Here is a 142617-nt window from a genome sequence, read left to right as displayed (position 1 = left end):
GCGCCGCGATCGTGGTCGAAAGACGAGAAGAAGGGCATGCATTGCCCGTCCAGAAGTCGGTCTACTTCATCAGTGAGGTACTGTCCGAGACCAAGATCCGCTACCCACAAATTCAGAAGCTGCTGTACGCGGTGATTCTGACGCGGCGGAAGTTGCGACACTACTTCGAGTCTCATCCGGTGACTGTGGTGTCATCCTTCCCCCTGGGGGAGATCATCCAGTGCCGAGAGGCCTCGGGTAGGATTGCAAAGTGGGCGGTGGAAATCATGGGCGAGACAATCTCGTTCGCCCCTCGGAAGGCCATCAATTCCCAAGTCTTGGCGGACTTTGTGGCTGAATGGGTCGACACCCAGCTCCCGGCAGCTCCGATCCAACCAGAACTCTAGATCATGTTTTTCGACGGGTCGCTGATGAAAACAGGGGCAGGCGTGGGCCTGCTCTTCATCTCGCCCCTCAGGAAGCACCTCCGCTACGTGCTGCGCCTCCATTTCCCGGCGTCCAACAACGTGGCTGAGTACGAGGCTCTGGTCAACGGGTTGCGCATCGCCATCGAGCTAGGGGTCCGACGCCTCGACGCTCGCGGTGACTCGCAGCTTGTCATCGACCAAGTCATGAAGAACTCCCACTACCACGACCCAAAGATGGAAGCCTACTGCGACGAGGTTCGGCGCCTGGAGGACAAGTTCTATGGGCTCGAGGTCAACCACGTCGCCCGGCGGTACAACGAGACTGCGGACGAGCTGGCGAAGATAGCTTCGGCGCGAACAACGGTTCCCCCGAACGTCTTCTCCCGGGACCTACATCAACCCTCAGTCAAGACAAACGACACATCCGAGCCCGAGAAGGCCTCAACCCGGCCCGAGGCACCCTCGGCTACCGAGGGTGAGGCTTTGCGCATCGAGTAAGAGCGGATTGGGGTCACGCCTAATCGAAACTGGCAGACCCCGTACCTGCAATATCTCCATCGAGGAGAGCTACCCCTCGACAGAGTCGAAGCTCGGCGACTGGCGCGGCGTGCCAAGTCATTCGTCTTGCTGGGTGACGGGAAGGAGCTCTACCACCGCAGCCCCTCCGGCATCCTCCAGCGATGCATATCCACGCCGAAGGCCAGGAGCTCTTACAAGAAATACACTCGGGGGCTTGCGGTCATCACGCAGCTTCTCGAGTCGTTGTTGGAAACGCTTTCCGACAAGGTTTCTACTGGCCGACCGCGGTGGCCGACGCCACTAGAATTGTCCGCACCTGCCAAGGGTGTCAATTCTACGCAAGGCAGACGCACCTGGTCGTTTGTTGTGTGGGTCTGGACCTCGTCGATCCCTTGCAGAAGGCACCCGAGGGCTACACGCACCTGCTGGTCGCCATCGACAAATTCTCCAAGTGGATCGAGGTCCGACCCCTAAACAGCATCAGGTCCGAACAGGCGGTGGCGTTCTTCACCAACATCATCCATCGCTTTGGGATCCCAAACTCCATCATCACCGACAACGACACCCAGTTCACCGGCAGAAAGTTCCTGGACTTCTGCGAGGATCACCACATCCGGGTGGACTGGGCCGCCGTGGCTCACCCCATGACGAATGGCCAATGGGCAGGTAGAACGTGCCAACGGCATGATTCTGCAAGGACTCAAGCCGAGGATCTACAACGACCTCCACAAGTTCGGCAGGCGATGGATGAAGGAACTCCCCTCGGTGGTCTGGAGTCTGAGGACAACGCCGAGCCGAGCCACGGGCTTCACACCGTTCTTTCTAGTCTATGGGGCCGAGACCATCTTGCCCACAGACTTAGAATACGGTTCCCCGAGGACGAGGGCGTACGACGACCAAAGCAATCGAACCAACCGAGAAGACTCACTGGACCAGTTGGAAGAGGCTCGAGACATGGCCTTACTACACTCGGCGCGGTATCAGCAGTCCCTACGACGCTACCACGCCCGAGGGGTTCGGTCCCGAGACCTCCAGGTGGGCGACTTGGTGCTTCGACTACGACAAGACGCCCGAGGGTGGCACAAGCTCACGCCTCCCTGGGAAGGGCCGTTCGTCATCGCCAAGGTTTTGAAGCCCGGGACGTACAAGCTGGCCAACAGTCAAGGCGAGGTCTACAACAACGCTTGGAACATCCGACAACTATGTCGCTTCTACCCTTAAGATGTTTTCAAGCCGTTCATATACCTCATTTACATATGAAGTCTAATCATCAAGGAAGGGTCAGCCTTGCCTCGGCAAAGCCCGACCCTCCCTCGGGGGCTAGAAGGGGGGAACCCCCTCCGCGTCAAAATTTTCCTCGGAAAAAGTCTTTCTGCCAGAATATCTTTCATGCTTTTCGACTACTTCGGTAGTGGGATCATGAAAACGACGGAGTACATGTAAGCAGGCAAGGCCGACCGAGCCGAGGGACTCCTACGCCTCCGGGATACGGATACCTCACTCATCGCTTTCTGCGAGAAGTAACTCGCGTTCGGATGAGCGATCCTGCTGACCGAACAAGCCTTAACGCTCAAAAGACTTTCTGCCAAAACAGTTTTTCGGGTTTTTGAAAGTCGCCTAGAGGGGGGGTGAATAGGGCGAAACTGAAATTTACAAAGTTAATCACAACTACAAGCCGAGTTAGCGTTAGAAATATAATCGAGTCCAAGAGAGAGGGTGCAAAACAAATCGTAAGCGAATAAAGAGTGTGACACGCGGATTTGTTTTACCGAGGTTCGGTTCTTGCAAACCTACTCCCCGTTGAGGTGGTCACAAAGACCGGGTCTCTTTCAACCCTTTCTCTCTCTCAAACGGTCCCTCGGACCGAGTGAGTTTCTCTTCTCTAATCAACCGGGAACAAAACTTCCCCGCAAGGACCACCACACAATTGGTGTCTCTTGCCTTGGTTACAAGTGAGTTTGATCTCAAGAAAGAGTGAGAAAGAAGAAAGCAATCCAAGCGCAAGAGCTCAAAAGAACACAACAAATCACTCTCACTTAACACTAAAGCTTTTGTGGAATTAGGAGAGGATTTGATCACTTGAGTGTGTTTTGTATTGAATGCCTAGCTCTTGTAAGTGGTTGGGAGTTGGAAAACTTGGATTTCTTGAATGTGGGGTGATTGGGGGTATTTATAACCCCAGCCACCAAACTAGCCGTTTGGTGGAGGCTGCTGTCGCATGGCGCACCGGACAGTCCGGTGCGCCACCGGACAGTGTCCGGTGCGCCAGCCACGTCACCAGGCCGTTGGGTTCCGACCGTTGGAGCTCTGACGTGTGGGCCCGTCTGGCTGTCCGGTGGTGCACCGGACAAGTCCTGTAGACTGTCCGGTGTGCCACCCGCGCGTGCTCTGCTCCGCTGCGCGCGCTGGCGCGCATTTAATGCGCTGCAGTCGACCGTTGGCGCGAAGTAGCCGTTGCTCCGCTGGCTCACCGGACAGTCCGGTGTGCACCGGACATGTCCGGTGAATTATAGCGGAGCGGGAATCCGAAGCTGGCGAGTTCAGAGTCGCTCTCCTCTAGAGCACCGGACACTGTCCGGTGTGCACCGGACATGTCCGGTGAATTATAGCGTAGCGCCTCTGAGAATTCCCGAAGGTGCGAAGTTTGGCTTGGAGTCCCCTGGTGCACCGGACACTGTCCGGTGGCACACCGGACAGTCCGGTGCGCCAGACCAGGGCTGCCTTCGATTATCCCTTGCTCTTTTTGTTGAACCCATTTCTTGGTCTTTTTATTGGCTAAATGTGAACCTTTGGCACCTGTATAACTTATACACTAGAGCAAACTAGTTAGTCCAATTATTTGTGTTGGGCAATTCAACCACCAAAATCATTTAGGAAATAGGTGTAAGCCTAATTCCCTTACAATCTCCCCCTTTTTGGTGATTGATGCCAACACAAACCAAAGCAAATATAGAAGTGCATAATTGAACTAGTTTGCATAATGTAAGTGCAAAGGTTACTTGGAATTGAGCCAATATAAATGCTTATAAGATATGCATGGATTTTTTCTTTTATTTTTAACATTTTGGACCACTCTTGCACCACATGTTTTGTTTTTGCAAATTCTTTTGTAAATCATTTTCAAAGTTCTTTTGCAGATAGTCAAAGGTAAATGAATAAGATTTTGCGAAGCATTTCAAAGATTTGAAATTTCCTCCCCCTGTTTCAAATGCTTTTCCTTTGACTCAAACAAAACTCCCCCTCAATGAAATCTCCTCTTAGTGTTCAAGAGGGTTTTAAGATATTGATTTTGAAAATACTACTCTCACCCCCTTTTGAACACAATGAGATACCAATTTGAAAATCATACCATTTGAAAAAAAACTCTTTCTAAAATTAGTACCAATTGAAAACCAAAATTTTTAAATGGGTGGTGGTGCGGTCCATTTGCTTTGGGCTCATGCTCTCTCCCCCTTTGGCATAAATCGCCAAAAAAACGGAATCATTAGAGCCCTTGCAACTACTTTCTCCCCTTTGGCAAATAAAATATGAGTGAAGATTATACCATCGTTGGAGAAATGGCTCGGAGCGACGGCGAAGGATGAGTTACGGAGTGGAAGCCTTTGTCTTCGCCGAAGACTCCAATTCCCTTTCAATATACCTATGACTTGGTTTGAAATTTACTTGAAAACATATTAGTCATAGTACATGAAAGAGACATGATCAAAGGTATATGAATGAGCAATGTGTGCAAATCAACAAAAGAAGTTTCTAGAATCAAGAATATTTAGCTCATGCCTAAGTTTGTTAAAAGTTTGTTCATCAAGTGGCTTGGTAAAGATATCGGCTAATTGATCTTTAGTGTTAATATATGCAATCTCGATATCTCCCTTTTGTTGGTGATCCCTTAGAAAATGATACCGAATGGCTATGTGTTTAGTGCGGCTATGCTCTACGGGATTGTCCGCCATGCGGATTGCACTCTCATTATCACATAGAAGAGGAACTTTGGTTAATTTGTAACCATAGTCCCTAAGGGTTTGCTTCATCCAAAGTAGTTGTGCGCAACAATGACCTGCGGCAATGTACTCGGCTTCGGCGGTAGAAAGAGCTACCGAATTTTGCTTCTTTGAAGCCCAAGACACCAAGGATCTTCCCAAGAACTGGCAAGTCCCCGATGTGCTCTTTCTATTAATTTTACACCCCACCCAATTGGCATCCGAATAACCAATTAAATCAAATGTGGATCCCCTAGGATACCAAAGCCCAAACTTAGGAGTATAAACTAAATATCTCAAGATTCGTTTTACGGCCGTAAGGTGAGCTTCCTTAGGGTCGGCTTGGAATCTTGCACACATGCATACGGAAAGCATAATGTCTGGTCGAGATGCACATAAATAGAGTAAAGAACCTATCATCGACCGGTATACCTTTTGATCCACGGACTTACCTTCCGTGTCGAGGTCGAGATGCTCATTGGTTCCCATGGGTGTCTTGATGGGTTTGGCATCCTTCATCCCAATCTTACTTAGGATATCTTGAGTATACTTCGTTTGGCTTAGGAAGGTGCCCTCTTGGAGTTGCTTCACTTGAAATCCTAAGAAGTACTTCAACTCCCCCATCATAGACATCTCGAATTTCTGTGTCCTGATCCTACTAAACTCTTCACATGTAGATTCGTTAGTAGACCCAAATATAATATTGAGAGTACCTAGAGGGGGGTGAATAGGTGATCCTGTAAAACTTGAACTTAATGCCACAAAAACTTGGTTAAGCGTTAGCGCAGTATTGCCAAGTGGCTAGAGAAGAGTCTTAGCGAAACACAGTAACCACAAGAGAATCAACACAGGTAGACACAGTGGTTTATCCCGTGGTTCGGCCAAGTACAACACTTGCCTACTTCCACGTTGTGGCGTCCCAACGGACGAGGGTTGCAATCAACCCCTCTCAAGCGGTCCAAAGACCCACTTGAATACCACGGTGTTTGCTTTTTCTTTTCTATATTCTGTTCGCGAGGAATCTCCACAACTTGGAGTCTCTCGCCCTTACAAAGATGTTCACAAAGAAGCACGGAGTAAGGGAGGGATTAGCAACTCACACAAGACACAAAGATCACAGCAAATACGCACACACAAGACCCAGACTTAAGCTCAAAAGACTAGCACACTAGAACGGAGCTCAAATCACTAGAATGTTGAACAAGTGCGCAAGAATGGAGTGTAAGTGATCAAGAGTGCTCAAGGAATGCTTGGTTTTTTCCTCCACGCGCCTAGGGGTCCCTTTTATAGCCCCAAGGCAGCTAGGAGCCGTTGAGAGCAATCCGGGAAGGCAATTCTTGCCTTCTGTCGCCTGGCGCACCGGACAGTCCGGTGCACCACCAGACACTGTCCGGTGCGGATTTCCTTCCTTATTTGGCGAAGCCGACCGTTGGCAGCCTTGGAGCCGTTGGCGCACCAGACACTATCCGGTGCCCCCTCTCGACCGTTGCCTCGGCCACGTGTCTCACGCAGATCGCGCAGCCGACCGTTGGCCCGGCCGACCGTTGGCTCACCGGACAGTCCGATGAATTATAGCCGTACGCCGTTAATTCCTTCCCGAGAGCAGCTAGTTCGCCTGAGCCAGCCTGGCGCACCGGACACTGTCCGGTGCACCACCGGACAGTCCGGTGCACCCAGACAGAGCTGGCTTTGGCTGAAACAAAGCTATCTCTCTCCAATTTGTTTTCTCCTGTTTCCAGCACTTAGACACAATACATTAGTCTCTAAAACAATGTACTAAGTCTGAGAAACATACCTTTATACTTGATTTGTACTTTGTCCACCATTTGACACTTAGGCACTTGTGTTGGACACTAAATCACCAAAACACTTAGAAATGGCCCAAGGGCACATTTCCCTTTCAATCTCCCCCTTTTTGGTGATTTATGCCAACACAACATAAAGCAAGTAGAACAAGTACAAAATCAATTCAAATAAGAACTCAAATTTGTTTTGAATCAAATTTGGCATATATGGATCATTCTTTACCACCACTTGGTTTGTTTTTGCAAATCAAACTCAATTTCCTATCTCTAAGTCAAACACACATGTTTAAACATAAAGAGAGATATTTCACGAGAAATTGATCAAGGATTCAAAAACTCCCCCTTTTTCCCATAATTAAACCTTCTCCCCACAAGAGACCAACTTTTGACAGTAAGAGGCAAATAAGAGTATTTTGACAAACAAAAACTCTAACTCTACTATTTTCAAAATTCACAAGTGGTAGCTGATCCATTTATTGCTTTGGCCTTATTTTCTCCCCCTTTGGCATCAAGCACCAAAACGAGATCAATTTTGGCCCTTTAACCCCATTGCCTTACCAAAAATCTTCAACTAAGAGTAAAAGGCAATAAGAGTACTAAGATGAACTTGGAAGAAGTTACTCGTTCATCGGAGTGCAGTGGAAGTCTTGCATGGTCCAAGTTCACCTTTTCCCTTTCAATCCTCCTTTGAGACTAAATTAAGCAAACTCAAGCACACAGTTAGTCTCAAAAGGTCAAGTTGTAGCACATCTCCCCCTAAATTTGTGCATCACTTGCAAATGGACTTGTAAGGTCCAGGGAGTGCTTGTACAACTTGAGCACCATAAATAAACAACACAATGCATAAGGAACATGATCAAAGGCATAAACACATGTATGCTATAAATCAGTCCAAGTTCCGCTAATCTAAGACATTTAACTCACTACGCAACTTGCAAAAGGTCTGCTCATCTTAAGGCTTGGTAAAGATATCAGCTAGCTGGTTCTCGGAGCTAACATGAAACACTTTGATATCTCCCTTTTGGTGGTGGTCTCTCAAAAAGTGATGCCGGATGTCTATGTGCTTTGTGCGGCTGTGTTCAACAGGATTATTCGCTATGCGGATAGCACTCTCATTATCACATAGGAGTGGGACTTTGCTCAGATTATAGCCAAAGTCCCTGAGGGTTTGCCTCATCCAAAGTAGTTGCGCGCAACACTGTCCTGCGGCAACGTACTCGGCCTCAGCGGTGGATAGGGCAACAGAAGTTTGTTTCTTAGAACTCCATGACACCAGGGACCTTCCTAAGAATTGGCACGTCCCCGATGTACTCTTCCTATCGACCTTACACCCAGCATAGTCGGAGTCTGAATATCCAATCATGTCAAAGGTAGACCCCTTTGGATACCAGATCCCGAAACAAGGCGTAGCGATTAAATATCTAAGAATTCGCTTCACAGCCACTAAGTGACACTCCTTAGGATCGGATTGAAATCTAGCACACATGCATACGCTAAGCATAATATCCGGTCTACTAGCACATAAATAAAGTAAAGACCCTATCATAGACCGGTATGCTTTTTGATCAACAGACTTACCTCCTTTGTTGAGGTCGGTGTGTTCGTCGGTTCCCATCGAAGTCTTTGCGGGCTTGGCGTCCTTCATCCCAAACCTCTTGATCAAGTCTTGCGTGTACTTGGTTTGAGAGATGAAGGTTCCATCCTTGAGTTGCCTCACTTGGAACCCAAGGAAGTAGCTTAACTCGCCCATCATCGACATCTCGAATTTCTGAGTCATCACCCTGCTAAACTCTTCACAAGACTTTTGGTTAGTAGAACCAAATATTATGTCATCGACATAAATTTGGCACACAAAAAGATCACCATCACAAGTCTTAGTAAAAAGAGTTGGATCGGCTTTCCCAACCTTGAAAGCATTAGCAATTAAAAAGTCTCTAAGGCATTCATACCATGCTCTTGGGGCTTGCTTAAGTCCATAGAGCGCCTTAGAGAACTTACACACGTGGTCGGGGTACCGTTCATCCTCGAAGCCAGGGGGTTGCTCCACGTACACCTCCTCCTTGATTGGCCCGTTGAGGAAAGCGCTCTTCACATCCATTTGGAACAACCTGAAGGAATGATGAGCGACATATGCTAGCAAGATACGAATGGACTCTAGCCTAGCCACAGGAGCAAAATTTTCCTCAAAGTCCAAACCTGCGACTTGGGCATAACCTTTTGCCACAAGTCGTGCCTTGTTCCTTGTCACCACCCCGTGCTCGTCTTGTTTGTTGCGGAACACCCACTTGGTTCCCACAACATTTTGCTTGGGACGAGGCACCAGTGTCCAAACTTCATTTCTTTTGAAGTTGTTGAGCTCCTCCTGCATGGCCAACACCCAGTCCGGATCTAGCAAGGCCTCTTCTACCCTGAAAGGCTCAATAGAAGAGACAAAGGAGTAATGCTCACAAAAATTAACTAATCGAGATCGAGTAGTTACTCCCTTGCTAATATCACCCAAAATTTGGTCGACGGGATGATCCCTTTGAATCATTGCTCGAACTTGGGGTGGAGGTGCCGGTTGTGCTTCTTCCTCCATTGCAAGATCATCTTGTGCTCCCCCTTGATCACACGCCTCTTGTTCATCATCTTGAGTTGGGGGTTGCACCATTGTTGAGGAAGAAGGTTGATCTTGCTCATCTTGTTCCGGTGGCCGCACATCTCCAATTGCCATGGTGCGTATTGCGGTCGTTGGAACTTCTTCTTCATCTACATCATCAAAATCAACAACTTGCTCTCTTGGAGAGCCATTAGTCTCATCAAATACAACGTCGCTAGAGACTTCAACCAAACCCGATGATTTGTTGAAGACTCTATACGCCTTTGTATTTGAGTCATAACCTAACAAAAACCCTTCTACAGCTTTGGGAGCAAATTTAGAATTCCTACCCTTCTTCACTAGAATGTAGCATTTACTCCCAAAAACTCGAAAATACGAAACATTGGGTTTGTTACAGGTTAGTAGCTCATACGTCGTCTTCTTGAGGAGGCGGTGAAGGTAGACCCGGTTGATGGCGTGGCAAGCCGTGTTCATGGCTTCCGACCAAAAGCGCTCGGGGGTCTTGAACTCTCCAAGCATCGTCCTCGCCATATCAATTAGCGTCCTGTTCTTCCTCTCTACCACACCATTTTGCTGTGGTGTGTAGGGAGCGGAGAACTCGTGCTTGATCCCTTCCTCCTCAAGATACTCCTCCACTTGAAGGTTCTTGAATTTAGACCCATTGTCGCTCCTTATCTTCTTCACCTTGAGCTCAAACTCGTTTTGAGCTCTCCTTAGGAAGCGCTTGAGGGTCCCTTGGGTTTCAGATTTATCCTGCAAAAAGAATACCCAAGTGAAGCGGGAAAAGTCATCAACTATAACAAGACCATACTTACTTCCTCCTATACTTAGATAGGCGACGGGTCCGAAGAGGTCCATGTGAAGCATCTCCAAAGGTCTTGATGTGGTCATCACATTTTTGGTGTGATGAGAGCTTCCCACCTGTTTGCCTGCTTGACAAGCTGCACAAGGTCTATCTTTTTCGAATTGCACATTAGTTAAACCTATCACGTGTTCTTCCTTTAGAAGCTTGTGAAGGTTCTTCATCCCCACATGTGCTAAGCGGCGATGCCACAGCCAGCCCATGCTAGTCTTAGCAATTAAGCATGCATCTAGACCGGCCTCCTGTTTTGCAAAATCAACTAAGTAAAGTTTGCCGTCTAATACACCCTTAAAAGCTAGTGAACCATCACTTCTTCTAACGATAGACACATCTACATTTGTGAATAGACAATTATATCCCATATTGCATAATTGACTAACAGATAACAAATTATATCCAAGAGACTCAACTAAAAACACATTAGATATAGAGTGCTCTGATGAAATAGCAATTTTACCTAACCCTTTTACCTTGCCTTGATTCCCATCACCGAATATTATTGAATCTTGGGAATCCTTGTTTTTGACGTAGGAGGTGAACATCTTCTTCTCCCCCGTCATATGGTTTGTGCATCCGCTGTCGATAATCCAGCTTGATCCCCCGGATGCATAAACCTGCAAGGCAAATTTAGGCTTGGGTCTTAGGTACCCAACTCTTGTTGGGTCCTACAAGGTTAGTCACAATTGTCTTAGGGACCCAAATGCAAGTTTTGTCTCCCTTGCATTTTGCCCCTAATTTTCTAGCAACTATCTTCCTATCCTTTCTACAAATGGCAAATGAAGCATTTAAAGCATGATATATGGTAGAAGGTTCATTAATTTTTCTAGGAATATTAACACCATTTCTCCTAGGCACATTTCTACCATGCATACAGGAAGAACTAGAAGCAAACATAGCATATGAATCATAAACATGTGAATCAAAAGCATCATAACTTCTATTTGCATTTCTAGCATGTCTCCTATCATGATACATAAAAGCATGGTTCTTTTTAGCACTACTAGCCATAGGGGTCTTCCCTTTCTCCTTGGCGGGGATGGGAGCCTTATGGCTTGTTAAGTTCTTGGCTTCCATCTTGAAACCAAGTCCATCCTTAATTGAGGGGTGTCTACCAATCGTATAGGCATCCCTTGCAAATTTTAACTTATCAAATTCACTTTTGCTAGTCTTAAGTTGGGCATTAAGACTAGCCACTTCATCATTCAATTTAGAAATTGAAACTAGGTGTTCACTACAAGCATCAACATTAAAATCTTTACACCTAGTGCAAACCACAACATGTTCTACACAAGATGTTGATTTATTAGCTATTTCTAACTTAGCATTCAAGTCATCGTTTATGCTTTTTAAACTCGAAATAGAGTCATGGCATGTAGACAATTCACAAGAAAGCATTTCATTCCTCTTTATTTCTAAAGCAAGGGGTTTTTGAGCTTCTACAAACTTATCATGTTCATCATATAAGAGATCCTCTTGCTTTTCTAGCAATCTATTCTTATCATTCAAAGCATCAATCAATTCTTTTATTTTATCCACCTTGGTTCTATCTAGACCCTTGAATAAACATGAATAATCTATTTCATCATCATCACTAGACTCATCCTCACTTGAAGAAGCATAAGTACTAGTGTTACGAGCGCTTACCTTCTTTTCCCTTGCCATGAGACAAGTGTGATGCTCATTGGGGAAGAGGGATGACTTGTTGAAGGCAGTGGCGGCGAGTCCTTCGTTGTCGGAGTCGGACGACGAACAATCCGAGTCCCACTCCTTGCCAAGATGTGCCTCGCCTTTTGCCTTCTTATAGTTCTTCTTCTTCTCCCTCTTGTTCCCTTGTTCCTGGTCACTATCATTGTCGGGGCAATTAGCAATAAAATGACCAACCTTACCACATTTGAAGCATGAGCGCTTCCCCTTTGTCTTGGTCTTGCTTGGCTGCCCCTTGCGACCCTTTAGCGCCGTCTTGAAGCGCTTGATGATGAGGGCCATTTCTTCATCATTGAGCCCGACCACCTCAACTTGTGCCACCTTGCTAGGTAGTGCCTCCTTGCTCCTCGTTGCCTTGAGAGCAATGGGTTGAGGCTCATGGATTGGACCGTTCAACGCGTCGTTGACATATCTCGCCTCCTTGATCATCATTCGCCCGCTTACAAATTTTCCAAGAACTTCTTCGGGCGACATCTTGGTGTACCTAGGATTTTCACGGATATTGTTCACCAAATGTGGATCAAGTACAGTAAAGGACCTTAGCATTAGACGAACGACGTCGTGGTCCGTCCATCGTGTGCTTCCGTAGCTCCTTATCTTGTTGATGAGGGTCTTGAGCCGGTTGTATGTTTGGGTTGGCTCCTCTCCCCTGATCATTGCGAATCTTCCAAGCTCTCCCTCCACCAACTCCATTTTGGTGAGTAAGGTGACGTCGTTCCCCTCATGTGAGATCCTGAGGGTGTCCCAGATCTGCTTGGCATTGTCCAAGCCGCTCACCTTATGATACTCGTCCCTGCACAAAGAGGCTAACAACACAGTAGTAGCTTGTGCATTTCTATGAATCTGTTCATTGATAAACATAGGACTATCTGAGCTATCAAATTTCATTCCACTTTCCACAATCTCCCAAATGCTCGGATGGAGAGAGAACAGGTGACTACGCATTTTGTGGCTCCAAAATCCGTAGTCCTCTCCATCAAAGTGAAGAGGTTTGCCAAGTGGAATGGAGAGCAAATGAGCATTTGTACTTTGCGGAATACGGGAGTAGTCAAAAGAAAAGTTCGAATTAACCGGTTTCCTTCTCTCGTAGTCGTTGTCGTCGTTGTCCTTTTGGGAAGAAGTGGACTCATCGTTGTCGCCGTAGTAGACGATCTCCTTGATGCGTCTTGTCTTCTTCTTCTTCCCATCTTTGCGTTTGTGGCCCGAGCCCGAGTCGGTAGGCTTGTCATCCTTGGGCTCGTTGACGAATGACTCCTTCTCCTTGTCATTGATCACAATCCCCTTGCCCTTAGGATCCATCTCTTCGGGCGGTTAGTCCCTTTCTTGAAGAGAACGGCTCCGATACCAATTGAGAGTACCTAGAGGGGGGGTGAATAGGTGATCCTGTAAAACTTGAACTTAATGCCACAAAAACTTGGTTAAGCGTTAGCGCAGTATTGCCAAGTGGCTAGAGAAGAGTCTTAGCGAAACACAGTAACCACAAGAGAATCAACACAGGTAGACACAGTGGTTTATCCCGTGGTTCGGCCAAGTACAACACTTGCCTACTTCCACGTTGTGGCGTCCTTACGGACGAGGGTTGCAATCAACCCCTCTCAAGCGGTCCAAAGACCCACTTGAATACCACGGTCTTTGCTTTTCTTTTGTATATTCCGTTCGCGAGGAATCTCCACAACTTGGAGTCTCTCGCCCTTACAAAGATGTTCACAAAGAAGCACGGAGTAAGGGAGGGATTAGCAACTCACACAAGACACAAAGATCACAGCAAATACGCACACACAAGACCCAGACTTAAGCTCAAAAGACTAGCACACTAGAACGGAGCTCAAATCACTAGAATGTCGAACAAGTGCGCAAGAATGGAGTGTGAGTGATCAAGAGTGCTCAAGGAATGCTTGGTTTTTTCCTCCACGCGCCTAGGGGGTCCCTTTTATAGCCCCAAGGCAGCTAGGAGCCATTGAGAGCAATCCAGGAAGTCAATTCTTGCCTTCTGTCGTCTGGCGCACCGGACAATCTGGTGCACCACCGGACACTGTCCGGTGCGGATTTCCTTCCTTATTTGGCGAAGCCGACCGTTGGCAGCCTTGGAGCCGTTGGCGCACCGGACACTGTCCGGTGCCCCCTCCCGACCGTTGCCTCGGCCACGTGTCTCGCGCAGATCGCGCAGCCGACCGTTGGCCCGGCCGACCGTTGGCTCACCGGACAGTCCGGTGCACACCGGATAGTCCGGTGTATTATAGTCGTACGCCGTTAATTCCTTCCCGAGAGCAGCTAGTTCGCCTAAGCCAGCCTGGCGCACCGGACACTGTCCGGTGCACCACCAGACAGTCCGGTGCACCCAGGCAGAGCTGGCTTTGGCTGAAACAAAGCTATCTCTCTCCAATTTGTTTTCTCCTGTTTCCAGCACTTAGACACAATACATTAGTCTCTAAAACAATGTACTAAGTCTGAGAAACATACCTTTATACTTGATTTGTACTTTGTCCACCATTTGACACTTAGGCACTTGTGTTGGACACTAAATCACCAAAACACTTAGAAATGGCCCAAGGGCACATTTCCCTTTCAATCTCCCCCTTTTTGGTGATTTATGCCAACACAACATAAAGCAAGTAGAACAAGTACAAAATCAATTCAAATAAGAACTCAAATTTGTTTTGAATCAAATTTGGCATATATGGATCATTCTTTGCCACCACTTGGTTTGTTTTTGCAAATCAAACTCAATTTCCTATCTCTAAGTCAAACACACATGTTTAAACATAAAGAGAGATATTTCACGAGAAATTGATCAAGGATTCAAAAACTCCCCCTTTTTCCCATAATTAAACCTTCTCCCCACAAGAGACCAACTTTTGACAGTAAGAGGCAAATAAGAGTATTTTGACAAACAAAAACTCTAACTCTACTATTTTCAAAATTCACAAGTGGTAGCTGATCCATTTATTGCTTTGGCCTTATTTTCTCCCCCTTTGGCATCAAGCACCAAAACGAGATCAATTTTGGCCCTTTAACCCCATTGCCTTACCAAAAATCTTCAACTAAGAGTAAAAGGCAATAAGAGTACTAAGATGAACTTGGAAGAAGTTACTCGTTCATCGGAGTGCAGTGGAAGTCTTTCATGGTCCAAGTTCACCTTTTCCCTTTCAATCCTCCTTTGAGACTAAATTAAGCAAACTCAAGCACACAGTTAGTCTCAAAAGGTCAAGTTGTAGCACATCTCCCCCTAAATTTGTGCATCACTTGCAAATGGACTTGTAAGGTCCGGGGAGTGCTTGTACAACTTGAGCACCATAAATTCTATTGAATCATCACTTCTTCTAAAGACAGTGACACCTACGTCAGTAAAAAGACAGTTGTAGCCCATTTGACATAATTGAGAAACGGAAAGCAAATTGTAATCTAATGAATCTACAAGAAAAACATTGGAGATAGAATGGTCAGGAGATATAGCAATTTTACCCAATCCATTGACCAAACCTTGGTTTCCATCCCCGAATGTGATAGCTCGTTGGGGATCTTGGTTTTTCTCGTAGGAGGAGAACATCTTCTTCTCCCCAGTCATGTGGTTTGTGCACCCGCTATCGATGATCCAACTTGAGCCCCCGGATGCATAAACCTACAAAACAATTTTAGTTCTTGACTTTAGGTACCCAAATGGTTTTGGGTCCTTTGGCATTAGACACAAGAACTTTGGGTACCCAAACACAAGCCTTTGACCCCTTGTGTTTGCCCCCAACATATTTGGCAACTACTTTGCCGGATTTGTTAGTTAAAACATAGGATGCATCAAAAGTTTTAAAAGAAATGTCATGATCATTTGATGCACTAGGAGTTTTCTTCTTAGGCAACTTAGCACGGGTTGGTTGCCTAGAACTAGATGTCTCACCCTTATACATAAAAGCATGATTAGGGCCAGAGTGAGACTTCCTAGAATGAATTCTCCTAATTTTGCTCTCAGGATAACCGGCAGGCTACAAAATGTAACCCTCGTTATCCTGAGGCATGGGAGCCTTGCCCTTAACAAAATTAGACAATTTCTTAGGAGGGGCATTAAGTTTGACATTGTCCCCTTTTTGGAAGCCAATGCCATCCTTGATGCCAGGGCGTCTCCCACTATAAAGCATACTACGAGCAAATTTAAATTTTTCATTTTCAAGTTCATGCTCGGCAATTTTAGCATCTAATTTTGCTATGTGATCATTTTGTTATTTAATTAAAGCCATGTGATCATGAATAGCATTAATATCAATATCTCTACATCTAGTACAAATAGAAGTGTGCTCAATGGTAGATGTAGATGGTTTGCAAGATTTTAATTCTACAACCTTAGCATGCAATATATCATTTTTACTTCTAAGGTCGGAAATGGTAGCATTGCAAACATCAAAATTTTTAGCCTTAGCAAGTAATTTTTCATTTTCATTCCTAAGACTATCATGAGTAATGTTTAATTCTTCAATCTTAGCAAGCAAATTATCATTATCATTTCTAGGATTGGGAATTAAAACATCACAAACATTTGAATCAACCTTAGCTAACAAATTAGCATTCTCATTTCTAAGGTTGTCTATAGTCTCATGGCAAGTGCTTAGCTCACTAGATAGTTTTTCACATTTTTCTACTTCTAGAGCGTAAACATTTTTAACTTTGACATGCTTCTTGTTTTCTTTAATAAGGAAGTCCTCTTGGGAGTCCAAGAGATCATCCTTCTCATGGATAGCACTAATCAATTCATTTAATTTTTCTTTTTGTTGCATGTTTAAATTGGCAAAAAGAGTACGCAAATTATCTTCCTCATCACTAGCATTATCATCGCTAGAGGACTCATATCTAGTGGAGGATTTAGATTTAACCTTCTTCTTTTTGCCGTCCTTTGCCATGAGGCACTTGTGGCCGACGTTGGGGAAGAGAAGGCCTTTGTTGATGGCGATGTTGGTGGTGTCCTCGTCGGAGGAGGAGTCGGAGGAGCTCTCATCCGAGTCCCACTCGCGGCATACGTGGGCGTCGCCACCCTTCTTCTTGTAGTATTTCTTCTTCTCTTTTCTTCTCCCCTTCTTGTTGTCGCCCCTGTCACTGTCACTAGAAATAGGACATTTTGCTATAAAGTGACCTGGCTTACCACACTTGTAGCAAACCTTCTTAGAGCGGTTGTGCTTCGGATGTGGAGGGATCCTCTAGCGCCATTTCTTTGTTTGAGGATTTGGTGGAAGCTCTTGATGACGAGCGCCATTTCTTCATTGTCGAGCTTTGAGGCGTCGATTGGTTGTCTACTTGATGTAGACTCCTCCTTCTTCTCCTCCGTCGCCTTAAATGCGACCGGTTGTGCTTCGGATGTGGAGGGATCCTCTAGCTCATTGATTTTTGAAAGGGAATTAGGCTTACACCTAGTCCCTAATTAATTTTGGTGGTTGAATTGCCCAACACAAATAATTGGACTAACTAGTTTGCTCAAGTGTATAGATTATATAGGTGTAAAAGGTTCACACTCAGCCAATAAAAAGATCAAGTTTTGGATTCAACAAAGGAGCAAAGAGGCAACCGAAGGCACCTCTGGTCTAGGGGCACCGGACTGTCCGGTGTACACCGGACAGTGTCCGGTGCACCACCTGACAGTGTCCGGTGCACCAGAGGACTCCAACTCGAACTCGCTACCTTCGGGAATTTCTCAGGCCGGCGCGCTATAATTCACCGGACTGTCCGGTGTACACCGGACAGTGTCCGGTGCTCCAAGGAAGCGCGGCCTCCGGAACTCGCCAGCCTCGGGAACGCGCAGCAGCCGCTCCGCTATAATTCACCGGACATGTCCGGTGTGCACCGGACTGTCCGGTGAGCCAGCGGAGCAACGACTACTTTGGCGCCAACGGCTACCTGCGATGCATTTAATGTGCGCGCAGCGCGCGCAGAAGGCAGGTGCGCCCATACTGGCGCACCGGACATGGAACAGTACATGTCCGGTGTGCACCGGACATCCAGGCGGGCCCACAAGTCAGGAGCTCCAACGGTCAGAATCCAACGGCATTGGTGACGTGGCTGGGGCACCGGACATGTCCGGTGTGCACCGGACTGTCCGGTGCGCCATCGAACAGACAGCCTCCACCAACGGTCAAGTTTGGTGGTTGGGGCTATAAATACCCCAACAACCCCCACATTCATGGCATCCAAGTTTTCCACTTCTCAACCACTTACAAGAGCTAGGCATTCAAATCTAGACACACCAAAGAGATCAAATCCTCTCCAATTCCACAAAAGGCTTTAGTGATTAGCGAGAGAGATTTGCCGTGTTCTTTTGAGCTCTTGCGCTTGGATTGCTTCTTTTCTTTCTCACTTGCTCTTGTGATCAACACTCAATTGTAATCAAGGCAAGAGGCACCAATTGTGTGGTGGCCCTTGCGGGGAAGTTTTATTCCCGGCTTTGATTTGAGAAGAGAAGCTCACTCGGTCCGAGGGACCGTTTGAGAGAGGGAAGGGTTGAAAGAGACCCGGCCTTTGTGGCCTCCTCAACGGGGAGTAGGTTTGCGAGAACCGAACCCCGGTAAAACAAATCTGCTTGTCACACTCTTCATTTGCTTGCGATTTGTTTTGCGCCCTCTCTCGCAGACTCGTTTACATTTCTAATGCTAACCCGGCTTGTAGTTGTGTTTATATTTGTAAATTTCAGTTTCGCCCTATTCACCCCCCCTCTAGGCGACTATCAATTGGTATCAGAGCCCGGTGCTTCATTAGAGCCTAACCGCTCGAAGTGATGTCGGGAGATCACGCCAAGAAGGAGATGGAGATCGGCGAAAAGCCCACTACAAGCCACGGGAGCACTTCATTGGAAGAGTCCCGCACCAAGAGAAAGGAGAAGAAGAAGAGCTCCTCCAACAAAGGGAAGGAGAAGAAATCTTCTTCTCACCACAAAGAGAAGAAGGAGAGATCTTCCTCTCACAAGCCACATCGGAGTGGGACAAGCACAAGAGGATGAGGAAAGTGGTCTACTACGAGACCGACACTTCATCAACATCGACCTCCGGCTCCGATGCGCCCTCCGTAACTTCTAAACGCCAAGAGCGTAAGAAGTTTAGTAAGATCCCCTTACACTATCCTCGTACATCTAGACATACTCCATTACTTTCCGTTCCATTAGGCAAACCGCCAACCTTTGACGGTGAAGATTATGCTAGGTGGAGTGATTTAATGAAATTTCATCTAACCTCACTCCACAAAAGTATATGGAATGTTGTTGAGTTTGGAGCGCAGGTACCATCCGTAGGGGATGAGGATTATGATGCGGACGAGGTGGCCCAAATCGAGCACTTCAACTCCCAAGCCACAACCATACTCTTGGCCTCTCTAAATAGAGAGGAATACAACAAGGTGCAAGGGTTGAAGAATGCAAAGGAAATTTGGGACCTCCTCAAGACCGCGCACGAGGGTGATGAACTAACAAAGATCACCAAGCGGGAAACGATCGAGGGGGAGCTCGGTCGCTTTCAACTTCGCCAAGGGGAAGAGCCACAAGATATGTACAACCGGCTCAAAACCTTGGTGAACCAAGTGCGCAACCTCGGGAGCAAAAAGTGGGATGACCACGAGGTGGTTAAGGTTATTTTAAGAGCTCTTATTTTCCTTAACCCCACTCAAGTTCAATTAATTCGTGGTAATCCTAGATATCCACTAATGACCCCCGAGGAAGTTATCGGGAATTTTGTGAGCTTTGAATGCATGATTAAAGGCTCAAAGAAGATCAACGAGCTTGACGAACCTTCCACGTCCGAGGCGCAACCGGTGGCCTTCAAGGCGACGGAGGAGAAAAAGGAGGAGTCTACACCAAGTAGACAACCAATTGACGCCTCCAAGCTCGACAATGAGGAGATGGCTTTAATCATCAAAAGCTTTCGCCAAATCCTCAAGCAACGGAAGGGGAAGGATTACAAATCCCGTTCCAAGAAGGTTTGCTACAAGTGTGGTAAGCCCGGTCACTTTATCGCTAAATGTCCATTATCAAGTGACAGTGACAGGGATAACGACAAGAAGGGAAAGAGGAAAGAAAAGAAGAGGTACCACAAGAAGAGGGGCGGCGATGCCCACGTGTGCCGCGAGTGGGACTCCGACGAGAGCTCCACCGACTCCTCCTCCGACGAGGACGCCGTCAACATCGCCGTCACCAAGGGACTCCTCTTCCCAAACGTCGGCCACAAGTGCCTCATGGCAAAGGACGGCAAAAGGAAGAAGGTAAAATCAAGATCCTCCACTAAATATGAAACCTCTAGTGATGAGGATGATGCTAGCAATGAGGAGGATAACTTGCGCGTTCTTTTTGCCAACCTTAACATGGAACAAAAGGAAAAACTAAATGAGCTAATTAGTGCCATCCATGAAAAGGATGACCTCTTGGACTCCCAAGAGGACTTCCTAATCAAGGAAAACAAAAAGCATGTTAAGGTTAAAAATGCTTACGCTCTAGAAGTAGAAAAATGTCAAAAACTTTCCAGTGAGCTAAGCACTTGCCATGAGATGATTGACAACCTTAGACATGAAAATGCTAGATTAAATGCTAAGGTTGATTCTCATGTTTGTGATGTTTCAATTCCCAATCCTAGAGATAATAATGATGATTTGCTTGCTAGGATTGAAGAATTAAACATTTCTCTTGCTAGCCTTAGAGTAGAAAATGAAAATTTAATTGCTAAGGTTAAAGAACTAGATGTTTGCAATGTTACAATTTCCGATCTTAGAGATAATAATGATATCTTGCGTGCTAAGATCGTTGAACTTAATTCATGCAAAACCTCTACATCTAGTGTTGAGCATGTTTCTATTTGTACTAGATGTAGAGATATTGATGTTAATGCTATTCATGATCACATGGTCTTAATTAAACAACAAAATGATCATATAGCTAAATTAGATGCTAAAATTGCCGAGCATAACTTAGAAAATGAAAAGTTTAAATTTGCTAGAAGTATGCTCTATAATGGGAGACGCCCTGGCATCAAGGATGGCATTGGCTTCCAAAGGGGAGACAATGTCAAACTTAATGCCCCTCCTAAAAACTTGTCTAACTTTGTTAAGGGCAAGGCTCCCATGCCTCAGGATAACGAGGGTTACATTTTGTACCCTGCCGGTTATCCCGAGAGCAAAATTAGGAGAATTCACTCTAGGAAGTCTCACTCTGGCCCTAATCATGCTTTTATGTATAAGGGTGAGACATCTAGTTCTAGGCAACCAACCCGTGCTAAGTTGCCTAAGAAGAAAACTCCTAATGCATCAAATGATCATACTATTTCATTCAAAACTTTTGATGCATCATATGTTTTGACTAACAAATCCGGCAAGATAGTTGCCAAGTTTGTTGGGGGCAAACACAAGGGCTCCAAGACTTGTGTTTGGGTACCCAAAGTTCTTGTTTCTAATGCCAAAGGACCCAAGACCGTTTGGGTACCTAAAATCAAGAACTAAAATTGTTTTGTAGGTTTATGCATCCGGGGGCTCAAGTTGGATTCTCGACAGCGGGTGCACAAACCACATGACAGGGGAGAAGAAGATGTTCTCCTCATATGAGAAAAACCAAGATCCCCAACGAGCAATCACATTCGGGGATGGACATCAAGGTTTGGTCAAAGGATTGGGTAAAATTGCTATATCACCTGACCATACCATTTCCAATGTTTTTCTTGTAGATTCTTTAGATTACAATTTGCTTTCCGTATCCCAATTATGTCAAATGGGCTACAACTGTCTATTTACTGATGTAGGTGTTACTGTCTTTAGAAGAAGTGATGATTCAATAGCATTTAAGGGAGTGTTAGAGGGTCAGCTATACTTGGTAGATTTTGATAGAGCTGAACTCGACACTTGCTTGGTTGCTAAGACTAACTTGGGTTGGCTCTGGCACCGCCGACTAGCCCATGTTGGAATGAAGAATCTTCATAAGCTTCTAAAGGGAGAACACATTTTGGGACTAACAAATGTTCATTTTGAGAAAGACAGGATTTGTAGCGCATGCCAAGCCGGAAAGCAAGTTGGGACTCATCATCCACACAAGAACATTATGACAAGTGACAGGCCACTGGAGCTCCTTCACATGGATCTATTCGGCCCGATCGCTTACATAAGCATCGGTGGGAGTAAGTACTGTCTAGTTATTGTGGATGATTATTCTCGCTTCACTTGGGTGTTCTTTTTGCAGGACAAATCTCATACCCAAGAGACCTTAAAGGGATTCTTGAGACGGGCTCAAAATGAGTTCGGCTTAAGGATCAAGAAAATTAGAAGCGACAATGGGACGGAGTTCAAGAACTCTCAAATCGAAGGCTTTCTTGAGGAGGAGGGCATCAAGCATGAGTTCTCTTCTCCCTACACGCCACAACAAAATGGTGTAGTGGAGAGGAAGAATCGAACTCTATTGGACATGGCTAGGACCATGCTTGATGAGTACAAGACTTCGGATCGGTTTTGGGCCGAGGCGGTCAACACCGCTTGCTATGCCATCAACCGGTTATATCTTCACCGAATCCTCAAGAAGACATCCTATGAACTCCTAACCGGTAAAAAGCCAAATATTTCATATTTTAGAGTTTTTGGTAGCAAATGTTTTATTCTTGTTAAAAGAGGTAGAAAATCTAAATTTGCTCCTAAAACTGTAGAATGCTTTTTACTAGGATATGACTCAAACACAAGGGCATATAGAGTCTTTAACAAGTCCTCAGGACTTGTTGAAGTTTCTTGTGACGTTGTGTTTGATGAGACTAACGGCTCTCAAGTAGAGCAAGTTGATCTTGATGAGATAGGTGAAGAACAGGCTCCATGCATAGCGCTAAGGAACATGTCCATTGGGGATGTGTGTCCTAAGGAATCCGAAGAGCCTCCACATGCACAAGATCAACCATCCTCCTCCACGCAAGCATCTCCACCAACTCAAACTGAGGATAAGGCTCAAGTTGATGAAGGGCAAGATCAAGAAGATGAGCCACCTCAAGATGATGGCAATAATCAAGGGGGAGATGCAAATGATCAAGAAAAGGAGGATGAGCAAGAACCAAGGCCGCCACACCCAAGAGTCCACCAAGCAATCCAACGAGATCACCCCGTCGACACCATCCTCGGCGACATTCATAAGGGGGTAACCACTAGATCTCGTGTTGCACATTTTTGTGAACATTACTCTTTTGTTTCCTCTATTGAGCCACACAGGGTAGAGGAAGCACTTCAAGATTCGGATTGGGTGGTGGCGATGCAAGAGGAGCTCAACAACTTCACTAGAAATGAGGTATGGCATTTAGTTCCACGTCCTAACCAAAATGTTGTAGGAACCAAATGGGTCTTCCGCAACAAGCAAGATGAGCATGGTGTGGTGACAAGGAACAAAGCTCGACTTGTGGCCAAGGGATACTCCCAAGTCGAAGGTTTGGATTTCGGTGAAACCTATGCACCCGTAGCTAGGCTTGAGTCAATTTGCATATTATTGGCCTATGCTACTTATCATGGCTTTAAGCTTTATCAAATGGACGTGAAAAGTGCATTCCTCAATGGACCAATCAAGGAAGAGGTCTACGTTGAGCAACCTCCCGGCTTTGAAGACAGTGAGTACCCTAACCATGTCTATAAGCTCTCTAAGGCGCTTTATGGGCTCAAGCAAGCCCCAAGAGCATGGTATGAATGCCTTAGAGATTTCCTTATTACTAATGGTTTCAAAGTCGGAAAGGCCGATCCTACACTCTTTACTAAAACTCTTGAAAATGACTTGTTTGTATGCCAAATTTATGTTGATGATATTATATTTGGGTCTACTAACGAGTCTACATGTGAAGAGTTTAGTAGGATTATGACACAGAAATTCGAGATGTCGATGATGGGGGAGTTGAAGTATTTTCTAGGATTCCAAGTCAAGCAACTCCAAGAGGGCACCTTCATTAGCCAAACAAAGTATACTCAAGATATTCTAAGCAAGTTTGGAATGAAGGATGCCAAGCCCATCAAGACACCCATGGGAACAAATGGGCATCTCGACCTCGACACGGGAGGTAAGTCCGTGGATCAAAAGGTATACCGGTCGATGATTGGTTCATTGCTTTATTTATGTGCATCTCGACCGGACATTATGCTTTCCGTTTGCATGTGTGCAAGATTCCAAGCCGACCCTAAGGAATCTCACCTTACGGCCGTAAAACGAATCTTGAGATATTTGGCTTATACTCCTAAGTTTGGGCTTTGGTACCCTCGGGGATCCACATTTGATTTGATTGGTTATTCGGATGCCGATTGGGTGGGGTGTAAGATTAATAGGAAGAGCACATCGGGGACTTGCCAGTTCTTGGGAAGATCCTTGGTGTCTTGGGCTTCAAAGAAGCAAAATTCGGTCGCTCTTTCCACCGCCGAAGCCGAGTATATTGCCGCAGGCCATTGTTGCGCGCAATTGCTTTGGATGAGGCAAACCCTGCGGGACTACGGTTACAAATTAACCAAAGTCCCTTTGCTATGTGATAATGAGAGTGCAATCAAGATGGCGGATAATCCCGTCGAGCATAGTCGCACTAAACACATAGCCATTCGGTATCATTTTCTTAGGGATCACCAACAAAAGGGAGATATCGAGATTTCATACATTAATACTAAAGATCAATTAGCCGATATCTTTACCAAGCCTCTTGATGAACAATCTTTTAACAAACTTAGGCATGAGCTCAATATTCTTGATTCTAGGAACTTCTTTTGTTAAATTGCACACATTGCTCTTCTATATACCTTTGATCATGTCTCTTTCATATGCTATGACTAATGTGTTTTTCAAGTCTATTTCAAACCAAGTCATAGGTGTATTGAAAGGGAATTGGAGTCTTCGGCGAAGACAAAGGCTTTCACTCCGTAACTCATCCTTCGCCGTCGCTCCAAGAGACTCTCCATCTTTGGGGGAGAGAGCAAAAGGACTTCGTCTTTGGTATAATCTTAACTCATTTATTTATGACCAAAGGGGAAGATAGCACTTCGTGGGCTCTAATGATTCCGTTTTTGGCGATTCATGCCAAAGGGGGAGAAAGTAAGGGCCCAAAGCAAAAGGACCGCACCACCACCAATTTCAAAAACTTCATGTTTTCCAAAAATATTATCAATTGGTTTCCTATTGTGTTCAAAAGGAGGAGAAAGTAGTATTTCAAAAATGATATATCAAAACCCTCTTGAACACTAAGAGGAGGATCTCATTTAGGGGGAGTTTTGTTTAGTCAAAGGAAAAGCATTTGAAACAGGGGGAGAAAATTTCAAATCTTGAAAATGCTTCTTAAAATCTTATTCATTTGCCTTTGACTATTTGCAAAAGAACTTTGAAAAGGATTTACAAAAGAGTTTGCAAAAACAAAACATGTGGTGCAAGCGTGGTCCAAAATGTTAAATAAGAAAGAAACGATCCATGCATATCTTGTAAGTATTTAGATTGGCTCAATTCCAAGCAACATTTACACTTACATTATGCAAACTAGTTCAGTTATGCACTTCTATATTTGCTTTGGTTTGTGTTGGCATCAATCACCAAAAAGGGGGAGATTGAAAGGGAATTAGGCTTACACCTAGTCCCTAATTAATTTTGGTGGTTGAATTGCCCAACACAAATAATTGGACTAACTAGTTTGCTCAAGTGTATAGATTATACAGGTGTAAAAGGTTCACACTCAGCCAATAAAAAGATCAAGTTTTGGATTCAACAAAGGAGCAAAGAGGCAACCGAAGGCACCTCTGGTCTGGGGGCACCGGACTGTCCGGTGTACACCGGACAGTGTCCGGTGCACCACCTGACAGTGTCCGGTGCACCAGAGGACTCCAACTCGAACTCGCTACCTTCGGGAATTTCTCAGGCCGGCGCGCTATAATTCACCGGACTGTCCGGTGTACACCGGACAGTGTCCGGTGCTCCAAGGAAGCGCGGCCTCCGGAACTCGCCAGCCTCGGGAACGCGCAGCAGCCGCTCCGCTATAATTCACCGGACATGTCCGGTGTGCACCGGACTGTCCGGTGAGCCAGCGGAGCAACGGCTACTTCGGCGCCAACGGCTACCTGCGATGCATTTAATGCGCGCGCAGCGCGCGCAGAAGGCAGGTGCGCCCATACTGGCGCACCGGACATGGAACAGTACATGTCCGGTGTGCACCGGACATCCAGGCGGGCCCACAAGTCAGGAGCTCCAACGGTCAGAATCCAACGACATTGGTGACGTGGCTGGGGCACCAGACATGTCCGGTGTGCACCGGACTATCCGGTGCGCCATCGAACAGACAGCCTCCACCAACGGTCAAGTTTGGTGGTTGGGGCTATAAATACCCCAACCACCCCCACATTCATGGCATCCAAGTTTTCCACTTCTCAACCACTTACAAGAGCTAGGCATTCAAATCTAGACACACCAAAGAGATCAAATCCTCTCCAATTCCACAAAAGGCTTTAGTGATTAGCGAGAGAGATTTGCTGTGTTCTTTTGAGCTCTTGCGCTTGGATTGCTTCTTTTCTTTCTCACTTGCTCTTGTGATCAACACTCAATTGTAATCAAGGCAAGAGGCACCAATTGTGTGGTGGCCCTTGCGGGGAAGTTTTATTCCCGGCTTTGATTTGAGAAGAGAAGCTCACTCGGTCCGAGGGACCGTTTGAGAGAGGGAAGGGTTGAAAGAGACCCGGCCTTTGTGGCCTCCTCAACGGGGAGTAGGTTTGCGAGAACCGAACCTCGGTAAAACAAATCCGCGTGTCACACTCTTCATTTGCTTGCGATTTGTTTTGCGCCCTCTCTCGCGGACTCGTTTACATTTCTAACGCTAACCCGGCTTGTAGTTGTGTTTATATTTGTAAATTTCAGTTTCGCCCTATTCACCCCCCCTCTAGGCGACTATCAATTTTCTTTGAGCCCTTGATCATGTACTCAAAGCTCACAAAATTCTCGATAACTTCCTCGGGAGTCATTAGTGTATATCTAGGATTACCACGAATTAATTGAACTTGAGTAGGGTTAAGGAAAATAAGTGATCTAAGAATAACCTTAACCATCTCGTGGTCATCCCACTTTTTGCTCCCGAGGTTGCGCACTTGGTTCACCAAGGTTTTGAGCCCGTTGTACATGTCTTGTGGCTCTTCCCCTTTGTGAAGCCGGAAGCGACCGAGCTCCCCCTCGATCGTTTCCCGCTTGGTGATCTTGGTTAGTTCATCACCCTCGTGCGCGGTCTTGAGCACGTCCCAAACTTCCTTGGCGCTCTTTAATCCTTGCACCTTGTTGTATTCCTCCCTACTTAGAGAGGCGAGGAGTATGGTTGTGGCTTGGGAGTTGAAGTGCTCGATTTGGGCCACCTCGTCCTCATCATAATCCTCATCCCCTACGGATGGTACCTGTGCTCCAAACTCAACAACATTCCATATACTTTTGTGGAGTGAGGTTAGATGAAATTTCATTAAATCACTCCACCTAGCATAATCTTCACCGTCAAAGGTTGGTGGCTTGCCTAATGGAACGGAAAGTAATGGAGTATGTCTAGAAGTGCGAGGGTAGTGTAAGGGGATCTTACTAAACTTCTTACGCTCATGGCGCTTAGAAGTTATGGAGGGCGCGTCGGGGCCGGAGGTGGAAGGTGACGAAGTGTCGGTCTCGTAGTAGACCACCTTCCTCATCTTCTTTTTCTTGTCGCCACTCCGATGCGACTTGTGGGAAGAGGCTTTCTTCTCCTTCCCCTTACCCTTTTTGCGGGACTCTTCCGATGAAGCCTTCCCGTGGCTTGTAGTGGGCTTTTCGCCGGTCTCCATCTCCTTCTTGGCATGTTCTCTCGACATCACTTCGAGCGGTTAGGCTCTAATGAAGCACCGGGCTCTGATACCAATTGAAAGTCGCCTAGAGGGGGGGTGAATAGGGCGAAACTGAAATTTACAAAGTTAATCACAACTACAAGCCGGGTTAGCGTTAGAAATATAATCGAGTCCAAGAGAGAGGGTGCAAAACAAATCGTAAGCGAATAAAGAGTGTGACACGCGGATTTGTTTTACCGAGGTTAGGTTCTTGCAAACCTACTCCCCGTTGAGGTGGTCACAAAGACCGGGTCTCTTTCAACCCTTTCCCTCTCTCAAACGGTCCCTCGGACCGAGTGAGCTTTCTCTTCTCAAATCAACCGGGAACAAAACTTCCCCGCAAGGACCACCACACAATTGGTGTCTCTTGCCTTGGTTACAAGTGAGTTTGATCTCAAGAAAGAGTGAGAAAGAAGAAATCAATCCAAGCGCAAGAGCTCAAAAGAACATAACAAATCACTCTCACTTAACACTAAAGCTTTTGTGGAATTAGGAGAGGATTTGATCACTTGGGTGTGTCTTGTATTGAATGCCTAGCTCTTGTAAGTGGTTGGGAGTTGGAAAACTTGAGTTTCTTGAATGTAGGGTGGTTGGGGGTATTTATAACCTCAGCCACCAAACTAGCCGTTTGGTGGAGGCTGCTGTCGCATGGTGCACCGGACAGTCCGATGCGCCACCGGACAGTGTCCGGTGCGCCAGCCACGTCACCAGGCCGTTAGGTTCCGACCGTTGGAGCTCTGACGTGTGGGCCCGCCTGGCTGTCCGGTGGTGCACCGGACAAGTCCTGTAGACTGTCCGGTGGTGCACCGGACAAGTCCTGTAGACTGTCCGGTGTGCCACCCGCGCGTGCTCTGCTCCGCTGCGCGCGCTGGCGCGCATTTAATGCGTTGCAGTCGACCGTTGGCGCGAAGTAGCCGTTGCTCCGCTGGCTCACCGGACATGTCCGGTGAATTATAGCGGAGCGGGAATCCGAAGCTGGCGAGTTCAGAGTCGCTCTCCTCTGGAGCACCGGACACTGTCCGGTGTGCACCGGACATGTCCGGTGAATTATAGCGAAGCGCCTCTGAGAATTTCCGAAGCTGCGAAGTTTGACTTGGAGTCCCCTGGTGCACCGGACACTGTCCGGTGGTGCACCGGACAGTCCGGTGCGCCAGACCAGGGCTGCCTTCGATTATCCCTTGCTCTTTTTGTTGAACCCATTTCTTGGTCTTTTTATTGGCTAAATGTGAACCTTTGGCACCTGTATAACTTATACACTAGAGCAAACTAGTTAGTCCAATTATTTGTGTTGGGCAATTCAACCACCAAAATCATTTAGGAAATAGGTGTAAGCCTAATTCCCTTACAGTTTTCTCGGCTACGTCGATAATAGAATCCCGCGGACGAGCAAGTGTACACATAAGCGGCAAGGCCGACCGAGCTGAGAGATTCCTACGCCTCCAGGATACAGATACCTCACTCATCACCTTCCGTGAGAAGTAACTCTAGCTCGGATAAACGATTCTGCTACCGACGAGCAAGCCCTGATACTCGAAACAAGAGGAAAAGAAACGCAGCTTTACAACACGACGCCAGTATGTTTAGGCCACAGCGGCCGCAAAAAACATACACACACTACAGACAAAGCTAATCCTGTAGGTTCAGACGTCAAGGGCAGGGGAGCAGCAGCACCCTCGGCGTCAACTCCACCTTCGGCGAAGTCCGACCGAGCCTCGGACGGCAACACGGTCGGAGGATCTCCGCTCCGAAAGACGATGTCAGCACCACGCCCGGGCCATTGCCGCCAGGGTCTCCTCCAGGAACCCGGCCCGAGCAGACGGCTCGGCCGGCCGCCCCGAAGCCTCAGCCAGCTATCCCCCGAGGACACCAGCCCGGCTCGTGGCCTCGGCAACTCGACTCCGGCGTTGGTCCCGCCAGTGGACGGCCCGGCCAGGCTCCGGCCGACGAAGCCTCTTTTCGAGCCAACTCTGCCTCTGTCCACACTGACACCGCTGCCTCCGGCTCCGGCTCATCGAAGAGCGGCCAAGGGTTCCTTTAACTAAGCAAGAGAAGCCTCGGGCGACAAGGCCGACCGAGCCGAGGGACTCCTACGCCTCCGGGATACGGATACCTCACTCGTCACCTTCGCACGAGGCAACTCACACTTGGTTAAGCGGTTCAGTTAGCCGACAGGCGAGTCCTAGTGCTCAAAATAAGGAAGAAACACGGCTTCACGCCAAAATACATACATGTTTAGGCCCCGACAGCCACGATGAACAAGACACCGACACTCAAGGTGCCATTACAAACGGAACTCCGGTTCCACCCCCGCAGGTATGAACAGCCACCCACATTGGAGGGCCTGCGGGGCGACAAAACCCCAGATGGCTCGCCGACGCCCGCTCCTGCAGCAGCAACAACGACCTCCGCTCTGGGCGACCAAACAGCAGCAGCGATGACCTCAGGGCAGACGCTGCTGCGACAAGGCCCTCGCCCACGTCCCCACTCGAGGGGCGAGGACAAGCTACCGAGGCCGTAGAGCTGGAGGTCAGTCCGCGGGTGGCACCGACTATCTCGTCGGCGGATAAACCTCTTCCGGCTGCCTCGGTGGGAGGTGGCACCGGAAGCAGCGCCGAAGCCGCTCAGGCTGGAGAGCCAGACAAGCGGCAGCTGCCAGCGCCACGGACGGCGAACGCCCTTCCCCCCGATCACTGAGGGAAGGAGCGGGCCACTGCCCACGCGGAGACAGGCCCCAACTCGGCGCACTCCCCTCCCCAGCACTGATGATGAACATCCTTGAAGCTGAGGGAGGGGCAGAGGCCACAACCCGGCTTGCTTCTCCCCACCCTCGAACTGGTGGTCACTGTCTTGGGTGACCACCGGCGAGGGAATGCAGCCGGGCTGCCTGATGAAAATCCTTGAAGCCGAACGATGGCTGAAAGGTACCAACTTCCGCGAAGTTGCGTTCCTCCAACGACGACAAGACGAAAGCAACGCGAGCGCTCCCCATCCTGGGGCTCGGAAGGTGGAAGGGCACGATGCATGAGGAGAGTGCGAAGACATGGTTGCCATCCAAGGGGGTCACCCTCCTTTTAAAGGCGACTCCCCCCACTTGCGTCCTCAGCTGGCGCGGACTGAGTCTTCTCCAACACGCTCCAAGGTCCTCCCCCTACGACACGGGGGCTGGGTCCCACGCATCATGCAAGCTGGCCCAGGACAGAAGAAGCCGAACCGCCGCGCGCGGAGCGCACAATAGCCCAGCGGTTACAAGCATTCCTCCACTATCGCCCGGACCAGTGGGTGAAAGGGCGGACCACCATGCAGGCGGCATGCAACCGCACCAAGGGGGCACACCCTTTCGACTTCGACGCGTCCAGCATGGAGGCCCAGGCCCACACATCATGTAACCGGCGTGCCGGTTACTACGTGCGAGAAACTGCACCGCCACTCGCGCCAGTACCACGCCTCCTTGACTGCGGAACCGGTGCCGCGACTCGAGGCAACCCTGCGCATGACCCGACAGTGCCAACCGAGCACATCGGTAACGGGTCAGTCAGCCGCGGGAGAAGGCGCGATGGTCGATACGGCTAGAAATGGGCCGACAGTAATGGCGGTGGCAGGCGGGCGGAAGCAGCAGTCAAGTTGTCAGCAAGCTCACGCCCCCTCCTGGGACAGCGAGAGAACCCTCTCCCACGGCGTGAAGACGACGCGCCCGTGTTCCGTTCCTCGAACGGCTCGCGCACGCACAACGACTGCCCCGCGAACCACTCGTCCCATTGCATTAACTCTGCGGCGGGACAGGCGGCACCTTTGGCAGGCAAAGCAGGCGACGCTTCACCTCCACCATAATGACCGCGTCAAAAAAAAGGTGTGCCACGTCATTCGATTTCGTATCCTTTTCCACTTCCTCTTTCTCTCTCTTGCCACAGGGACCGGGAAAGGGGATACTCCGAAAGGGATCCTTCTCCGCAAAGGAAGCAGGCCCCGAGCCCCCCTACTGATCAGAAGTTCGAAGGCTGGCCCCTCAGAAGGGTTCAATAGCCGCCTCAGAGCACTCGGGCTCCGCGCCCACTACTGGTCAGAGGTTCGAAGGCTGGCCCCTCGGAAGGGTTCAACCACCGCCTTAGGCCACTCGGGCTCCACGCCCACTACTGATCAGGGGTTCGTAGGCTGGCCCCCGAAGGGTTCGACAGCCGCCTCAAAGCACGCAGAGCGAGGGATGACCCTGGGTACGTTCGATACCTAACCAAGGCTCGGGCTACGCTCCCGAGGTACCCTAGGACATTTCCGAGACCGACGGGAACGATTTTGTAACGGAATCCCACCAGAGGGAGGCATTGAGAGCACCTAGAGGGGGGGTGAATAGGTGATCCTGTAAACTTCAAAACTTAAGCCACAAAACTTTGATTAAGTGTTAGCACAGTTAATGCCAAGTGGCTAGAGAGGAGATCTTGCACAAAGAATAATCACACGGAGTTCAACACAGAGAAGACACAGTGATTTATCCCGTGGTTCGGCCAAGTACAAAACTTGCCTACTCCACGTTGTGGCGTCCCAACGGACGAGAGTTGCACTCAACTCCTCTCAAGTGATCCAATGATCAACTTGAATACCACAGTGTTATGCTTTTCCTTTCAATTTCCCGTTTGCGAGGAATCTCCACAACTTGGAGTCTCTCGCCCTTACACTTGAGATTCAACAAAAAATACGGAGTAAGGGAGGGAAGCAACACACACAAATCCACAGCAAAATGCGTACACACACGGCCAAGAATCGAGCTCAAAAGACTATCTCAAAGTTCTCACTAGAACGGAGCTCGAATCACTTAGAATGACAAACGAATGCGCAAAGACTGAGTGTGGATGATCAAGAATGCTCTAAGGTTGCTTGGTGTTCTCCTCCATGCGCCTAGGGGTCCCTTTTATAGCCCCAAGGCAGCTAGGAGCCGTTGAGAACAAATCTGGAAGGCCATCTTTGCCTTCTGTCGTCGGGCGCACCGGACAGTCCGGTGCACACCGGACACTGTCCGGTGCCCGATTTCCTTCCTTAAACAGCGCAGTCGACCGTTGCAGATGCGGGAGCCGTTGGCGCACCGGACATGTCCGGTGCACACCGGACAGTCCGGTGCCCCCTTCCGACCGTTGGCTCGGCCACGTGTCCCGCGCAGATCGCGCGGCCGACCGTTGGCCCGGCCGACCGTTGGCTCACCGGACAGTCCGGTGCACACCGGACAGTCCGGTGAATTTTAGCCGTACGCCGTCAGCAAATTCCCGAGAGCGACCTCTTCGGCCGAGGCAGCCTGGCGCACCGGACACTGTCCGGTGCACCACCGGACACTGTCCGGTGCACCACCGGACAGTCCGGTGCCCCAGACCGAAACAGCCCCTTGGCTGTACACAGCCAACTCTCTTCTTTTCTTCTTCTTCCTGCCAATGTACTAAGACTTAGAAACATACCTTTGCTCTAGATTTGCACTTTGTTCATTCATGGGCATTGATTCACGTTTAAGCACTTGTGTTGACACTCAATCACCAAAATACTTAGAAATGGCCCAAGGGCACATTTCCCTTTCAATCTCCCCCTTTTTGGTGATTTATGCCAACACAACATAAAGCAACTAGAACAAGTGCAAAATCACTTCAAATAAAACTCAAATTTATTTTGATTCAATTTTGGCATATATGGATCATCCTTTGCCACCACTTGGTTTGTTTTTGCAAATCAAACTCAAATTTCTATCTCTAATTCAAACACACATGTTGAAGCATAAAGAGAGTCATTCCAAAAGAGATTGATCAAAGATTTCAAAAACTCCCCCTATTTCCCATAATCAACACTTCTCCCCACAAGAAGCCAACTTTTGACAGGAGAGACAATAAGAGACAATAAAAGAGTTTGACAAAACAAAAACTCTATTCTACTATTTTCAAAATCTCTCAAGTGGTAGCTGATCCATTTATCGCTTTGGCCTTTATTTTCTCCCCCTTTGGCATCAAGCACCAAAACGGGATCAATCTTGGCCCTTTAACCCCATTGCCTCACCAAAGTCTTCAATTAAGAGCAAATGGCAATAAGATTTCATGAGATGAACTTGGAATAAGTTACCCTCTCATCGGAGTGCAGTGGAAGTCTTTCATGGTCCAAGTCCACCTTTTCCCTTTCAATCCTCCTCCGAGACTAAATCATCAACTCAAGCACATGGTTAGTCTCAAAGGGTCAAGTTGTAACACATCTCCCCCTAAACATGTGCATCACTTTGCAACGGACTTGTGAGGTCCAGGGAGTGTTTGTACAACTTGAGCACCATAATTAGCAACAAAATGCAAAAAGGAACATGATCAAAAGCATAAATACATGTATGCTACAATTCAATCCAGGTTCCGCGAATCTAAGACATTTAGCTCACTACGCAACCTGCAAAAGGTCTTCTCATCTAGAGGCTTAGTGAAGATATCGGCTAGCTGGTTCTCGGTGCTAACATGAAACACTTCGATATCTCCCTTTTGCTGGTGGTCTCTCAAAAAGTGATGTCGGATGTCTATGTGCTTTGTGCGGCTGTGCTCAACAGGATTCTCCGCCATGCGGATAGCACTCTCATTATCACATAGGAGTGGGACTTTGCTCAGATTGTAGCCAAAGTCCCGGAGGGTTTGCCTCATCCAAAGCAGTTGCGCGCAACACTGTCCTGCGGCAACGTACTCGGCCTCAGCGGTGGATAGGGCAACGGAGGTTTGTTTCTTAGAGTTCCATGACACCAGGGACCTTCCTAAGAATTGGCACGTCCCTGATGTACTCTTCCTATCGACCTTACATCCAGCATAGTCAGAGTCTGAGTATCCAACCAAGTCAAAGGTAGACCCCTTTGGATACCAAAGCCCGAAGCAAGGCGTAGCAACTAAATATCTAAGAATTCGCTTCACCGCCACTAAGTGACATTCCTTAGGATCGGATTGAAATCTAGCACACATGCATACGCAAAGCATAATATCCGGTCTACTAGCACATAAATAAAGTAAAGACCCTATCATTGACCGGTATGCTTTTTGATCAACGGACTTACCTCCTTTGTTGAGGTTTGTGTGTCCGTCGGTCCCCATCGGAGTCTTTGCGGGCTTGGCGTCCTTCATCCCAAACCGCTTTAGCAGATCTTGTGTGTACTTCGTTTGGGAGATGAAGGTGCCGTCCTTGAGTTGCTTCACTTGGAACCCAAGGAAGTAGTTCAACTCGCCCATCATCGACATCTCGAATTTCTGCGTCATCACCCTGCTAAACTCTTCACAAGACTTTTGGTTAGTAGAACCAAAGATTATGTCATCGACATAAATTTGGCACACAAACAAATCACCATCACATGTCTTTGTAAAAAGAGTTGGATCGGCTTTCCCAACCTTGAAAGCATTAGCAATTAAAAAGTCTCTAAGGCATTCATACCATGCTCTTGGGGCTTGCTTAAGTCCATAGAGCGCCTTAGAGAGCTTACACACATAGTCGGGGTACCGTTCATTCTCGAAGCCAGGGGGTTGCTCCACGTACACCTCCTCCTTGATTGGCCCGTTGAGGAAAGCGCTCTTCACATCCATTTGGTACAACCTGAAAGAATGGTGAGCGGCATATGCTAGCAAAATACGAATTGATTCTAGCCTAGCCACAGGAGCAAACGTCTCCTCAAAGTCCAAACCTGCGACTTGGGCATAACCTTTTGCCACAATTCGAGCCTTGTTCCTCGTCACCACCCCATGCTCGTCCTGTTTGTTGCGGAATACCCACTTGGTTCCCACAACATTTTGCTTCGGACGAGGCACCAGTGTCCAAACTTCATTGCGCTTGAAGTTGTTGAGCTCCTCCTGCATGGCCAATACCCAATCCGGATCGAGCAAGGCCTCCTCTACCCTGAAAGGCTCAATAGAAGAGACAAAGGAGTAATGCTCACAAAAATTAACTAATCGAGATCGAGTAGTTACTCCCTTGCTAATATCACCCAGAATTTGGTCGACGGGATGATCCCTTTGAATCATCGCTCGAACTTGGGTTGGAGGTGCCGGTTGCGCATCTTCCTCCATCACATGATCATCTTGTGCTCCCCCTTGATCATCCGCCTCCTGTTGATGAACCTGTTCATCGTCTTGAGTTGGGGGTAGCACCGTAGTTGAGGAAGATGGTTGATCTCGTTCATCTTGTTCCTGTGGCCGTACTTCCCCAATCGCCATGGTTCGTATGGCTGCCGTCGGAACATCTTCTTCATCTACATCATCACAATCAACAACTTGCTCTCTTGGAGAGCCATTAGTCTCATCAAATACAACGTCGCTAGAGACTTCAACCAAACCTGATGATTTGTTGAAGACTCTATACGCCTTTGTGTTTGAGTCATAACCTAACAAAAACCCTTCTACTGCTTTGGGAGCAAATTTAGAATTTCTACCCTTCTTCACTAGAATGTAGCACTTGCTCCCAAATACACGAAAGTACGATACATTGGGTTTGTTACCGGTTAGAAGCTCATATGACGTCTTCTTGAGGAGGCGGTGAAGGTAGACCCTGTTGATGGCGTGGCAAGCCGTGTTCACGGCTTCCGACCAAAAACGCTCGGGGGTCTTGAACTCTCCAAGCATAGTCCTCGCCATGTCGATTAGCGTCCTGTTCTTCCTCTCTACCACACCATTTTGCTGTGGTGTGTAGGGAGCAGAGAACTCATGCTTGATCCCTTTCTCCTCAAGGAACTCCTCCACTTGAAGGTTCTTGAACTCGGACCCGTTGTCGCTCCTTATCTTCTTCACCTTGAGCTCAAACTCATTTTGAGCTCTCCTGAGGAAGCGCTTGAGGGTCCCTTGGGTTTCAGACTTATCCTGCAAAAAGAATACCCAAGTGAAGCGGGAAAAGTCATCAACAATAACTAGACCATACTTACTTCCTCCTATACTCAAATAGGCGACGGGTCCGAAGAGGTCCATATGCAGCAGCTCCAGGGGTCTTGAAGTGGTCATCACATTCTTGCTGTGATGTGCTCCTCCCACTTGTTTACCTGCTTGACAAGCTGCACAAGGTCTATCTTTTTCGAATTGCACGTTAGTCAAACCTATCACGTGTTCTCCCTTTAGAAGCTTGTGAAGGTTCTTCATCCCCACATGTGCTAAGCGGCGATGCCACAGCCAGCCCATGCTAGTCTTAGCTATTAAGCATGCATCTAGACCGGCCTCTTCTTTTGCAAAATCAACTAAATAAAGTTTGTCGTCTAATACACCCTTAAAAGCTAGTGAACCATCACTTCTTCTAAAGACAGACACATCTACATTTGTAAATAGACAGTTATACCCCATGTTGCATAATTGGCTAACAGATAGCAAATTATAACCAAGAGACTCAACTAAAAACACATTAGAGATAGAGTGCTCATTAGAAATTGCAATTTTACCTAACCCTTTTACCTTGCCTTGATTCCCATCACCGAAAATTATTGAATCTTGGGAATCCTTATTCTTGACGTAGGAGGTGAACATCTTCTTCTCCCCCGTCATATGGTTTGTGCATCCGCTGTCGATAATCCAGCTTGAACCCCCGGATGCATAAACCTGCAAGGCAAATTTAGGCTTGGGTCTTAGGTACCCAACTCATGTTGGGTCCTACAAGGTTAGCACAAATATCCTTAGGGACCCAAATGCAAGTTTTGTCTCCCTTGCATCTTGCCCCTAATTTTCTAGCAACTATTTTCCTATCCTTTCTACAAATAGCAAAGGAAGCATTTAAAGCACAATAAATTGTAGAAGGTTCATTTACTACTTTCCTAGGAGCATGAATAATATTCTTTCTAGGCACATGATGAATAGCATTTCTCCTAGTTACATTTCTACCATGCATATAGGAAGAACTAGAAGCAGTCATGGCATAAGAATCATAAGCATGTGAATTGAAAGCATCATAACTTCTAAAAGTATTTCTAGAATTTTTCCTATCATGATACAAGAAGGCATGGTTCTTTTTAGCACTAGTAGCCATAGGGGCCTTCCCTTTCTCCTTAGCGGGAATGGGAGCCTTATGGCTTGTCAAGTTCTTGACTTCCCTCTTGAAGCCAAGCCCATCCTTAATTGAGGGGTGTCTACCAATTGTGTAGGCATCCCTTGCAAATTTTAGTTTATCAAAATCACTCTTGCTAGTCTTAAGTTGGGCATTAAGACTAGCTACTTCCTCATTTAATTTAGAAATGCACCCTAGGTGTTCACTACAAGCATCAACATTAAAGTCTTTACACCTAGTGCAAATCACAACATGTTCTACACAAGATGTTAATTTACTAGATTTTTCTAGCTTAGCATTTAAATCATCATTTATGCTCTTTAAGCTAGAAATTGTCTCATGGCAAGAAGATAATTCACAAGACAGCATTTCATTTCTCTTAACTTCTAAAGCATGGGATTTTTGTGCTTCTACAAATTTGTCATGCTCTTCATATAAAAGGTCCTCTTGTTTTTCTAGTAATCTATTCTTGTCATTCAAGGCATCAATCAACTCATTAATCTTATCAATTTTAGATCTATCTAATCCCTTGAATAAGCATGAGTAATCTATCTCATCATCATCACTAGACTCATCCTCACTAGAAGAAGCATAAGTAGGGTTTTGAGTACATACCTTCTTCTCCCTTGCCATGAGGCAGGTGTGATGCTCGTTAGGGAAGAGGGATGACTTGTTGAAGGCGGTGGCGGCGAGTCCTTCATTGTCGGAGTCGGAGGAGCAATCCGAATCCCACTCCTTTCCAATATGTGCCTCGCCCTTGGCCTTCTTGTAATGCTTCTTCTTCTCCCTTTTGTTCCCCTTTTCCTGGTCACTTTCATTATCGGGACAGTTAGCAATGAAATGACCAATCTTACCACATTTGAAGCACGAGCGCTTCTCCTTTGTCTTGGTCTTGCTTGGTTGTCCCTTGCGACCTTTAAGCGCCGTCTTGAAACGCTTAATGATGAGGGCCATTTCCTCATTATTTAGCCCGGCCGCCTCAACTTGTGCCACCTTACTTGGTAGCATCTCGTTGCTCCTTGTTGCCTTGAGAGCAATGGGTTGAGGCTCATGAATAGGACCGTTCAATGCGTCGTCCACGTATCTCGCCTCCTTGATCATCATTCGCCCGCTTACGAATTTCCAAAGAACTTCTTCGGGCGACATCTTGGTGTACCTAGGATTTTCACGAATATTGTTCACCAAATGAGGATCAAGAATGGTAAAGGACCTTAGCATTAGGCGAACGACGTCGTGGTCCGTCCATCGCGTGCTTCCGTAGCTCCTTATTTTGTTGATAAGGGTCTTGAGCCGGTTGTATGTTTGAGTTGGCTCCTCGCCCCTTATCATTGCGAACCGTCCAAGCTCGCCCTCCACCAACTCCATCTTTGTGAGCAAGGTGACATCATTCCCCTCATGAGAGATCTTGAGGGTGTCCCAAATCTGCTTGGCATTGTCCAAGCCGCTCACCTTGTGATACTCGTCCCTGCACAAAGAGGCTAGCAACACAGTAGTAGCTTGTGCGTTTTTATGAATTTGTTCATTAATAAACATGGGACTATCCGTACTATCAAAGTGCATTCCACTCTCTACAATCTCCCATATGCTAGGATGGAGAGAGAACAAGTGACTTCGCATTTTGTGACTCCAAAATCCGTAGTCTTCTCCATCAAAATGAGGAGGTTTACCAAGTGGAATGGATAATAAATGAGCATTAGTACTTTGAGGAATACGAGAGTAATCAAAAGAAAAGTTCGAATTAACCGTCTTTCTTTTGTTGTGGTCGTCGTCATCCTTTTGGGAGGAGGAAGATTCGTCGCTGGAGTAGTAGACAATTTCCTTAATGCGCCTTGTCTTCTTCTTCCTCCCGTCTTTTCTTTTGTGGCCCGAGCCTGAGTCAGTGAGCTTGTCATCATTGGGCTCGTTGACGAAGGACTCCTTCTCCTTGTCGTTGATCACCATCCCCTTGCCCTTGGGATCCATCTCTTCGGGCGGTTAGTCCCTTTCTTGAAGAGAACGCCTCTGATACCAATTGAGAGCACCTAGAGGGGGGGGTGAATAGGTGATCCTGTAAACTTCAAAACTTAAGCCACAAAACTTTGATTAAGTGTTAGCACAGTTAATGCCAAGTGGCTAGAGAGGAGATCTTGCACAAAGAATAATCACACGGAGTTCAACACAGAGAAGACACAGTGATTTATCCCGTGGTTCGGCCAAGTACAAAACTTGCCTACTCCACGTTGTGGCGTCCCAACGGACGAGAGTTGCACTCAACTCCTCTCAAGTGATCCAATGATCAACTTGAATACCACAGTGTTATGCTTTTCCTTTCAATTTCCCGTTTGCGAGGAATCTCCACAACTTGGAGTCTCTCGCCCTTACACTTGAGATTCAACAAAAAATACGGAGTAAGGGAGGGAAGCAACACACACAAATCCACAGCAAAATGCGCACACACACGGCCAAGAATCGAGCTCAAAAGACTATCTCAAAGTTCTCACTAGAACGGAGCTCGAATCACTTAGAATGACAAACGAATGCGCAAAGACTGAGTGTGGATGATCAAGAATGCTCTAAGGTTGCTTGGTGTTCTCCTCCATGCGCCTAGGGGTCCCTTTTATAGCCCCAAGGCAGCTAGGAGCCGTTGAGAACAAATCTGGAAGGCCATCTTTGCCTTCTGTCGTCGGGCGCACCGGACAGTCCGGTGCACACCGGACACTGTCCGGTGCCCGATTTCCTTCCTTAAACAGCGCAGTCGACCGTTGCAGATGCGGGAGCCGTTGGCGCACCGGACATGTCCGGTGCACACCGGACAGTCCGGTGCCCCCTTCCGACTGTTGGCTCGGCCACGTGTCCCGCGCAGATCGCGCGGCCGACCGTTGGCCCGGCCGACCGTTGGCTCACCGGACAGTCCGGTGCACACCGGACAGTCCGGTGAATTTTAGCCGTACGCCGTCAGCAAATTCCCGAGAGCGACCTCTTCGGCCGAGGCAGCCTGGCGCACCGGACACTGTCCGGTGCACCACCGGACACTGTCCGGTGCACCACCGGACAGTCCGGTGCCCCAGACCGAAACAGCCCCTTGGCTGTACACAGCCAACTCTCTTCTTTTCTTCTTCTTCCTGTTTCTAATACTTAGACAAGTATATTAGTACACAAAACCAATGTACTAAGACTTAGAAACATACCTTTGCTCTAGATTTGCACTTTGTTCATTCATGGGCATTGATTCACGTTTAAGCACTTGTGTTGACACTCAATCACCAAAATACTTAGAAATGGCCCAAGGGCACATTTCCCTTTCAGGCATCGAGCCCTCGGACCCCGTCAAAAGGGGACCGGGTCCGGCGAATCACCCGCAGGTACTTTTGGAGCGCGCCTCCGGGCCACTAGCCGACCCCTAACGAATGGGGCACGGGCGTCCACTCGGATTACCCGTTAGCAACTCACTGGAGACACCATGTTCGGCGCCCTCCGAGGGCAACATGGCGCTTTCCCCCTCCTCCTTGCGGAAAGGCGATGCATGGGCGTATGAAAAAAGCCGAGTCTGTCCTTGACCGTCCTCTCGCTCTGTGCGGAGGCTCGGGGGTTGCTCTCGCAAACCCGGCTCCGGCCAAACCATTAACAGCGTCAACATACCAGCCCGAGAACTTGGGACTTGACTATGCACCCGGGCTACAACCAGTTCGCATGAGGGAACAACCAGACCGGCCGAAGCATCACGAAACGCGCTAAGACCTCGAAGGAGTCAAACCACTCCTTCGAGGCCTCGGGGGCTACACCCGGCGGGTGCGCTCACACGCACCCACCGGAACAAAATGCAACCGAGAAAGGCCACCCCCCTTGCAAAAAAGTGCGACAAAAGCCTCCAAGCGAGTGCCAACACTCCCTTTGAGGCTCGGGGGCTACTGTCGGGGACCAAAATTAGGGGTACCCCCAAGACTCCTAATCTCAGCTGGTAACCCCCATCAGCACAAAGCTGCAAAGGCCTGATGGGCGCGATTAAGGTCAAGGCTCAGTCCACTCAAGGGACACGATCTCGCCTCGCCCGAGCCCAGCCTCGAGCAAAGGCAGTCGACCCCGAAGGATTCACGTCTCGCCCGAGGGCCCCCTCAAGCAACGGACACACCTTCGGCTCGCACAAGGCCCAGTCTTCGCAAAGAAGCAACCTTGGCCAGATCGCCACGCCAACCGACCGTATCGCAGGAGCATTTAATGCAAGGATCGCCTGACACCTTATCCTGACGCGCGCTCTTCAGTCGACAGAGCCGAAGTGACCGCAGTCACTTCGCCGCTCCACTGACTGACCTGACAAGAAAACAGCGCCGCCTGCGTCGCTCCGACTGCTGTGCCACTCGACAGAGTGAGGCTGACAGCAGCTAAGTCCAGCCTCGGGCGCCATAGGAAGCTCCGCCTCGCCCGACCCCAGGGCTCGGGCTCAACCTCGACGCTGGACGACGGACTCCACCTCGCCCGACCCTAGGGCTCGGACACAGCCTCGGCCTCGGAAGACGGTCTCCGCCTCGCCCGACCCAGGGCTCGGACTCAACCTCGACCTCGGAAGACGGACTTCGCCTCGCCCGACCCCAGGGCTCGGACTCAGCCTCGACCTCGGAAGACGGACTCGACCTCGACCTCGGAGGAGCCTCCGCCTCGCCCGACCTAGGGCTCGGACCGACCACGTCACAGGGGGGGCCATCATTACCCTACCCCTAGCTAGCTCAGGCTACGGGGAACAAGACCGGCGTCCCATCTGGCTCGCCCCAATAAACAAATAATGATGGCGCCCTGCGTGCTCCATGACGACGGCGGCTCTCAGCCCCTTACGGAAGCAAGGAGACGTCAGCAAGGATTCGACAGCCCCGATAGCTGTCCTTCCGCAGGGCCCAAGCGCTCCTCCGATGGCCACGACATCACATGAACAGGGTGCCAAAACCTCTCTGACTGCCACGACGGCATGTACTTAGGGCTCTAGCTCCTCTCTGCTAGACACGTTAGCACACTGCTACACCCCCCATTGTACACCTGGACCCTCTCCTTACGCCTATAAAAGGAAGCTCCAGGGCTCTCGTACGAGAAGGTTGGCCGCGCGGGAGAACGGGCCGACACATAAGGCTCTCGCTCTCTCTCTCTCTCCCGCGCGAACGCTTGTAACCCCCTACTGCAAGCGCATCCATCCGCCCTGGGCGCAGGACAACACGAAGGTCGCGGTTTCCCTTTACTGTTCTCCCCCCTTTGTGTCCCGTCTCGCACCGACCCATCTGGGCTGGGACACACAGCGACAATTTACTCGTCGGTCCAGGGACCCCCCGGGGTCGAAACGACGACAGATATGTTTGATTTGGCTTTTGGCTTAATTTTTGTCCTAAAAAACTAAAAGTGAAACCGAAAGGCACAATACAAAAAGCAGCCTAAGTCTGGTCGTCTATTTTGTATTACTAGTCGGTTACCCATGCGTTGCGATGGTCACAACAATACCCACGTAAATTATCCACCAAAAAGATCTCAAGATTTTTTATTGGTTGTTTCCACACTTCACATAATATTTTTTATGAGCGCACGGGTACCATAGACAGCAAATCAGAGACCCTCATCCCTCGCCTCCCCTACTTCCAAGGTTTCGTATAGCAGGAAGGGAAGGGAAAAGGTGGTCATACATGTTCGTTGCCAGAGGACACGACGAAGACCTGGGCATTTGGAGGCGACATAGGTAGTATACCGCTAGATATATAGGGAGAGAGCACACAAGCGGAGGAAGAAGTCCAGCCGGAGCAGCTCCAAACCAAGAGGCACCCGCACCAGGCGTCAGGCCGAGAAGGGCGAGAGAATGCGAGTGTCTTCTCAGCCCTGGACCCGCCGAAGCGACACAACACCACCACCAACTCCGTAGCATATGCCGACTGCTGTGACGCTATGGGCCTTAGTTGTCCAATTAACCTAAGCGTGGAAGGCGTCACCATGTCCTCCTCGACGGCACGCGCGGAGAAAGGCCAGGAGCATGACCGACTCGCCCCGTACCCGCGTCGACGAGCGTTGATCGGCTCGCGACTGTGACCGTGGGCGGGGCAGCATGTTGGGGTGGAAGAATAGGGTGAAGACAGGGAAGACGAATGGGACATCCGACGATGGCGAAAATGATGGTGCACACATGATGTGAAACGTCCTCGTGGACGTGCAATAGCCACTGCGCGAGTCAGTGTCGGGGCTGGTGTCGGACGAATACGGGGAGGAGGCGCATGCTCCTATGCCCTCTGCCGAGAATGGGGTGGCGTGGAGGTGGAGGCATGAGGGAGAGAGAAAAGAGGTAGAATGACAAACAAGGTGGTGGCAACTGAGGCGAGGACCACCATTATCGTGCTGAGGTATAGATGGCCAAATGAGCCCTGTTTAGCGAGCCGGTCCGAGGCACGAACCATTTAATAGTGCCTGGGCCAACCCGGCACGAGCGTCGTGCGTTACTTGGGCCGTAGCCTCGACCCGTAATGCTGGCCCGGTCTAGCACGATTATTTTTTTTATTTTACAAAAAAATCATATATACATATGTACAATTTATATTCAATATCATAAACACCCGAACATGATGTTCTATTGGTTAGATAGCTTCGCCTAGTGTCTTCCACCCTTCTTCCATGAGGGTGACATACCCCACCTGTTGCACCGCTTTTTAATATACCCGACTGCTGCACCGCTTTTTAATATTTCACGTTGAGTTGATTTTGGAGGAAATGTAGGGACTTTTTGTAAAAGGATGACGCAGGACGACCGTTAAAACTGGTGCTTTAAGTATAGAAGAGATATTTTTTCTTTTTCATGCATTTTTCTGTTAGGACTCATTTGGTTGCATGTAAATTAAGGTCTAGTTTAGAAACTTAAACCTCCTTCGATATTGAAGGACTCATAGAAGATTTGAGTTTCCAAACTAGCACTAAGCAAAACTAAATCCTCTTCCTTTTAATTTTGATTAGAAACAAATTTAATCCCTTTCGATCTCTTTTAATCCACTCATAGCCGAGTAAGTTTTTATTGTTTTGTACTTCCTACGTTCTATTTTATTTATCGTGTTTTAGACAAACATTCGAGAGAACAGCGATAGTAATATCTTTGTTTGGAAGAAGACAAGAAGTTCAACGTTCAGTCACGTTGTTTGGTACGCTTGTTCAGGTCCTCCTGGACGATGACAACCCCGTTACAAAAAGGTCAAAGGCAATTGGTCTTTGCTAGAACAGCACGCTGAGCCTGAGTCTAGTGCACAGCCTCCCTCTCGCCCCTGCCACGTCAGCTCTCGTCTCCACTCTCGTCCCTGCTGCTCCAGTGCACAGGCTGCAGCAGGCCACGTCAGCTTTTCTATTTCACTCAGGATAAACTACTATCCATACATATCCGCCCGTTTTCACTCCTAGGTGGACCAACTGAAATGTGCCAACTCACTCTCGCCTCGTGCTCTCGCCCACCGCGCCAGCGCGTCGCCCCGCTCCCGCCCTCCTCTTGCCCGAGCACACGCTCTCCAGTGCAGGCGAGAGCGAGGCGACAGGCACGCTGTCGCCGGGCGACGCGGCCATCGCCCGCTCTCGCTCTCCCGCCCCTCTCCCGTCCGGCCGTCCCACTCTCGCCCCCGTACGCTCCTCTCGCCCGTGCTTCCCGCCTGCACTGTCACTGTCACCAGCCTGACGATGGGTATTTGGCTTGCCGAACGATTGCCTTATTCTTCCTGTATCACCATCACTCTATCAGTGATGTTGTAAGATCAAAGATAAAACTGAAGTTCAGATCTTAGCGGTAGATGATGGTAGTACCAAAGAGAGAGTTGGCCCATCAGCTTGAGAAGATGGCGGCAAGATCCTTTGCCGTAATGTTTGGAAACGTAGCCAGGCGCCCAGCCCGGGTGTGGCTGTCTGGCTGACGTGCTGGCCTGGCCCCAGCCAACAGTGTCCGAATGTTAGGGCAGAGGAATCCTCCGCGACAAGATGAGAACTGCACTGTTGGGTGATAGTTGGAAGAGATTTTTTTTTTTAAAATGATATAATATATGGTAATTGGTATAGAGTTGAGATATAAAGTAAATCTGACTGCGAAGGATTATGATATAGAGTAAAGAATTTTGCTGACAAATGCAGAATATTTCTTTTAGGATAAAAATTTAGAGTTGTATAAGTACAGATAGCGAAGAACATTCTATAGAGAAAGAACATTAGACCTCTTCGATGTTTTTGTTCAAACGGCAAGCCCGTCTGTCCATTGTTTTTTTTTCCTGTTTGGCTCCTGAGAACATGTGCATGGGTAGTGTTGGGAGAGCTACCTAGTGTTATATCTAGAGGTGGGTAGTTCAACTTCGTGTTCTTAGAAAATAGTAATCTCTCCGTTCCAATTTATAATTCGTTTGTTACCTCAAATATGATCAACTTGTCTTATTAAAAAATCATAATTATTATTAATTTTTATTGTGATGTTGTTTAACATATAATATACTTTGAGTAAGGTTTTATTTTTTTCTTTTCCACACAAAAAATAAATAAATAAGCCGAGCTATTCAAACTTGACACAAATAAATCAAACGAATTATAATTTGGGACGGATGGAGTATTAGATTAGAGTTTGTTCGCTTAAAGTACTTTTTTCTACTATATGTCTGGGATTATTCTTATTAACAATAATACCCCGTTTGAGTTTAGATATTGTTGTACGAAATTAGGAACTGAATCCGCTTTTTTCTAGATTTTGTTGTTTGGTTGTATATGGAATTTGAGATTTGGAATTATAGAGCCAATTTCGTGGTATTGAACTATAACTATAAACTCCCCTACCCAATACAAAGTGTCACCACTCTATATTGTGTGGAATTAGGCCACCCAATTCTAAACTCCAATAGACATACAAACAATATAATTAGAATTCCATCTCATTTTAATACCATGGATGATTTGGTAATGAAACCAATTCGATTAATGGCCTCTAATATCGACATTCAAACAAAGCTTAAGTTTTGATGTGAAGATCGATAATTCTTCTTTATGGAAAATATCTGCCAAATCGGAGTCAACAATGGGTAAGTATTAATTGAGGTTCTAACATAAATTATACTCCCTCTGTTTTTTAAAAGATTATGAAAAAAATGAAAAAATATTTAGAAAATTGTTGGAGAGGTGTTTTTATTTTAACTATCTAAATTATCGATTTAGAAAGTTTTTTTAGAAAATTACTGGAATTGTTCTTATAGAACCTACAAATTTAGATCGGCGCCTGACAGGCATTTGAACTAGAACAAGAATTATTCGCGTGGAAAGCGACAAAGAAAAACCCGGCAGGTGGCCTGGCGCACCAGGCCCAGACACATAAACAAGAGCGGAAGCGGAAATCCAAACCAACCAAACCAAAGTACCAAACGACGCTGCGCTCCCGTTCCCCCGTCACAAACACACACACTGCGGAGAGGACCGCAACGCGAGCCCACCCCAGGCCGAACGCCGAGAGCGATCCCTCCCGTCCGTGTTGCCCTTTGCGCTCCGCCTTCCTCCTCTTCCACCCCGTCACTTCCGTGCCATCCGCGGCTCGCCTCCCCACCCCCCATTCCCGCCGCCCCATGCCTCCGGCTCGACCGTAGCCGCCCGACGACGACCGCCATGGCCGCCGATTCCGGCAGCGGTGCCCGCCGTTCCCCCCCTTAATCCTTGATTGGTCCGTCCCGATTCGATTTCTGTCGATCGTTCGCTGAGGGATCGCTCACCTTGAGTTGCCCACAGGGATGGCCGGCCTGGAGATCGGGCCGGCGTCGCCGGGCTCGGAGGGGGCGCCATCGCCGGCGTCGAGCGTGGGCGCCTCCGTGGAGCGGCCCGAGCAGTCGTCGCCGCGGGTGACCAAGCGCCCAGGCCTCGTCATGTCCTTCTCCGGGAAGCGGCTGGACCAGTCGCCGGCCGGGTCGCCGTCGCCGTCGCCGTCGCTGTCGCGCCCGGTGCTGGTCATGTCCCACTCCAGCAACCGCCTCGACCAGTCGCCCGCGCGCCCGGTGCTCGTCATGTCCCGCTCCAGCAACCGGCTGGACCAGTCCTCCCCGGCGTCGTCGCCGGCGCCAGTGAAGGCGCCCGTGCTGGTCATGTCAGGCTCCAGCAATCGGCTTGACAGCTCGCATCCGTCGCCGTCGCCGTCGCCGTCGCCGACCGCCGCGGCCGCCGCTGCGCCGGTTCTGGTGCTCTCCAACTCCGGCAAGCGGATGGACCAGGTGGGGCGGAAGAAGTACGTCAAGCAGGTGACGGGCCGCCACAACGATACGGAGCTCCACCTCGCCGCGCAGCGCGGGGACCTCGAGGCCGTGCGCCAGATCATCGCCGAGATTGACGCCCAAATGACCGGCACCGGCGAGGAGTTTGACAACGAGGTCGCCGAGATCCGCGCCGCTATAGTGAACGAGGCCAACGAGATGGAGGCGACCGCGCTGCTCATCGCCGCCGAGAAGGGGTTTCTTGACATCGTCGTCGAGCTGCTCAAGCACTCCGACAAGGACAGCCTCACCAGGAAGAACAAGTCCGGATTCGATGCTCTGCACGTCGCTGCAAAAGAGGGCCACAGAGGTGAGCATCATACATATAGTCATAGAAGTCCATGGCATCATAAATCACTTCCTGATTCCAAGTCCAACTAAAGATCAATCAATTGTTTCTTCATTTATTAGTATGCTCGATTAATTGCTCTCTTACTTTGTAAGTCTTCCAGTGTCTGGTACTGAAATTAATCTATACTGACTGTATTGTCTCATCACTAGCTAGTGTCAAGCCTGCTTCCGTTCTCTATACTTCTTTTCTATAGACAAAAACTGGACTACTGACATCTGTTCATAGATATTGTCAAGGTACTTCTGGACCATGATCCATCCCTTGGGAAAACGTTTGGCCAATCGAATGTGACTCCTCTCATAACTGCGGCGATTAGAGGCCACACTGAGGTGGTGAACCTACTGCTGGAGCGAGTTTCTGGGTTGGTTGAGTTATCAAAAGCGAATGGAAAGAATGCCTTGCACTTTGCTGCCCGGCAGGGGCATGTGGAAATCGTGAAGGCTTTGCTAGATGCTGATACCCAGCTTGCTCGGAGGACTGATAAGAAAGGCCAGACTGCTCTACACATGGCAGTAAAAGGTACTAACCCGGAAGTTGTTCAAGCGCTTGTGAATGCCGATCCGGCAATAGTCATGCTACCTGACAGAAATGGCAACTTAGCTCTGCATGTTGCAACCAGAAAGAAAAGATCAGAGGTATTCTTCTGCCCTGCTTAATAGATGTAGAAATTCCTGCATCGCTATTCAGTCTGTTGCTTGCAAAATGCAAATATTGTTCTGCTCACAGGCTTCTCCCTCCCCTTTTGCAGATTGTAAACGTGCTTCTGCTTCTCCCGGATATGAACGTGAATGCGTTGACTAGGGACCGGAAGACCGCATTCGACATCGCCGAGGGCCTCCCACTATCAGAGGAGTCCCAAGAAATAAAGGAGTGCTTGTCCCGCGCTGGCGCGGTCAGAGCAAATGAGCTGAATCAGCCTCGGGATGAGCTCAGAAAAACAGTTACAGAGATCAAGAAGGACGTGCATACTCAGCTTGAGCAGGCGAGAAAAACCAACAAGAATGTCTACGGCATCGCGAAGGAGCTAAGGAAACTCCACAGGGAGGGCATCAACAACGCGACGAATTCAGTCACGGTCGTGGCGGTGCTCTTCGCCACAGTGGCGTTCGCCGCAATCTTCACGGTGCCCGGCGGCAACACCGACGACGGCGTAGCGGTGGCCGTGCACGCGACATCCTTCAAGGTGTTCTTCATCTTCAACGCCGTCGCCCTCTTCACGTCGCTAGCGGTGGTGGTGGTCCAGATAACGGTGGTCAGGGGCGAGACCAAGGCGGAGAGGCGGGTGGTGGGGGTCATCAACAAGCTGATGTGGCTGGCCTCGGTGTGCACGACGGTCGCGTTCATATCCTCCTCGTACATCGTGGTGGGGCGGCACTTCAAGTGGGCGGCGCTCCTGGTGACCCTGATCGGCGGGGTGATCATGGCCGGCGTGCTCGGCACGATGACGTACTACGTGGTGAAGTCCAAGCGCGTGCGCAAGATCAGGAAGAAGGTGAAGTCGACGAGGAGGAGCGGCTCGAACTCGTGGCACCACAACTCGGAGCTCTCGGATTCGGAGGTCGACCGCATCTACGCCATATGAGGGGGCCGGTGCAGCTGGTTCCTTCCTTCAGACCGTCTGGCCGTGATGCAGCACGGATGCATACTGTAAACATCGAATCACGGCCCTTGAGATGGAGATGCGCTAGGGGGTGGTTAACTCTGTACATTCCAATAAGCTGGTGTAAACTGCCATTCCCCTTGTTCATGGATCGGGCGGGAGGCGACTGTCTTGGCTGTATACTACTCACAGATAGATTTGTCATCAGGTTATATATAGTGTATTATATATGTGCAGCCTGCTGTGTGCTCCTTGTGCGTGACCTTCATCAGATTCATGTCAGGCCGCTGCTGAGTTCGAATGGCAGCTGCATGACATGTTTCGATACCGGCCCTTGTGGCTTTGTTTTGATATTCTGCTCTCAGACACGCAGACGAGACATCTAGCAGAAGAGATGGCCTTTTTTCCAGTCGTCTTCCATAGCACGTGAGAGCGGGAGGTGAGAAAATTGCCGTTCTGGTATTCCGTTGCCATGTCTTCTCTCTATTTGTAGGACAGGGCACCCTGGGGGGCTGGACTGCACTTGGAACTTGGACGCCATGAACCATGGTGATGGAGACTGGCAATGAGGAGGAGGCGTCATGTCATGTGCTGGCAGGGACTCCAGCGTCTGCTGGATTCTGAAAACCCGCATGCGTGCAGAGTCGTCAGGTTGTAAAGGGTCTATCTAGAAGGAGGCTGACACCAGAGGTGGTGGTTACGCCTACGCATGGAAGCCGTGTGAGCTGAAGGCACTGCCGGTTGACTTGTCAATGGTTATTGTAAAATCAATGATTATCTTGATTAGCAGGCGAAGACCACACTGTGCCTGCAGACGGTGGCTGCAATTATTATTTTTTTACTGATAGCGCGATAACAAATATCATTAGTATTTTTTTAACTAAAGGACAGTGAATATTTTCTCTGAACTTTTGCACTTGAGAAAGGCTCTCGATAGAGGGGGAGGAAACCCTAGCGATCAAAGCACCAGACGACGCTTTCGCTCTGCCGACGGCCTACTGTCGTTTTCGTTCCTTCGTGACTAATCAAGATCTTGTTGGATGGAAGCTCGAGGTCGCCAGTGCTCCACCACCCAGCACGCGAGATTTCGCTTTGGAGCTTTACGCATAAGCGAATCCTCCCGTAATTAATTAAAGCACCTAAACCTAAAGTCCGCGCTTTGCGGTAGTCTGTTATGCATGTATAGAGTGCAGGCTTTCTGGAGTAGTAGTAGTCTGTATTAGTAGTGCAGAATAATGTTCTTTTGATCCCAGCCGTATTTCCCATGAACTTTTTTGCTTGTGAAATTAAGGACATAATAGTCACAAATACAATGACATGCATGACCTCGTTTATGGCCGATAATATATACTCACTCCCTACATAATATAATACGACTATAAATGTTAGAATTATATAGGATTTGGCGGTTTGGCCAATGTTCATCTCAATAATCCGTAGGATAAATCTTAAACGGCCATTCATGTATTAGCCAATGCCAGAAAGTATAGTTTCATATTGAAAAATTAAGGCCTTGTTCGTTTGTGCCGGATTGGTGGGTCGAAACGATTCCTAATCGGATTGCTTCTTTAATTTATATAAACTTTGATTAGCTGGAACGATTCCGGGTACAATCTGACGTAAACGAACAAGGCTTAAGGGGGGGGGGGGGCGGACATGCGCGCTGAGAGCGACCTGGATGGTGCGCCGCGTGCGGAGAGAGATGAGGAGCACGCATGCATGGCGTCCCGGATGGATTCTATATTTCCAACGCGGATTCCCATCATGTGTTCCCCGACTACTATTTTGAAATCGAGGGAATACTTTATTTTTCATTTCTATCATATTAGTGTCTCACGGTGCTGTTTGGTTTATATTTTGTAACGTAAATGGTAATGATAATGATTCACACTTGAGTATCGGCGGTAACAAGTTTAAATAGGTCGGTATCCATTTCTAGTATGGTATTCGATTACGGTTGGACCTCAACAAACATCATTTAACGTTATCGGTTACCCATTACGTTACCAACATGTGAACCAAACAACACCGTAGTACGTATAAGTTAGATTTCCTCGCCTCAGATGATACGACAACTGCTGAAATGTTCTACTCTCGCAATGTTGCAAAAACATATTGTTGGAAAACCTTGTGAAACCCCTACTAAAAATGTCACCGGTTCTATTTTCCGATGTCGCTAATTGTTTCTAAAAAAATACACATTCGCAGTGACTCACAGAATACTCATTTCATACCAACAACAAAAAAAATGTTTCAAGTATGCCCCTAAGACATATGTACGCATAAATGATCCCTTTTGCATGTATATACAGATTGATATTTTAGTCTTCTAAAACAAACATATTTTGCAGAAGACTTAGTGATAAACGCAATCCTAATAGGAAAGTATCGAACTAATATGTTAGCGACATGTTTGTCTATGATCTTTCCTTTTGTACACTTCTACAATTCAACATATACTATGTATATGTCCGTGCGTTGCAACGGGTAATATGCAGGCATAGGTCATTGTTTAGTGAGGTAATCAACCGGTAGGGTGACACTTGTGTATGTATAGATCATTGTTTAGTGATGTTATCAACCAAACTTTACGCGTCGGGTCGACATGCGAGGGAGGTGTCATTGGGAGGCAGGCTCGGGGGGCGGGGCGCCGGGTGTGTGGGACCGCGAATTGCGTCGGGAGGCAGATTGGAGGGCGTTAGGTGGATGGAGGCCGCGACATGTGGAACATGGCGCGGTTAGAGCGAGAGGCGAGAAGAGGTGGAGGAGGTCGGGTGCGGACAGTTCTTCCAAAGTGGTCTTAGGCGAGTCGTGACTGCGTGTACCTAAATTAAGGATTGTGATAGATAGCGTTAGTGTCTATTGGAGATGCTCTTACAATTGCTTCAGTCATATATCCTCTTTTTTTCTAGGTTAACCTTTTCCATCTCTCCTTTCTCCGTTCTGCCTTGTTCGGTTATTCTATAGATGTGGATTGTATGGAATTGAAAATAATTATAAAAGGTTTTGATTTGTTTAGGATTCAAACACACTCAATCCATATGGTTTGAAAGCAACCCGAACATGAAGATTTAACTTCCACGTCGAGTTGGCATTGGTTAGCAATCAAGCTCTTGTGATATCAAATACTACCAAAATATCATACTGGTGTAGTGGTGTGCTTTAAGATATGGGACAATACTATGTAGACGATTGTTTTTCATATACTGTTTTTAATGTAATTTTTGAAGTTGGGAGCATCAAGTTGTGTCTCAACCAGTGACGGAGCTCTATAAAATTAACGCCCCGGGCCACTCTATAAAACATGAAGGTTACTTTAAATAGCCCCTAATATATTATGCAGCTAAATATTCCACTAAAACAAAATATACCACAAATATAGACTAAGATAGTATTTACTTCAATTCAACATCTAAAAATACAATAAACTTGATTAAAAATATAAAAGTACCTAATTAGAGACGATTTGGTCCTTCCCCGCCTCTAATAACTTCATCAACGTTAGCACGTGAATTTGAACCTACACATTGCAAGTTAAATATTTATATAAAATTAGAGATACAACATAACAATATAACTAATGAATGCAAAAATGTATAAGTGAGTACAAAAATATACCACTTGAACTTTGTAGAGGTAGCTTTTTCATTCGACTCTTCAATTCTTGAAAATAGTATAAAATATCATCACTTTGAATACTTGCAAAGATATCTCTTTCTATATAGCATACCATTCTATGATTCAACCAATCATTTCCCATCTTATTTCTCAATTCTATCTTGATGATTTTCATAGTTGATAAGGCTCTTTCAACCGTGGCAGTTGCAACAGGCAAAATTAAGGCTAATTCAATGAGACGATAAACCAACGCAAAAACTAGGTGTCTCTCGGTTTGCACCATCTTAATAGCCAGATTACCAAGGTCTTCACAATTTGCAAAATCAGAATTACCCCTCACATCAACAATAAATATATCGAGTTGGTCTCTAAGGATCAATAGGTGAAAGGGAAATGTGCCCTTGGGCCATTTCTAAAGTATTTTGGTGATTGAGTGCCAACACAAGTGCTTAAATGTGAATCTATGCCCATGGATGAACAAAGTGCAAATCAAGAGCAAAGGTATGTTTCTAAGTCTTAGTACATTGGTTTTGTGTACTAATATACTTGTCTAAGTATCAGAAACAGAATGAAGAAGAAAAGAGAAGAGTTGGCTGTGTACAGCCAAGAGGCTGTTTCGGTCTGGGGCACCGGACTGTCCGGTGGTGCACCGGACAGTGTCCGGTGCGCCAGGCTGCCTCGGGCGAAGTGGCCGCTCTCGGGAATTTGCCGACGGCGTACGGCTAAAATTCACCGGACTGTCCGGTGTGCACCGGACTGTCCGGTGAGCCAACGGTCGGCCGGGCCAACGGTCGGCCGCGCGATCTGCGCGGGACACGTGGCCGAGCCAACTGCTAGAAGGGGGCACCGGACTGTCCGGTGTGCACCGGACTGTCCGGTGCGCCAACGGCTCCCGCATCTGCAATGGTCGGCTGCGCTGTTTAAGGAAGGAAATCGGGCACCGGACAGTGTCCGGTGTGCACCGGACTGTCCGGTGCGCCCGACGACAGAAGGCAAGGATGGCCTTCCAGAATTGTTCTCAACGGCTCCTAGCTGCCTTGGGGCTATAAAAGGGACCCCTAGGCGCATGGAGGAGAACACCAAGTATTCCTACAACATTCCTAAGCACCAAGACATCGATTCCACGCATTTGGTTCATTGTGATAGCATCTAGAGCTCTTGTTGAGTGGTGAACTCATTGAGTTGTGTTGCGAGCTCTTGTTGCGACTTGTGTGCGTGTTGTTGCTCTGATTTTGTCTTGTGTGCGTTGCTAGTTTCTCCCTTACTCCGTATTTCTTTGTGAATCTTAAGTGTAAGGGCGAGAGGCTCCAAGCTGTGGAGATTCCTCGCAAACGGGATATTGAAAGGCAAAGCAAAACACTGTGGTATTCAAGTTGGTCTTTGGACCGCTTGAGAGGGGTTGATTGCAACCCTCGTCCATTGGGACGCCACAACGTGGAGTAGGCAAGCGTTGGTCTTGGCCGAACCACGGGATAAACCACTGTGTCATCTCTGTGTTTGATCTCTTGTGGTATTGTGTTTTGTTGAGACTCCTTTCTAGCCACTTGGCAATTATTGTGCTAACACTTAACAAGTTTTTGTGGCTATAAGGTTAAGTTTTCACAGGATCACCTATTCACCCCCCCTCTAGGTGCTCTCAATTGGTATCGGAGCCGTTCTCTTCAAGAAGGGACTAATCGCCCGAAGAGATGGATCCTAAGGGAAAGGGAATCGTGATCAACGACAAGGAGAAGGAGTCCTTCATCAACGAGCCAAAGGATGACAAGCCTACTGACTCGGGCTCGGGACACAAGCGAAAAGATGGGAAGAAGAAGAAGACAAGGCGCATCAAGGAGATTGTCTACTACGACGATAGCGATGAGTCTACTTCTTCCCAAAAGGACGACGACAACGACTACAGGAAGACGGTCAATTCGAACTTTTCATTTGATTATTCTCGTATTCCACATAGTTCGAATTCGCATTTGCTTTCCATTCCTCTTGGCAAACCTCCACACTTCGATGGGGAGGACTACGGATTTTGGAGTCACAAAATGCGTAGTCACTTATTCTCTCTCCATCCAAGCATATGGGAGATTGTAGAGAATGGAATGAAATTTGATAGCTCGGATAGCCCTATGCTTATAAATGAACAAATCCATAGAAATGCACAAGCTACTACTGTTCTATTAGCATCTTTGTGCAGGGAAGAGTACAATAAGGTGAGCGGCTTGGACAATGCCAAGCAGATATGGGACACCCTCAAGATCTCTCACGAAGGGAACGACATCACCATGCTCACTAAAATGGAGTTGGTGGAGGGCGAGCTTGGAAGATTTGCGATGATAAGGGGCGAGGAGCCAACCCAAACATACAACCGGCTCAAGACCCTTATCAACAAAATAAGGAGCTATGGAAGCACGCGATGGACGGACCATGACGTCGTCCGACTACTACTAAGGTCCTTTACCATTCTTGATCCTCATTTGGTGAATAATATTCGTGAGAATCCCAGGTACACCAAAATGTCGCCCGAAGAAATCCTTGGAAAATTCGTAAGCGGGCGAATGATGATCAAGGAGGCAAGATACGTGGACGACGCGTTGAACGGTCCAATCCATGAGCCTCAACCCATTGCTCTCAAGGCAACAAGGAGCAAGGAGGCGTTACCTAGCAAGGTGGTGCAAGTTGAGGCGGCAGGGCTAAATGATGAGGAGATGGCCCTCATCATCAAGCGCTTCAAGACGGCGCTTAAGGGTCGCAAGGGACAGCCAAGCAAGACCAAAGCCAAGGGGAAGCGCTCATGCTTCAAATGCGGTAAGATTGGTCATTTTATTGCTAACTGTCCCGATAATGAAAGTGACCAGGAACACGGGAGCAAGAGGGAAAAGAAGAAAAATTACAGGAAGGCCAAGGGCGAGGCACATCTAGGAAAGGAGTGGGACTCGGATTGCTCCTCCTCCGACTCTGACAATGAAGGACTCGCCGCCACCGCCTTCAACAAGTCATCCCTCTTCCCAAACGAGCGTCACACATGCCTCATGGCAAAGGAGAAGAAGGTATGTACTCGAGACAGTAATACTTATGATTCTTCTAGTGATGATGAGTCTAGCGATGAGGAAATAGATTACTCTAGCTTGTTCAAGGGATTGGATAGAAATAAAATTGATAAAATCAATGAATTGATTGATGCCTTGAATGAGAAGGATAGACTCTTAGAGAAACAAGAGGATTTATTGTATGAAGAACATGATAAATTTGTAGAAACACAAAGATCTCATGCTCTAGAAGTTAAAAGAAATGAAATGCTTTCTTGTGAATTAGCTTCTTGCCATGAGACAATTTCTAAATTAAGGAGCATTAATGATGATTTGAATGCTAAGTTAGAGATTGCTAGTAAATCTATCTCTTGTGTAGAAAATGTTGTAACGTGCACTAGGTGTAAAGACATTAACATTGATGCTTATAGTGAACACCTAGCTTGCATTACTAAATTAAATGAAGAGGTAGCTAGTCTTAATGCCCAACTTGAGACTAGCAAAAGTGATTTTGATAAGCTAAAATTTGCAAGGGATGCCTACACGATTGGTAGACACCCCTCAATTAAGGATGGACTTGGCTTCAAGAGAGAAGCCAAGAACTTAACAAGCCATAAGGCTCCCATCCCCGCCAAGGAGAAAGGGAAGGCCCCTATGGCTAGTAGTGCTAAAAAGAACCATGCTTTTATGTACCATGATAGGAGACAAACTAGAAATGCTTATAGGAATTATAATGCTTATGATGATTTTGACTCTCATGCCATGTTTGCTTCTAGTTCTTCCTATATGCATGGTAGAAATATGTCTAGGAGAAATGCTACTCATCATGTGCCTAGAAAGAATATTATTCATGCTCCTAGGAAAGTAGTGAATGAACCTTCTACAATTTATTGTGCTTTAAATGCTTCCTTTGCTATTTGTAGAAAGGATAGGAAAATAGTTACTAGGAAGTTAGGGGCAAAATGCAAGGGAGACAAAACTTGCATTTGGGTCCCTAAGACAATTGTGACTAACCTTGTAGGACCTAACAAGAGTTGGGTACCTAAGTCCCAAGCCTAAATTTGCCTTGCAGGTTTATGCATCCGGGGGTTCAAGCTGGATTATCGACAGCGGATGCACAAACCATATGACGGGGGAGAAGAAGATGTTCACCTCCTACGTCAAGAATAAGGATTCCCAAGATTCAATTATATTCGGTGATGGGAATCAAGGCAAGGTAAAAGGGTTAGGTAAAATTGCAATTTCTAATGAGCACTCTGTCTCTAATGTATTTTTAGTAGAGTATCTTGGATATAATTTACTATCGGTTAGTCAACTATGCAATATGGGATATAACTGTCTATTTACAAATGTAGATGTGTCTGTCTTTAGAAGAAGTGACGGTTCACTAGCTTTTAAGGGTGTATTAGACGGCAAACTTTATTTAGTTGATTTTGTAAAAGAAGAGGCCGGTCTAGATGCATGCTTAATTGCTAAGACTAGCATGGGCTGGTTGTGGCATCGCCGCTTAGCACATGTGGGAATGAAGAACCTTCACAAACTTCTAAAGGGAGAACACGTGATAGGTTTAACTAATGTGCAATTCGAAAAAGATAGACCTTGTGCAGCATGTCAAGCAGGTAAACAGGTGGGAGGAGCACATCACAGCAAGAATGTGATGACCACATCAAGGCCCCTGGAGCTGCTACATATGGATCTCTTCGGACCCGTCGCCTATCTAAGCATAGGAGGAAGTAAGTATGGTTTAGTTATTGTTGATGACTTTTCCCGCTTCACTTGGGTGTTCTTTTTGCAGGATAAGTCTGAAACCCAAGGGACCCTCAAGCGCTTTCTCAGGAGAGCTCAAAATGAGTTTGAGCTCAAGGTGAAGAAGATAAGGAGCGACAACGGGTCCGAATTCAAGAACCTTCAAGTGGAGGAGTTCCTTGAGGAGGAAGGGATCAAGCACGAATTCTCCGCTCCCTACACACCACAGCAAAATGGTGTGGTAGAAAGGAAGAACAGGACGCTAATCGACATGGCGAGGACGATGCTTGGAGAATTCAAGACCCCCGAGCGTTTTTGGTCGGAAGCCGTGAACACAGCTTGCCATGCCATCAACAGGGTCTACCTTCATCGCCTTCTCAAGAAGACTTCGTATGAGCTACTAACCGTCTCTAGCGACGTTGTATTTGATGAGACTAATGGCTCTCCAAGAGAGCAAGTTGTTGATTGTGATGATATAGATGAAGAAGATGTTCCGACAGCCGCTATACGAACCATGGCGATTGGAGAAGTGCGGCCACAGGAACAAGATGAACGAGATCAACCTTCTTCCTCAACAATGGTGCATCCCTCACCTCAAGATGATGAACAGGTTCATCAAAAGGAGGCGTGTGATCAAGGGGGAGCACAAGATGTTCACGTGATGGAGGAAGAAGCGCAACCGGCACCTCCAACCCAAGTTCGAGCGATGATTCAAAGGGATCATCCCGTCGACCAAATTCTGGGTGATATTAGCAAGGGAGTAACTACTCGATCTCGATTAGTTAATTTTTGTGAGCATTACTCCTTTGTCTCTTCTATTGAGCCTTTCAGGGTAGAAGAGGCCTTGCTAGATCCGGACTGGGTGTTGGCCATGCAGGAGGAACTCAACAACTTCAAGCGCAATGAAGTTTGGACTCTGGTGCCTCGTCCTAAGCAAAATGTTGTGGGAACCAAGTGGGTGTTTCGCAACAAACAAGACGAGCACGGAGTGGTGACAAGGAACAAGGCTCGACTTGTGGCAAAAGGTTATGCCCAAGTCGCAGGTTTGGACTTTGAGGAGACCTTTGCTCCTGTAGCTAGGCTAGAGTCCATTCGTATCTTGCTAGCATATGCCGCTCACCATTCTTTCAGGTTGTACCAAATGGATGTGAAGAGCGCTTTCCTCAATGGGCCAATCAAGGAGGAGGTGTACGTGGAGCAACCCCCTGGCTTCGAGGATGAACGGTACCCCGACCACGTGTGTAAGCTCTCTAAGGCGCTCTATGGACTTAAGCAAGCCCCAAGAGCATGGTATGAATGCCTTAGAGACTTTTTAATTGCTAATGCTTTCAAGGTTGGGAAAGCCGATCCAACTCTGTTTACTAAGACTTGTGATGGTGATTTGTTTGTGTGCCAAATTTATGTCGATGACATAATATTTGGTTCTACTAACCAAAAGTCTTGTGAAGAGTTTAGCAGGGTGATGACGCAGAAATTCGAGATGTCGATGATGGGCGAGTTGAACTACTTCCTTGGGTTCCAAGTGAAGCAACTCAAGGACGGCACCTTCATCTCCCAAACGAAGTACACGCAAGACTTGCTGAAGCGGTTTGGGATGAAGGACGCCAAGCCCGCAAAGACTCCGATGGGGACCGACGGACACACCGACCTCAACAAAGGAGGTAAGTCCGTTGATCAAAAAGCATACCGGTCAATGATAGGGTCTTTACTTTATTTATGTGCTAGTAGACCGGATATTATGCTTAGCATATGCATGTGTGCTAGATTTCAATCCGATCCTAAGGAGTGTCACTTAGTGGCGGTGAAGCGAATTCTTAGATATTTGGTTGCTACGCCTTGCTTCGGGCTCTGGTATCCAAAGGGGTCTACCTTTGACTTGGTTGGATACTCAGATTCCGACTATGCTGGATGTAAGGTCGATAGGAAGAGTACATCGGGGACGTGCCAATTCTTAGGAAGGTCCCTGGTGTCGTGGAACTCTAAGAAACAAACTTCCGTTGCCCTATCCACCGCTGAGGCCGAGTATGTTGCCGCAGGACAGTGTTGCGCGCAACTACTTTGGATGAGGCAAACCCTCCGGGACTTTGGCTACAATCTGAGCAAAGTCCCACTCCTATGTGATAATGAGAGTGCTATCCGCATGGCGGAGAATCCTGTTGAGCACAGCCGCACAAAGCACATAGACATCCGGCATCACTTTTTGAGAGACCACCAGCAAAAGGGAGATATCGAAGTGTTTCATGTTAGCACCGAGAACCAGCTAGCCGATATCTTTACCAAGCCTCTAGAAGAGAAGACCTTTTGCAGGCTGCGTAGTGAGCTAAATGTCTTAGATTCGCGGAACTTGGATTGAAGTGTAGCATACATGTGTTTATGCCTTACGATCATGTTCTTTTTTTGCATTTTGTTGCTTATTGTGGTGCTCAAGTTGTACAAACATTCCCTGGACCTCACAAGTCCTTGTGTAAGTGATGCACATATTTAGGGGGAGTTGTGTTACAACTTGACCCTTTTGAGACTAACCATATGCTTGAGTTTGCGTTATTTAGTCTCGAAGGAGAATTGAAAGGGAAAAGGTGGACTTGGACCATGAAAGACTTCCACTGCACTCCGATGAGAGGGTAACTTATTCCAAGTTCATCTTTAGACTCTTATTGCCTATTTGCTCTTAATTGAAGATTTTGGTGAGGCAATGGGGTTAAAGGGCCAAGATTGATCCCGTTTTGGTGCTTGATGCCAAAGGGGGAGAAAATAAAGGCCAAAGCAATAGATGGATCAGCTACCACTTGAGGAATTTTGAAAATAGTAGATTAGAGCTTTTGTGTTGTCAAAACTCTTGCATTGTCTCTTTTGTCAAAAGTTGGTCTCTTGTGGGGAGAAGTGTTGATTATGGGAAAAAGGGGGAGTTTTTTGGAATCTTGAATCAATTTTCTTTGGAAAACCTCTCTTTATGTCTCTACAAGTGGATTTGACTTAGAGATAGGGTTTTGTGTTTGATTTGCAAAAACAAACCAAATGGTGGCAAAGGATGATCCATATATGCCCAATTGAATCAAAATAAATTTGAGTTTTTATTTGAAGTGATATTGCACTTGTTCTAGTTGCTTTATGTTGTGTTGGCATAAATCACCAAAAAGGGGGAGATTGAAAGGGAAATGTGCCCTTGGGCCATTTCTAAAGTATTTTGGTGATTGAGTGCCAACACAAGTGCTTAAATGTGAATCTATGCTCATGGATGAACAAAGTGCAAATCAAGAGCAAAGGTATGTTTCTAAGTCTTAGTACATTGGTTTTGTGTACTAATATACTTGTCTAAGTATCAGAAACAGAATGAAGAAGAAAAGAGAAGAGTTGGCTGTGTACAGCCAAGAGGCTGTTTCGGTCTGGGGCACCGGACTGTCCGGTGGTGCACCGGACAGTGTCCGGTGCGCCAGGCTGCCTCGGGCGAAGTGGCCGCTCTCGGGAATTTGCCGACGGCGTACGGCTAAAATTCACCGGACTGTCCGGTGAGCCAACGGTCGGCCGGGCCAACGGTTGGCCGCGCGATCTGCGCGGGACACGTGGCCGAGCCAACTGCTAGAAGGGGGCACCGGACTGTCCGGTGCGCCAACGGCTCCCGCATCTGCAACGGTCGGCTGCGCTGTTTAAGGAAGGAAATCGGGCACCGGACTGTCCGGTGCGCCCGACGACAGAAGGCAAGGATGGCCTTCCAGAATTGTTCTCAACGGCTCCTAGCTGCCTTGGGGCTATAAAAGGGACCCCTAGGCGCATGGAGGAGAACACCAAGTATTCCTACAACATTCCTAAGCACCAAGACATCGATTCCACGCATTTGGTTCATTGTGATAGCATCTAGAGCTCTTGTTGAGTGGTGAACTCATTGAGTTGTGTTGCGAGCTCTTGTTGCGACTTGTGTGCGTGTTGTTGCTCTGATTTTGTCTTGTGTGCGTTGCTAGTTTCTCCCTTACTCCGTATTTCTTTGTGAATCTTAAGTGTAAGGGCGAGAGGCTCCAAGCTGTGGAGATTCCTCGCAAACGGGATATTGAAAGGCAAAGCAAAACACCGTGGTATTCAAGTTGGTCTTTGGACCGCTTGAGAGGGGTTGATTGCAACCCTCGTCCATTGGGACGCCACAACGTGGAGTAGGCAAGCGTTGGTCTTGGCCGAACCACGGGATAAACCACTGTGTCATCTCTGTGTTTGATCTCTTGTGGTATTGTGTTTTGTTGAGACTCCTTTCTAGCCACTTGGCAATTATTGTGCTAACACTTAACAAGTTTTTGTGGCTATAAGGTTAAGTTTTCACAGGATCACCTATTCACCCCCCCCCCCTCTAGGTGCTCTCAATAGGTCATATTGAGAGAAGTCTGCAGAATAAATCTTAGCCAATTCTATCAGCTGTGCTTTGTCATAGCTGGCAAATGAATTTCTTGGATCTGGACAAGAAATGCATTTCAATAATTGAGTAGATCTTCCAGTGAAACGATTGTTTAATTCCACAATAACTTGATCATACACAACAATAAAGATCTCATTATTGAAATGATGATAGTAAGTCACTAACTGACCTCCACGTCCCCTTGAGTGACCTCAGACAGTAATTGTATCATCCATCTTTGGTACAATAATGTTATGTTGGTTACAAAAGGTCTTTACCTCATCAAGCAATTCCTCCCATCCATTATCACATACTTCACTAATATTCCGCAATGTGGCTCCAATCAATCCAGCAGCAAGGACAATATTCTGATCTTTTCTTTGGAAACATTGTGACAAATTATTAGTCTTGCCTAATAACCTTATCATGATATGCAGAATAAGCACAAATTCAAAGCTCTCCATTTGTTTCAACAAACGAGAAGCCTCATCAACAAGAATGGAAAAGTTTCTATTCCCAATATCTGAAATAATAGCTTTGGTGGTCTCCTCTGCACAAGCTCTACAAATGTATTTTTGGATATCAGGTGAAGTCATCTGATTAGTACGAAGCAAATTTGCTACATTTTTATCCTTGTCTTTGTACCACTTTAGCAACTCTAAAAAGTTTCCCTTATTGCTTGAGGTAGAGGATTCGTCATGTCCACGAAAAGCAAGTGCTTGCAATAAAAGGAATCTTACAACTCCCAATATAACAAGCAAACAACCTTTATATTCCTCTTCCATCTTTTTACCCCCTCGATTCATCACATGAGACACAATTTTGCCTCTGATTTTTTGTAGTCCTCATAGGACCTTCTAGACTTATTGTGATCTATGCCATTACCATGAGCTCCAATAATTTCACGTCTATCTTTCCATCTATCTTTCCATCGACGAAACCCAACAACCGTGAAGGCATCAACACCATAAATTTCAGCTCTTGGTTGTTTAAAAAGATAGCAACAAAAACAAAAGGCCACACCCTTAGCAAAGCTATATTCCAACCATGGATTATTTACGTACCATTCATCATGAAAAGACCTATTGTGATTGCCTATCACTCTTTTAGGATACCTATGACCTTTTGGTTGGCATGGACCCTTCTCAATATATGCTCTTCTGGCAGCATCCCTAATGTTTGCATCAATTTGCTCAATTGGCATGCGAAGACCCGGATTGGCTATAACTTGATCGACATTATTGGTATTGATATATCTTAAACCCACCGATTCATTTGCATTGCTACCTTCTGTCTCTAATGATGTTTGTCCCTTCTCAACACCTAATGTTTCTGATTCTATCACAGGTTCTTCTAGGGACAGTTGGTTTGGTGTTGATGAATCAGTTCATATCAAAGGTGTAGGAGCCGGACAATAAAACGATCTCATATATATATATATAGTATTTAGAGCCCTGGGCTCTATTTAACTACAGGAAGCCCTGACCAGGTGCGCAGACCGCACCAGACCCTTTTTGGCTTATTGTACCTAACTGTGCTTACGCTAAATTATAATACGAGTTATGCTGATGTGTGTATCAGTTTATGCAAATATAGTCTGCGCATATTACGTGCATCAGGCCCACGATCCGGCCCACGCGTTCAATTATTCAGTCCCACGCTGACACTATAAAAACACCCCACGCCGCCAGAGATTAGGTTTTAGCGGCGGCGGCGGTTCCCTCGGGCGTGCGAGCGGCGGTGATCCTGGGGGCCAGCAGCGGTGTCGCCTCGAGGCAGGCGACCGACGGTGGCGCTCCACCATGATCGAGCGACGGTGGCGCTCCACAGGGAGCTCGCCCGCTTCGCCGCCAGGTCCGTCGCGCGCCTGCCTGCTGGGGCTGGGCTCGACGGGAGTGGAACCGCCGAGGAGGCCGAGATGGCCGCCGCGCTCATGGACGTCGCGACCGCCTCCGCCGCCGTATTCTCGGCCGTCGCGTCCGTGTCTGCCGCCGCGTCGTCGTGCTCGAACAAGAAGGCCCCGACGGCCTTCGTGGCTGCTGCCTTCGCCAAGAAGCCGGAGACGCCGACGACGGCCGATGTCGCGCAGGAGAAGCACGAGGAGCTTGAGCGATGCATCGACGAGTGCGAGAGCGGCAGCGAGGTGGTGTTCAGGAGCATTGTTCGGAATAGGGTTTCGTTGCTCAACATCCATAGTCCGGCGATCTAGAGAATCGATCTCTCATATCAGTCGCCATCACAATTTAGTTAACGACTGTTGTATACTATGCTACATACGTATATATACAGTGTGAATACACGTTGAAACAATAGAGAATAAAAATATATATGTGCAGTTGGAAATAACATAGAAATTCAGTCAGCATGTATAGCCCCAGGGTAAATTATTAAAATTGTACTACTGTAATCATCAGGAGGGCATTATTTAAAGGCAACGTATCCTGTGTAAAAGGTTCTCCTGTGTAAACATGCTAAAACGTTTTAACAGCCTTTGGATCCAGAATCAAAGGCTAATCTTAATCTCACCTGATAATCTTGTGTTTTTTCTAAAGAACCCCCTCCTGGTGATCTGGTGCGGTGGCGGTTAGGTGGGATTAAAATTAGCCTTTGATTCTAGATCCAAAGGTTGTTAAGGCGTTTTAGCATGTTTACACAGAAGAACCTTTTACACAGGATACGTTGCCTTATTTAAATGTTGTATGATTTACGCTAAAATCCGTACTCATTTACGCTGTTTTAGCTCACGTTTTACGCTGGAATCCGCCCGAGCAGAACCCGCGAACTGCGGCTATAAATTAAAATTTATTTCCTTCTACTAATGCTCCTCAAACCGTAACTGTCCCTTTGTTTACGCGATTATGCAGCACATCTTTCCTTATATTAAACCGGTCAAGATTTATATAATGCATGGTTTATGCTATCATGTTACACATCGTTATGCAGTCGTAAACGGTTTATTTACGCATCGTTATGCAGTCGTTAACCGCCGACAATATCACAGATACGAACATGGACGAGCGGCTGTAAATGAGAATTTGTTTCCTCCCGTAACTGTGCCTTTATTTACGCGAACGTGGAGCACGTCTTTCCTTATCTCAAACCGGTGGATATTTAAATGTTGCATGGTTTACGCTATTATGTTACACAGCGTTATTGCAGTCGTAAACGGTGTACACATGGTAATATTCGTTCCCGTGATTCGTGGTCCAAAAGATTCCTTCTATGCATGATTTATGCACATTTCTACATATATTTATGTGTGCGTATATCACCTGTCACGTCTCATCCGGGAATCGTGGCTATCATATGCATGGCTGACGCATGCTTGCGTACAGTGGGCCGACCGCGATCTGGTTGGCGTCCTGGCTGGGGCTTCCCCCACTAACGGAAGCCCAGGGCTTCCATTACCTCTTATATATATATATATATATATATATATATATATATATATATATATATATATATATATATATATATATATATATATATATATATATATATATATATATATATATATATACGGGAATCGTGGCTATCATATGTATGGCTGACGCATGCTTGCGTACAGTGGGCCGACCATGATCTGGTTGGCGTCCTGGCTGGGGCTTCCCCCACTAACGGAAGCTCAGGGCTTCCATTACCTCTTTTATATATATATATATATATATATATATATATATATATATATATATATATATATATATATATATATATATATATATATATATATATATATATATATATATAATTTCTATATAAACATTGGTTTGTGCTTTAACATGAAAAAATTGCTAGATCCATTTTGGTCTCGAAACGAAGTTGATGGCTATACGTCTGTTCCACCTATTTCGACGACGACGGACAAGAAGCATGACATTCTTGTCACGTTCCGCGCCTGCGCCGCGCCATTGAATGAAAGGGGTCAAGTAAGAATTACTAAGGCCTGCCAATACCACCAGCAAATTGCCGGCAGACCATGACAAAGAAGCAGAGGCCAGTTAGGTCATGTGCGCTTCCATCTCTCTCTCTGTATGTCTTTTCAATAACCCTTTGGTGTTCCGAGACATGAGAGCAGCTGCCGGCAGCGCTCGTGGAGGGCAGATGGCACTGCCGCGGCTGCGGGTAGGCCGTAGCACTAGTGCCAGTAGCCCAGTACTCTCGTAGTTGCTCTGCCGCGCTGACGTTGCCGTTCAGACTACTAGTACCTGTTCTGGTCATCTTTATACTCGCACTGAATGAGCGGCAGCCAGCAACGGCCCCGGCCGGCACCCCAGACGGACCAGACCAGGAGTGTAAACGCCGACGACGAAGACGAAGACAACGTGGTCCTCTTTTTTTCAGCGACGACGGCGGCGTCATGCCGTCATCCACAGCACTCTGAAACCTGGAAGCAGCACACCACACGATGTTGGGTCCAGTGGCCTAGAGCGTGCGTGTCCAGATACGCGCGCTACAAGGCAAGGAAAATGAGTAGTAGTGGATATCCGAATTATCCCATATCCGTATCCTCTAAAACTTATAAAACAGTTTTTTTTTCTTATCTGCTTTTAATATGGATACTGATTAGATATCTTTCAATTTGTTTTTAATGTTTTCTCTATCTATTTTCAGTTCCATATTTAGTATTGCCTTACACTATTTGTATCCACAAACAGAACGAGATATCATGAACCTAATTAAAATTGTTTTCTAGTGACTATTAATAGTATATTAATGGTATTATTATTAATTATTTTAATTTTATTACCTCTAATAGTACATTAAAACAATTTAATAGTATTTATATCAGAATTTATTAGTATTACTGCAAAATTATTTATTTAAATAGTATCTATTATAATTTATTTTACTTCGATATTAGTGATTATATATGTGAGAAAAGAGATGAGAAACTTGACATTATTGATGTGGTCATTTTTTTAAATCCGTTTTCCCACAAGTCACTGGCTCACGGCTAGTGGCAGTAAGCTACTCCAGCTGATCGAGCCGGATTGCTAGGCCACGAAGGCGCGGAGGCGGAGCAGAGGGCGGCGTCGCTGACGCTCTTCCTGGCGAGCCCGAGCTGATGCTGCGACCGCTTGCAGTAGGCGATAGCGCCCTGGATCAGCCCCTCCGACTCCGACAGCGCGCTGCTGCTCCGCTTCAGCGCCGGCCCGCCGCCGCCGCCACCACCAACCACGGAGCTCTTCCTCGCCGTGGACGACGACAGCGGCTTCGCCTTCGTCGCCGGGTGCCGCCATTTGATCACGCCGGAGAAGGACTTGCGCTGGCGGGCGGCGGCGGGCACAGCGACGTCCTCCTCGTCCATCAGCTTCTCCTGTTCGATGCTGCTCCGCAGGGTGCTCAGCGCCGCCCTGCCGCTGCCGCTGTGGTAGCCGTAGCCGTTCTTGATATGACCAAATGCCGCATTGCAGACGCTCTTCGTCTCGCCGGGTGGTGCCACAGCCGCTCTGGGGCTGGCCCGGACCTGGGCGCCGCGGCATTGGTCGTCGGTGCACGAGGTCCTGGCGAACAGAGACCGGAAGAAAGCACGGGAAGCCAGCAGCTTCGCGTGCACCGTCCGCGCCGCCTTCCTGCGGCGGGAGCCCTCGGCGCGTAGCCTCACCACCGTCTGCGTGTCCTCGCGGCAGCCAGCGGAGTGCGAGTGCTGCAGCGGGGTGACCGTCGCCGCGCTCCTCCTGCCGGCGGCGGCGCCACCACAGCCACCGACGTCAACCTCCTGCGCCTTGCCGCCAGGCCTCGGCGGCGCGGCCTTGTGCGGGGCAGCTGGCGGTGGCCGCTGCAGACTGCCCCGGCAGAGAAGCTCGTCCGCCGCTCCGCTCCGGCGCACCCGGAACTCGAAGTCTCTGCACGAGCTGAGATCCAGGTCGATGTACTCCTCCTCCACGAACGAACACACACTAGCCATTGCGGCGGCGCAGTGCTGAGCCGTGGCTCTGGGGCACATTGCTTGGTGCTTGCTCCGATGACGGGCCGGGCGAATTGGGGGAGAAGACGGATAATATTGGGGATCAACGTCAGGGGTTAATATGTATGGGTAAGCGATGGCAGCGACAGCGGCAGTGTGGCAGGGCAGCGCAGGGAGGGATCCAAGAAAACAGAATTGGGGTGGGACTGGGGGTGGTAGGCAGGCCCCCCTTGTCTTGGAGGTTGGCTTAGAGAGGTCTGGATGAATGATTATGTTGACAGAATAGGCAGAAAAAACGAAATAGATCAACCAACAAATCATAGAATATAACACACAGATTTACATAGAAAACCCTTCAATGCAAAGGGAAAAACCATGGACACCATCCAGACAAAAAATTCACTATATATGGAGTGTTTATAGAAAGGACGGCTTATAAGAGGAATAAATAATGACGACGACCCGCAAACCCTAATTAGGGTCAAGTCTCCCGGCGACAGGTTCTCCATATGCAGAATTTGGATCATAAATTCAACAATTTCAGTGTTTGTCTTGTGCTCACCTCACTGCACAGTCCACTGTACAGCTCCAGCTTCTTGGTGGAGCATTTGTGCAATTGTGCTGTGTCATGCACTGGGTATTGTACACTGTATAGTATAGTGTACTCCTCCCATATTCTACACAATTACCAAAGTAGACTAAAACCAGATTTATGTACCTGTGAGATGAGATTGTATTAATCACACAAACAGTACTGTGTCCTGCATGGATCAAAATTTGGTTGAAGAATGAAGAGGGTCAGTGGTGGACTGGTGGGGGTGATGGGTTCTTGCACAATTTCTTTCACAGGTGGTGTCAAAATCGAAGTCAGCAGAAACTGTTGTGAACACAAGATTGTTACTCCTTTTTTACTGTTTGCAAGATGAGAGATTGAGAGCACGAATAAGCTTATTAAAAAAATAAAAGCATAGGTTCACAAAGCTGGGGTAAAGAGAAAAGTTTCTTTTGTTCTTTTGCCTTCTGTGATCTTTCTGCTGTCAACTAAAGCTGAGGAAAAGAAAAGGGCAAAAGAAAAGGAGGTTGACTTTACCGTGCAACTCACAATGGCATTGTACCCAAGACAAATGTATGCATATATACGTACGGCGTTCGCTTGCACTTGTCATATATACAGGTCAATGCCAGCAAAAATCTACAGCGAACAGGACGTGACAGAAAAAGAAACAAAGTCACGTACGGAGTACACGGCTCTGCGCTCTGCTATACTACATTTCCCAATGATTTTGTGCCAATGGCTCTCATTGAAGACTACTGGATGTCTGTGATAAATCCCATTAACACCCTGATCATAGGAAGCCAGGTGTTGGCTCGTCTTCGAGGTCATCGAACTCCCACCCACTGATCTCGTCGGCCTTGTATTCCTGGTCGAACTTGGCCAGCTCCGATTCGGACTCTGATGGCAGTCGTGTCCTGAGCTGAGCCGCGATAGGAGAGTCGCTTCTCGAATGGCTAGGTGACGCGGACACCTTCAAGGAAGGGGATCGTTTCTTTTTCTCTGCCTGTTCTTTAATCTCAATTTGAAGCACTGGACGTGGCACGGATTCGAACTCGATCCGCAGATTGTCAATGGAGGTAAACAGATTTTTTACCTCAGTGTCATCCCTTCTGCACAAACTATAAGCACAGATCTGGCTGTGTAAAGGACGGCATGCAAATTATGTAGCCTGCGCTCGAAAGATAGAACAAGAGAGATCCTGAAAAGCAACTACCTCGTTTTATAGTAATCCTGGTTTGAAGAATATATTGCTCTGATACTATCAACCAAACTGAATGCAGCTACGACCTGAAATAGATGCACACATATTGAATAATTATGTGGCACTGAAAGATACTTTCCGAGTCAGGGTTCATGATGCAAGCTTTAACTAAAGTTTTCGTGTTCCCTTCCATTAGCAGTGTGTATTTTATCATCAGTAAGCAGGGCAAATGATCATCAACAAAATCACCTTTTTCTCAGTTTGGAGATATTCTTCCTCAAGATATCTACGAGGGTTTGATTGCTTAGACGGACCATTAGCTCCATCCTCTGCTGACACGGATCTGGCGATGCAACTAAAAATGTTTCAGCTACAGGGAAGATGCTTTGGACAAATTAGACTGAAAAAAGAAAACCGTACCTGTTACCAAATATTTTCAAGTTATCAACAAAGGTTTTGATACGGTCAATAGAAGTGCTTAGCTCTTCCTAGAATTCCAAAAGAAAATTTCAGTAGAACAACTAATATTGCTGCGCAAAAGCTCGTAAACAGAAGGCCTCAATAGAATATCACTTCTTCAGAAAGTAAGGATCAAATTAAGTACCATGGATGCAGAAACATGATACTTCATCAATTTCGCAAAGCAGAGTCCACATCTATCCAATTCTTCGCTGCAGTCAACGTAAGAGGAATGTATGTCAGGAAATAGTTTGAGCCTGAAACTTCTGACTTCTGAGAATGATTATTAGTTATCATAATGTGTTGTTCAGGGGTTCAGGGAGAGAGCCTACTTACTTGGCCTGTTTTTCTCTTAGCTCTTCAAACAAGGACTGCAATTTCCACGTATCTTTCAAAAAGTTGATCCATGCACTGACAGTACTTGCTTCTACTTTGCATGAAGCTATGGATCTTGAAAGTTCGTCTTCCTGGGGATATGTCAGAAAATTAAAAGTAAGCAAGTGAACTGTGCTAACACAACGCATTTCTTAAACTAGAAAGCAACAAACAAAAACTTAACCTTTGTTTTTAGGTGCAACACAATCTGATTGCTTGCTTCATCAAATTGGTCCCGTTCCTCTCTAGTTTTTTTAAGCTTCACTGTAGCAACTTTCAATTTAGTATTCACCTGTAATCTGAGTTTCAGAATCACTCTTAAAAACAAACCTCTCATGTAAACATTACCCTCTATGAATAAGTAAACCTAACTAACAAAGATTAATGTTCACAGCAAAATCTGTTGGTTGTCTCCACCCTGAACTGTTTAGCCAAAAAAAAAATCAGCAATTTTGCCACTATGTAAGTTGCTGAAATATTTTGGAAGAAATATATTGAACGATAGATCTTCATGAAGGTGGAAATAGAGAGAATAATATTGCCTTTTTCAGTTCTGCCTCGAGTTGATTCCTTTGCTCCTCAAGTCCAGAGATCTCAGCAACTAATTCCTTTTACAAAACTTAATTGATTAATCATCAATCAGACAGATTGCAGAAGCATAAAGACAATTGCATGGACTAAGAATTGGAAAAGAAAAAACAATTGGAACAGCTTGCACATCCTGCTATTTTTTTTCTTTTGCAATTGCAATGATGGATATGAATGTCTTCCTTTTGTTTCAATGGGAAATCATGGGGTGTTGTATTTTCTGTCAATATGGATGTAAAGTAAATCCTTGTTAACCCATTGACATATCATTTAGCTAATAAAAAATACTGTGGTGGTTTGCAGATGACAAGCTAGTACCACAAAAATTACCTTTTCTATACCACTAACTTCATTTGTTTTGGTGACCCGGAAGATAAGAGATTCTTCCTTTTGTAGCCTGCATTGTAAAGCATAGACAATCAATTCACTTTAAGCAGAGAATGCTATTTCAAATGTTTTGGAACCAAATAAATCAGTGGCTCTGAATTGAACAACAACTTGTATTGCAAGAGTTAACAACATAACATATGTGTTTAATCGATATATAAGTATGCAAGCATGTTTATGACTGATACATGCTAAATTGGTGAGACTAAATACACAGCACAAAGAATGCTCAAGATATAACCTATTTTCCATGATACGCTTTTCTGCTTTTGCAGATGAATTTGCAAGGGATTCAGACAAAACCTTCAGTTTATCTACCTGCAAAGTTTTATGAATGGACATTAATAGAGTGTTTGGTTTGAGGAATCAAACCATCCAAATTGAAGTGGTGCATCATGGGTTCATTCCTCAAATTTAGTAGAATGACTTCATTCCTCATATTAGTACTAACTAACTAACTATAAGGAATGAGGTGGTGATGGATCAACTCATTCTATTCCACAAACCAAACAAAAATAGTGAGGAGTGAGAAGATGAGAGACTAGTTCATTACTCAAACCAAACACCCCATAAGATACACCCACATATCATTTGACAGGGAGGACAATTTGATAAGTTCTAGCAAACAAAAAACGCTTTAAAACAAGAACTTCAAAACAACAAATGGATTTGCTCTCTGCAAGGCAAGATCTCAACAGCCACCCAGGTAGAGGAATTTGTATCCCTATGACTCAGAATCAGAAGATCCAAATGCAACGGGACGTGCAAGATTCCATCGCTTGGAAATGGGCATATCTCATCCAGCCAGCCAGCGGACACATGTCATCCAATTCCAAGGGACTTTCAGGATGTTCCGGCCAGAACTTATATGGAAAGCGCACTTGGAGAACAAATGCAAGCTCTTTGCTTGGATTCTCATAGAAAATAAAATCCTAAGTTCCTAACAGCGGATAACCTGCAACTAAAGAATTGGCCACACCAGGACCACTTTGTCATGTGTGACGGTCCTTTAGAATCTGGCCTCTATCTGAGCTTGTTGTACCCCTTCGCTAAAGAGATCTGGAACCTCGTCTTAACTTGGGAGCATTATGATGCCTACCTCATACGCCTGCAGACCCAACCAGCTGAAATTAGTGCATGGTGGGAATAAAAGTCTGCCAAAATCCCAAGGAAAAGGCGACAACACTTCAATGGGGGTGGTAATCTACACGTATTGAAACATTTGGAAGGAAAGAAAAGGAGGATCTTCCAAAACAGCTCCATGGACGCAAGCCAGGTGGCCTCCAGAACCAAAGAAGACACTGATCTACATGGAAGGGTGCTTAATAATTTCACTTTTTTTTCAACCAAGGGGAGAGACGTCCCCCTGACTTTTTCACTTAAGCAGTTGATGCCGCGACTCGAACCCGGGCTGGCCCAGCAGACCGCTTCTTTGGCGTATCCGGCTGACCAGTTGCACTGTGAGAGTGTTGGCTTAATAATTTCACTTAGTCCCCCTTAAACTGGCTATCGCCTAGTGGAGGAAAAAAGCGTTTGGTGTGTGCGCAATGGGGCTCTCAGGCCCTTGTCCTTTATGTACATAAACTCTTGCTCCTATCTTATTTGAGAGGCAGACCTCCTGCCATGTTTTTTTTAAAAAGCTTTAGATTCTTCCGCTCTAGAGTAAAGAAGTATGCAGCAAAAATAGAAGTGAAATTAATTTAGAAATTACAGGAGCATCAGACCTTCTCAAAATGAGTCTCCAATGAATCACCGGGGTGTATTGATTTCTTCTTCAATAGAAGTTCTTCCATTCTAGAGCAAAGCCGAACTTCAGAAACTGCCTTTCTGAAACCCTACAGATAGTATCATAAATACATTGAATCTTCTTATGCTAACTATATTAATAATGATGTAGTAAGTTGAACCATACTGGAATATGTTGGGGAAATAAAACCTCAGTAAATTACTGATACCTAAAGACAGCATGCAAGGAGTAGACATGAAAAAAAGGGTTTCTGAATGCACATTTAAAAAGGAAAACATGGTATATTTCAAAAATGAAATAAACAATGATTAAAATCCTATATAACAGTTGAAACATTTTTTTTCTTCCTAACATAACATGTATGTACTTAGAAACAGGAAAAAAAACTAATGTACACTTCACAAATGTTCCGTGCACTTGCACAAAGATTAGTTCGCAAATATTAATTTTTCACAATCAGAGGCAGAGTATTTCATAACCATACTATTTAGTTCGCATCGAGGTAGGGGTGGTAATGGATCATGATCCAAATGATCCTTCACAATAAATTAGGGCTATTAATAAATTTTAATTAAAAAATGAATAGAAATAGAGCATGATCCTAATCTGATTTGATCCTTAAATTTTATATTTATAAAGTTTAGATCCCATTACCACCCCTACATCTAGGAGAAACAAATCAATATTATAAATAGATTGTGTGTCAGTGCTCCCTTTCATCTATTGAAGGAAAGGATAACCCACAGTTGTACAGGCTGAATAACTTTAAAGGGCTACCTCAGTGGCTGTTTGAGCTTTTTTATTCTGATTGACGATTGATGTAGCATGGAGCGCATCCATTGAATTTATCTGCTGTTGCAACTGAGTAATTTCATTATCTAATCTGGAATCAAGAAAAAAGAGGCTTTAATTTTTAAAGCATGTAAAGATGGACACGCAAAAATGGAACTACAAACACCTTCAACTGCCCAACAGAAAAGACAGAACCTTGCAATGTCAGCATTTATCTTTAGCCCTGAGATCGCACCCTGAGCAAACTGAAGCAGCTCGTCACGTTTTGCCTGGAAAAGAACATAGAAGCCAACATTACAGTTGATGCATTTTATGCTTTTGCTGCCATCTAATAACACCAGGTAGAAAGTACATTTTACATGATTTATGAAGATAGCTAGACGATCAAATAACTCATATACATGAGTACATGGTTTAATACTGAGAACTGGTAAAACAAAAAAGAAAATTCATACCAACACTTCGTCACTATAACTTGAGAATAACCTTGCCAGGTCCTTTACACTACTTAAGAGTGCATTGTGCACATCCTTCCCTCCCGAAAGGCACATTCTGTAATGAAGAATCATAGCATTATATGTTGCTTGAATAGAGGTGACATGGAAAAATTCAAAGGGGTTTATAACTCATATTAACGTTCTAAATGTAGTACAGGGGGCAGGCATCTGTAAAGACAATCAAAAGATAATGAACTTGTCATGTATACAGTAATACATGGCACATTTTTTGTACACTGGACTCGAGACTTGTTATGTGAGAACCAGACACGATCATATATGAACAAAAAAATTCAAGAACAAAGTAACAAGACATCAAATGGTCGAATAACTTGCCCAAAAACTTCTGAGACCAGTGGAACTTCTTCCTCAGTTGGGGCTTCCCTAATCTGATCATAGAAGACGAGTCAAAATTTTGAAATTACCAAACAATGGTACCTACATGGCTACATGGTGGCAACGACAACGAGACCATTGCAACACCAAATTGAACAGCCACAAATCCAACTCACCAAGGAGAGAACAACACACTCGAGGGCTTGACTGTAGAGGAAGACATGGAAAAAGTTCATCGGCTCCGCACCGCTGTCGTAATCGATGTACAAATCCTGCAACTCCCGCGAGCACAGGTAGTTCGGCGCCTAATGAGTCGGGATCGTAATGCAATCCAAAAAATTCTGCAAACCAAGCGAGTAGCCAGGGAGGGATGCTGACCAGCAGGGGCGCAGTCTGGTCCGGATTGTCCCCAAATTGCGGCTCCCGGACCGCCGTGGTCGCGCGCTGGGTCTCCTTGAGCGCGACGAGCCACCGGCGCAGCAGCTGCACCCGTTCGTCCCCTTTGCAGGAGAGCGCCTCCTCTTCCAGCCTCTTCGCTGCCACCTTCGCGCTCTTGTAACTCCGGCTCCCCTGCGAGAGAACAAGCGCAAACCCTAGTCACGAACGATCGCCGCGAATGTATGGACAAGGCGGCGCCCGTTGATGAGAGCGGAGCTAGGGGGTTGTCCGTACGGTGATGAGCCTGGCGCCGCCCGCGACAGCCTGGCCGGCATGGTGGACGACGGTGTCAAGGGAGGTGCGGACGGTGCGGGTAAGGAGGGAGCTGTGACCCCCGCTCGCCTCCACGGCGCGGTGCACCGCGCTGCGGAGCCACGACATCGCCTCACGCCCCGGTCGTTGCCCGTCGGCTTCCCCGCTTCTTCCGCCTCTTTGGTCTGTCTCAAACTCGTCGATAAAAAAAAAGCGGAGAGCGTCTCGTGCGCAGGAGGCGGGGACGCGAGCGGAGCAAATGGCCGGTGCAGGGGACGCTCTTCCCGTCCCGGTGGCGCGGTGCGGCCTAGGAATGCGTGCGCCCGCGAAAAATTTGGTGATAGCAATGGCCAGTGGGTACCCGCTACCCAGATCCAATAAATTTTTGCTCTATTAGAATATAGGTTTAGATAAATTTCTCTACCATAAATTTGTTAATGGGTTCAAATAGCAACCTAACGATTACGTGAGCATAAGTTTATTCTTCCACTACGCATACCCGCAAACCCATGGGTTTTTAAAATCAACCTTAAAATCAACATTTACAAATATGTCTCATAATATTATTAATTGAATATGTTCTAAGTGAAATAAACTTCATATAACAAAGTTAAGCTAAAATTAGTTATCACTTATTTTTTATCCTAACTAATTAATATATTGACTATCATTTACATGATGAGTTATTTTTTATGCTGATGTTAGTGGGTATGGAAAACTCGTTGGACACCCGAAACTCGTATGGACATAGGCTTGGGCAAAATTTTATACCTGTTATGAGTATGGATTTTTTTTAATATACATGTTTTTTCTTTATGTATATGTGTTTAGACAAGTAATATCCAGCGAGATTTTACTCGTTGCCATCTCAAATCCTAGGTTACTCCAGATATTGCCTATACCCAACCAAGCCTGGCAAGTGGTCTAGCTGAACTTCATTGAAGGGTTGCCCCGATCCGGTGCAACCAGGGCCGGCCCTGAGGGGTTGCAGAGGGTGCGGCCGCACCGGGCCCCCAAAAACAGAGGGGCCCCTAACCATTGGACATTAGCACTTTTTTCTATTAAACCTATCTATTCTAGATACAAATACACAAAGAGCAATGCGCTATCGACCAGTCTCATTTAGATTGTTAAACTCATGTCTCAATTACTTATCGAATACTCCATCCTTACTCCATTCGTTTCAAAATAGTATTTGTTTTAGCTCTTGATTTTATGTTTATATTCAACTAAATGATGATGAATCCACTAAAGAAGCAAAACGAATTCTATTGTGATATAGAGAGAGTATTGTTTACTATACACATGATGGTTGCATCGGCAGAGAGAAGTTTTTTAAAATTGAAATATTTTTGTGAACTATTTATGGTCAACAATAACTCAAGAGATGTTAAATGGCTTGGCATTCTATATATCGAAAAAAATTGTTGGATGAGATTGATCTCAATGATATAAGCGATAACTTTGTATCATAAAATGTTATAAGATATTTTTAATTATATCAGATAACAAGTACGTGTTTTTTTGCTATATTTTACATTTGTTATCTTATAAACATCAAAACAGTACATAATAATTTTTGTACGTCAAATATTTGATACTATATATATAATTATATATATTTTTGTGGATGGGTCCATATTGGATTTCGTACTGGGCCCCTGAAAAGTCAGGAACGGCCCTGGGTACAACTAACTGTATCCTTGTGGTGGTTGATACGTTCAGTAAGTATGCCCATTTCATCGGCTTGCTTCATCCATTCACTACACTTATAGCATGTTTGGTTTGATGGTTTGGCTCATCCATCGTGGCCTGGCTCCGGATGGAGCGGTCTTGCACTTTCTTGCGGAGTGAGCTGATTCCAAGTGTTAGTATATTATTAGAACAACGCAGTGACGGACGACATCGTTCCGCAATTCAAACCAAACGATAATGTAGGCTCGGACGTAGGTCCAGATGACTCCGAAAGCAGTCCAACCTGCAAACCAAACACGCCGTTAAAGTGCCTCAAGACTTCATGGCAAACGTATACAAACTTCGTGGACCTCACGCTCTGGTATCAGATAGAGACCGTATCTTCACCAGCCATATTTGGCAAGAACTCTTCCGCCTTTCAGGTATCAAACTGCAAAACCTAAACCTAAACCCTAAATTTAAATTGGACATGTGAGCACAATACCACATGATAGGTTCTCCGCCGACTTCGGGCTGTCCAAGACCGGACCGGAGCTGGACAAGACGCACGTCAGCACCGCCGGGCAGCTTCGGGTACCTCGACCAGGACTACTTCCGGCGGCAGATGCTGACGGACAAGTCCGATGTCTACTCCTTCAACAATGCATATAGCATATGTAGAAGCACCAATGTACATCACAATGATGCGGATCATCATCTGTACAAGAGGAATCTCTCACAAGAGAACATAACCGCACATACAAGTGCAAAAAAACGTATTACTGAGCAACATGTCAGAAGACAGAAGATTCGCAACATAACAGTAGGTCAGTAGCATGTATAGCTGCTCATCGTCAGAGAGAAAAAAACGTCAGGTAACCATTGTTGTATCTCCAGCATGTTCACAGTACCAGCATTTGTTACAACGAAAAACAAAAGGCAGTGTTGTTCAACGCGATATGCTTACCAATTCTATAGAGTATCCTAGCCTGTCATGCACGGTCATATTCCCAACCTAAAACACTCTGAAAGGATCGAGAGCCCTTAGCAGCTCAAAAACAATGGGGGTGTCACATTGAATATCGATTCCCCGTGGCACTACAGATTCTAAATACCGATGATCACTAGCATCTACTCTGCCTTCCTCTTCCCTGATTGTTTCCGGGCACGCGCTGTCAGGCACCGCCCCACAAATTTGAGAACCTCGTCGATCAGCACAACGGGGAAGGCCACTGCCACCACCAAGAGCCATTCGTTCAAACTGAGGGGCACGATCCCAAACACTTGAGCGAGGAAAGGCACGTAGAGGATCAAGAAATGCAGCCCGAAAGAAACCGACATGGCCAGAAGAAGCCACGGATTAACCCATGGTGGCATGCTCACAAGGCTGCCGTCCTCTGACAGGGCATTCAGTGAGTTGAACATCTCAATGGCCACCAAGACTGACAGGGAGAGGGTCGTTGCTTTAATCTTGCCACCCTGGAAGTAATCGCATGGATTTGCATCGAAGCTGAATGTCCTCGCTCCTGCGGTGAATGGTGACACCTTGAAGCCCTCCCATGAGGAGCACTTGTCCCAGTTTGAGAGCTGGGAGTACGATACAAGTGTATGACCATCACTAGCCAGGTCAATTCCCAGGAAACTGTCATGCGTGTACCAGATGATGAAGATTCCCACTGTTGCAACCCCAACATAAAGGCCAATAACCTACACATGCAAGAACATGGATCTCTAGTTAGTAAAAAGCGGCACAGCCTGTTTCATACTTTCATGTGGTTGCATGGGCCAACTAGAAAAATAAGGTGGCATCAAAATCCACAAGGCTATTCAAAAGATTTACATGAAATATAATTCTCTATAACCTATTCATGCTTCATTTTTTATCAGATATATACCTATACACTTTAGTTACAGATCAGATTTGACAGAAATATATCTACTTACATGATTATTCAAACATGCAAGTCTAATGCTTGCTGCATTTTATGTTTCTTCTTGTTACTAGACACTTTCAGGCAACAAAGAGGGATATATCGTATCTAAGTGGTGGATGTTTAAACACCAATGCTGTTCACACAATTAATTTATCAGAAGAGAAACTTAACCCTTAGTTACATCCAAGAATACTTTGGTAAATTAGTGGCCATGTTCAATCTACCTCAAGATCTTCATGAAACTTAGTTACATTATGATAACCCTTACAGGTTTACAAGGTTTACATTATGATAACTCGTTCAAAAGCATCTAAGTTTTAAATGCTACCCAGCTTCATTGGACAGGAAAAACAAGAGCGCACCATATTGATCTGAAATCCACCAACTAATCAAATGATCAACTGGAAAACATACCATATAGCGAAACAGGATCCAAGGAGTGATCAACGAGTCATCACTTCTTCGAGGAGGTTTCTTCATGATATCTTTATCTGGCGGGTTGAACCCCAAAGCAGTCGCTGGAGGGCCATCTGTAACTAGATTGACCCATAGGAGTTGCACTGGGATGAGACCTTCTGGAATACCCAAAGCCGATGTCAGGAATATGGACGCGACCTCTCCGATGTTTGAGGAGATCATATATCTGCAGTTCACATAGCACACATGACTCAAACAGCTAACACATATTTTAGTTTAACCAACAATTATATGCAATGAAAGTTTGTAAGGGCAGACCCAGCTTTCACCACTACACCAGGCCTGCCCTTTTAAAAAGTTTGCCCATAACTTATATAAAAACAGACCTAATAAAAGCCTTCATGTTGTTGTAAATAGATCTCCCTTCACCAACTGCTGCGACTATAGTACTAAAGTTATCATCTGCAAGTACCATATCTGAAGCTTCTTTGGCAACCTGACACAAGTTGACCGTACAAGGCGTCAGACACTCTTCTAACAGAAATATGAAAAAAAAAACAGGAATGTAATAAACCATACCTCAGTTCCAGTAATGCCCATTGCAACTCCAATATCAGCCAGTTTAAGAGCTGGTGCATCATTCACCCCATCACCAGTCATTGCAACCACTTCACCATCTTCTTTGAGCAGTCTAACTATCTCCTGCTTGTGTTTTGGCTCTGCCCTGGAGAAGAGAAGGCCACCCTGTTGTCTTAAGAGCTCCTTTTTATCAGAAAGACCCATGAATTCCTTCCCTGTGAAGCTTTTTGAACTGATATCTTCATGAGGGCCAAAAACCCCAATCTCACGACAAATGGCCTCTGCTGTTTCCTTGTTATCTCCTGTTATCACCATAACACGTATCCCAGCAGCTCTGCAATCTTCAATTGCTTTGTGGACTTCTTCTCGTGGAGGATCCTGTCAATAGTGTCTTAGAGTGTTACAGGTATATACAATAATAAACAGAAAGAAGAATATACACATTTGAATAATCTTAATTAGATAAGTAAAAGTTCTCACCCTTAGACCAACAAAACCACAAAAGATCATATTACTCTCTATGGATGAGTAATATGAAGGATCAAGCAGATACTTGTGAGCTGCATGTTCTTCACCATCATATGTTGCAAATTCTGACAATTCATCCTTGTAAGCAAAACCCAAGCAGCGCAAAGCACTGGCAGACATGTCACGGAGTGTAGATAATATGAGCGCCTTGGCACCATCATCCAATAGCACAACAGATCCATCGAGCAACTGAATGTGGGTACATCTCTCTAGCAGATTTTCTACTGCTCCCTGCAAATTTTCTTTCCACCATGAAACAATCATACGACAATAAAAAGACATGGCCAACACATGTAAGCAGTAGTAAAGCATGACATTTGCATGACAAAATATTTCATAATTTGCAAGGAAGCAAAATGACATCTGAGCGATAAAGTAACAAGGATTAATTGTACACATGGCACTCAACTCTTACAAAATTAGATGGTTAGTTCATTTTAATGCCATGGAGTGGCATGAAAATGAACTAGTTTCCATTTTTTTTCAAAAATTTGAGTGGAATGTTTCCAACTGACCCAAGTAACAAACAGGTAATATGATGCAACCCTTTCAGGGGAAAAGGAAGGAGTAGCAAAAATGCAAAATGCACAAACGTTTGGAAAACATCACAGCTTAAACAGGCGATGACAAGGCAAGAAGCAGCTGATTGCTATGCACTTAAAACTAACGATCTAAAACCACAAGGGATGCAAACTCCAGCACAAATACCTACCTTAACAAGCAGCAAGTTCTTCCCAGAGTTTGCTTTCACAATAACTCCCATTGACTTTCTGGTGCGATCAAATTCCAGAGTTGCTACTCTCTTGGCAGCATTATTCCACCACTGACAACACCCTAAAAATAAATAAAATTATTACAAAACCTTTGGCGATTTGTACGGAAAACATTTTACAAGGTGGAAAGGAATACATACTTAGCAAATCAGATGAATCAAGAGATGGAGTATAACCACCAGGAAGCCCCATTTTCTCAACCAAAACCTACCACAAGTAGAACAGGCACACGAGAATGTAAATTCATCAATTTCAGGTATCTTGAGGAAAGAGTTGTGCTCAATCTTTTTAATTGTAGAGGTCACTGAAAGTAACTACCAGTTCTTTTATCATCTTTTCTTTTTTATATATTTTTTATTAACTTTTTGCAGGTATACATTACCTGCTTCCAAGCTACATCAGTAGAAAAAACAACTTAACTATAACAGCATCCCAGATGAAAGGAATTTTTATCACATGAACAAATCGTACCTTCAGAGCAGCTTCTGTGGGCATCCCAGTAGCAACGTACTGATGCTCAGAGTGGGCAATGCTTGCATCATTGCAAACCGCAGCTATCTTTCCGATCATCTGGAGATTTTCATCCATGCTCAAGCTTGGCCAATCGTGTATCTTCCCATCAGTCGGATCATAAGTGGTTCCATCAACCTTAAAGCTCCTAAGTGTATCAGGCCACCTCCCAATTGCTACAAGCTTCACTGCTGACATCTGGTTCGTGGTCAAAGTTCCGGTCTTATCAGAGCAAATCACAGTTGTACAACCCAATGTCTCCACACTCGGCAGCTTCCTCACAAGGGCATTCTTCTGTGCCATCTTCCTTGTACCGAGTGCCAAGCACGTGGTGATCACAGCAGGCAAACCCTCTGGAATTGCTGCAACGGCCAGTGCCACCGCAATCTCAAAGTAATACGTGCACTTCTCAAATGAGAACTTGAAATTCGTAGGCCACCCGTCCACATACTCCCAGGAAAGGAAATACTTCAAGTTGATGAGCCAGACCAAGGCACAGATCACCCCGATTATGGCAGTTAGCGCCTCACCAAACTCATTGAGCTTCTTCTTCAGTGGCGTGTCGTCCTCCTCCTGAGATGCCTCCTGGATCTGCGCATGGATCTTGCCAATTTCGGTAGCCATGCCAGTGCCCGTCACAACACAGACAGCACTGCCGTTGACAACAGTGGTACCGGCAAAAACCATGCACTCCTTTCCCTGGATGTCAGTGTCCTCCAGCTCGATCTTGTGGCTGGTCTTGTTAACAGAGGCGGTCTCGCCGGTGAGAGACCCCTGCTCGACGCGGAGGGTGGAGCTGATGAGCTGGAGCACGCGCATGTCCGCGGGAACCTTGTCCCCGACCCGGAGCTCAACGATGTCCCCGGGGACGAGGTCGCGCGCGGGGAGGCCATGCGACCAGCGCCCATCACGCCTGACGGTTGCGTGCTCCGACTGAATCTCCTTGAGAGCCTCGAGCGCCTTCTCGGCGTTGCTCTCCTGCCAGACGCCGACGACGGCGTTGACGATGAGGATAAGGAAGATGACGAGCGGCTCGACGAAGGCGGTGAGCCCCACCTCGCCGCCCTCTGCGCCGTCGTAGAGCGCGAGCACGAAGGAGACGACGGCCGCCAGGAGCAGGATGCGCACGAGCGTGTCGTTAAACTGCTCGAGGACGAGCTTCCAGACCGACGGCGGCGCGTGCCGCTCGAGCTCGTTGGGCCCGTGTCGCTGCAGCCGCGCCGCCGCCTCCTCGGAGCTGAGGCCGCGGTCCGCCGAGACGCCCAGCTCCGCGAGGCACTCGCTCGGGGTGCGCGCCCACGCCGGGAAGACCGGCGCGGGGCGGTCCGGCCCCGAGGCGGCGGATCCGTCCCGCCGGCGGTTGCCTTCGTCCTGCCCGCCCTTACCCATTGGGTCGCTGACTCCCTTGATTCGAACGGAGAGGAGGCGTCCCTACTGTCCCGGAACACCAAGGCCGCGAGATCGCATGGGATGGAAACCCTAGAAGAGGGGAGGGAGGGAGGGAGCGGAGGAGGCGGCGGCGCGGAGACTGGGCAACGAGGCGATGGCGATTGGTGGCGCAGCGCAGAAGCAATGTGGAGGCCTGGAGAGGTGGGGGGAGCATTTCTTCTCCTACCCTTTCTTTCTATTTATATATATAGTGGCGTAAAGTATTTTACTATTGCAGGTAGATTGGGAGGAATATTATTTTATTTCAGTGGGCGATCAAATTAGGGGGGATTCGTGGGCTGCGATCGCCGGTTTATCCTTGGCTTCCTTGCACTCTTGTGACTCTGCGGATGGGGCCGAAAAGGGGCGCCTACGTGGGGACATTCTGTCAGTGAAAAGAGGGTTCGTCAGGGTCCGTTTGATGTGATGATGAGGCGTGCGGGTTAATTAACCGGATACAAGCAGAAGCAGCGGGGCTTCGAGTTTGCGAAAGCCGATAGATGCCTTGCTTGACGCGAGAGGAGTTAGGCGACGTCAGCAGGAGAAACCTGGTGACGCCACGTGTGCGTCCGGGGATCTGGGCTGCCAGGCCCGTTGGCGTTTGGGCCTGCGCGAACACGGGAAAAGGGATCATGTGTGAGACTGAGTCGTGGGTCCTCTATGCGGCCAGGCCACCCCGTGTTGAGCTGTGGCCTGTGGAGTGTGGAGGCAGCACCAGCCACCAAGCCAACAACTCCCTTCGCCCGCGCGCGCGCCGCTTTGCTCGGATCGGGCCGCGAGGAGGTTGGAAAGTGCGACGTTAGCCGAGCCAACCGGTGTCGTCCACGTCTCCCGAGCGGAAGTTGGTACCCGTGACGCCACAGGAACCAATTGCGAGACGCCACGTCATTCCCTCGCTACAGGCAAGCTGCGGAAAGTTCTTGGAGCGGCCGGGCGGCCAGGACAGAGGACACGCAGCCGGCACCGTTCCGGGTCCGTCCGAGACATTGCTGCCATGCCAGCGGGTGTCGGGCAACAACAACCAGATTCGCGGCAGCGCGCTGCAACCTCACAAGGCGGCGCCCGTCGCCGTGCGGTTTCGGCTCGCACGCTCGGGGCAAGGAGAATCACGGCTCGCGGTCGCCCGAGGCCCGAGCAGCTGGAAGTCGCCGGCCGTGCTACGGACACGCACACGCACGCAGATCTGGGCAGCTAACTATTGTATTTTTTATAATAAAGAAAGTAGTGAAGCCTAATAAAATTAGGTTACTTTATACGTCGAAATAAATTAATTTAGAAACCAGTTTTTAATTACCAAACGTGTACCTATTTTAGTACGGGTGGATTAAAAAAAAGGATCGGTGCGTGCTTCTGCTTGTGCAGCACGTACGGCGTGGTACAGTACAGGATAACAGATTAACAGGAGAAGAAACTCCGAATCGTGTCCGCTGTCCGCACTTGGGCTTGGCGGGTCCCGTGGCCCGCGACCTGCCAGGCAGAACCGCACATGCAACGGCCACAGATGGCAAGCAGTGCGCACGGACCGGGAAAAAGAAGGGCGCACGGCGCTCTGGCATAGTGGCATCCATCTCACATCCACCCCCTCCTCCGTGTATGCGTATAGCGACAGTGGAATGAGTGATCTGACTCGACAGCAAGGGCTCGAATTCGAATCGGATGCCATGCGAACGCTGGGAGGTGTTTATTGAGACGCCACGGGCGAGGTTTCTTACTAGAAGGGAGTTTAAAAACTCAAATCTCCTTGGATCATTTGAATTGAATTTCATTCAGATAATTGTAATTTAGACACAGATCAACCAAGCTAATATGATTTTATGTAGAATATATTTATGTATCAAGGCTGATCACATTAGAGAGATATTTTGTATGCTATATTTCTAATGTAGTGGAGCGAGTCTAAAGATGTTATAAATTGTAGATTAGAAACATACATCAAACCAATTTCCATCCCTCCTCTATTTATTTGAGATATAGATTTATATTTTGGAAAATGATGAAATGTCAAATTCTAAACTAAATAAACTACTCTATTAAATAAATTCTAATTCCTCTAAAATGAAGGGTTCCAAACGGCTAACAGTGAATTTTAAAATAAGGGATCCAAACGTGGCCAACATTGAATTCAAAATGAGCGTAAAGACTGAGGCCAAAATAAATTAAAATATTCCTTAATTTTCTCCAATCTCCCTCCACCCCCCAAAAAAAGAAGTTTCCAAGCTAGCTTGAAGTGTACGATTTACGGTAGACACTGATACTTTTAAAAATATAGATCGACCTACTTTCATGAACTTTAGAGCTAAATTTAGAAGAGGAATCCAAACAGAACTTGACTCATGTTTTACAAAACCAGTTGTTATACATGCTATAAATTCAAGCAAAAAAATAACAAGACTAAAAAAATATATAGATAAGAAACATCTCAATTCGTAACAAAGGACCAAAAACTATGTCTCGACCAACTATGCGCTGCATTTCCTCCTTGTCCATTCACTTATTTATGCACTGTACCAGATACCAGCATCTCGGCTTGGCTTTTGTCTGTCCTTTTTGAGCATGTATGTCCAAATCTTCACAAACCAATACTCACATAAATCACAATAACTGGATCAGATAGTAATGTCTTTTGGATTGATATTTTGTTTTATTTGAAACTGCTCATGCCAAACTTACCAAAAAAAAAAGAACCACCTTTAAGGGACTTCAAGGCTCATTGTTAGCCAACTTATAATTGGATCTTGTATGGAGGTTGAAGATGTTGGTTTTATATTTGTACTCAGTTTAAATATTCAATAATGCGATGCACATTCAGTACGCTATCCAATATTGCATTGAACTGCTGATTTTGAATTAAACCACACTTTAAGCTTTAAAGGTCAGGCAATGTCAACTGTATTGGAATCGAAGTTTGAGGATGGTCCAGTTCTTTATGTGTTGAAGCCTTTGGAATTGAAGTTTGGCAGCTAGTAAATATATAATTTTTTCTAAGGGATAGTCTGGAAACTTTACTTTTTTCAAGTGATTTTTATTTTCTCATAAGAAAATGAACTAATTTCATTGAAAAAACGAAAATCACTTAGTAAATTGTGGTTCCCAAACTAGCCCTAAAACAAATTATTCTCAGAACAAAAAAATAACGTGTGTATATAAATAGCAACGAACTAAGGCTGTCTCCAGCAGCGCCCCCTAAATTCCATCCTCTAAAGGAATATTCTCTGTCCTTTACAGCACGCTCTAAAAGATTCTTTCCTCTATATCTTCTCAGTCTCCAGCAACGTCTCCTAAATTCGGTCCTCTAAAGCTATAGCGTTAACAGATTTAGTTTTTCCATTCATTTAGCTTTTTTGTTTTGTTTTCATTACATGCAATAAAATGGATGCGCAAAATAGTATATTTAATTAATTTACGATTACTATTTTCCGAAATAATGTGTGATTAATAATTTCAAATTTAGAGTCACATTAGTACAAAGTGAAGTTCATCATCAAACGTAACATGCATTTATCAACTAATTCTTATTTGAAAAAAAAAATCCCCTCACTCCTTAAATGTGGAAGGGTCCCCTCACGTCTTGAATGCAGAGCCACAGTCACACCTTCTGGTCGCATGTGGATAGCTCGCGGATGGATAGCGGACGGAGAGAGAACCTCTACGTTTAGCGGTGGAAGGACGTCCTCTATAATTTAGAGGACGCTTTAGAGGACCTTGTTGGAGGCGTACAGGACCTGACCGTCCCCTACGTTTAGCGGACAGAAGCCTTTAGCGGCTCTTGTTGGAGAGAGCCTAAAGCTACAATTCTTAGAAAGCCCCACGTTTCCCATGTTCATTGTGTCATCACTTACACAATGCGAAAACATTTGAACATTATCTCATCAGCTGAAATTCCTAGGCCACTCTCAGCGGAGATTTTATCTGTCTGTTTCTGCATTTAATACTGAGATAATCTCAGTGGAGTATTAGCAAAGTTGACGAGTTGTTAGGTTAATTGTGAAGACACGTGCGTTTTTACAAAAACCTGTTATTTTTTTGTTATCAACGTTGACATAACGGTTCATTTTATCATATGTATCATAAAACTTTTTGTTAGTATCGGTCTGAGGCTATCTTCAGCAGATCTTCTATTCCATTCTCTATCTTATCGTTTGTTTCAAACTTCACTATACAAACAATATCAAATAGTGTTATCTATAGTTCTGTGTTCCTTATTTTACAACATGAAGCCTCCGAATTTTAAGAGCTCTTGAAAACTTCAATGTAGATAGTGCTAATCAACTTTATGGTAGACTTGGTTAGAATAATTATTTGATCGTAACACCTGTTCCAAAAGCATCCACATGGACCACATCCAGCATGCATGTGATTCCAATTCCATCCCTTTTTTTTCTGCACCCAAAACTATTTTTTTTTACCATCGTACTGAAAGTCTGACTTTTTTTCTACGTGGATCGGCCGTGAGAAAAGACGGACGGAAAGCAACCTATTCGATCAGTGCCTGACCAAACAGCGTAGTACAGTAGTAGTGAGGGCATATACACTAGTGTTTAATATAGATGTTTTTTATGATGTCTTATGATAAGTAGTAATAGATGCTTTCACTTCTTTTGTAGGAATCCTCTGTTATATCCATCTAATGCTCTAAAACATATTCACTTCTATATTTATTAATAGACTATATTTATAAACACTCTATTAGTTATATTTTGTGCTTGAAAAATTATTTTGTTGTCTCCCCATTATACATACCCTAAGACAATCCGAAGTGTTCAAATATATAGATAAATGTAGGAGTGGTAATAGATCGTGATCCAAATATTTGGTCACAAATTGCTAGAGCCCTAATTTTTTTAGTCTAAAAATAAATAAAAATAGGACACGATTCTAACCTAATTCAATTTTTACATTTTATAGTGTAAATTTAGAGTCTATTGTCACTCTAGATAAATGACGATTGGTTCACCACCTCCTGCTCCGCTGCCGGCCCACGCGTTCCTTCACCGCTGCAACAAGAAACTAGACATATAAGGTGAGGTGCACCTCACTAGTACATATAAGGTTCAGTTTCAATCTCACATGATAAACTTTAGCTTCTTGCCAATACTCCATTGCTCGCTGAACTCCGATTAAGCTCACAATGGCTTGCTCTAGATGATCAGATAATAAAAACCATTTTAAGTGTAGAACCATTCCCAAACAATAATTCTAGTGATTCCATGACCCATTTTATAAATACACCTGCACATCAAAAGTGCATGTCAAACAATAAGAATAGGTTATCCGTAGATGCACATATGCATTATCATAACAAAGTAGCATATGCAAATACGATAATTGAAAACAGGACAACAAATTTGTTGAAATAAAAAATTATTCAAATTAGTGCTTTCAAGTTTTCACTTTAGTAGTAATTTAAAATGAAGAATACTCGAGAAGCACATCTGAGCATAAATAGCAACGAAACGGTTTGGTAAATTTTCACTAAATAATACTCCATTCATTCTAAAATATAGTTTTTTTTCTAGCCCTCCTTTTTTTCCATCCACGTTCGTTGAAAATAATAATGAATATAGACATACATACAAACTACATTCATATATTAACTAATGGATGTATATTTAGGTTGAAACAAATTGTATTTTAGGACGAAGGGAGCAGTTTCGTAAAACTAAAAGATACATACAACATACATACTATGTTTTTCTATTTCTGTGAAATATTACAACACGTCACAAAATTGTATTCCCTCTATTTTTTTATTTGTACGATTCAATTCAAAAATAATTTAGCGGACCATAAGTACTCAGATAACATAGACAATGCCTTCACCACTCACTGACTCACTAAACAAATAGACTAGTGTATCTAAAAAACTGTGCTAAGAGCATCTTCAACAACTCCCAATAATTATAATCCAATCCTTAGTTTAGGAAAAAGTAGAAAAAACAACCATCCAACAGTTCCTCATCAAGACTCCCTATTCATCCGCACGCCAAAAACCTCCCCTCCCCTGCGCAAATATACGCCACCGCGTCTCATCCCAATTCTCCGTATTGATATTCTGTTCATGCGCATCTCTTCACGCTTCCCGCTCGACGCCGGTGCCGGAGCTCGTACAGGAAGCACAGGAAGCACGAGAAGTCTCCGTACAACACTGCAGCTGAAGGTTATTGAATTCTGCTTTTATGTTTTCATCATCACATATACATTGCACCTGAGTTTTTTTAATATCGTATCCAAGTGATACTACAATCTGGGGCATCGGTTTTTGTTCAGCAGATACTACATTCTGGGGCTGATACGTACAAAATAATCAAGACACACTACTGTTTCATTTCGGTGATGACAAAGCAAACATAATGAAAAGTATAGGGGGAGTTTTTTTTATGAAAACCAACAGCTACTTTCAGAATTAAAACAGCTGAATCAACTTGACGCTCGGAGGCGGCACAAGGAGGTTTGAGATGGCATCTAAGTACGACATTTGTGGGCCTTGTGCATTACAATTTTGAGAAAACTTGGGAGCTATTGGAGACGGTGTCTATAGATTGAAATTAAGAGATTTAGGGGATCCTAATTCTCTTGTATTGGGGGATTAATTTTTGGGATCTCTTCGAGATGCTCTAACGTGGTGGGTTTAAAGGCCCACTGTATTTTATTTTTTTAGCCTGTCCGTGTCTGACTGTCTGTGTCGAGATTTTGTAGGGCAAAACCGCAGAAACCGCAGAAAAGGAGGCCGAATTGTGAACGTGACAACGACGCATACAAGCCGAGCTATAAAATTTTCCACCATTTTGGCCCCGAATTTTCTAACGGAAAAATACCTCGTCACACGACCGCAACGGTGCATGAGGCAGTTTTCAACGCACCGTGCAGCCACCGGAGCCACTCGCGATCCAACCAAAGACCCTATCCAAAACCAGAGGCAAGCCAAGACGCAAGCTGCAAGCACGCGCTCGTGCCCGCGCCATGAAGTGCTGGTGCGTGCACTCGCCAAGGGGAGCAATGGCGACGCCGCTCTCCAGCCCCTTGGCTCCCACCGCCCTCCGCTCCCCTCTCCGGCACCGCGCCCTGCTGCTGCTGCTGCCGTTCCCTCCCCGTGCGGCCTCCTCCGGCGAGGACACCGCCGCAGCAGCCGACCAGGAGCCAGCCCCGGCGGCCACCAAGACGGCCACCGCGGACGACGACTTCGAGGAGCGCGTGCTACGGATCAAGTCCCGCGTCGGGCCCAAGAAGCGCGGCGCGCGCAAGAAGAAGGCCGCGGCGTCCGCGTCAGCCAGCGCCGTGACGCTCCCGCCCGTGCCGCTGCGGGAGCCCCGGTCGGCGCTCGGCGCGCCCGTCGAGCTCGGCTTCACCGCGTACAGCGAGCGGCTCAACGGCGCGCTGGCCGCGCTGGGGCTCGCCGCGGTGCTGCTCGTGGAGCTGGGCTCCGGGCAGGCCCTGGTGAAGTACCACCAGCCGGCCACGCTGTTCCTGCAGGCGTACACCGTCGCTGCGGCCGCCGCGCTGTTCGTCAAGTACGAGAAGGAGCGGATCAGCACGTGGCCGGGGCCGCCGGCAAAGTGAGATAAATGGCGTTGTCTCGGTCGCGGATCTTTACTTGTACTTTTACCTCTTGATGATGTGCACTGCACGGATATTATATGTGTTCGTTGTGAGAACTGGGAAATTCGAGGAGAGAAGAAGAGCTTGATTTTTTACAGTCCTTTTAACGCCCATAGTTTCATTTCATTTCTTTCGTCACATTAGGCAGGTCCAGCCTCCAGCGGCAGGCGGTTTGGTCGGTTCGAGTGTTTTGCTGCGTTCGTCGGTTATCACGGAGAATATCCAGACAGTTGTTGGTTCGAGAACATTTCGTTTGTGAATTTTGGTGTTCGGAAGATTGTGTAAAGCTTTGAGAAGCAAGTTAAAATTGTGCATGCATAGATTTTTTTATTGGCTCCTATTCATTCTTCTCTGTTGGCCCGACTCAGTCCTTCAACTCATTTTATAAAGGCATAATTTAAGTCTGTACAAAAGAACAAAAAGTTGTTCAAAAAGCTAAAAAACACACCTAGAAAGCATTAAAGCAAGAAGCCAGTTCTCAAGAAGAGATTTCATTGAGACTTAACCTAACCAAAGTAGGAGAGAGATCTTCACGAAGTTGTTTCCAGCGCTACAAAGACAAATCCTTTTCATTAAAAAATATACTATTTCTCACAGACCAAATGCACACCCGGCAGCAACAATAGCAAGCTCATCATTATCTTATCTCATTTTCTATTTTAACTCCACTATACAATCTACGGTGCAAAATAGTGATATGCACAACCATATACATAACTTGCTAGAGACAGTGTTAAGCTCCATAAACATAACCGGGTTTTAAAGGATCTCCTCCCCACAAGAGGCCTAACAAGGATAGAGACAGCAAGATTCCAATTTATGCCAACAAGCCTCCAGCACCATGTACTGAAGGGGTACTCAGAGAAAAGATGATCAGCAAACACATCAGCATACCCATTACAGAGGGCATTTAAGCATGGCAAACTCACAGAAAAAGGGAAACGTGAAGCATTCGATGAAGAATTGAAGGCTATACGTGAATCCATTCATTTTTGCACTTTTATATATGTACGTTACGGGGCTTGTGCAAACTGTTGCAAGATTCACTCCCTCTGCAAAAGCTACTAGGAGGTCACCAAAAACACACATTCTATACATCATACGTGGAAACTACATCTGAAAACATCGGAAGTAAGACTGTACGCACTATTTTAGAATTCATTACTAAGGCCCAGCTCATCTTCAAGGTCATCTCCCTCTTCAAAGAGCTTGAGGAACCGCACCTGGTCTCGCTCCCTCTTCTTCTTCTGCCAATACTTGAAGCCCCCGAACAAGGCAGTGACGACAAGGACTGAAGCGAGAACACTAGCTATTATGATGACAGCAATAGATGTCTTCTTAGTTTCCAAATCTTCGCTTGGTCTAGGGTTTCCATGTCCTGGCACGAAAGAAGCATCTTTGACGTCAATTACTACCGATTCAACAGGAAACTGTTAGCAGAAACGGCAGGAAAAAACAAAGTAAATCAACCAACAAATCACAGAGCATGACACACAGATTTACGTGGAAAACCATTCAATATGAAGGGAAAACCATTGACGCCAGCCAAACGAAACCTTCACTATATATGAAGTGTTTACAGAACGTCGTCTCGTCCGTAGACGACGGCTTACCAGAGGTGTAAAACGACGACGCGCAGCAAATCCTAATTAGGGTCACTAATATATACCGCGTGGGCTCCGCCCCACCACCCCCTGGCGTGTGCTGGCTGGCCTAGCCTCCAAATCCAGAATTTGGATCACAAACTCAACAGAAACTTCATCATCAAAGATGCTGCAGAGGTGTTATCCATGAATCTAGACTACTCATACCAAAAGAAAACAAGCTTAGACTATGGAAAAGCAACGGTAAATCAAGCGAGTTCATAGAAAAAAATGTCTCAGCAAACAGAAAGGAATAGGTATTGGGTATCAGCCGTACCAGTAGAGGCAGTGCAGTTTGGGCATAGGAATGTTGCATTGAACTGGCCTTCCTTAAAGCGGGTGTATTTTCCGCCCTTGAAATCACTCGAACACATCTCCCATTCATCAAAGACAGCATCAGGCTTAAATGTGCCCTCCTCATACAAACCACATCGCTTGCATTTCTTTTCTGGAAGCTCTGTTAAGGGCTGCCAAAATTGCAATATTCAATATATGGTGCTAACAAAACAATGAGTGAGGAACTGAAGATCAATTTTAAGTATTATACCAACAGTTTGACTTGCCTGCCATGATTCTTCACCCTTAAAGGTATATGGCGTGTGCGCCTCCGTTACATCTGGCAGATATGTTTTGTTTGCTCCATTGCACCGGAAAGCCACTGTTGGCTTGGCAAACCATTCATGAGTAGTAAATATCTCAACAGTATCGAGTGTGACAAGCCTCGATGAAAATGTCCCTACACAAATCAGTGATGCACATATAATTAGTGAAGGAAATAAACAAAGGAAAAGGTCCAATTTTAGTACCCACAGGCCACAACTCTTTGATCTGTGTAAGAATGGTCCATCAACTATAACACGTTTATCTTTGGTCCCCACCTCTCAAAACAAGACAACAAAAGACCTTTCTGTTAGAATATTAATTGCTGCATATATGTGTATTAGGGTTTATATGTACTAGGCCTGGTCCAGCCTATTGGCGCCTAGGGTTTTCCTATCCAACCACCTCTAGGACTATATATACTCCCCTATACATAAATAGATGCATCTGATTCTGCGGCAATACCTCCTCTAACATGGTAACACGAGTCTAATACTGTTTCCGCAGTTCCGCTCCTCCCCTGGCCGCTGCCCCTCTAGGGCCACCGACACCCTTGTGCCGCATCAACGCACAAACATCTCATCTCTCCTCCTACACCCATGGCAGGGACCTCATCGATTGCGGCCCGTGACAAGAAGATTGACGCCATGCAAAATGATCTGGATTGATAGGCAATATGCCACTCTTCTTATGTTTAACTAATCACTTGCTTACTAAAGCATCGATGAGAAGCCCCGTGACCTCGACCTCATTATGGTATATCTGTTGAACTATAGCTTGTAAAATGCAATGTCTCATATCTATTGATGTATTCCATTCTAGCAAGTGTAGCTAGGAAGAATTCAAAAATAAAAATATCATCTTGAAACACAGTTACTGACATCTTGGATGAAAATACACCAATAGAAGATAAAAGAAGTACAATCAGTTGGCTTAGTATCTGTTAATTAAATTTGTTAAAATGATCAACTTCGATCAAACAAAACTAGTGGCATCCAGTAGCTGAAGAACTATTTGAAATGTAGGACGAGAATCATTTAGCTTAGTTTGATGGCTGTAACTTACCAAATGTACACCTATAGCTGTAAGGCACTAAATGTATCAGAATTTTGTTACCACAATGCAAAATACCAATCTTTGTTTTCTCAAGATAGAAAACTAATTGAAAATTTGAAATATATAACAAGTACTCCTCCGTCCCAGAAAAATTGATGTTCTAGGATTTAAACAATGTCCAAAAAAACTTGTTCTTTTAGCTCTTGGGCAATAGGTTTGTCCATATCAGCTTGAGCTTACAGTCAGCATGCCACCATGCTTCCTTTTAACGAGGGGTTTGTTCCTTAATTAGCATGATTCACCTTCAATAAATAGGGTTATAGGGGTACATGGGTAATTTTTGTTGGTCACTAATCTGTCCTAAAATCCTAGAACATCAAGTTTTTCTAGGACCGAAGGAGTAAGAGACAAAACATTCTCGACCTGAGCTCTAAAAATTCACAACCACCAATCCCAAGGAATACGGGACATGTAAGCAAGATTATTCTTGGGATTCATAACGAGCACAAACTGTGCATGTAACATTGTAACAACATAACATATTTCCTAACCCTGAACCCCAAAATGGACCACAATATGGATTGTTCTGGCTTGATAGATCCAACATAAACTAAAAGAATGCCCAAATTGTTCCATAAGAAGCAAAAACGGTGGCATTTCCTATTGTCTACCCCATCTTTGAAATATTTCATCATGAGTGGTACGATTTTGCTCGCTATACTTTACACTTGCAGACACGCTGCAGAGCATTTCCTTCTTCAATTTTCACACTGATGGTCCTATCATAATAAATCATCGAGGCACCTATCTGACCAAAATTCACTTATTTCTACATGCAGTTCTAATTCACGAGTCTATAAATCATTCTTCCCCTATGAAGATCGCACCTCAGACCATACCCAGCGGCCAATTCTTTCGCTGGTCAGTGGCCACAAATACATTGGGAAAAAAAGTAATAGTGTGAGTACGGAAAATGACTACCTCCTATCTAATCAAATATGGTAGAATAATTTGGTCACCCCTCCGTGACGGTAAAACATTCAAACTAAATTCCTTAACCCGAAACAAACAGATACGAGCCGGATCTCACTAGGAATCGTGTAGAGGGCGATGAGAAGGACGAAAAGGAGGGGGCGGCGGCGAGTCGAGATCGCCAGCGGCCACCTCATGCTAAGGCCGGGGCGCACGCAACAGTTTGGCCGTGGGGTGTGGGTTCGTAGCTCAGGAGCACCTATCCTGGTGCCGCGTCGTAGCGGCTGGTCGACGGTCGGGCACCGGCGCGCGCCTCCTCCTCCTCCCAAACGAGAGAAATGGAGCTGATTCTTCTCTTTTCGCCTTCGTCAATGAAGTTCGTGGGAGAACAAAGACGCCCTCATTTTAGAACTACGCCTTCCAACTCATAAAGCCCATTGACTCTGATGATCCTCAAAGCCCATTTAGATACAAGGCCCAACAAGTAGCTAGCCCATATGATTGCACAAATGACAAATCAGAAAAAGGACGAGACCCATTAGCGACCGGCCAGTGATCCCCGACCCCGAGTCCCGAGGCCGACGCCATTCCTGATTCCTCCATCTTCCGTTCCGCCGCACCGCCGCCGGAGATATGTCGAGGCTCGCTGCTGCCGCCCTCCGCTGCGTCGTCACTGCATCGAGAGATACCTCCTCATCTCGCTTCGCCGTGTCTGCGCCGGTGTCTGCTCGGCTCTTCTCCGCGGATGCATCCGGTGAAGCCGCCGCCACGGCCGCAGAGTCGCAGGATGACTCTTTCTTCAAGGCATCCCGCGAAGGTAGCTCGGTCATCCTCGTGCTTCTATATTTTCCTTTACATGTGCCTGTTCGTGTTCCTCCTATAGCTTGTCAGTTTGTTCTGGCTCTGGGTGGGTTTAGGGTTTAATACTTTGATGTTCTCTTCCCGTTTGAGAAGACCGAGTAGGAACTTAAAAGGGATAGAGTGGCCGACAATAAAATATAGGTTGGGTGAGCTATCTAAGTATCTATAGATTTGATCATAAATGTAGGTTGGGTGTCCTATCCGTGAATTTGATGGAGGGATTTGATCTCTAAGGACTAAGGTCATGACATAGTACCACGTTTGGTAGGGTGAATTATAGGTTTCGAAGCATGAGATATAGCTCTAGTTTATCTGTGGAACGCTGTGAAGTAACACTACTGCCAGTATAAGGTCGTCATTGTTATTGCCTCTTTGGAAGTTTCATCACATGTAAGCTGAAAAAAACAATTTAATTTTAGAAGACATCATTTCCTTGTTGGGGATGCGTGCACAGGGAAAAGTAAATTTTTATAGTCATTTCAGTTGATTTCATATCTGTGGAGTATTGTCATGTTCAAAAATCCGATAGGCACTAGGCCACTGGTGGCCTAGCGTCTAGAGTGCCTAAACGTGCTTTTTTATATATAATTTGTTTTTGCTGCTGGGAACAAGATTTGGAGGTACCAGCACAGATGAAGACAACAGAGTATTGACAGATATTTTCAAGGCTAACAAATCACAAGGTAGCACAAACAAGGGATTTTTATCAGGTTCAGAGCATTTGAGAACAGAGTTTCAGAAGAAATTTATGTCAACCAACACAGAAGTACCGAGTTTTTTTTTTCATACACAAGCAGGTTCTAGTCTAGAGAAAATAATAGAAATGTATCTCAAAGGGACAGCTGAGTGCTGCAGGTCGCACACTACCACACTGCAAAGCACACTCCATCCACCACTTACCACATGAGGGCATGCCCGGACAGCTATTGATGCACTCTCTGAGGCCCCCCAGCCCCGCTGTGCTTACCCGTCCCATATGCGCATCCATATGCACCACCTATGGGAAGCCGAGAGATAGTAGGATGAGGGAGGAGGAGGCTGGGACGAGGCTGCGCCGGTGGCGATGAAAGGATGTACGATGTACGAGGGGTGGTGATGAGGACTCGCAGTGGCAATGACTCAAGGAGTGGGGTTGTTTGTTTCTCTCCTAACCTAGCCACGAGGTCTTTATCTACCTGTCTGCACCCGCCCTCAGTTCCATGCTCCTGCCATCTGTTTTGCGCTCTTGCTTGTACCCACACAGGCTCTTTTTTCCTAGACTCCACTCATGTGGTAGCCTCTGGCACTGGGTCTGTCTTTTTTATACTCATAGTTTGTATAACTGTTTTGGCTGATAAGGTGCCTATTCACGTTATAGATCAAGTATATCACAATAATATTTTTCTACTGCTACAGGATTAGCCTATGGAAGGTTTTACAGTGTCATTGGTGGAGGCAGTCGTCTTGAGAAGAACATATTGAAAACTGATATTATCCATCACCTTGACAGATGTGGATTGTCATTGGATGATGTGAAGATTGAATACAACAAGGGATATGCTCCATTGGCCGCGTATGGTTCCTCCGTATGCTCTGTATATATAAACTTTTTGTTCTCTGCATGCTCTGTGTATGTAACCTTGTGTGATGATTGATAACAACAAGGGACATGCTCTATGCTCTGCATTCTCTGCATGTTTATATATATATATATATATATATATATATATATATATATATATATATATATATCCTTTTTTTTCTGCCTTGTTTACTTGAACTTGGACCCCTAACCGGCTCCAGTTCTTCATTACCTGGTCACAGGACAAGTTATGCCTTAGCCATTTAGAACTGTAGCTTGGATATGAACCTTGTGTCTGGTTGATTTTCATATAGTGTTCATAAAGCATTACCCTGGTCTAGCTTTTGTTGATCTGTCCGATGACCTATTTAGTTAGGTTGTGTATCTGTGCTAGATATTTATCTTGAGCACATGACGAGTTCTGTATGAGGGAAGATGGCCGTGTTTGTTTCAGTTTTTTTAGGTTCTGGTTGCTAGAAAATGCTGCAGACTGCCAAACACCCAGTTTTTTAGTCCGCTTCTATGAGAATTGCTTTGGTGAAAACCGTTCAAAATCAACGTGAACACAAAATCGGCCGAGTCGCCGCGATAATAGGAATCTGTCACTTTCTAGATGCTAAACCCTATGGACATGTTCATCTTACTCCACACGTAATTCCCACGATACTCAAATTGTTCCCACAACCAGATTCTCCGAAAAGATCGTCAGAAAAAAAGCTGAACCAAACAAGTACAATCGTTACTTCTTCATTGATGCTATTATTCTGTATGATGCTAAGGATGATGGTACAAACACAAGTACTTGGTTTACTACTATCAAACACTGTCTTTATGGTAAACATATGTCATGGTTTCATTGATTTTTAATAGCTGTTGACATGATATTGTATACTATTTGTACTATTATTTATTTCTGCCCACTCCTGGATGTGATTATCAACCTGAAACTTGTTTTAATGCTTTACTTGATCAGTTTGCTGAGGTTTTCTTCGAAGGCAATGTTTACCACCGCAATTAGGCAAGCAAATCAGAATCGTCTGCACAGGATTGATGAGGTAATGCGGGACTTCTCTTTTATCTGTTTTTCAGTTGGTCCAGCGCCAAACAATGATATATTGTCTGCTCTAAACAGATAAGTCGTGAAACATGGGATCTCAAAAAGTCCTTCGATGGGAAAGCGGTAAGTGATAGTTTTGTGCTAAAGTATATGTATGTGATCAATTTCTGTTTATGCTTGCAAGTAGATTGCATAGAACCAATATATCGTTATTTCTCTTCTGCTTAGTGCTATTGATTGTGCATATACATTGGACTTGAATCCCTCCCAAATCTCCAATGTCTTATTCTAGTAAATATACGCATTTGATATCAACTGTTGATTTGTCTGGAAACAATGCTAAAGTTTTGATTCTGTTTTTTGTTGTATTGGTCTTTCCAGGTATTACTGCAAGGAGTCCCACGAAATGCCCTCGCAGATGACATAGAGCGTTTTTTGTGTGGCACGAACTTTGAACCTCCACCGTTTGAAACCTTTCTAAGGTAAGGACATGAGGCGCCCACTCCGGTTTGCTAGTCCCGTTCGTAGTTATCTAATTCCCACACATACTGCTGCTACAGAGCTGGTGTCCCAGAGCCCATAAGAATGATGCTGGTTAAGTTCCACACAAAGACCGATGCGATGAATGCCTTCATCACCAAAAACAGGAGTTTCTGTCTGAACAGTCAAGTTAGCATGCGTGTTCTTCAGTAACTGAGTAGCCAGTTGAATCTCGTGATGTTTGCCCCGGCTTTGTCAAACAAAAAGCCTTTTAAGTCCGATCTGAGGTCTATCCATTATCCACAAATGTTGCCGCATTGTGTGTTTCTGCAGGTTATATTGGACTGGCAGCCTGCTTTAGGTTTTCATTCCTACTAGTTTGTGGTTTCAGCTGTACTGCACCGCTTTTATTTCATGAGTACTCTGAAAAATGTACCACCATTCCGCTTTACAATGAAATAATTAACGGCACAAACGCTAGGGGTTCGAATCTGCTACTGCTACCGTGCCCATTGTTAAAAGAGTGTTAAAACAGAAGCAAGCGCCACCGATGGATCCCTGGTCACTGACGTCGGCTTTCTTAGCGCATGGTACATGCACGACCTTTGGCTGGTACCGCTAGGCATGGCAGTGGCCACCTTCCGCGTCCGCGTGCTGCAGGAAATGTCCTTCCTGACACTCTCAATGGTGATTCAGACCAACAAGGTGTCCCTTGACAGGATGCATCATTCCTATGGCTTCACGAGCTGGCGACTGATGCTCTGCAGAGGCTTCCGGGTGGGCAGCTCTGACTTTGCAATCAAGGTGAACAATGGCCAAGTCTCTCTTCTGTCTTCTCGGCAGGTAGATGGCCATCTAGTCTACGGATTGAATGTCATCAGAGCCATGCTTTTTTTCGCTTTCTTTTTTTAATGTCTTTTTAGATGCGTGCGTGTTAGCAGAGGCCGGAACTTTATGAGACTTAAGTCTTTATAGCGTTTTGATGTATTGTTTTTGGCTTCAATATAAGAAATTGCCTCCCTTTCGAAAAGAAAACATGCCATGCGACGATCACCGTAAAAAGTAAAAAAAAAAAAAATCTTTCAAGAACCTGTTAGCCGGTGATGCTGCAATTGCCCCCAACGATGATACGAACAGGGAAAATGGTAGATATGCCTTTTTTTTGCAAGTGAAAACTCTGGTGCTATTAAACCAGAACATGCAAGATGGCAGGTCAGTCAGAACTGAAAGGGAAGCCGAAGAAAAAATCAATTCAGTTGGAGCGTCAGCAGTGACGAGTAGCCAAAAAAAAAAAACGAGTGAGCGTGGTAGGGGCCGAAACCTTTCATGCGCCGTGTCACGATATGAGCAATACATGAATGTCTACATGGACACTGATCCTTCATCTCGGCAACATTTGCACAGAACACACTGCACATCATCATTCTTTCCGACCCATTCATATATATACAGTGACATCGACACGTCACCAAAGCAAATATAATACCTGGACAACTAGTTTATTTATTTTCAGAAGCACAGCCATTACAGAAGGCCATGCCTTATTGAAGACCAGATGTAATATCCAAGCACACAACCGACTAAAACGAGCTCCGATCTACTACGCTGGTGCTTCTGGCGAAAGTCTCGTCCTTGGTCACAGGCTTTAAGCAATCTGGATGTTCAAAACGAAGGTTGGTCAAATGTTTTGAAATTAGCTGAACAAATATAGATCGATCGATATCAAGGCAGAACAAAATTAAGAAAATACGGAGTGTTCAATACCCCAAGCCGCTTCTTTGTTTGCTCAAGCAAAAACTGCGGGTCCAGTTTAGTCTGTGTGTACGCATCGATCTTGTTCACTTCCTGAGACATACAAAGTTTCTCATCAACGAAGCATTATCAACATGACAAAAGGATCGTCTCAAACAATGTTAGTGAACGAACGAACGTATTACAGATATAAATCCTAGTCAATTTGAAATCCATCGGCGTGAGCTACCTCGATGAATTTCTGAAGGTTGGGTCTGCCCTTTGTGACGTCATAGTTCTTTATATTGGAATAGAGTATCTGAAACCTCTCGATGAACGGTACATACGCAACGTCCACCTGTTCGTGTAATAATGAAAAATACGCATCACGACAAAACCACATGCCAACTGAAGCCCACATTCGTAATGTAGATTTGATTTTGAACCCTGCTCCCGGGACGGGAGAGAACGATTCCTAGTGTTCAGCGACACATACCAGACTGAACTGACCAAGGAAGAACGGGCCATCGTTGAATTTCCCCAGGGCGTCTTCTATTTTGTCCAAGGCAGCAACTGATGTAAAGACATGGAATGAGGCAATTAGCATCTTATTGAAAAGACATTTTTTTTCCAGACAAACCAAGCATGCGAACTAGTCCTGTTACCGGCTTCCTCAGACACATCTTCCCTGTCGACTAAACATGAGTAAAATGCTTTGTTGAATGCGTCAGTGTATCCGAGCAGCTCCTCAGCGAACTGCTGCTTTGCATGATCCTGTGAAGAATCCAGAGTCCAGACGTTAAACAAGCCTGAAAAAAAAACACATTTCTACATCGACGGCGATCTTATGTATCCATACTACCTCGGGGAGCAACGATGGACCTTCGAAGTTGCTGTCAATGTACTTAACCAAATCCAAGCTCTCTCCTTTCACCTGGTTGTCGTGCTCTAGAGAAGGCACCTACGGGGGAAACAAAACAAAGGGTGAATGAAAAATGCAAGACAAAGTATCCATGAACCTTGGAAAATCTGAACAGGAGGGGGGATAGCAGATTAGTCAGACACACCTTGTTTTCTGGATAAACCTTCTCCTTGTACCACGCTGGCCTGTCAGCGAGATCGATGGCAACTATCTTAATCTTGTCCTGCAGACCCTGGACAGACGGCGAGGAACAGAAAAAGGTTTCAGTTTCCCTTTCCCGGAAGACACCACAAATTAAGGAGAACCGCTTCAACAAATCAGAGAACGGTGGTGATGGTGATGGTACCACCTTGTAGTTTCTAGCAATCCAAGCGCGCTGCGCGAACGGGCAAAGATAGGCCACGTACAACCTTCACGAGACTCAAAAACCGAACCGGGGGTTAACTTCTAGCTCATGGTCTGCACAGGTGAAGATTTTTAGTAATTAATTAATTGATAGGTCGAAAACCTACCTGGTGGTGCCATCGAAAAGGGGAGGGGGCTCGGAGGCGGAGGTCAGGGGAGACGGCAGCACTTCCTTCACGGAGCTGCACAGGAAGGAGGGAGGACTGTTCCATTAAAAAAAACTAACTAAAGAATCTCCCTCCACAGAAAGTTCAACAAACAATCGTTTTTATACAGGGGGGGGGGGGGGGGGGGGAGTTAGATCAAGAATCTGAACGGCGACAGCAGACAGAGACAGACAGGACGCCGTTCTGCTCAGTGCTCACCTTGCAGGAGCGGCGGCTGCCATGGCGGCGATGCGGCCGGTTCGGGAGGAGCTTCGAGCGTGGAGGTGGCGGTGAGCTGCATCTTCTCGTTGCCGGCAGCGAACCTTTATACGCGGCGATGGGAAGGGCCGCGGGGGAGGCGGGCGTCAGTGGTGACGGGCAACCGGGGAAAGCGAGCGAATTCTTCGTGGGAGGCCGCCGGAGGTGAGTGAATGCAGTCTGAATCGTGTGACGGATTGATTGGATGACATGTACAGGTCTACAGCCGTCCTGGGCCCGCCCAACGGCGGCCGGCCTCACTTGGACTTGGACGCGAACGCGGTGCAGGTGATGACAATTTTACCCGCGGGTTCGGATATCCACGGATATCCGACCCGTCGGTTTCGGGTTCGGGTACGAAATTTAACCCGCGGGTCTCACCCATACCCGACCCGTGATAAAATCGGGTCGGGTACGGGTTTTATCTTTTACCCGCGGGTCTTAGCGGATATCCGAAATTATTTTCAGTTTTCACTTTTCAGCCCACTAGAAACCGGCCGGCCCAATGTCCATCTTTATTCAATAATCCAGAACCCTAGTCCTCTCACCTCACGCAGTCACGCACGGAGTCACCACTCACCAAGTCACCGGTCAATGGTCTGCCCCCGCTCCCTCGCCCACTGCACGTACTGCTTCCTCCCTCCAAAGCTGTCGTAATTGTTCACGAGGCTCAGAATCATCTTAATCCCATGCTTCCTAGCCTCAGACAGCACGAAATCCAGCCCCTGAACGAACAGCAGTAGATGGAAAAATAAACCGGCAACGCGTCAGCTCACCAAGAAAGAAACAACGCAGATAAATAGCAAGAACATCTCAAGAATACGAGTCATCGGCACAAGGGAAATGAAGATTATGATGACCTGGAAGGTGTTCTCGTTGTAGCAGCCGGGAGAGTACTGCAGCGCGCCGCCGCCGCCGTCGCTGAACGCCCACGTCCAAGTCACCGGTCACGGTCTCTCACCGTCTCTCACCGTCTCTCTCTCTCAGCCTCTCATCCAAGCCACCACCAGCCGCCAGAAAGGCAGAAACCGAGCGCCCCTGGCTCGCCCAGCCCGCCCTGCGTCCCTGCTCCCTGCTCAATGCGGCAGTGCCCCTGCAGCCCAGGCGAGTGCTATTTTTTCTTTGTTGTCCAACAGTTCAAGTTCATGTAATCATGTCCAAGACTCTAAGAGACCTTCGTTGTTTTGTTGAATTGAACTTTGAAGTTTGATTCAAGTGTAAACGCTATGTACTCATATATTGCTTGCTTCTGTAACAGTAATCAGATTTATTATGCCTTTTTTTTTGTTCTATCTTGTCATTTGTCAACCATGTATTTTATTTGTGTGGAGTGTAATTATACCCGCGGGTATCCGATACCCGCCCGATACCCGATGGGTACGGGCACGGGTACAAAATCCTACCCGCGGGTATAGTCACGGGCGGGTATGAGTAATATCCGTGGGTATTGTCGCGGGCGGATATTTACCATACCCGATCCGAACCCGACCCATTGCCATCCACTCTGCGCCTGGCTGTGCTCCAGGCCCGGAGCCCTTCAGGATTTTCTGGAAGAATTCCGGCGAGTAGTTGGTAGGAGGACTGGATATGTTGCGTGGATCCGGCGTAGGTACAAGAGAAAACCATTATGGGACTGTTTACGATCCGGACCAGAAGCTAACAAAAGCGAACAAAAGGTCATAGCACTATCTCAGTCAAAATGTTTATGGTTGGGTCATTCCAAATCGTGTGTAGCCATCTCGTTCTTTCGAGAGCTTGGGCCACTACACGCTTCTTTCGCTGAGCCTTGTTTTACCTCACCAAACAAAAAGTTCAGGAGAATAAAATTGTCTTAAATTTATATGAGCATTATAAGCTCTTGCTTGGTTAGACGAGACGAACAGGATAGACTGGATATTAAGGGTATATAGAATCTTATAAGTTGTTCGCTTGACTTTAATTCAAAACGGTTTCTACTATTTTTTCTACACTACAGCAGTCCGAATCATAATCCAAAGCGAACAAAAAGACGCTCCTACCTTGTTTCCCAAGTTCAAAGAGCTTTCCTCCAATTATACAAAAGCACCGGAAGAGCCCTTTCTTCCTCCCATTGTATGAATGGATCCTTCTCTTATTTCTCCTGGGCATGAGCAAACATAAGAGCATGTACAATCATAAAACATTAGATCAGTTTTTCAAATATAAGAGACATATAAAAGACTATATCATACAACTCGGAGATTCTAAATCATAAACATATTTAAGAGACAATATAGAGAGAGGGTCGTGCACAGATTATCTCTTCGCAAAAAAACACATCACTTATATTTTTTTCGATTAACCCTTTCGAAACCTTTCAATAGACCTCATATTGAATGATGTTACATATGCCCTAAAAACGATGCGGAAAATTGTTCCTTTCCTCCCATGTGGTCACCCCTTTCGATGCTCGGTTGTCTTCCCCCACAGACAGGATGAAAGTGGGTATCCAAATTGTTAGAACAAATCTAATATTTTAAAATAAATATGTATCAAATTTAATGGCAATCTTTTTTATGTTATCATGCACATTATTATAAATAAAAATAAAATTTTGCATAAATTGGTTTATACATTATCTGGTCCTTACAACATAAAAGATGAAAAAAAATATATGTATCTATATATGAATTATATATATATTATTTGAGAAGATATATAATAAATTTGAGATTTACCTTTTTATGAATCTTTATAAGCCCAATGTTAAAAATAAAAATTTATATAGCAAATTCTATACTATATTTATTCACAATTAAAGAAGACGACACCAAAAAGTTGATATCAAGTATCCGTTTTAGATTTCCCATTCATCGCCAGCGAACGGTTCTCCTCCCTTGTCGATGCCCCATCCAGTAGTCCGTTCACCTGATCTGCATCTTTCTCCATGGGCTGGCTCTATTAGATTTGCTTCAAAGGTGAGGCTGTGATCTATGACTTGAGTGTGCTGTGAATAAAAATGCATTGAGTTCTTTACATCAGTTCACATTGGTCTCATACATACTCTATTAAATTGTATCCAACAACTTATGTATCTATCCCTTAACTCATACTTCCTCAATCCAAAAGTAAAATTCGTATTGGATGTTTTAGTGGATTCATTAAATACTTAATGTATGTGTTTTGTATATGCGTAAGATGCATCATTATCTATTCGAATATAGACATAAAAACCAATAGCTACTATTTTAGACTGGAACGAGTATTTTAAATTTTAATCTGTAAACAATAAAGTCTATAGTGTAAAATAATATTTTTTATGACTATATGGACGTTCTGCTGGAGACAGCCCAGTAGGATTGAATATAAACTATTTTATGATGTATTACATTAAACGGGCTATAAGACCAAAAAAAAAAAGAAATAGGCTAAATAGATAATTAAACGAAAACAACGTACCGCCATGTGCGTTTAAACGATTTTTATATGGGAAAGACCGTTTAGGCGAACTTAGGTTTATAAATGCCATTGTGTGCGTTATGAGATAAGAAAAAAGGAAAGGAAATTGCATGGTTGCATCTACTCGGAATGTAACTTAGTTTTTACTCTTTTTTTTAAATCTCTAGTCTTTAAAAGCACTAGTTTCAATAGTTATCTTGCGTCGTGCGTGAAGTGCACATATGTTCTGCTCTCCCCACTTCTCGGCTACGAGTGGGCCGTTAACCCACAGTTAGGCCGCAAGTCCAACACAACAGGAAGTCACATATATCATAGCGCTCCTATATAGTACCACCTCGCTAGCTGAAGAAAAATTAACGACCTAGCGAGCGCACAAAAGGATGTAGAGAGAACATTTGCAAGACCATTCTCCTCCCATATACTCCAAAGCATAGGATGTTTGCTATATGCCATGCGAACACACAAAAGGATGTAGAGAGAACATTTGGGGTCCTCAAGGTTCACTTCTATATTCTCGCTAGTCTAAGTCATTCTTTTTCCACCAATTATTTGTTGTGATCATGTATGCATGTATAATTCTGCACAATATAATAATTGATGATGAGTGTGGAGGATTATACGATGTGGACGACTACGATATGGGTCTTCGTTGTAGCATCAACCATCACCCCCGAAGCACCGACGAACTTTGCAACCATCCTTCAATGTGAGGCCACAATCTATGCTAGTTTGGTCTATTACCATCTCTAAATTATTTAATGGAGCATCATATCTAGGGCCTGCGCCATGAAAATTAGATTTTATTTTCGTTAAATTATGTATTGTTTTCAGATAATGTCATTTTAGTTGTTTTTATGAATTATTTAAATTTTATTTGTTTAATTATGTCCTCGATGAACGTTTATTTTCAATAAAATGTCATGTTTCATTTTAAATTGAAGTTTGTAAAAAGAAAAGTTGATATGGCAGTGGGGTAGTGGTAGGCTGACGGTAAAGACTGTCTACTGGAACGTTGTGGAAGATAAGGACTGACGATGGTTGAGAACACGGTCGGTAGTGCAGTTGATATCCGATGTGGTGGTCGGTAAAAGTCGGCTGGACTAGAACTAGCCTCAGTGATAGTCAGATCTGAGTGTGCTAGATTAATTAGTGCCTGCATGTCATGGTTTCTGTTAGCTCAGGCTCCTGCTACAGTTCCATTGACTACTAGTTCATTTTAGCAAGAGAGAGAAAAAGGGCTTGAGAAAGGCAAACCAGAGCCGGACAGGAACTGTGCCTGAAGGGCCCTTAGTTTTGTTCCTTAGGTGGTAACATTCTAGGTAATAAAATAACGTTGTATAGTTATTGAACTCTTAATTGGATATGACGTGTGTAACTTCATTATACAGTGTTAAATATGTGTTTTGGGATGCTTATTACACAGTTACACTGAAACTAAATGTAGTCTTATACAAATATATAGTCCATTCATTTTTGTAGTGTTTCATGTAATTAAGTTCTAGATAAGGTTAAGTTGTTGCTTAAAACCAAACACAACTTCACTTTTCAATCCACTCAAGGGCCAAGCTTACTAGAGACTCTACTCTTTCGTGTTTATTCGAGCAATCGAGCATGCTCCAAACGTTGATTATTCCTGTTTGTCTGATCAATTTTCCAGATGATGTATTAAGTAGAGTGAATTTCACTTGTCTTGCATACAAGATTTGGGACTGGGTCCTCGAGTGTAAAGGAGGAAGAGAAGTGCATGGCCGAGAGGTGTCTTAATCGTAGAAAATTGAAAGGGAATTAGGCTTACACCTATTTCCTAAATGATTTTGGTGGTTGAATTGCCCAACACAAATAATTGGACTAACTAGTTTGCTCTAGTGTATAAGTTATACAGGTGCCAAGGTTCACACTTAGCCAATAAAAAGACCAAGTATGGGGTTCAACAAAGAGAGCAAGGGATAACCGAAGGCACCTCTGGTCTAGGGCACCGGACTGTCCGGTGTACACCGGACAGTGTCCGGTGTACCAGAGGACTCCAACTCAAACTCGCCACCTTCGAGAATTTCCAGAGGCGCTCCGTTATAATTCACCGGACTGTCCGGTGTACACGGGACAGTGTCCGGTGCTCCAAGGAAGAGCGGCCTCAGGAACTCGCCAGCTTCAGGAAACCGCAGCGGCTGCTCCGCTATAATTCACCGGACATGTCCGGTGTACACCGGACTGTCCGGTGTAACTGCGGGGCAACGGCTACTTCGCGCCAACGGTCACCTGCAACAGCAATTAATGCGCGCCAGAGCGCGCAGAAGTCAGGCACGCGTGTAGTGGCGCACCGGACACTCTACAGTACATGTCCGGTGCGCCACCGGACATCAAGACGGACCCAGAAGACAGAGCTCCAACGGTCGAATCCCAACGGCTTTGGTGACGTGGCTGGCGCACCGGACAGTCCGGTGTCACCGGACTGTCCGGTGCACCATACGACAGTCAGCCCCACCAAACGGCTAGTTTGGTGGTTGGGGCTATAAATACCCCCAACCACCCACCATTCATTGCATCCAAGTTTTCCACTTCTCAACCACTTACAAGAGCTAGGCATTCAATTCTAGACACACCAAAGAGATCAAATCCTTTCCAATTCCACACAAGGCTTTAGTGAATTAGCGAGAGAGATTTGCTGTGTTCTTTTGAGCTCTTGCACTTGGATTGCTTCTTTTCTTTCTCACTTGTTCTTGTGATCAAAACTCCATTGTAATCAAGGCAAGAGGCACCAATTGTGTGGTGGCCCTTGCGGGGAAGTTTTGTTCCCGGTTTTCATTTGAGAAGAGAAGCTCACTCGGTCGGAAGGACCGTTTGAGAGAGGGAAAGGGTTGAAAGAGACCCGGTCTTTGTGACCACCTCAACGGGGAGTAGGTTTGCAAGAACCGAACCTCGGTAAAACAAATTCGTGTGTCACACCTCTTATTTGCTTGCGATTTGTTTTGCACCCTCTCTCCCGGACTCGATTATATTACTAACGCTAACCCGGCTTGTAGTTGTGTTTATATTTGTAAATTTCAGTTTCGCCCTATTCACCCCCCCTCTAGGCGACTATCAATTGGTATCAGAGGCGGTGCTTCATTAGAGCCTAACCGCTCGAAGTGATGTCGGGAGATCACGCCAAAAAGGAGATGGAGACCGGCGAAAAGCCCACTACAAGCCACGAGAGCACTTCATCGGAAGAGTCCCGCATCAAGAGGAAGGAGAAGAAGAAAGACTCCTCCAAAGGGAAGGAGAAGAAATCTTCTTCGCACAAAGAGATGAAGGAGAAATCCTCTTCTCTCAAGCCGCATCGGAGTGGGGACAAGAAAAAGAGGATGAGGAAGGTGGTCTACTACGAGACCGATTCTTCATCGGCATCCACCTCCGGCTCCGACGCGACGTCCGTCACTTCTAAGCGCCAAGAGCGCAAGAAGTATAGTAAGATTCCCCTATGCTACCCTCGCATTTCTAAACATACACCTTTACTTTCCGTCCCATTAGGCAAACCACCAACTTTTGATGGTGAAGATTACGCTAGGTGGAGTGATTTAATGCGATTTCATCTAACCTCGCTCCACAAAAGCATATGGGATGTTGTTGAGTTTGGTACACAGGTACCATCCGTAGGGGATGAAAACTATGATGAGGATGAAGTAGCCCAAATCGAGCACTTCAACTCCCAAGCCACAACCATACTCCTCGCCTCTCTAAGGAGAGAGGAATATAACAAGGTGCAAGGGTTGAAGAATGCAAAGGAGATTTGGGATCTACTCAAGACCGCGCACGAGGGTGATGAACTCACCAAGATCACCAAGCGGGAAACGATCGAGGGGGAGCTCGGTCGCTTCCGTCTTCGCCAAGGGGAGGAGCCACAAGATATGTACAACCGGCTCAAAACCTTGGTGAACCAAGTGCGCAACCTCGGGAGCAAGAAATGGGATGACCACGAGGTGGTTAATGTTATTCTTAGATCACTCATCTTCCTTAACCCCACTCAAGTTCAATTAATTCGTGGTAATCCTAGATACACACTAATGACTCCCGAGGAAGTTATCAGGAATTTTGTGAGCTTTGAATGTATGATCAAGGGCTCAAAGAAGATCAACGAGCTTGATGATCCCTCCACATCCGAAGCACAACCGGTGGCATTCAAGGCGACGGAGGAGAAGAAGGAGGAGTCTACACCAAGTAGACAACCAATCGACGCTTCAAAGCTCGACAACGAGGAGATGGCTTTAATCATCAAAAGCTTTCGCCAAATCCTCAAGCAACGGAAGGGGAAGGATTACAAATCCCGTTCCAAGAAGGTTTGCTACAAGTGTGGTAAGCCCGGTCACTTTATTGCTAAATGTCCATTATCAAGTGACAGTGACAGGGATAACGACAAGAAGGGCAAGAGGAGAGAAAAAAAGAGGTACCACAAGAAGAGGGGCGGCGATGCCCACGTGTGCCGCGAATGGGACTCCGACGAGAACTCCACTGACTCCTCCGATGACGAGGACGCCGCCAACATCGCCGTCACCAAGGGACTCCTCTTCCCCAACGTCGGCCACAAGTGCCTCATGGCAAAGGACGGCAAGAGAAAGAAGGTTAAATCCAAATCATCCACTAAATATGAGTCTTCTAGTGATGATAATGCTAGTGATGAGGAGGATAACTTGCGTACCCTTTTTGCCAACCTTAACATGGAACAAAAGAAAAAATTAAATGAATTAATTAGTGCTATTCATGAAAAGGATGACCTTTTGGATTCCCAAGAGGACTTCCTAATTAAGGAAAATAAGAAACATGTTAAGGTTAAAAATGCTTATGCTCTAGAGGTAGAAAAATGTGAGAAATTAACTAGTAAGCTAAGCACATGTCATGACACTATTGCCAACCTTAGAAATGAAAATGCTAATTTGTTAGCTAAGGTTGATTCTCATGTTTGTAATGTTTCAACTTCCAATTCTAGAGATGATAATGATGATTTACTTGCTAGGATTGAAGAATTGAACATTTCACTTGCTAGCCTTAGAAATGAAAATAAAAAATTGCTTGCTAAGGCTAAAGATTTTGATGTTTGCAATGCTACTATTTCCGACCTTAGAACTAAGAATGATATGTTACATGCTAAGGTTGTAGAGTTAAAATCTTGCAAGCCCTCTACATCTATCGTTGAGCATGTATCTATTTGTACTAGGTGTAGAGATGTTGATATTAATGCTATTCATGATAACATGTCTTTAATTAAACAACAAAATGATCATATAGCAAAATTAGATGCTAAAATTGCCGAGCATAACTTAGAGAATGAAAATTTTAAATTTGCTCGTAGTATGCTTTATAATGGGAGACGCCCCGGCATCAAGGATGGCATTGGCTTCCAAAGGGGAGACAATGTCAAACTTAATGCCCCTCCTAAAAGATTGTCTAATTTTGTCAAGGGCAAGACTCTCATGCCTCAGGATAACGAGGGTTACATTTTGTACCCTGTCGGTTATCCCGAGAGCAAAATTAGGAGGATTCACTCTAGGAAGTCTCAATCTGGCCCTAACCATGCTTTTATGTATAAGGGTGAGACATCTAGTTCTAGGCAACCAACCCGTGCTAAGTTGCCTAAGAAGAAAACTCCTGGTGCATCAAATAATCATGACATTTCATTCAAAACTTTTGATGCATCATATGTGCTTACTAACAAATCCGGCAAGGTAGTTGCCAAGTTTGTTGGGGGCAAACACAAGGGCTCCAAGACTTGTGTTTGGGTACCCAAAGTTCTTGTTTCTAATGCCAAAGGACCCAAAACCGTTTGGGTACCTAAAGTCAAGAACTAAAATTGTTTTGTAGGTTTATGCATCCGGGGGCTCAAGTTGGATACTCGACAGCGGGTGCACAAACCATATGACAGGGGAGAAGAAGATGTTCTCCTCCTACGAGAAAAACCAGGATCCCCAACGAGCTATCACATTCGGGGATGGAAATCAAGGTTTGGTCAAAGGTTTGGGTAAAATAGCTATATCCCCTGACCATTCCATTTCAAATGTTTTTCTTGTTGATTCATTAGATTACAATTTGCTTTCCGTATCTCAATTATGCAAAATGGGCTACAACTGTCTCTTTACTGATGTAGGTGTCACTGTCTTTAGAAGAAGTGATGATTCAGTAGCATTTAAGGGTGTGTTAGAGGGTCAGCTATACTTAGTAGATTTTGATAGAGCTAAACTCGACACATGCTTAATTGCTAAGACTAACATGGGTTGGCTCTGGCACCGCCGACTAGCCCATGATGGGATGAAGAATCTTCATAAGCTTCTAAAGGGAGAACACATTTTAGGACTAACAAATGTTCATTTTGAGAAAGACAGGGTTTGTAGCGCATGTCAAGCAGGAAAGCAAGTTGGTGCCCATCATCCACACAAGAACATCATGACGACCGACAGGCCGCTTGAGCTACTCCACATGGATCTATTCGGCCCGATTGCTTACATAAGCATCGGCGGGAGTAAGTATTGTCTTGTAATAGTGTATGATTATTCTCGCTTCACTTGGGTGTTCTTTTTGCAGGAAAAAATCTCAAACCCAAGAAACCTTAAAGGGATTATTGAGACGAGCTCAAAACGAGTTCGGCTTAAGGATCAAGAAAATTAGAAGCGACAACGGGACGGAGTTCAAGAACTCTCAAATCGAAGACTTCCTTGAGGAGGAGGGCATCAAGCATGAGTTCTCTTCTCCCTACATGCCACAACAAAATGGTGTAGTGGAGAGGAAGAATCGAACTCTATTGGACATGGCAAGGACCATGCTTGATGAGTACAAGACTTCGAATCGGTTTTGGGCCAAGGCGGTCAACACCGCCTGCTACGCCATCAACCGGTTATATCTACATCGAATCCTCAAGAAGACATCCTTTGAACTCCTAACCGGTAAAAAGCCCAACATTTCATATTTTAGAGTCTTTGGTAGCAAATGCTTTATTCTTGTTAAAAGAGGTAGAAAATCTAAATTTGCTCCTAAGACTGTAGAAGGCTTTTTACTAGGATATGATTCAAACACAAGGGCATATAGAGTCTTTAACAAGTCCACTGGACAAGTTGAAGTTTCTTGTGACGTTGTGTTTGATGAGACTAACGGCTCTCAAGTAGAGCAAGTTGATCTTGATGAGATAGGTAATGAAGAGGCTCCATGCATCGCGCTAAGGAACATGTCCATTGGGGATGTGAAAGGGAAATGTGCCCTTGGGCCATTTCTAAGTATTTTTGGTGATTGAGTGCCAACACAAGTGCTTAAATGTGAATCTATACCCATGGATGGACAAAGTGCAAATCAAGAGTAAAGGTATGTTTCTAAGCCTTAGTATAATGTTTTGAAGACTAATGTATTGTGTCTAAGTGCTTGAAACAGGAGAAATCGAGTCAGAGAAAAGTTGGCTGTGTACAGCCAAAAGGCTATTCGGTCTGGAGCACCGGACTGTCCGGTGGTGCACCGGACAGTGTCCGGTGCGCCAGACTGACTCGGGCGAACTGGCTGCTCTCGGGAATTCGCCGACGGCGTACGGCTAAAATTCACCGGACTATCCGGTGTGCACCGGACTGTCCGGTGAGCCAACGGTCGGCCGGGCCAACGGTCGGCCGCGCAATCTGCGCGAGACACGTGGCCGAGCCAACGGTCGAAAGGGGGCACCGGACTGTCCGGTGTGCACCGGACATGTCCGGTGCGCCAACGGCTCCCAGATCTGCAACGGTCGGCTGCGCCATTTTAGGAAGGAGATCGGGCACCGGACAGTGTCCGGTGTGCACCGGACTGTCCGGTGCACCCGACGACAGAAGGCAAGGATGGCCTTCCAGATTTGCTCTCAACGGCTCCTAGCTGCCTTGGGGCTATAAAAGGGACCCCTAGGCGCATGGAGGAGACACCCAAGCAACCTTAGAGCATTCTTGATCATCCACACTCAGTCTTTGCGCATTCGTTTGTCACTCTCAGTGATTCGAGCTCCGTTCTAGTGAGAACTTTGAGATAGTCTTTTAAGCTCGATTCTTGGCCGTGTGTGTGCACATTTTGCTGTGGATTTGTGTGTGTTGCTTTCCTCCCTTACTCCGTATTTCTTTGTGAATCTCAAGTGTAAGGGCGAGAGACTCCAAGTTGTGGAGATTCCTCGCAAACGGGATATTGAAAGGCAAAGCAAAACACCGTGGTATTCAAGTTGGTCTTTGGACCGCTTGAGAGGGGTTGATTGCAACCCTCGTCCGTTGGGACGCCACAACGTGGAGTAGGCAAGCGTTGGTCTTGACCGAACCACGGGATAAACCACTGTGTCATCTCTGTGTTTGATCTCTTGTGGTATTGTGTTTTGTTGAGACTCCTCTCTAGCCACTTGGCGATAATTGTGCTAACACTAAACAAGTTTTTGTGGCTATAAGTTTAAGTTTCACAGGATCACCTATTCACCCCCCCTCTAGGTGCTCTCAATTGGTATCGGAGCCGTTCTCTACAAGAAAGGGACTAACCGCCCGAAGAGATGGATCCTAAGGGGAAGGGAATCGTGATCAACGACAAGGAGAAGGAGTCCTTCGTCAACGAGCCCAAAGATGACAAGCCTACCGACTCCGGCTCGGGTCATAGACGAAAGGAAGGGAAGAAGAAGAAGACAAGGCGCATCAAGGAGATCGTCTACTACGACGACAGCGATGAGTCTACTTCTTCCCAAAAGGACGACGACAACGACTACAGGAAGACGGTCAATTCGAACTTTTCATTTGATTATTCTCGTATTCCACATAGTTCGAATTCGCATTTGCTTTCCATTCCTCTTGGCAAACCTCCACACTTCGATGGGGAGGACTACGGATTTTGGAGTCACAAAATGCGTAGTCACTTATTCTCTCTCCATCCAAGCATATGGGAGATTATAGAGAATGGAATGAAATTTGATAGCTCGGATAGCCCTATGCTTATAAATGAACAAATCCATAGAAATGCACAAGCTACTACTGTTCTCTTAGCATCTTTGTGCAGGGAAGAGTACAATAAGGTGAGCGGCTTGGACAATGCCAAGCAGATATGGGACACCCTCAAGATCTCTCACGAGGGCAACGACGTCACCATGCTCACCAAGATGGAATTGGTGGAGGGCGAACTTGGGAGATTCGCTATGATAAGGGGGGAGGAGCCAACCCAAACATACAACCGGCTCAAGACCCTTGTCAACAAGATAAGGAGCTATGGAAGCACGCGATGGACGGATCACGACGTCGTCCGCCTAATGCTAAGGTCCTTCACCGTTCTTGATCCTCATCTCGTAAACAATATTCGTGAGAATCCCAGGTACACGACGATGACGCCCGAGGAGGTACTCGGAAAATTCGTAAGCAGGCGGATGATGATCAAGGAGGCGAGATACGTCGACGACGCGTTGAACGGTCCAATCCACGAGCCTCAACCCATTGCTCTCAAGGCAACGAGGAGCAAGGAAGCGCTACCAAGCAAGGTGGCGCAAGTTGAGGTGGCCGGGCTAAATAATGAGGAGATGGCCCTCATCATTAAGCGCTTCAAGACGGCGCTTAAAGGTCGCAAGGGACAGCCAAGCAAGACCAAGACTAAGGAGAAGCGCTCGTGCTTCAAATGTGGTAAGATTGGTCATTTCATTGCTAACTGTCCCGATAATGAAAGTGACCAGGAAAAGGGGAACAAAAGGGAGAAGAAGAAGCATTACAAGAAGGCCAAGGGCGAGGCACATATCGGAAAGGAGTGGGATTCAGATTGCTCCTCCTCCGACTCCGACAATGAAGGACTCGCCGCCACCGCCTTCAACAAGTCATCCCTCTTCCCCAACGAGCGTCACACTTGCCTCATGGCAAGGGAGAAGAAAGTAAGCACTCATGATACTAGTACTTATGCTTCTTCAAGTGAGGATGAGTCTAGTGATGATGATGAGATAGATTACTCATGCTTATTCAAGGGATTAGATAGATCTAAAATTAATAAGATTAATGAGTTGATTGATGCTTTGAATGACAAGAATAGACTACTAGAAAAACAAGAGGATCTTTTATATGAGGAGCATGATAAATTTGTTAGTGCATAAAAATCTCTTGCTCTAGAAATCAAAAGGAATGAAGTGCTCTCTAGTGAATTATCTTCTTGTCATGAAACCATTGCTACTTTAAAAAGTGTTAATAATGATTTAAATGCTAAACTAGAAGTAGCTAGTAAATCTAGTTCTTGTGTAGAACATGTTACAATCTGTAGGAGGTGTAAAGATTTCGATGTTGATGCTTGTAGTGATCATTTAGTTTCAATTTCCAAATTAAATGAGGAATTGGCTAGTCTTAATGCCCAACTTAAGACTAGCAAGAATGAATTTGATAAGCTGAAATTTGCAAGGGATGCCTACACGATTGGTAGACACCCCTCAATTAAGGATGGACTTGGCTACAAGAGGGAAGCCAAGGACTTGACAAGCCATAAGGCTCCTATCTCCGCCAAGGAGAAAGGGAAGGCTCCTATGGCTAGTAGTACTAAAAGGAACCATGCTTTTATGTATCATGATAAGAGACAAACTAGAAATGCTTATAGGAGTTATAATGCTTATGATGATTTTGACTCTCATGCCATGTTTGCTTCTAGTTCTTCCTATATGCATGGTAGAAATATGTCTAGGAGAAATGCTATTCATCATGTGCCTAGAAAGAATATTATTCATGCTCCTAGGAAAGTAGTGAATGAACCTTCTACAATTTATTGTGCTTTAAATGCTTCCTTTGCTATTTGTAGAAAGGATAGGAAAATAGTTGCTAGGAAGTTAGGGGCAAAATGCAAGGGAGACAAAACTTGCATTTGGGTCCCTAAGGATATTTGCACTAACCTTGTAGGACCCAACAAGAGTTGGGTACCTAAGACCCAAGCCTAAATTTGCCTTGCAGGTTTATGCATCCGGGGGCTCAAGCTGGATTATCGACAGCGGATGCACAAACCATATGACGGGGGAGAAGAAGATGTTCACCTCCTACGTCAAGAATAAGGATTCCCAAGATTCAATAATATTCGGTGATGGGAACCAAGGCAAGGTAAAAGGGTTAGGTAAAATTGCAATCTCAAATGAGCACTCTATTTCGAATGTGTTTTTAGTTGAGTCTCTAGGATACAATTTGCTATCTGTTAGTCAACTATGCAATATGGGATATAATTGTCTTTTTACAAATGTAGATGTGTCTGTCTTTAGAAGAAGTGATGGTTCACTAGCCTTTAAGGGTGTATTAGACGGCAAACTTTATTTAGTTGATTTTGCAAAAGAAGAAGCCGGTCTAGATGCATGCTTAATAGCTAAGACTAGCATGGGCTGGCTGTGGCATCGCCGCTTAGCTCATGTAGGGATGAAGAACCTTCACAAGCTTCTAAAGGGAGAACACGTGATAGGTTTAACTAACGTGCAATTCGAAAAAGATAGACCTTGTGCAGCTTGTCAGGCAGGTAAACAGGTGGGAGGAGCGCATCACAGCAAGAATGTGATGACCACATCAAGACCCCTGGAGCTGCTACATATGGACCTCTTCGGACCCGTCGCCTATCTAAGCATAGGAGGAAGTAAGTATGGTTTAGTTATTGTTGATGACTTTTCCCGCTTCACTTGGGTGTTCTTTTTGCAGGATAAGTCTGAAACCCAAGGGACCCTCAAGCGCTTCCTCAGGAGAGCTCAAAATGAGTTTGAGCTCAAGGTGAAGAAGATAAGGAGCGACAACGGGTCCGAGTTCAAGAACCTTCAAGTGGAGGAGTTCCTTGAGGAGGAAGGGATCAAGCACGAGTTCTCCGCTCCCTACACACCACAACAAAATGGTGTGGTAGAGAGGAAGAACAGGGCGCTAATCGATATGGCGAGGACGATGCTTGGAGAATTCAAGACCCCCGAGCGTTTTTGGTCGGAAGCCGTAAACACGGCTTGCCACGCCATCAACAGGGTCTACCTTCATCGCCTCCTCAAGAAGACTTCATATGAGCTGCTAACCGGTAACAAACCCAATGTATCTTACTTTTGTGTATTTGGGAGCAAATGCTACATTCTAGTGAAGAAGGGTAGAAATTCTAAGTTTGCTCCCAAAGCTGTAGAAGGGTTTTTATTAGGTTATGACTCAAATACAAAGGCGTATAGAGTCTTCAACAAATCATCGGGTTTGGTTGAAGTCTCTAGCGACGTTGTATTTGATGAGACTAATGGCTCTCCAAGAGAGCAAGTTGTTGATCTTGATGATGTAGATGAAGAAGATGTTCCGACGGCCGCTATACGAACCATGGCGATTGGAGAAGTTCGGCCACAGGAACAAGATGAACGAGATCAACCTTCTTCCTCAACTATGGTGCATCCCCCAACTCAAGACGATGAACATGTTCATCAACAGGAGGCGTGTGATCAAGGGGGAGCACAAGATGATCACGTGATGGAGGAAGAAGCGCAACCGGCACCTCCAACCCAAGTTCGAGCGGTGATTCAAAGGGATCATCCCGTCGACCAAATTTTGGGTGACATTAGCAAGGGAGTAACTACTCGATCTCGATTAGTTAATTTTTGTGAGCATTACTCCTTTGTCTCTTCTATTGAGCCTTTCAGGGTAGAGGAGGCCTTGCTAGATCCGGATTGGGTATTGGCCATGCAGGAGGAACTCAACAACTTCAAGCGCAATGAAGTTTGGACACTGGTGCCTCGTCCCAAGCAAAATGTTGTGGGAACCAAGTGGGTGTTCCGCAACAAACAGGACGAGCACGGGGTGGTGACGAGGAACAAGGCTCGACTTGTGGCAAAAGGTTATGCCCAAGTCGCACGTTTGGACTTTGAGGAGATGTTTGCTCCTGTGGCTAGGCTAGAATCAATCCGTATCTTGCTAGCATATGCCGCTCACCATTCTTTCAGGTTGTACCAAATGGATGTGAAGAGCGCCTTCCTCAACGGGCCAATCAAGGAGGAGGTGTACGTGGAGCAACCCCCTGGCTTTGAGGATGAACGGTACCCCGACCATGTGTGTAAGCTCTCTAAGGCACTCTATGGACTTAAGCAAGCCCCAAGAGCATGGTATGAATGCCTTAGAGACTTCTTAATTGCTAATGCTTTCAAGGTTGGGAAGGCCGATCCAACTCTTTTCACTAAGACTTGTGACGGTGATCTTTTTGTGTGCCAAATTTATGTCGATGACATAATATTTGGTTCTACTAATAAAAAGTCTTGTGAAGAGTTTAGCAGGGTGATGACGCAGAAATTCGAGATGTCAATGATGGGCGAGTTGAACTACTTCCTTGGGTTCCAAGTGAAGCAACTCAAGGATGGCACCTTCATCTCTCAAACGAAGTACACGCAAGACTTGCTAAAGTGGTTTGGAATGAAGGACACCAAGCCCGCAAAGACTCCGATGGGAACCGACGGACACACCGACCTCAACAAAGGAGGTAAGTCCGTTGATCAAAAAGCATACCGGTCAATGATAGGATCGTTACTTTACTTATGTGCTAGTAGACCGGATATTATGCTTAGCGTATGCATGTGTGCTAGATTTCAATCCGATCCTAAGGAGTGTCACTCAGTGGCAGTGAAGCGAATCCTTAGATATTTAGTTGCTACGCCTTGCTTCGGGCTCTGGTATCCAAAGGGGTCTACCTTTGACTTGATTGGATATTCAGACTCCGACTATGCTGGATGTAAGGTCGATAGGAAGAGTACATCGGGGACGTGCCAATTCTTAGGAAGGTCCCTGGTGTCATGGAACTCTAAGAAACAAACTTCTGTTGCCCTATCCACCGCTGAGGCCGAGTATGTTGTCGCAGGACAGTGTTGCGCGCAACTACTTTGGATGAGGCAAACCCTCAGGGACTTTGGCTACAATCTGAGCAAAGTCCCACTCCTATGTGATAATGAGAGTGCTATCCGCATGGCGGAAAATCCTGTTGAGCACAGCCGCACAAAGCACATAGACATCCGGCATCACTTTCTGAGAGACCACCAGCAAAAGGGAGATATCGAAGTGTTTCATGTTAGCACCGAGAACCAGCTAGCCGATATCTTTACCAAGCCTCTAGACGAGAAGACCTTTTGCAGGCTGCGTAGTGAGCTAAATGTCTTAGATTCGCGGAACTTGGATTGAATTGTAGCATACATGTATTTATGCTTTTGATCATGTTCCTTTTTGCATTTTGTTGTTTAGTATGGTGCTCAAGTTGTACAAACACTCCTTGGACCTCACAAGTCCGTTGCAAAGTGATGCACAGTTTTAGGGGGAGATGTGTTACAACTTGACCCTTTGAGACTAACCATATGCTTGAGTTTGCTTGTTTTAGTCTCGAAGGAAAATTAAAAGGGAAAAGGTGGACTTGGACCATGCAAGACTTCCACTGCACTCCGATGAAAAGAGTAACTTTTCCAAGTTCATCTTTTAACCCTTATTGCCTATTTGCTCTTAATTGAAGATTTTGGTGAGGCAATGGGGTTAAAGGGCCAAGATTGATCCCGTTTTGGTGCTTGATGCCAAAGGGGGAGAAAATAAAGGCCAAAGCAATAAATGGATCAGCTACCACTTGAGAAATTTTGAAAATAGTAAAATAGAGCTTTTTGTTTTGTCAAAACTCTTGCATTGTCTCTTTTGTCAAAAGTTGGCCTCTTGTGGGGAGAAGTGTTGATTATGGGAAATAGGGGGAGTTTTTGAAATCTTTGATCAATCTCTTTTGGAATGACTCTCTTTATGCTTCAACATGTGTGTTTGACTTAGAGATAGAAATTTGAGTTTTGATTTGCAAAAACAAACCAAGTGGTGGCAAAGGATGATCCATATATGCCAAAATTGAATCAAAATAAATTTGAGTTTTATTTGAAGTGATATTGCACTTGTTCTAGTTGCTTTATGTTGTGTTGGCATAAATCACCAAAAAGGGGGAGATTGAAAGGGAAATGTGCCCTTGGGCCATTTCTAAGTATTTTTGGTGATTGAGTGCCAACACAAGTGCTTAAATGTGAATCTATACCCATGGATGGACAAAGTGCAAATCAAGAGTAAAGGTATGTTTCTAAGCCTTAGTACATTGTTTTGAAGACTAATGTATTGTGTCTAAGTGCTTGAAACAGGAGAAATCGAGTCAGAGAAAAGTTGGCTGTGTACAGCCAAAAGGCTGTTCGGTCTGGAGCACCGGACTGTCCGGTGGTGCACCGGACTGTGTCCGGTGCGCCAGACTGACTCGGGAGAACTGGCTGCTCTCGGGAATTCGCCGACGGTGTACGGCTAAAATTCACCGGACTGTCCGGTGTGCACCGGACTGTCCGGTGAGCCAACGGTCGGCCGGGCCAACGGTCGGCCGCGCGATCTGCGCGAGACACGTGGCCGAGCCAACGGTCGGAAGGGGGCACCGGACTGTCCGGTGTGCACCGGACATGTCCGGTGCGCCAACGGCTCCCAGATCTGCAACGGTCGGCTGCGCCATTTTAGGAAGGAGATCGGGCACCGGACAGTGTCCGGTGTGCACCGGACTGTCCGGTGCACCCGACGACAGAAGGCAAGGATGGCCTTCCAGATTTGCTCTCAACGGCTCCTAGCTGCCTTGGGGCTATAAAAGGGACCCCTAGGCGCATGGAGGAGACACCCAAGCAACCTTAGAGCATTCTTGATCATCCACACTCAGTCTTTGCGCATTCGTTTGTCACTCTCAGTGATTCGAGCTCCGTTCTAGTGAGAACTTTGAGATAGTCTTTTAAGCTCGATTCTTGGCCGTGTGTGTGCGCATTTTGCTGTGGATTTGTGTGTGTTGCTTTCCTCCCTTACTCCGTATTTCTTTGTGAATCTCAAGTGTAAGGGCGAGAGACTCCAAGTTGTGGAGATTCCTCGCAAACGGGATATTGAAAGGCAAAGCAAAACACCGTGGTATTCAAGTTGGTCTTTGGACCGCTTGAGAGGGGTTGATTGCAACCCTCGTCCGTTGGGACGCCACAACGTGGAGTAGGCAAGCGTTGGTCTTGGCCGAACCACGGGATAAACCACTGTGTCATCTCTGTGTTTGATCTCTTGTGGTATTGTGTTTTGTTGAGACTCCTCTCTAGCCACTTGGCGATAATTGTGCTAACACTAAACAAGTTTTTGTGGCTATAAGTTTAAGTTTCACAGGATCACCTATTCACCCCCCCTCTAGGTGCTCTCAGGATGTGTGTCCTAAGGAATCCGAAGAGCCTCCAAATGCACAAGATCAACCGTCCTCCTCCACACAAGCATCTCCACCAACTCAAAATGAGGCTGAAGCTCAAGTTGATGAAGTAGAAGATCAATCAAAAGAGCCACCTCAAGATGATGGCAATGATCAAGGGGGAGATACAAATGATCAAGACAAGGAGGATGAAGAGCAAAGGCCGCCACACCCAAGAGTCCATCAAGCAATCCAACGAGATCACCTCGTCGACACCATCCTCGGCGATATTTGAAAGGGATTTAGGCTTACACCTAGTCCCTAATTAATTTTGGTGGTTGAATTGCCCAACACAAATAATTAGACTAACTAGTTTGCCCAAGTGTATAGATTATACAGGTGTAAAAGGTTCACACTCAGCCAATAAAAAGATCAAGTTTTGGATTCAACAAAGGAGCAAAAAGGCAACCGAAGGCACCTCTGGTCTGGGAGCACCGAACTGTCCGGTGTACACCGGACAGTGTCCGGTGCACCAGAGGACTCCAACTCGAACTCGTCACCTTCGGGAATTTCTCAGGCCGGCGCGCTATAATTCACCGGACTGTCCGGTGTACACCGGACAGTGTCCGGTGCTCCAAGGAAGCGCGACCTCCGAACTCGCCAGCCTCGGGATTTCACTTCAGCCGCTCCACTATAATTCACCGGACTGTCCGGTGTGCACCGGACTGTCCGGTGTACCAGCGGAGCAATGACTATTTCGGCGCCAACGGCTACCTGCGGCGCATTTAATGCGCGCTCTGCGCGCGCAGATGGCAGGCGCGCCCATACTGGCGCACCGGACAAGGAACAGCACATGTCCGGTGTGCACCGGACATCCAGGCGGGCCCAGAAGCCAGAAGCTCCAACGGTCAGAATCCAACGACAGTGATGACGTGGCGGGGGCACCGGACATGTCCGGTGTGCACCGGACTGTCCGGTGCGCCATCGAACAGACAGCCTCCCAACGTCCACTTTTGGTGGTTGGGGCTATAAATACCCCAACCACCCCACCATTCATTGCATCCAAGTTTTCCACTTCCCAACTACTACAAGAGCTCTAGCATTCAATTCTAGACACACCAAAGAGATCAAATCCTCTCCAAATTCCACACAACGCCCTAGTGATTAGAGAGAGAGATTTGCTTGTGTTCTTTCGAGCTCTTGCGCTTGGATTGCTTTCTTCTTTCTTGATTCTTTCATTGCGATCAAACTCACTTGTAACTGAGGCAAGAGACACCAAACTTGTGGTGGTCCTTGTGGGAACTTTGTGTTCCAAGTGATTGAGAAGAGAAAGCTCACTCGATCCGAGGGATCGTTTGAGAGAGGGAAGGGTTGAAAGAGACCCGGCCTTTGTGGCCTCCTCAATGGGGAGTAGGTTTGCGAGAACCGAACCTCGGTAAAATAAATCCGCGTGTCACACTCTTTATTTGCTTGCGATTTGTTTTGCACCCTCTCTCGCGGACTCGTATCCTATTTCTAACGCTAACCCGGCTTGTAGTTGTGTTTATATTTGTAAATTTCAGTTTCGCCCTATTCACCCCCCTCTAGGCGACTTTCAATTGGTATCAGAGCCCGGTGCTTCATTAGAGCCTAACCGCTCGAAGTGATGTCGGGAGATCACGCCAAGAAGGAGATGGAGACCGGCGAAAAGCCCACTACAAGCCACGGGAGCACTTCATCGGAAGAGTCCCGCACCAAGAGGAGGGAGAAGAAGAAGAGCTCCTCCAACAAAGGGAAGGAGAAGAAATCTTCTTCTCACCACAAAGAGAAGAAGGAAAAATCTTCTTCCCACAAGCCGCATCGGAGTGAGGACAAGCCAAAGAGGATGAGGAAAGTGGTCTACTACGAGACCGACACTTCATCAACATCGACCTCCGGCTCCGATGCGCCCTCCATAACTTCTAAATGCCAAGAGCGTCAGAAGTTTAGTAAGATCCCCCTACACTATCCTCGCATTTCTAAACATGCACCTCTACTTTCCGTCCCATTAGGCAAACCACCAACTTTTGATGGTGAAGATTATGCTAGGTGGAGTGATTTAATGCGATTTCATCTAACCTCACTCCACAAAAGTATATGGGATGTTGTTGAGTTTGGTGCACAGGTACCATCCGTAGGGGATAAAGACTATGATGAGGATGAGGTGGCCCAAATCGAGCACTTCAACTCTCAAGCAACAACAATACTCCTCGCCTCTTTAAGTAGAGAGGAGTATAACAAAGTTCAAGGGTTGAAGAGCGCCAAGGAGGTTTGGGATGTGCTCAAAACCGCGCACGAGGGAGATGAGCTCACAAAGATCACCAAGCGGGAAACGATCGAGGGGGAGCTCGGTCGGTTCCGGCTTCGCAAAGGGGAAGAGCCACAACACATGTACAACCGGCTCAAGACCTTGGTGAACCAAGTGCGCAACCTCGGGAGCAAGAAATGGGACGACCACGAAATGGTTAAGGTTATTCTGAGATCTCTCATTTTCCTTAACCCCACTCAAGTTCAATTAATTCGTGGTAATCCTAGATATACTAAAATGACCCCCGAGGAAGTTATCGGGAATTTTGTAAGTTTTGAGTGCATGATCGAAGGCTCGAGGAAGATCAACGAGCTTGATGATCCCTCCACATCCGAAGCTCAACCCGTCGCATTCAAGACGACGGAGGAAAGGAAGGAGGAGTCTACACCAAGTAGACAACCAATAGACGCCTCCAAGCTCGACAATGAGGAAATGGCGCTCGTCATCAAGAGCTTCCGCCAAATTCTCAAGCAAAGGAGAGGGAAAGACTACAAGTCCCGCTCCAAGAAGGTTTGCTACAAGTGTGGTAAGCCCGGTCACTTTATTGCTAAATGTCCATTATCAAGTGATAGTGACAGGGGCGACGACAAGAAGGGGAGAAGAAAGGAGAAGAAGAGGTACTACAAGAAGAAGGGTGGCGATGCCCATGTTTGTCGGGAGTGAGACTCCGACGAAAGCTCTAGCGACTCCTCCGACGACGAGGACGCCGCCAACATCGCCGTCACCAAGGGACTTCTCTTCCCCAACGTCGGCCACAAGTGCCTCATGGCAAAGGACAACAAACGGAAGAAGGTTAAATCTAACTCCTCCACTAAATATGAGTCTTCTAGCGATGATAATGCTAGTGATGAGGAGGATAATTTGCGTACCCTTTTTGCCAACCTCAACATGCAACAAAAGGAGAAACTTAATGAATTGATTAGTGCTATTCATGAAAAGGATGACCTTTTGGACACTCAAGAGGACTTCCTTATTAAAGAAAATAAGAAGCATGTTAAGGTTAAAAATGCGTATGCTCTAGAAATTGAGAAAGGTCAAAAATTATCTAGTGAGCTAAGCACTTGCCATGAAACAATAGACAACCTTAGAAATGAAAATGCTAATTTGTTAGCTAAGGTTGATTCTCATGTTTGCAATGTTTCAATTCCCAACCCTAGAGATAATAATGATGATTTGCTTGCTAGGATTGAAGAATTGAACATTTCTCTTGCTAGTCTTAGATTAGAAAATGAAAATTTGATTGCTAAGGCTAAAGATTTTGATGTTTGCAATGTTACTATTTCCGATCTTAGAGATAAAAATGATATTCTACATGCTAAGATTGTTGAACTTAATTCTTGCAAACCATCTACATCTACCATTGAGCATGTCACTATTTGTACTAGATGTAGAGATGTTGATATCAATGCTATTCATGATGATATGGCTTTAATTAAACAACAAAATGATCATATAGCAATATTAGATGCTAAAATTGCCGAGCATAACTTAGAAAATGAAAAATTTAAATTTGCTAGAAGTATGCTCTATAATGGGAGACGCCCTGGCATCAAGGATGGCATTGGCTTCCAAAGGGGAGACAATGTCAAACTTAATGCCCCTCCTAAAAGATTGTCTAATTTTGTAAAGGGCAAGGCTCCCATGCCTCAGGATAACGAGGGTTACATTTTATACCCTGTCGGATATCCCGAGGACAAAATTAGGAAAATTCATTCTAGGAAGTCTCACTCTGGTTCTAACCATGCTTTTATGTATAAGAGTGAGACATCTAGCTCTAGGCAACCAACCCGTGCTAAGTTGCCTAAGAAGAAAATTCCTAATGCATCAAATGAACATAGTATTTCATTTAAAACCTTTGATGCATCTTATGTGTTGACTAACAAATCCGGCAAAGTAGTTGCCAAATATGTTGGGGGCAAGCACAAGGGGTCAAAGACTTGTGTTTGGGTACCCAAAGTTCTTGTGTCTAATGCCAAAGGACCCAAAACCATTTGGGTACCTAAAGTCAAGAACTAAACTTGTTTTGTAGGTTTATGCATCCGGGGGCTCAAGTTGGATACTCGACAGCAGGTGCACAAACCACATGACAGGGGAGAAGAAGATGTTCTCCTCCTACGAGAAAAACCAAGATCCCCAACGAGCTATCACATTCGGGGATGGAAATCAAGGTTTGGTCAAAGGTTTGGGTAAAATTGCTATTTCACCTGACCATTCCATTTCAAATGTTTTTCATGTTGATTCATTAGATTACAATTTGCTTTCCGTATCTCAATTATGTCAAATGGGCTACAACTGTCTTTTTACTGATATTGGTGTCACTGTCTTTAGAAGAAGTGATGATTCAATAGCATTTAAGGGAGTGTTAGAGGGTCAGCTATACTTGGTAGATTTTGATAGAGCTGAACTCGACACTTGCTTAATTGCTAAGACTAACATGGGTTGGCTCTGGCACCGCCGACTAGCCCATGTTGGGATGAAGAATCTTCACAAGCTTCTAAAGGGAGAACACATTTTAGGATTAACAAATGTTCATTTTGAGAAAGACAGGATTTGTAGCGCATGCCAAGCAGGGAAGCAAGTTGGCTCTCATCATCCGCATAAGAACATAATGACGACCGACAGGCCACTGGAGCTCCTGCACATGGATCTATTCGGCCCGATCGCTTACATAAGCATCGGCGGGAGTAAGTACTGTCTAGTTATTGTGGATGATTATTCTCGCTTCACTTGGGTATTCTTTTTACAGGAAAAATCTCAAACCCAAGAGACCTTAAAGGGATTCTTGAGACGGGCTCAAAATGAGTTCAGCTTAAGGATCAAGAAAATAAGAAGCGACAACGGGACGGAGTTCAAGAATTCTCAAATTGAAGGCTTCCTTGAGGAGGAGGGCATCAAGCATGAGTTCTCTTCTCCCTACACACCTCAACAAAATGGTGTAGTGGAGAGGAAGAATAGAACTCTATTGGACATGGCAAGGACCATGCTTGATGAGTACAAGACTTCGGATCGGTTTTGGGCCGAGGCGGTCAACACCGCCTGCTACGCCATCAACCGGTTATATCTACACCGAATCCTCAAGAAGACATCTTATGAACTCCTAACCGGTAAAAAGCCCAACATTTCATATTTTAGAGTCTTTGGTAGCAAATGCTTTATTCTTGTTAAAAGAGGTAGAAAATCTAAATTTGCTCCTAAGACTGTAGAAGGCTTTTTACTTGGTTATGACTCAAACACAAGGGCATATAGGGTCTTTAACAAGTCCACTGGACTAGTTGAAGTCTCATGTGACGTTGTGTTTGATGAGACTAACGGCTCTCAAGTAGAGCAAGTTGATCTTGATGAGACAGGTATCGAAGAGGCTCCGTGCATCGCGCTAAGGAACATGTCCATAGGGGATGTGTGTCCTAAGGAATCCGAAGAGCCTCCAAATTAAGAGCACCTAGAGGGGGGGTGAATAGGTGATCCTGTGAAACTTGAAAACTTAAGCCACAAAAACTTGGTTAATCGTTAGTACAATAATTGCCAAGTGGCTAGAGAGGAGTCAAAACACAATAACCACAAGAAATCAATCACAGAGATGGCACGGTGGTTATCCCGTAGTTCGGCCAAGTACAAAACTTGCCTACTCCACGTTGTGGCGTCCCAACGGACGAGAGTTGCACTCAACTCCTCTCAAGTGATCCAATGATCAACTTGAATACCACGGTGTTCTTCTTTACTTTAATCTTTTCCCGTTTGCGAGGAATCTCCACAACTTGGAGTCTCTCGCCCTTACAATTGAATTTCACAAAGAAGCACGGAGTAAGGGAGGGAAGCAACACACACAAATCCACAGCAAAATGCGCACACACACGGCCAAGAATCGAGCTCAAAGGACTATCTCAAAGTTCTCACTAGAACGGAGCTCGAATCACTGAGAATGACAAACGAATGCGCAAAGACTGAGTGTGGATGATCAAGAATGCTCTAAGGTTGCTTGGGTATCTTCTCCATGCGCCTAGGGGTCCCTTTTATAGCCCCAAGGCAGCTAGGAGCCGTTGAGAGCAAATCTGGAAGGCAAAACTTGCCTTCTGTCGTCGGGTGCACCGGACAGTCCGGTGCACACCGGACACTGTCCGGTGCCCGATCTCCTTCCTAAAATGGCGCAGCCGACCGTTGCAGATCTGGGAGCCGTTGGCGCACCGGACATGTCCGGTGCACACCGGACAGTCCGGTGCCCCCTTCCGACCGTTGGCCTGGCCACGTGTCGCGCGCAGATTCCGCTGCCGACCGTTGGCTCGGCCGACCGTTGGCTCACCGACAGTCCGGTGCACACCGGACAGTCTGGTGAATTTTAGCCGTACGCCGTCGGCGAATTCCCGAGAGCGGCCACTTCACGCCGAGTCAGCCTGGCGCACCGGACACTGTCCGGTGCACCACCGGACAGTCCGGTGTGCCAGACTGAGCTGAGTCTTGGCTGTACACAGCCAAGCCTTTTCCACCTCTTTTCTTTTCTTCTTCTTTCTGTTTCTAACACTTAGACAAGTATATTAGTACACAATACCAATGTACTAAGGCTTAGAAACATACCTTTACTCTTGATTTGCACTTTGTCCATCCATGAGCATAAATTCACATTTAAGCACTTGTGTTTGCACTCAATCACCAAAATACTTAGAAATGGCCCAAGGGCACATTTCCCTTTCAATCTCCCCCTTTTTGGTGATTTATGCCAACACAACATAAAGCAACTAGAACAAGTGCAATATCACTTCAAATAAAACTCAAATTCATTTTGATTCAATTTTGGCATATATGGATCATCCTTTGCCACCACTTGGTTTGTTTTTGCAAATCAAACTCAAATCTCTATCTCTAAGTCAAACACACATGTTGAAGCATAAAGAGAGTCATTCCAAAAGAGATTGATCAAAGATTTCAAAAACTCCTCCTATTTCCCATAATCAATACTTCTCCCCACAAGAAGCCAACTTTTGACAAAAGATACAATGCAAGAGTTTTGACAAACCAAAAGCTCTATTCTACTATTTTCAAAATCTCTCAAGTGGTAGCTGATCCATTTATTGCTTTGGCCTTTATTTTCTCCCCCTTTGGCATCAAGCACCAAAACGGGATCAATTTTGGCCCTTTAACCTCATTGCCTCACCAAAATCTTCAATAAGAAGACAAAGGCAATAAGAGTACATGAGATGAACTTGGAATAAGTTACCCTCTCATCGGAGTGCAGTGGAAGTCTTTCATGGTCCAAGTCCACCTGTTCCCTTTCAATCCTTCTTTGAGACTAAAGCACCAAACTCAAGCACATGGTTAGTCTCAAGGGGTCAAGTTGTAACACATCTCCCCCTTAACATGTGCATCACTTTGCAACGGACTTGTGAGGTCCAGGGAGTGTTTGTACAACTTGAGCACCATTATTAAGCAACAAAATGCATAAGGAACATGATCAAAGGCATAAACACATGTATGCTACAATTCAATCCAAGTTCCGCAAATCTAAGACATTTAGCTCACTACGCAGCCTGCAAAAGGTCTTCTGAAGCGTCCCCAATCCTCTGGGACTCAAATGTGATACAATTACTAGTCCCAGGAGGCTAGTAAACACATTTATACATCAGATGATTCCAGATCTGCTTAAACGAGACAAACCTATAAAGGTGGCGAACAACTTTAAGAGTTGGTCCACAACTCGGGACATATCATCAGAGTGGGGCTGAAGCAGCCCGATATACGCAGTGAAGCAATTCAGCGGTCCAACAGCCACAGGCAAGGTTGGGAACAGTCGTAACTCTTACCCGATCTCCTTTTTCTGAAAAACAACAAATAAGCAAGGGTGAGTACAAACGTACTCAGCAGCCCACCTTCACCCGCGGAATGGGGAAATCAGATATAATGCATGGAATATGTGGAGCTCAGGATATTTTGCAGAAACAACAATATTTTATGCAGAGTTATTTTGAAAAACATTTTGTATTTTTGCAAAGCGCATCCTCTCCAAAAGGAGCAGGAAGTTTTTCAGTATTAAAACAAAATCCCCTGGACTAAACCATCCAGGTATCTCAGCAGTTCCGATTGGTTTTCATTTTAAAAACAGCTACTGGACTTCCCGTCCACCATAGCTCACGGCTCAACCGCCGAACCTTTTAAAAACCACTTTTCTCAAAACCATCTGTTTTTTTTGGAAAACAAAACATTAATTGCCATACCATACCAGACTCGTCCATTCCTGTGGACACAGACTATTCGAATAGGTTTAAACTCTGCGCAGAGGTGTACACTTTACCCACTAGTCCGGCTCTGCGATCTCATGATCAGTGAGACCCGAATCCGAATCTCTTTCCTTCCTCGCACGTCCTAACCTTAACAGTTATACCGGAAGGAGTCAGGCCACCGCCATGTCCAAACCGGACAAAACTTTCCCCCTCCTTATCCTCCCGGTGCTCCCCAGCCTTCATAACCTTGGGGTTGGACCGTACGAGTTCAGATTGAGTGACTGCCCACACAGTCTCGAGTGGTTGTACTTATCATGAGTACAGGTAGTGAAAGATGACAAACCGGTCCTTATACGAGGGGACAATCCTTCTGCTCACGCCTAAACCAGCTGAGCCATCACCTTAGGCCCTCCCCTAAACCAGGGAGTCCCTGATTATCCCACTCACAAGGTGATAAGGGTGAAAACCCTTCATCACACACATTTTGAAAAGCATTTTCTTTTGAAAACTCACACCTGTTCTCAAATCATTTGGAACATATATATCAGGGATTGATTGCGGCAAGCGGCTGGGTGGCCATAATAACTTGTCTCAAAATCATATCATGCATAAAATAACAGGCTGAGGGTTGTGGTTGAAAAATCATAGGTAATTTATGCATCAAAGGGATCCAGTGAGCTTGCCGTGCTTATTCGGCGAAGGGGGAAGGGGAGCTCGCGGAACTGGCTTCTGGCTCCACCGCCTAGCGTAGACTTGCAGATCTGGCCTCCACGAGACGGCACGAACGCTCCGATAACTATGCAACATGAACAAGCAAACATACAAACCAGCAAGTATACCAACAAATATTTAGTATAGTGGTCAGAAAAGCGATATATGGATGGGTAGAGTCTCGAGTAGAATCTGTGTCATGTGGTGTTGTGATATTACTGGTGGTGGAGCGGAGGTGCTTACCAGGAGGGTGGACTGGAGGCGAAGCGACACTACGCGTGTAGCCGGCAGAGCGGAGTAACTGAGTGGGTGGGGTGTTTGCCTTGGTTGAGGGTGTTGAGTGTGTGTGGAGAGGGAGAGGGTAGTTGGGTGTATTTATAGCTGGGTGTATGTGGTGTAGCACAGTGAAGTTCACTGTTGGTGAGAATAGTGACGAATGAATCGTCTGACTTAGTATGAACAAGAGAGTTATATGCAGAATATGGGACAAGAGTATTTTGGGAGTCTTCTGGAATATGAACCATGCTTAAGAGATGACATGGTTGGATAGGGAATAGTTTGATAAGAATTTAGAAACGAGAATTATTGGAATCTGAGTTTGGGAGCCTGGTTCGAAGGAATCTCAAAGTTAAGCGTGCTCAACTTGGAGAAACTTGGGATGGGTGACCAGATGGGAAGTTCCCTACTGGAAGGAAAATCACAGTCACCGGAGTTCATATGACTGGAATATGGGTCTGGCTGGTCTTAGGTGGACTGGACAGCATGATGTATGAGTAGTTGAAATTTGGGGTGATCGGCTAATCGATGAATAGTAACGACGATTAGTAACGATGAATAGTGGCGATGGAAAAGAAATTATAGATATCATCGATGAATAGTAACGATGATGAATAGTAATGGCAAATAGTAACGATGATGAATAGTGTATGTGAATAGTAATGGTGAATAGTAATGGTGAATAGTGATAGTGAATAGTGATAGTGAATAGTTTGTATGAACGAACGATGAACGATGAATAGGAACTATGAACGAACGGACGAACGATCGAATGATCGGACGAACGAACGATCAGAATTTCGGCAGCATAACGGCAGGAAAAGATTACTTGGACGAACGAACGGACGGACGATCAAATGATCGTACGAACGAACGATCGGAATTTCGGCAGCATAACGGCAGGACAAAGATTATCTGGAAGAACGATGAATAGGGACTATGAACGAACGATGAACGATGAATAGGGACTATGAACGAACGATGAACGATCGAATGATCGAACGAACGAACGATCGGAATTTCGGCAGCATAACGGCAGTACAAAGATTATCTGGAAGAACGATGAATAGGGACTATGAACGAACGATGAACGATGAATATGAACTATGAACGAACGATGAACGATCGAATGATCGAATGAACGAACGATCGGAATTTCGGCAGCATAACGGTAGGAAAAAGATTATTTGGACGAACGAACGGACGAACGATCGAACGATCGGACGAACGGACGAACGATCCATGAACGATCGGACGAACGATCGAACGATCGGACGAACGAACGAACAAACTAAGAATAGGGGACGAATGATCGAAGAACGATCGAACGATCCTTGTGCTAGTGTGTGCTTGTGTGGAACATGGAGTGGGTGTGTGTGTGGGGGGGAGAGAGTTGCCATGAAATGGCTTGGGGTGGGATGAGAGGAGGCCCTTGCCCCTCTATTTATAGCCATGGTGGGGGGATTAGGGGGAGGGATGAGAGGATTAGTGGGAGGATGAGAGGATTAGTGGGAGGTTAGCATGTATTTGTCTTGTATAAGTGTAATTAGCTTGTAGAGCTCACCGTATGACACTGGAGGCATACATATATGTATGGGCATGAGGAAAGTTATGAAGAAAATATTTGTAGGGTCTTGAAAAATGATTCTGAAGGTATTTCTCAAGAGGAAAATATCTGGAGATACATCGGTGGAATATTTGGGCAGTATTTCTGGAAAGAAATCAAAGGGGGGTTACTAGGGAAATATCTGAGCAGTATTTCTGGAAAGAATTTGAGGGGGATCACTGGGGAAATATTTGTAGGATATTTTGAGGAGGATTTTTAGAGAGAATATAGACCACTATAATTTATTTGTTGATATCAACTCGCAAACAAACATTTTGAAATGAAATTTGAAATTCATTTTGAATTTAGGGCGAGTTTGAGAAAATTTCAGAATTTGAATTTTTGGGATGCTACATCTTCTCATCTAGAGGCTTGGTAAAGATATCGGCTAGCTGGTTCTCGGTGCTAACATGAAACACTTCGATATCTCCCTTTTGCTGGTGGTCTCTCAAAAAGTGATGCCGGATGTCTATGTGCTTTGTGCGGCTGTGCTCAACAGGATTTTCCGCCATGCGGATAGCACTCTCATTATCACATAGGAGTGGGACTTTGCTCAGATTGTAGCCAAAGTCCCTGAGGGTTTGCCTCATCCAAAGTAGTTGCGCGCAACACTGTCCTGCGGCAACATACTCGGCCTCAGCGGTGGATAGGGCAACGGAAGTTTGTTTCTTAGAGTTCCATGACACCAGGGACCTTCCTAAGAATTGGCACGTCCCCGATGTACTCTTCCTATCGACCTTACATCCAGCATAATCGGAGTCTGAATATCCAATCAAGTCAAAGGTAGACCCCTTTGGATACCAGAGCCCGAAGCAAGGCGTAGCAACTAAATATCTAAGGATTCGCTTCACTGCCACTAAGTGACACTCCTTAGGATCGGATTGAAATCTAGCACACATGCATACGCTAAGCATAATATCCGGTCTACTAGCACATAAGTAAAGTAATGACCCTATCATTGACCGGTATGCCTTTTGATCAACGGACTTACCTCCTTTGTTGAGGTCGGTGTGTCCGTCGGTCCCCATCGGCGTCTTTGCGGGCTTGGCGTCCTTCATCCCAAACCGCTTCAGCAGGTCTTGCGTGTACTTCGTTTGAGAGATGAAGGTGTCGTCCTTGAGTTGCTTCACTTGGAACCCAAGGAAGTAGTTCAACTCGCCCATCATTGACATCTCGAATTTCTGCGTCATCACCCTGCTAAACTCTTCACAAGACTTTTTATTAGTAGAACCAAATATTATGTCATCGACATAAATTTGGCACACAAACAAATCACCATCACATGTCTTAGTGAAAAGAGTTGGATCGACTTTCCCAACCTTGAAAGCATTAGCAATTAAGAAATCTCTAAGGCATTCATACCATGCTCTTGGGGCTTGCTTAAGTCCATAGAGCGCCTTAGAGAGCTTACACACGTGGTCGGGGTATCGTTCATCCTCGAAGCCAGGGGGTTGCTCCACGTACACCTCCTCCTTGATTGGCCCGTTGAGGAAAGCGCTCTTCACATCCATTTGGAACAACCTGAAAGAATGGTGAGCGGCATATGCTAGCAAGATACGAATGGACTCTAGCCTAGCCACAGGAGCAAAAGTCTCCTCAAAGTCCAAACCTGCGACTTGGGCATAACCTTTTGCCACAAGTCGAGCCTTGTTCCTTGTCACCACTCCGTGCTCGTCTTGTTTGTTGCGGAACACCCACTTGGTTCCCACAACATTTTGCTTAGGACGAGGCACCAGCGTCTAGACTTCATTCCTCTTGAAGTTGTTGAGCTCCTCTTGCATGGCCAACACCCAGTCCGGATCTAGCAAGGCCTCTTCTACCCTGAAAGGCTCAATAGAAGAGACAAAGGAGTAATGTTCACAAAAATTAACTAATCGAGACCGAGTAGTTACTCCCTTGCTAATGTCACCCAGAATTAGGTCGACGGGATGATCCCTTTGAATCATTGCTCGAACTTGGGTTGGAGGTGCCGGTTCCGCTTCTTCCTCCATCACATGATCATCTTGTGCTCCCCCTTGATCACACGCCTCCTGTTGATGAACCTGTTCATCGTCTTGAGTTGGGGGATGCACCATAGTTGAGGAAGACGGTTGATCTTGCTCTAATTGTTCCCGAGGCCGGACATCTCCAATCGTCATGGTGCGTATCGCGGCCGTTGGAACATCTTCTTCATCTACATCATCAAGATCAACAACTTGCTCTCTTGGAGAGCCATTAGTCTCATCAAATACAACGTCGCAAGAGACTTCAACCAAACCAGATGATTTGTTGAAGACCCTATACGCCTTTGTATTTGAATCATAACCTAACAAAAACCCTTCTACAGCTTTGGGAGCAAACTTAGAATTTCTACCCTTCTTCACTAGAATGTAGCACTTGCTCCCAAATACACGAAAGTAAGATACATTGGGTTTGTTACCGGTTAGTAGCTCATACGATGTCTTCTTGAGGAGGCGATGAAGGTAGACCCTGTTGATGGCGTGGCAAGCCGTGTTCACGGCTTCCGTCCAAAAGCACTCGGGGGTCTTGAACTCTCCTAGCATCGTCCTCGCCATATCGATGAGCGTCTTGTTCTTCCTCTCTACCACACCATTTTGTTGTGGTGTGTAGGGAGCGGAAAACTCGTGCTTGATTCCTTCTTCCTCAAGGAACTCTTCCACTTGAAGGTTCTTGAATTCGGATCCGTTGTCGCTCCTTATCTTCTTCACCTTGAGCTCAAACTCGTTTTGAGCTCTCCTTAGGAAGCGCTTGAGGGTTCCTTGGGTCTCAGACTTATCCTGCAAAAAGAATACCCAAGTGAAGCGGGAAAAGTCATGAACAATAACTAGACCATACTTACTCCCTCCTATGCTCAGATAGGCGACGGGTCCGAAGAGGTCCATATGCAGCAGCTCCAGCGGTCTTGAGGTGGTCATCACATTCTTGCTGTGATGTGCTCCTCCCACTTGTTTACCTGCTTGACAAGCTGCACAAGGTCTATCTTTTTCGAATTGCACGTTAGTCAAACCTATCACGTGTTCTCCCTTTAGAAGCTTGTGAAGGTTCTTCATCCCCACATGTGCTAAGCGGCGATGCCACAGCCAGCCCATGCTAGTCTTAGCTATTAAGCATGCATCTAGACTGGCTTCTTCTTTTGCAAAATCAACTAAATAAAGTTTGTCGTCTAATACACCCTTAAAAGCTAGTGAACCATCACTTCTTCTAAAGACAGACACATCTACATTTGTAAATAGACAGTTATATCCCATATTGCATAATTGACTAACCGGTAGCAAATTATATCCAAGAGACTCTACTAAAAACACATTAGAGATAGAGTGCTCATTAGAAATTGCAATTTTACCTAACCCTTTTACCTTGCCTTGATTCCCATCACCGAATATAATTGAATCTTGGGAATCCTTATTCTTGACGTAGGAGGTGAACATCTTCTTCTCCCCCGTCATATGGTTTGTGCATCCGCTGTCGATAATCCAGCTTGAACCCCCGGATGCATAAACCTGCAAGGCAAATTTAGGCTTGGGTTTTAGGTACCCAACTCATGTTGGGTCCTACAAGGTTAGCACAAATATCCTTAGGGACCCAAATGCAAGTTTTGTCTCCCTTGCATCTTGCCCCTAATTTTCTAGCAACTATCTTCCTATCTTTTCTACAAATAGCAAATGAAGCATTTAAAGCATGATATATTGTAGAAGGTTCATTAGCTTTCCTAGGAACATTAACACCATTTCTCCTAGGCATATTATGAACAACATTTCTCCTACAAACATTTCTATCATGCACATAAGAAGAACTAGAAGCAAACATGGCATGAGAATTAATAGCATCATATGCATTACAATTCCTATAAGCATTTCTAGATTGTCTCCTGTCATGGTATATAAACGCATGGTTATTTTGCACACTACTAGCCATAGGGGCCTTCCCTTTCTCCTTGGCGGGAATGGGAGCCTTATGGCTTGTTAAGTTCTTGGCTTCTCTCTTGAAGCCAAGTCCATCCTTAATTGAGGGGTGTCTACCAACCGTGTAGGCATCCCTAGCAAATTTTAGTTTCTCAAAATCACTTTTGCTAGTCTTAAGTTGGGCATTAAGACTAGCTACCTCTTCATTTAATTTAGAAATGCAAGCTAGGTGTTCACTATAAGCATCAAGGTTAATATCTTTACACCTAGTGCACATTATAACATTTTCTACACAAGTGGTAGATTTACTAGCGATCTCTAACTTAGCATTCAAATCATCATTAATGCTCCTTAATTTAGAAATTGTCTCATGGCAAGAAGATATTTCACAAGAAAGCATTTCATTTCTTTTAACTTCTAGAGCATGAGATCTTTGAGCTTCTACAAATTTATCATGTTCTTCATACAACAAATCTTCTTGCTTTTCTAAAAGCATATTCTTATCATTCAAGGCATCAATCAATTCATTAATTTTGTCTACCTTGGTTCTATCTAGGCCCTTAAACAAACATGAGTAATCTACTTCATCCTCATCACTAGATTCGTCCTCACTTGAAGAAGCATAGGTAGAGTTCCGAGTACATACCTTCTTCTCCCTTGCCATAAGGCATGTGTGACGCTCGTTGGGGAAGAGGGTTGATTTGTTGAAGGCGGTGGCGGCGAGTCCCTCGTTGTCGGAGTCGGAAGAGGAGCAATCCGAATCCCATTCCTTTCCAAGATGTGCCTCGCCCTTGGTCTTCTTGTAATTCTTCTTCTTTTCCCTCTTGTTTCCCTGTTCCTGGTCACTATCATTATCGGGGCAGTTAGCGATAAAATGACCAATCTTACCGCACTTGAAGCATGAGCGCTTCCCCTTTGTCTTGGTCTTGCTTGGCTGCCCCTTGTGACCCTTTAGCACCATCTTGAAGCGTTTGATGATGAGAGCCATCTCTTCATCATTAAGTCCGGCCGCCTCAATTTGTGCCACCTTGCTAGGTAGCGCCTCCTTGCTTCTTGTTGCTTTGAGAGCAAGAGGTTGTGGCTCGTTGATCGGTCCATTCAAGGCGTCGTCCACGTACCTCGCTTCCTTAATCATCATTCGCCCGCTGACGAATTTTCCTAGGACTTCTTCGGGCGACATTTTGGTGTACCTGGGATTCTCACGAATATTATTCACCAAATGAGGATTAAGAATGGTAAAGGACCTTAGTAATAGTCGGACGACGTCTGGTCCGTCCATCGCGTGCTTCCATAGCTCCTTATTTTGTTGATAAGGGTCTTGAGCCGGTTGTATGTTTGGGTTGGCTCCTCGCCCCTTATCATCGCAAATCTTCCAAGCTCACCCTCCACCAACTCCATCTTAGTAAGCATGGTGATGTCGTTCCCCTCGTGAGAGATCTTGAGGGTATCCCATATCTGCTTGGCATTGTCCAAGCCGCTCACCTTATTGTACTCTTCCCTGCACAAGGATGCTAATAGAACAGTAGTAGCTTGTGCATTCTTATGAATTTGCTCATTAATGAACATGGGACTATCCGAACTATCAAATTTCATTCCATTCTCTACAATCTCCCATATGCTTGGATGGAGAGAGAATAAGTGACTACGCATTTTGTGACTCCAAAATCCGTAGTCTTCCCCATCAAAGTGTGGAGGTTTGCCAAGAGGAATGGAAAGCAAATGTGAATTCGAACTATGTGGCATACGAGAATAATCAAATGAAAAGTTCGAATTGACCGTCTTCCTGTAGTCGTTGTCGTCGTCCTTTTGGGAAGAAGAGGATTCGTCGCTGTCGTAGTAGACGATCTCCTTGATGCGCCTTGTCTTCTTCTTCTTCCCATCTTTGCGCTTGTGGCTTGAGCCCAAGTCGGTAGACTTGTCATTCTTCGGCTCGTTGAAGATAGACTCCTTCTCGTTGTTGTCGACCACCATCCCCTTTCCCTTAGGATCCATCTCTTCGGGCGATTAGTCCCTTCTTGAAGCGAACGGCTCTGATACCAATTGAGAGCACCTAGAGGGGGGGGGGGTGAATAGGTGATCCTGTGAAACTTGAAAACTTAAGCCACAAAAACTTGGTTAATCGTTAGTACAATAATTGCCAAGTGGCTAGAGAGGAGTCAAAACACAATAACCACAAGAAATCAATCACAGAGATGGCACGGTGGTTATCCCGTGGTTCGGCCAAGTACAAAACTTGCCTACTCCACGTTGTGGCGTCCCAACGGACGAGAGTTGCACTCAACTCCTCTCAAGTGATCCAATGATCAACTTGAATACCACGGTGTTCTTCTTTACTTTAATCTTTTCCCGCTTGCGAGGAATCTCCACAACTTGGAGTCTCTCGCCCTTACAATTGAATTTCACAAAGAAGCACGGAGTAAGGGAGGGAAGCAACACACACAAATCCACAGCAAAATGCGCACACACACGGCCAAGAATCGAGCTCAAAGGACTATCTCAAAGTTCTCACTAGAACGGAGCTCGAATCACTGAGAATGACAAACGAATGCGCAAAGACTGAGTGTGGATGATCAAGAATGCTCTAAGGTTGCTTGGGTATCTTCTCCATGCGCCTAGGGGTCCCTTTTATAGCCCCAAGGCAGCTAGGAGCCGTTGAGAGCAAATCTGGAAGGCCAAACTTGCCTTCTGTCGTCGGGTGCACCGGACAATCCGGTGCACACCGGACACTGTCCGGTGCCCGATCTCCTTCCTAAAATGGTGCAGCCGATCGTTGCAGATCTGGGAGCCTTTGGCGCACCGGACATGTCCGGTGCACACCGGACAGTCCGGTGCCCCCTTCCGACCGTTGGCCTGGCCGCCACGTGTCGCGCGCAGATTCCGCTGCCGACCGTTGGCTCGGCCGACCGTTGGCTCACCGGACAGTCCGGTGAATTTTAGTCGTACGCCGTCGGCGAATTCCCGAGAGCGGCCACTTCACGCCGAGTCAGCCTGGCGCACCGGACACTGTCCGGTGCACCACCGGACAGTCCGGTGTGCCAGACTGAGCTGAGTCTTGGTTGTACACAGCCAAGCCTTTTCCACCTCTTTTCTTTTCTTCTTCTTTCTGTTTCTAACACTTAGACAAGTATATTAGTACACAAAACCAATGTACTAAGGCTTAGAAACATACCTTTACTCTTGATTTGCACTTTGTCCATCCATGAGCATAAATTCACATTTAAGCACTTGTGTTTGCACTCAATCACCAAAATACTTAGAAATGGCCCAAGGGCACATTTCCCTTTCACAAATGCACAAGATCAACCATCCTCCTCCACGCAAGCATCTCCACCAACACAAAATGAGGATGAAGCTCAAATTGATGAAATAGAAGATCAAGCAAATGAGCCACCTCAAGATGACGGCATTGATCAAGGGGGAGATGCAAATGATCAAGACAAGGAGGATGAAGAACAAAGGCCGCCACACCCAAGAGTCCACCAAGCAATCCAACGAGATCACCCCGTCGACACCATCCTCGGCGACATTCATAAGGGGGTAACCACTAGATCTCGTGTTGCACATTTTTGTGAACATTACTCGTTTGTTTCCTCTATTGAGCCACACAGGGTAGAGGAAGCACTACAAGATTCGGATTGGGTGGTGGCGATGCAAGAGGAGCTCAACAACTTCACTAGGAATGAGGTATGGCATTTAGTTCCACGTCCTAACCAAAATGTTGTAGGAACCAAATGGGTCTTCCGCAACAAGCAAGATGAGCATGGTGTGGTGACAAGGGATACTCCCAAGTCGAAGGTTTGGATTTCGGTGAAACCTATGCACCCGTAGCTAGGCTTGAATCAATTCGCATTTTATTGGCCTATGCTACTTACCATGGCTTTAAGCTTTATCAAATGGACGTGAAAAGTGCCTTCCTCAATGGACCAATCAAGGAAGAGGTCTATGTTGAGCAACCTCTCGGCTTTGAAGACAGTGAGTATCCTAACCATGTCTATAAGCTCTCTAAGGCGCTTTATGGGCTCAAGTAAGCCCCAAGAGCATGGTATGAATGCCTTAGAGATTTCCTTATTGCTAATGGCTTCAAAGTTGAAAAGCCGATCCTACACTCTTTACCAAAACACTTGAAAATGATTTGTTTGTATGCCAAATTTATGTTGATGATATTATATTTGGGTCTACTAACGAATCTACATGTGAAGAGTTTAGTAGGATCATGACACAGAAATTCGAGATGCCTATGATGGGGGAGTTGAAGTATTTCTTAGGATTTCAAGTGAAGCAACTCCAAGAAGGCACCTTCCTAAGCCAAACTAAGTACACTCAAGATATTCTAAGCAAGTTTGGAATGAAGGATGCCAAACCCATCAAGACACCCATGGGAACTAATGGGCATCTCGACCTCGACACGGGAGGTAAGTCCGTGGATCAAAAGGTATACCGGTCGATGATAGGTTCTTTACTTTATTTATGTGCATCTCGACCGGATATTATGCTTTCCGTATGCATGTGTGCAAGATTCCAAGCCGACCCTAAGGAAGCTCACCTTACGGCCGTAAAACGAATCTTGAGATATTTGGCTTATACTCCTAAGTTTGGGCTTTGGTATCCTAGGGGATCCACATTTGATTTGATTGGTTATTCGGATGCCGATTGGGCGGGGTGTAAAATCAATAGGAAGAGCACATCGGGGACTTGCCAGTTCTTGGGAAGATCCTTGGTGTCTTGGGCTTCAAAGAAGCAAAATTCGGTCGCTCTTTCCACCGCCGAAGCCGAGTAT

At 45.8% G+C, this 142617-nt stretch overlaps 8 protein-coding genes across 13 annotated transcripts; 3 read left to right on the top strand and 5 right to left on the bottom strand.

Moving 5' to 3' along the window:
- The first annotated feature begins 46998 nt into the window (after window positions 1-46998).
- On the top strand, window positions 46999-50089 carry LOC103639294 (ankyrin repeat-containing protein ITN1). Of its 2 annotated transcripts, XM_008662058.4 has the most exons (4): window positions 46999-47310; window positions 47376-48200; window positions 48468-48877; window positions 48991-50089. In XM_008662058.4, exons 2-4 carry the CDS (start codon window positions 47378-47380, stop codon window positions 49822-49824), a joined length of 2067 nt encoding a protein of 688 aa, XP_008660280.1. In that variant the 5' UTR covers window positions 46999-47310; window positions 47376-47377; the 3' UTR covers window positions 49825-50089. The 2 variants fall into 2 exon arrangements, with proteins under 2 accessions (XP_008660280.1, XP_008660279.1); XM_008662057.4 differs by having other exon boundaries at window positions 46999-48200.
- A 17397-nt stretch (window positions 50090-67486) lies between these two features.
- On the bottom strand, window positions 67487-69501 carry LOC103639293 (uncharacterized). The gene has a single exon (XM_008662055.2). The coding sequence runs from the start codon at window positions 68828-68830 to the stop codon at window positions 67556-67558; it is 1275 nt and encodes a 424-aa protein (XP_008660277.1). The 5' UTR covers window positions 68831-69501; the 3' UTR covers window positions 67487-67555.
- An 84-nt stretch (window positions 69502-69585) lies between these two features.
- LOC103639291 (uncharacterized) lies at window positions 69586-76502 on the bottom strand. Of its 4 annotated transcripts, none has more exons than XM_020544163.3 (18): window positions 76120-76502; window positions 75826-76017; window positions 75624-75719; window positions 75448-75500; window positions 75070-75166; window positions 74810-74883; window positions 74600-74705; window positions 73800-73910; window positions 72317-72393; window positions 72019-72085; window positions 71643-71708; window positions 71285-71392; window positions 71062-71192; window positions 70871-70937; window positions 70687-70754; window positions 70516-70621; window positions 70279-70352; window positions 69586-70201 (listed from the first exon to the last, which is right to left on the bottom strand). In XM_020544163.3, the coding sequence occupies exons 1-18, from the start codon at window positions 76264-76266 to the stop codon at window positions 69856-69858; spliced, it is 1986 nt and encodes a 661-aa protein (XP_020399752.1). In that variant the 5' UTR covers window positions 76267-76502; the 3' UTR covers window positions 69586-69855. The 4 variants fall into 4 exon arrangements, with proteins under 4 accessions (XP_020399752.1, XP_020399754.1, XP_020399753.1 ...); XM_020544165.3 differs by having other exon boundaries at window positions 69586-70183; XM_020544164.3 differs by having other exon boundaries at window positions 70516-70609.
- A 2162-nt stretch (window positions 76503-78664) lies between these two features.
- LOC103639290 (calcium-transporting ATPase 4, endoplasmic reticulum-type) lies at window positions 78665-84161 on the bottom strand. Its single transcript, XM_008662050.4, has 8 exons — window positions 82514-84161; window positions 82183-82249; window positions 81982-82103; window positions 81222-81500; window positions 80742-81119; window positions 80549-80658; window positions 80160-80388; window positions 78665-79518 (listed from the first exon to the last, which is right to left on the bottom strand). Exons 1-8 carry the CDS (start codon window positions 83939-83941, stop codon window positions 78943-78945), a joined length of 3189 nt encoding a protein of 1062 aa, XP_008660272.1. The 5' UTR covers window positions 83942-84161; the 3' UTR covers window positions 78665-78942.
- A 6640-nt stretch (window positions 84162-90801) lies between these two features.
- On the top strand, window positions 90802-91906 carry LOC103639289 (uncharacterized). The gene has a single exon (XM_008662049.2). The coding sequence runs from the start codon at window positions 90941-90943 to the stop codon at window positions 91535-91537; it is 597 nt and encodes a 198-aa protein (XP_008660271.1). The 5' UTR covers window positions 90802-90940; the 3' UTR covers window positions 91538-91906.
- Window positions 91907-92532: 626 nt separating this feature from the next.
- Window positions 92533-96278, bottom strand: LOC103639288 (uncharacterized). 2 transcript variants are annotated; one of them, XM_008662048.4, is made up of 4 exons: window positions 95966-96278; window positions 93783-93955; window positions 93497-93686; window positions 92533-92954 (listed from the first exon to the last, which is right to left on the bottom strand). In XM_008662048.4, exons 1-4 carry the CDS (start codon window positions 96042-96044, stop codon window positions 92728-92730), a joined length of 669 nt encoding a protein of 222 aa, XP_008660270.1. In that variant the 5' UTR covers window positions 96045-96278; the 3' UTR covers window positions 92533-92727. The 2 variants fall into 2 exon arrangements, with proteins under 2 accessions (XP_008660270.1, XP_020400420.1); XM_020544831.3 differs by having other exon boundaries at window positions 92533-92972; window positions 95966-96079.
- Window positions 96279-96468: 190 nt separating this feature from the next.
- Window positions 96469-100278, top strand: LOC103639287 (uncharacterized). The gene is made up of 6 exons (NM_001301619.1): window positions 96469-96664; window positions 98104-98260; window positions 99243-99324; window positions 99402-99449; window positions 99708-99808; window positions 99887-100278. Exons 1-6 carry the CDS (start codon window positions 96481-96483, stop codon window positions 100017-100019), a joined length of 705 nt encoding a protein of 234 aa, NP_001288548.1. The 5' UTR covers window positions 96469-96480; the 3' UTR covers window positions 100020-100278.
- Window positions 100279-101105: 827 nt separating this feature from the next.
- LOC100282090 (IN2-1 protein) lies at window positions 101106-103434 on the bottom strand. Its single transcript, NM_001155003.2, has 10 exons — window positions 103230-103434; window positions 102972-103046; window positions 102809-102869; window positions 102605-102691; window positions 102400-102498; window positions 102203-102311; window positions 102034-102110; window positions 101788-101895; window positions 101571-101651; window positions 101106-101460 (listed from the first exon to the last, which is right to left on the bottom strand). The coding sequence occupies exons 1-10, from the start codon at window positions 103250-103252 to the stop codon at window positions 101452-101454; spliced, it is 729 nt and encodes a 242-aa protein (NP_001148475.2). The 5' UTR covers window positions 103253-103434; the 3' UTR covers window positions 101106-101451.
- Window positions 103435-142617: the final 39183 nt, after the last annotated feature.

The sequence above is a fragment of the Zea mays genome, chromosome 9 (assembly GCF_902167145.1).
Source record: "Zea mays cultivar B73 chromosome 9, Zm-B73-REFERENCE-NAM-5.0, whole genome shotgun sequence".
NCBI lineage: Eukaryota > Viridiplantae > Streptophyta > Magnoliopsida > Poales > Poaceae > Zea > Zea mays.
This window is presented reverse-complemented; position numbering and strand designations above follow the sequence as displayed.

Excerpts from the sequence above, each read along its gene's own strand:
- LOC103639294 (XM_008662058.4), top strand. The coding sequence starts at position 47,378 with ATGGCCGGCCTGGAGATCGGGCCGGCGTCGCCGGGCTCGGAGGGGGCG. Across the intron at positions 48,201-48,467 it reads TGCAAAAGAGGGCCACAGAG|ATATTGTCAAGGTACTTCTG; the intron begins GTGAGCATCATA and ends ATCTGTTCATAG. Across the intron at positions 48,878-48,990 it reads CCAGAAAGAAAAGATCAGAG|ATTGTAAACGTGCTTCTGCT; the intron begins GTATTCTTCTGC and ends CCCCTTTTGCAG.
- LOC103639293 (XM_008662055.2), bottom strand. The coding sequence starts at position 68,830 with ATGATTTGTTGGTTGATCTATTTCGTTTTTTCTGCCTATTCTGTCAAC.
- LOC103639291 (XM_020544163.3), bottom strand. The coding sequence starts at position 76,266 with ATGTCGTGGCTCCGCAGCGCGGTGCACCGCGCCGTGGAGGCGAGCGGG. Across the intron at positions 75,167-75,447 it reads CTGGTCTCAGAAGTTTTTGG|AATGTGCCTTTCGGGAGGGA; the intron begins GCAAGTTATTCG and ends TCTTCATTACAG. Across the intron at positions 70,755-70,870 it reads ATCATGTTTCTGCATCCATG|GAAGAGCTAAGCACTTCTAT; the intron begins GTACTTAATTTG and ends TTGGAATTCTAG.
- LOC103639290 (XM_008662050.4), bottom strand. The coding sequence starts at position 83,941 with ATGGGTAAGGGCGGGCAGGACGAAGGCAACCGCCGGCGGGACGGATCC. Across the intron at positions 81,120-81,221 it reads GTGGTTTTGTTGGTCTAAGG|GATCCTCCACGAGAAGAAGT; the intron begins GTGAGAACTTTT and ends CACTATTGACAG. Across the intron at positions 80,659-80,741 it reads TGGGCATTACTGGAACTGAG|GTTGCCAAAGAAGCTTCAGA; the intron begins GTATGGTTTATT and ends AACTTGTGTCAG.
- LOC103639289 (XM_008662049.2), top strand. The coding sequence starts at position 90,941 with ATGAAGTGCTGGTGCGTGCACTCGCCAAGGGGAGCAATGGCGACGCCG.
- LOC103639288 (XM_020544831.3), bottom strand. The coding sequence starts at position 96,044 with ATGAGGTGGCCGCTGGCGATCTCGACTCGCCGCCGCCCCCTCCTTTTC. Across the intron at positions 93,956-95,965 it reads CGCCCTCTACACGATTCCTA|GGACATTTTCATCGAGGCTT; the intron begins GTGAGATCCGGC and ends TGATTTGTGTAG. Across the intron at positions 92,973-93,496 it reads AAACTGCACTGCCTCTACTG|ATGCTTCTTTCGTGCCAGGA; the intron begins GTACGGCTGATA and ends TTGACGTCAAAG.
- LOC103639287 (NM_001301619.1), top strand. The coding sequence starts at position 96,481 with ATGTCGAGGCTCGCTGCTGCCGCCCTCCGCTGCGTCGTCACTGCATCG. Across the intron at positions 98,261-99,242 it reads GGATATGCTCCATTGGCCGC|TTTGCTGAGGTTTTCTTCGA; the intron begins GTATGGTTCCTC and ends TTACTTGATCAG. Across the intron at positions 99,325-99,401 it reads GTCTGCACAGGATTGATGAG|ATAAGTCGTGAAACATGGGA; the intron begins GTAATGCGGGAC and ends TGCTCTAAACAG.
- LOC100282090 (NM_001155003.2), bottom strand. The coding sequence starts at position 103,252 with ATGGCAGCCGCCGCTCCTGCAAG. Across the intron at positions 102,870-102,971 it reads CTTTTCGATGGCACCACCAG|GTTGTACGTGGCCTATCTTT; the intron begins GTAGGTTTTCGA and ends AGTCTCGTGAAG. Across the intron at positions 101,896-102,033 it reads TCCTTGGTCAGTTCAGTCTG|GTGGACGTTGCGTATGTACC; the intron begins GTATGTGTCGCT and ends TTACACGAACAG.